The sequence below is a fragment of the Oryctolagus cuniculus genome, chromosome 5, assembly GCF_051225735.1.
Source record: "Oryctolagus cuniculus isolate XC-2025 breed Fujian yellow rabbit chromosome 5, ASM5122573v1, whole genome shotgun sequence".
NCBI classification, from domain to species: Eukaryota; Metazoa; Chordata; class Mammalia; order Lagomorpha; family Leporidae; genus Oryctolagus; species Oryctolagus cuniculus.
In genome coordinates this window covers 35024591-35168769 of record NC_142871.1, presented here as the reverse complement: position 1 = coordinate 35168769, position 144179 = coordinate 35024591, and the positions used below count along the sequence as shown (strand labels likewise).

The 144179-nt window shown below is 38.2% G+C and overlaps 1 long non-coding RNA gene and 3 pseudogenes across 1 annotated transcript; 2 read left to right on the top strand and 2 right to left on the bottom strand.

The window, feature by feature from the left end:
- The first annotated feature begins 35222 nt into the window (after positions 1 to 35222).
- On the top strand, positions 35223 to 88228 carry LOC100358102 (cold shock domain-containing protein E1 pseudogene; annotated as a pseudogene).
- Positions 88229 to 102345: 14117 nt separating this feature from the next.
- Positions 102346 to 103905, bottom strand: LOC100358361 (eukaryotic translation initiation factor 5 pseudogene; annotated as a pseudogene).
- A 9787-nt stretch (positions 103906 to 113692) lies between these two features.
- On the top strand, positions 113693 to 114533 carry LOC100358621 (translation initiation factor IF-3, mitochondrial pseudogene; annotated as a pseudogene).
- Positions 114534 to 121817: 7284 nt separating this feature from the next.
- Positions 121818 to 129360, bottom strand: LOC108177384 (uncharacterized). The gene is made up of 2 exons (XR_016233405.1): positions 129250 to 129360; positions 121818 to 124786 (listed from the first exon to the last, which is right to left on the bottom strand). It is a non-coding gene; the product is annotated as an uncharacterized LOC108177384 (long non-coding RNA).
- Between the last annotated feature and the right edge of the window lie 14819 nt (positions 129361 to 144179).

The following is a 144179-nucleotide window of genomic DNA, read 5'->3' as shown; positions in this document are numbered from 1 at the left end:
CTTGTAGGCATAGTAAGACATTATAGATAAAACTAGGTCTGTCCTATCTCTGTCTTCATATGGGGCTTTCCTAAATCCTCCTCCACAGAGCACAAGAAAGGGAGGAAGATAGTAAAAAGTACTCCTTGGCCTTGTCTCAAAGCTACATTTATGCAGCCCCAAGGAAGCAGTACTTGAGCAAATATGAGGTAATGATTGCTGCTGTGTGAAAATATGTACCCTGGGCTGGCACCCCGGCTCAATAAGCTAATGCTCCACCTGCGGCGCCGGCACACCAGGTTCTAGTCCCGGTTGGAGTGCCGGATTCTGCCCCAGTTGTTCCTCTTCCAGTCCAGCTCTCTGCAGTGGCCTGGGAGTGCAGGGTAGGATGGCCCAAGTGCTTGGGCCCTGCATCCGCGTGGGAGACCAAAAGAAGCACCTGACTCCTGGCTTTAGACGAGTGCAGTGCGCTGGCCGCAGTGTGCCGGCCGCAGCGGCCAATGGGGGGTGAACCAACGGAAAAGGAAGACCTCTCTCTCTGTCTCTCTCTCACTGTCCACTCTGCCTTTTTAGAAAGAAAGAAAGAAAGAAAGAAAGAAAGAAAGAAAGAAAGAAAGAAAGAAAGAAAGAAAGAAAGAAAGAAAGAAAGAAAGAAAGAAAGAAAATATGTACCCTGGAGACCAAGCTCAGGGAAAGGAAGACCAGATAAATGGGTCAATAGAGGTGTACAAAGCAGAGAGGTCAATAGATTGAAATCCTAAGGAAATTGAACAACTAATAGATATGAATGAGAAAGATTTCTGATTTTGTTTTTATTGTTGGAGATATGTAGTTATTGTTTTATAGGATTTTAATTTTAAAAGAAAGCTTTAACTAAGTAGGAAAACTGTGGGCTATTTTACTGGTTAGACACTAAGAAAAGTGTGAAAGGATGTGGAAATTTCCAACTGATGGGGAAATGTTAGGTCATAGACTCTGTAGCATTCTCTCTCTCTCTCTCTCTCTCTCTCTCTCTCTCTCCCTCTCCCTCTCTCTCTCTCTCTCTTCCTCCTTCTCCATTTATTTCTAAAAATAAAATTATATTGTGGTCAGAAAAGATCCACAATATGATTTTTTTATTTTGAATTTGGTGAGGCTCATTTTGTGGCCTAACATATGATCTGTTCTAGAGAAAATTCCACGGACTGATGATAAAAAATGTAATTTCTGCAGCTGTTGGATGAAATATTCTGTCAATGTCAATCAGGTCCATTCAGTCTGTTCTACAGTTTAACTCTGATATGATATTTTGTCTGTCTATTGATCAAAGTGGGATGCTAAAGTCCTCTACTATTATTCTATTAAAGATTCTCTTTTTACACCCAGTAATATTTGTTTTACAGAATTAAGCGGTCCAACATTAGGTGCATATACATTTACTATGGTTTTATTTTCTTGTTGAATTGATCTATTTATCATTACATACTGAACTTCTTTGTCTATGTTGTCTGTGTTTGACTTAAGATCTACTTTTCTGATATAAATAGGCTATTCCTGCTTGACTTGGGTTTTAATTGCCTGGAATATTTTTTTCATACATTTACTTTCAGTCCATGTGTGTCTTACTGGTGAAGTGCATTTCTTGTAGGTAATATCTTGTTGGTGTCTTGTTATTTTATTTATTCAGCAAGTCTGTATTTCTAACTGGGGAAGTTAATCCATTTACATCAAAGTTATTATTGATAAGTAATAACTGTTGTGACATTTAAATTTTTTCTTCTGTTAATTTTTAATATTTTGTTAGCTTTTCTTTTTTTCCCTTTCCTTTTTCTGCTTTCATATATTTTCATAACGGTTTCTTTTGCTTCTATATGTAGTATATTAGGAATTGTTTGTAAGTTTGATCTGGTGGTGATAAATTCCATCAGTTTTACTAAGGAAAGTTCTTATTTCTTTCTTGTTTATGAAGTATAGCTTTGCTGAGAATAGTACACTTGCCAGATAAGTTTTCTTTTTCCTTTCAGAATTTGGATTATAGTATTCCATTCCATCCTGGCCTATAAGATTTCTGCTGAGAAATATGTTGTTTGCTTAATGGGGGTTCCCTTAAAAGTGTCTTGGTGTTTTTCTCTTATAGGTTTGGCAATTCTCTTTGTGTCATAATTTGAGACTTTGTCAGGACGTTTTCTGGCCATGTCTAGTTGTGGTCTTATGGGTCTCCTATATGGTTGTTCATGGCATTCTCAAGACTGCAAAAGTTATCATCTATTAATGACTAGGTCTTCTATGCCTTTACTCTTGTTTTATTCCTCAAAATTCCCACAATTAAAGTGTTTGTTCATTCAGTGGTGTTCCCAATGTTTCTGGAGGTTGCATCATTCTTTTTTTATCTTTTTATTCCTTTTAGACTGGGAAGCTTCAAAAGACTTTTCTTAGAATTTAGATATTCTCTCTTCTGCTTAATCTATGTTGTTGAAGCTTTAAATCTTGTTTTTATTACTGAATTCTTCACTTGCAACATTTCCTGTTGGTTATTTTTCAAGATCTCTCTCTTTGGTGAAACTCTCATTCATATCATGCATTATTTTCCTGATTTTCATCAATTGTCAGTATTTTCTTTTATTTTTTTGGGCATCCTTATGATCATTCTTTTGAATTATTTTTACTTTAAAGCTTGTTTATTTATTTGAAAAGAGTTACAGAGAGATGGAGAGACATAGAAAGAGATCTTCCATCCACTGTTTCACTCCCCAGATGGCTGCAACAGCCGGCACTAATGCAGGCTGAAGCCAGGAGCTTCAGCCAGGTCTCCCACATGGGTGGCAGTGGCACAAATTCTTGGGCCATCTTCTACTGCATTTTCCAGGCTATGAGCAGGGAGTTGGATCAGAAGTGGGGCAGCTGAGACAAAAACTGGTACCCATATGGGATGCCGGCATCACAGGCAGTGACTTTACCTGCTGTGTGCAACACTGGCCCCAGTGAATTATTTTAAAGATGCATTTATTGGGCTGGCACTGGGGGCATAGCAGGTTAAGCCACTGCCTGCTGTGTCGGCATCTTATGTGGGTGCCAGTTGGAGTCCCAGCTGATCCACTTTCAATCCATCTCCTTGTTATTATTCCTGGGAGAGCAGCAGAGGATGGTCCAAGTACTTGGAACCCTGCACCCATGTGGGAGACCCAGATGGAATTCCCAGCTCCTGGTTTCAGCCTGGCCCAGGCTGGCCATTGTAGCCATTTGGGGAGTGAACCAGCAAATGGATGATCTCTCTCTGTCTCTCCCTCTGTCTCTAACTCCGACTTTCAAATAAATAATAAAATCTTTAAAAAAGAGAGAGATGTATGTATGTATGTATGTATGTATTTAGAAGGCAGAGCAACAGAGAGAGAGAGAGAGAGAGAGAGAGAGAGAGAGAGAATGAATCATGGACAGATCTTCCATCTGCTGATTCACTCCCTGCAAATAGCCACAGCAACCAGATCTGGGCCAGACTAAAGTCAGCAGCCGGAAACTCCATCGTGAACTTCCACATGGGTGGCAGGGACCCATCTTCTCTGTCTTCCCAGATGCGTTAGCATGAAGCTGGATCAGAATCAGAATAGCCAGGACTTGCACAAGCACTCTGACATGGGATGCCCATGTTAACAAGGTTTCACCTGCTGCAGCACATTGCCAGGTGTTCTTTGAATTATTTACCAGATATTTAACCAATCTCCTTTTCCTAAGAGTCTGCTCCTGAAACATTGCTGTGTTCCATTTGGGGTATCATGTTGCCTTGCCTTTTCAAACTCCCTGTATCCTTATATTAATATTTGTGTATCTGGTAGGTCACTTTTAACAAGTGGATTTCATGATAGAGGCTTTTTCCTGTAAAAACTTCAGATGTCAGTTTGGGAGGATGTTTTGACTTTTATTCCATTTGATGCTCTAGTATTGTCTACTTACTACAGTAATCCATGGCAGCATCAGTCGAGGAATGGGGCTTGGTTGTGGCCGATGAAGTGGAATCCGGGATCACAGAAACTCTGGCCTTTAGTCTGCTATGGCTGGGGTGTGGCTGGAGTATGAGATCACTGACCCAAAGTCTGACAGTGGCACATGATCACTGCAGTGCCAGCCCCAATTCTCTATGTTGTCTTGGCATACACCTACCCTTTCTTCCTCCAATTACTCACTTTGTGTTATGCTGCCTCAGGTTGGAGGAGCAATGGAGTGAGAATCCTGCATTGCTACAATGTCAGCTTGTATCCCAAGCCAAAAACCTGCCAAGATTACTGCAACACTGGGATTAGGTCAAGGCTCTCTTACCATGGGATGCCTGCTGCTGAGGTAAAATTGTGGCCTGAAGTTGCTACAACCAATCAAAGATGAAGCTGGCCAGGATATAATTCCAAGTGACGGGCCAGGGGTCTCCACCTGGCACTGGAACAGATCCACAGACCCCATCCACAGGTTCTGGCCTGGGGACATGGACAAAAATATCTACCCTGTGATGTTACAGCAGTTCTAAGATACAGGCCTGAGCTATGTGCTGCCCTGTTTCCCAGTGGCAGGAGTCGTGCTCCTTGCTATCTGCCTACAATGGGAAAGGTAGTGCCTTGGTCACTCGGGCTGACACCAAGCTGGATTGCATAAGAGTCTCACAGCCTTTGTCATATTGTAGATGCATTTAAAGCCCATGTGAGGCTGGGACTCATGCAAGCTAAAACACTCATGTATACCACCATGCTCTTGTCTCCATCTGATGCTGGGGAAGGCTTTGTCTGGTGTTGAGTCTCACTGCAACAATTCCGGCACTGAACGTGAAGGCAAAGTCCTGAGCTCTGTTTCCTGTCTCGCTCAGTAGTGGCTTGCTGTAGCTCTCATTTTCTCTTTTTTAAAATGGTTACTTTCTCCCTTTGAAACATGTTAGAAAACTGAGCTTTTTATATTACTAAATTCAAAATTAAATAAATTTTTGAAAATAATCTATGAGTGAAATGAGCTGGTCGAGAAAAAATACGTAAGGCTCTAAATTCTCAGTCACATCTGGTCTATCAACCCTGCATGCAGCTTTTCACAATCTTTGCTTTTTGTTTTAAAAAATAACACTTTAAATTTTCTACATTGGGTATGCCTTTACTACTTAATCAGAAGAAAACAATGCAAACTGGCTAAAAACCAAGAATATAAATATTACCAAACTCTTGTTTCTATATTTTGCTTCCAAGTTTGTGTTCTCTACAACTGTTGTCAAAAGTAGATTCAAATTATTTTAGCAAATGTTGCGTCTGCTGAATGGCCCAAGTCGAATTTTCTTTATACGGATCACCTGTGAATTCTCTGTGACTCTAGTTTCCAAAGAGTCTTAATCTTGGAACTTCTAAAGGGCCAAGATTTATGTGGCCATAAGTGAAACAGTTCTGGAATGAATAAGATCTAAAAGTTTAGAAATCCTCAGGCTATTCTCTAAACAAAGATGTGGGAAACTATTAATGTTTATATTGAAGATTCCCTCATGTTGGGCTTTTTTTTTTTTTGTCTTTTTGGGTCACTGAAGGATGTGAATGGTTTTATCCTCTCCAACCCCTACATAGCTGATTCTCTGCAGAACACCCTTAGGTTGTGAGATATGGATGTAGGAGGTGCTATAGAGTTAACTTACCTACTTGAGCCATAAAATTAGGCAAAATGTTAGCAACAAATGTTAGCACATACATGCGCATGCACACACACACACACACACACACATACACACACACCCTTTCTCAGCCGTGATTATAAAATAGCAGTTCTAGGAGTGAGCATTCAGCCTAGTGAGTAAGCAGCATGTTGGGATACTCACATCTCATACTGGAGTGCCTGGATGTCAACGTAGTATCTGCTCCCTATTCCATTTTCTTAAGAATGCTAAGGTAGCAGTTAACAGCCCAAGGACTTGGGTCCCTGCCATCCTCATGGAAGACTTGGGTTTAGTTTCTGATTCTCAGCTTCAGCCTGGCTCACTGTGGGCACTTGGGTAGGAAATCAATGGATAGCAGCTCTCTGATTTTCTCCCTCTCCCCACGTCCTCCCTTGGTTCTCAAACCAAAAAAGATCTGGAATGAAGTAGTTTACCCTTTACAATGTCTGCCTAGGCTGACCGATTCATTAGACATAAGAGACCCATCACCCACAATATGAGGATTCAAGTACACGGAAAATGTATATTATGGGCCGGCACCATGGCTCAATAGGCTAATCCTCCGCCTTGCAGCGCCGGCACACTGGGTTCTAGTCCCGGTCGGGGCACCGGATTCTGTCCCGGTTGCCCCTCTTCCAGGCCAGCTCTCTGCTGTGGCCCAGGAGTGCAGTGGAGGATGGCCCAAGTGCTTGGGCCCTGCACCCGCTTGGGAGACCAGGAGAAGCACCTGGCTCCTTGCTTCGGATCAGTGCGGTGTGGTGGCCGCAGTGAGCCGGCCACGGCAGTCATTGGAGGGTGAACCAATGGCAAAAGGAAGACCTTTCCCTCTGTCTCTCTCTCTCACTGTCCACTCTGCCTGTCAAAAATAATAAAAAATGTATATTATGAATAAACAATGGATTGATTTCAAAGATTTTTGCACCAAATGAACTTAGCTTTATCTCCATTTTCCGTGAACTTTTTGAAGCACCCTTGTACTTTTTGTGGCCCACAAAAGGTGTTTCAGTTCTTTCAAAATCAGAAGAAGAAAATGGGGGCCGGCACTGTGGCTTACTGGGCTAAACCTCCGCCTGCGGCACCGGCATCACATGGGGGTGCTGGTTCCTGTCCCGGATGCTTCACTTCTGATCCAGCTCTCTGCCAAGGCTTGGGAAAGAAAAGGAGGATGGGCGAGGTGCTCAGGACCCTGCACTCATGTGGGAGACCCAGAGAAAGCTCCTGGATCCTGACTTCAGATAGGCCCAGCTCTGGTCATTGTGGACATTTGGGGAGTGAAACAGTGGATGAAAGACTTTTCTCTCTGTCTCTCCCTGTCGGTAACTCTACCTCCCTTTTATTTAAATAAATAAAATATTTTTTTAAAAAGAAGAAAGTGAACTTTAAAAACTGAAGAAAATGTTTTAATATTTAATATTAATATATTCATCTTCCTACAAATGCATTCAAAAACTATAATTTTCAATAATTTTTGGTGACAGAAGTAACCCAGAAAGGCAAAGGGGGTAGGGCTCTGGAATATTAGATGTGCATGCACCATTCAACCAGCTAAAAGAACCTTTAGGGAAATAGTGTCTGAGCCAAGCCTACAAATACTAATGCTTCATTACTAAAGAACTCAGTCAACTTTCTGTAGAAGAAAAGCATTCCATAGCAAACAAGCCATTCACCAAATTCAGTATTTGATCACCAACTGAGATCAAACACGAGAAAAAAAAAAAACACGTTAATAGGCCACCATGAAACTCTGTGATTTGAAATATGCCAATGTTACTAGCTCACCATTCTGTGAATCAAGAATTTGGCCCTCAGCAGGATGGCCTGGCTGGGCTCGCCTGGACTCACTGCAGTCGGTTGGCACCATGCATGTGGCAGGGGCTTCACCTACCAGCTGGCAGCAGAAAGACGTTAGGTCAGGGAACCTGAGTCCCAGCAAAGTGTGGCCTCTCCTGCCACTAGCTAGGGCATGGAGAAATATTTCCAGCAGCAACAGAACACACATCTGCTGGGCCACACTTACCAAGCCGTTAGCCAAAGCAAGTCACAGTCAAAGTCAGATTCAGGGGATGGAGAGGAAGATCAACTGTTGGTGGGAGAAGCTGCAAAGTTACTGGACAAGGGGCAAGACTACAGAATGGGAAGACTCTAGGGCCACGTGTTGTAACACTCTACCTCTTACCTCAAAAATCCCTTTGGTACCCTTACCACATCACTTTCTTTTAAACTTTTGTGGTTGATTCAATTGTTCCACAGTTTAAGCTAAAGCCTCATTTGTTTCTTGAGAAGAAATAGAGATGCCATTGAAACAAGCCCAATATTTCCTTTAAAACCACACACTATGTCATGGTTATAATGTGTATATCATTGTGGGATGGCACAGATCTTGTTCTATGTCAGATCATCTGGAGTTAAGGACATGTCTTGGACACTTACTATCTGTGTGCCCTTGGGAAAGCTGTGTCCATATCCTGCATATCATTTTCTTCACTTGTGAAATAAAGATAACAATCCTCCCAATCAGGACTGCTGGAGAATGAGGGAGAAGGAAATGTTCTACCAAACACAGATGGGTTCATAATAGCTTTTACTGCTGGTATAATAATGATTGCATCTGAAAAGGTGCTAATTAGAACATAATCAGGGGCCGGCACTGTGACACAGCTAGTTATAGCCCTGGCCTGCAATGCCGGCATCCGATATGGGCACTGTATCAAGTCCCAGCTGCTCCACTTCCAATACAGCTCTCTGCTGTGGCCCAGGAGGGCAGTGGAGAATGGCCCAGGTCACTGGGGCACTGCACCCACATGGGAGACCTGGAAGAGGCTCCTGGCTCCTGGCTTCAGATCAGCTTAGCTTCAGCTCTTACAGTCAATTGGGGAGTGAACCAGCAGATGGAAGACCTCTCTCTGGTTCTACCTCTCTCTGTAACTCTATCTTTCAAATAAATTAAATAAAATCATTTTAAAAATAATCAATTCAAGAAATAACAGTGAGTATGTATTATGGATAAATCTGACACTTAACTTTATCTCTCTTTTTCATGTACTTTGTGTATTTTAAGGATTTAATGATTGTATGTTCGAGTGACATTACTGCTAATGTGCAGCCAGCTCTGAGTGGAATAGGAGTATTTTCCCAGAACCATTAGAGCTTTATTGAGGTATTTTACGCTCAAATCAAACCAGTCTGAAATGTCTTATTAGCTACTAAAATTTGAAATTTTATTTCTCTTATATGTCTGACTGTAGTCTTTCATTCTTCTTCTCAAGTTTGGAATTAGGGATAAAAAGCATAAAATGAACATGCTGTGTCTTTCACATGATTGCACATGATTTTCTCAATTAAACTCCTTGCTTTCTTTTTATTATTTTTAGCTTCATGCTAATAATGTATTAGCGTTTCATAGTCTGAAGAAGTCCTTCCAGTTTCAAGATCTTTAAAGGACAGAGTCAACCTGCATATTGCCAGCTTGCATCATCTTAACACATGTGCTTGTTTTAAATGTAAACAATATGTAGTCCTATGACATTGCCAAGTTTTCACCACCCACATAAATAGGACTGTAGCTTTGTTATCACCTGGGATAAGAGTTTATTCATAATAATAACATTAAGTATAAGTTATACACAATTGTGAGAGTAATGTCAAACACAACTAAGTTAAGAAGTACTTTATCAGGACAGAATAGTGTCTTTCCATTGATATTTACATTTTAGTGAGGTAGAAATTTCATGATCTTTCATTTTAGTAGGACATATATGAAGTTAATAATGTATACATCACTTTCAAGTAGGTTAAGTCAGTATTTTTGTGATATAGATGGAATAACATCCTTATTAGTTAATTAATTTTCAGGCTCTTCACTGGGCTAACTTTGTGAAATGCTCTGGTTAAAGGAAAGAAAGGGAGCATTCTATTTCCCTCATTTATTCAAGTCTATTTAACAATGAAAGCTGTTTTGTTTTTTTTTTTTTTTTTTGACAGGCAGAGTTATAGACAGAGAGAGACAGAGAGAAAGGTCTTCCTTCCGTTGGTTCACTCCCCAAATGGCACTGCACCAATCCAAAGCCAGGAACCAGGTGCTTCTTCTTGGTCTCCCATGCAGATGCAGGGGCCCAAGCACTTGGGCCATCCTCCACTGCCTTCCCGGGCCACCGCAGAGAGCTGGATTGGAAGAGGAGCAACCAGGACTTGAACTGGCACCCATATTAGATGCCGGCACCACAGGTGGAGGATTAAGCAAGTGAGCCATGGTGCCGGTCCCAGCTGTGTCTTTTCACTAGGGCTGATAAACTTTGAAGTTAATGACATTTCTGGATTGATTAGGTTGTATGAGTTTATTTTCATTCATCTCTTTTTGTCATCAGATAAAACCAAATAAAGCCAAAGGCATGGAATAATATGTTTGCATAAATTATAAATGTATGTGCAGCTTATTTAAAATATATAAGATTTGTTTACTTATTGAAAAGGCAGAGATACAGAAAGAGAAATAAATAGAAAGATAGATAGATAGATAGATAGATAGATAGATAGATAGATAGATAGATAGATAGATATTCACTGGTTCACTCCCAAATGGCTATAACATCAGGGGCTGCATCACAATTAAACCAGAGACCAGGAGCTTCTTCTGGGTCTCCCATCTGGGTGCAGGGGCCCAAGTACTTAGGCCATCTGCTGCTGTTTTCTCAGGCACATTAGCAGGGAGTGTGATCGGAAGTAGAGCAGCTAGGACTTGAATCAGTGCCCATATGGGATGCCAGCACTTCAGGCAGAGACTTAACCTTCTATACCACAGTGCCGGCCCCAAAAACATATAAATCTTTTGTTAAGACCATAAATACATATATGTTAACACATATTTGTGTGTATTCGTGTGTGTATGTCTCTCTGTGTGTGTATGTGTATTGATGACAATGGATTTTTCTTCCAAGGTTGAAGGCAGAGAAAGTCTGCTTTTCACTGCATCTCATTAATTGTATAGGAGGTAGGTTACAAATGTTTGTGAAATAAATGAGTGTCTTAGTCATAATGTTTTAGAAAATAGGTAGCTAAAGCATAAGTGTGAGTACGTCTTTCTTTGCTCTGCTCTAAAAGCCTTGCTTCCACATGGACATTATGCTTGCTAAAGCAAGCCTTGACACAAGTCCAATATTTACTACCAGAGAGTTACATTCAGAAAGGATTTCATCTGGCCCTACCTTTAGCTCCCACTTTAGTTACACTACATAAGGCATAAATAACTAAATGAGGGAAATGTTCAGAGCAAATATATGATTTGGAAATCCTACCTGCTCAGGTGATGCCCTGATGGTACCTTGATGAGATTAACTCTCACACTAGTGTGCCTTCCAGGTCACCAGCTGAAGTGATCAGAAACCACACTCCTGAAAGGCCAGCTGGATGAGAACCCAAGGAAAGTTTTCCCTAGCAAGCAACACAATGGGAAAAAAAAGCAGAGTTCTGCGGATGACTTTTTTTAACCTTTTATTAATATGTCTGCATGGGAAGTTTGAACATCCATATTGAAATACTATAAACAAATCTGCACTATTTGATTGATTTCTTCTGCTTATAAGAATATAAAAAATAGTGGTAATTTCTTTAGTGTACTTACATTTAGGTATAAGTTTATACATCCATATTACTCAAAATCAGCAGAAACTTTTTTAAAAATTATTTTAGAAGGCATATTTAGCCTTTAGAATTGTCCAATGAAATGATTCTTTTAACAAATCTTAGGTTCATCTTTATATAGTTTATTTTATTAATTTTAAAAACATAGTGTCAAGGAAATAGAGCGCGAGAGAGACAGACAGACAGAGACAGAGAGATCTCATCCACTGGTTCACTCCTCAAATGTTCAGGGCAACTAGAGCTGGGCCATGCAGAAGCCAGTAGCTAAAAACTCAATACAGGCTAACCATGTGAGTGTCAGGACCCCAAGCACTTGGACCATCACTTGCTGCCTCCCAAGATGATCATTGGTGGGAAACTAGAGTGGAGAGTAGAGTTTGGACTCCAACCCAAGAACTCTGATATTAAATGCAGACATCCCAAGCATTCACCACTGCACCAAATGCCTACTCCTGACATAATTTTTCTTTGAGATAAACACTGCAGCACCTATCAGTTTAGTAGGACTTACATGCTTCACCATTTTTATTTTAATGGGTTTGAACATATCTTCAAGTAAGCATTTTAATACATCTACTAGCTGTAGAAATAGTGAATGATTCCATTAGGGTTATTATTTTGTATGCAAGTTTTCATGAATTCTGTTGCATTTGGCATGATTTTTTGTGTCCTGTAATAACAGTCATATTCTTAAGTCTCATTTAGTAGTAAGGGTGTATTTTTATTTCCATTTATTTTCCCTTATGATTATGTCTTAGTTCACAAACAGGTAATTTCCAGAGGAGTGATTTAGCAGACTATGATATACTTGTGTGAAAAGTACAATAGTCTCATTATTAACAACAATGAGAAGTATGTAGAAATATGGAAAGAAAATTATCTGGAAAAAATTATATTAAGAATGATAGATTCTGGGCCAGTGTTGTGGCATAGTGGGTAAAACCACAGCCCGTGATGTCAACATCCCATATGGGCTCCAGTTTGTGGTCTGGCTGCTTGACTTTGAATCTATCTCCCTGCTAATGGCCTAGGAAAAGTGCGGAAGATGGTCCAAGTTCCTGGGCCTCTGATGTCCACATTCCAAGGACATGGGAGACATAAACAAAGCTCCTGGTCCCTTGCTGGCTCAGCCCTGGCCATTGCAGCCACCTGGGGAGAGAACAAGTGGATGAAAGACCTCACTCTGTCTCTCCTTCTAACTCTTTCAAATAAATAAGTAAATCTTTAAAAAAAAAGATATATGGAATTGATAAAAACTAAATAAAATCAGAAGAGTAGAGTGTTTGCATGTAGTCATGTAAGTCTTTGAAACAGTCTGAATTTTTATGTCATCAGTATTTTTTTTACCACTAGTCTTCTGTGAGGGCTTACTTAAAATATATGTATCTAACTAAATGTTTGCTTATTTTCTAATCTATATGCCGTAGGATTAATTGTCTCACTTGAATACACCAAGTGAGAACATGTAACAGATATTTTCTCAGTGGTAAAGGATAAAATAAATTTGTATTTTGATTGTCACATTTCAGTATGTTTTAAAAGAAAATTGTCCATTCATTAAAACCTCAAACTTTAGTCCAAGTGATTATAAGCAATAGTGCATATTTTCTCATTTGATCCATATTTTTAGTCCAGGAACAAAATTACATCCAGGGTCTTTCATATAGATATAGATATAGATATATAGATGTATAGATTTTAAAGATTTATTTATTTATTTGAAAGTCAGAGTTACACAGAGAGAGGAGAGGCAGAGAGAGAGAGAGAGAGAGAGAGAGAGAGAGGGAGAGAGAGAGGGGTCTTCCATCTGCTGGTTCACTCCCCAATTGGCTGCAATTGCCAGAGCTGTACCAACCCTAAGCCAGGAGCCAGGAGCTTCCTTGGGGTCTCCCACGTGGATTCAGGGACCCAAGGAGTTGGGCCATCATCCACTGTTTTCCCAGGCCATAGCAGAGAGCTGAATTGGAAGTGGAACAGCTGGTTCTTGAACCAGTGCCCGTATGGGATGCTGGCACTGTAGGCAGCGACTTTACCTGCTACGCCACAGAGCCAGCCCCTCTTCTAAACATAAAAGATTGGGGCTTTTCAAAAATAAACATGAACCTCAACTTAAGGAAAAAGTGAAATCACCCACAGGCATTTCTGTGATTTAGTGACTTGAAAAGACATTTAGTTCTGAATGTATAGCTTCTAAAATTGTATATGTGATGCTAGTGATAACCTGTCACTGATGGGACAGGATGCATTTCAGAAATACTCTAATTCTCATAGTAACTGCATTTTACATGAGGAAACTAGAAAACTCAGTAATTAAGTTTTTCATTCCAAACCACCTGCTTTCTGAAAATCTGTATTCCAAGGACCATCAAAGATACTACCACAATCTTTACAATTTTGCCAGTTCATCTTTTCCGAGACTATCAATTATGCTATCAGTCATGAAATTCTTCTGCAGACATTCACATTATTAGATAAATATTATGGATAGGAAAGTCATAAGATGGTCTTTAAGAGACATGAATTCTGGATTTATTTGTCATCAGTTAACTTTGGGAATTTGGCCAATTACTTTCCCTCAGCTATGATCAGGGTTGTGCTAGCTTGCTAAAGGTTCTTTTCCAACCCTAAAATTTTCTTTATAGTTTTAAAGACTTCTTTGAACAGAGATTTCTTTCTAAATAGGGCTCCTGAAGTTGAACTGAAGGAGTTCTTACAAAAGACACAGCCCTTTCTGAGTGGCAATTGTGTTTTGGCTTTTCACAATAAGAATTCACTTTAGGGGGCTGGCGCTGTGGCATAGTGGGTAAAGCTGCCGCCTGCAGTACCAGCATCCCCTTTGGGTGCTGATTCGAGTCCCAGCTGCTCCACTTCTGATCTGACTCTCTGCTGTGGCCTGGGAAAGCAGTGGAAGATGGCCCAAGTGATTGGGCCCCTGCACCCGCATGGGAGACCCAGAAGAAACTCCTGGCTCCTGGCTTCAGATCTGTTCCGGTCTGGCCATTGCAGCCATTTGGGGAGTGAACCAGCGGTTAGAAGACCTATCTCTCTCTGCCTCTGCCTCTCTATAACTCAGCCTTTAAAATATATAAATAAATCTTTTCTTAAAAAAAGAATTCACTTTATTTGGTCTCCTTAATTTATTTGTCATTCCTCTAAACACTGTAACCATCATACATGAAAGAGTGTGTAATCAACAACTTCCTTATTTAATATTAAGGGACAAAAATCGGGTGCTTATTCTACTAATTTGTGGGGGGAAGGGTTTATGTATGTTTTAATAGTGTACCTTATAAGAAAAATAAATTAAGAAGCTAATCAATCAATAGGACCTTAATTTGAATTAGCTATTTTGTCTCTTGCCTCCTATTATTATGAGGACTAAAAATAAATAAGTGAAATGAAAATTACTTTCTCCCTTGAATTCTTCTCTCCTTGCTATCTTATAATCTTATCTATGTGGGTATATTGTTTCCCCACAATCCAATTAATAAAGTCATAAACAATTTTGAAACACTTTGCCTGTATAAGATATTGACTCAGTGTCTAGCTAAAATGCTGGGTTTTAAAACAGAGGTATAATGAGAAAAGTTGCATAATTCTGAATTCAGGAATATTCTTCTTGTGGTCCTAAACTTATAACTCTTGACTTTAACCTAACCGTGCCTTTTGTCTGATTAGAAGGGGCTATTTATTAGGAGTTATACAAAATAAACATGAAAAGTTTTCCATAAAATATGACAACTACTTTAAATAATGTTGACTTAATTAAACTTTAAACCTTATTTATATATTTTATGACTTCAGTGGGAGCTCTTCTCGGATGTTTACTTCAGTGGAAAATCCATCATGTAAGGACCTTGAAAGGAATTAATCCCCCTACCCCTGGCACAGAGCTCAGCTCCAACAATTCAGATCTAAATATTTAGTGATGGATGATACATGTTTATGGAACAGAGGGCAGCATGACATTTAAATGTGAACTTGAGTCTATGGCTGAAAAGACACTGGAAGCTGAAGTTATGCCAACCAACAGAAGTTGATAAGTTTTTCTACGCCTCTCTCCCCCGCCCCCACTCCAACACACTTTTGTCCATTCCATCTGTTTCTGAAGTCTTTTCAACAACACTATTCTTAACAATCAACTTTCCAAAATAGTTCTGCTGACTCTTGTGTGTTTGGTAGTGCATCCCATGGTTAAACTAATAGCCTTGCTGGTTGTCAGCCAAAGGTTACAGGCCTCTCAAAATATTCCTGGAAAAAAAGAGTTTATCACTGTACTGAAGTTTCTCATTAGTAACCCTATGGTGTCTAATCTACGAAATTACATGATTAACTCCTTTGCAGAGTCTGCCTTACTTGGGACTTGCAATCCCACAGGAAGTTATTAAAAGTATCACCAAGATAATTTTCTAGCTTTGTACTTGGCCCCTAGGGTAAAGGAAATAGATCATTAGATGAGTGCTTTATAATAAAGTCATAGATCACTCACAATTATTAAATGACTGTCAAGAGAGATTATTATTTTAAAAGTTGGGGACAGTGTGATTTGAAAAACAAACAAAAACCATAACAAATTTTCTTACTTCCTTTGTTTTGGAAGAGAAATAGGAAACATACTGTTTTCTCCCCCATGCTTTTTTGAAGTTGTTATTTTAATGTCTCTTTCAAACAGATATCTTACTATGTGCTTTATTCCTCTTGAAGTTGTTTAACTAGTCCTTGAATGAAAAAGGTGGTTCTTCTTAAAAATACGTAAAAGGTACAAGAAAAAGTCAAAGAAAATAGAATGGAGAAACACAATGATATTTCAAGAAATTTGTGAACAAACAGAATTAAAAGACAAGTTTCTTTGGGTGCAGACATCGAAATTCATGTGTAACTATTCCATAATTCTGTGCATTTTTTGAAGAGCCCTCCTACTTCCCGAATATGTGCAGATAATATGAGAAGCTTTTTTTCTGGGCAAGAGATATGGCTATGTGCATGGTTATTAACTAAATGGAAGGTCTTGGAGATTATTCTACTCAATCATTCAATTCACAAAGCCATCTTTATTATCCAGGATACTTTGAGCTTGATAAGAGTAGAATACAAAAACACCAATCTTATAAAGAAAAGTCATGCCACATAGCTCTCTTTGTTAGTCCAACTCTACTACACAGTGCAGCTGTTCTCAGTAACTTCAGTTGGATATTTGGCTCTTTGAGTTACACCCCAGGTTCTGAATTTTACTCTCTTATTCTGATCCAGACGGAAATGTTCCATAGTTCCATTCCCTATTTTTCTTTTCCAAAATATTTATTGTAGCTTCTTTATTAAAAAAAAAAAGTCCTCATCAACCAAGCACACTGTTTCCTTTGAAACCAATTCTTCAATAAGCTGGAGGTTTATAATAAAAAGCCTTGCTGATTACTCAACCAAACCATTCAGCGTCTGAGTTTGATTAGTCACACAGGCACTTGGCATCCACTGGATAGGGACACTTAAAGATGCCAAAATGGGCTCAGTAGAAAATGCCTGTGTCATGTGAAAAAAATTCTTGCATTCTTTTTATTATGCCAAACCTTTCATAAATTTCTCAATGTCAAACTTAATAGAAGGAAAAAAAAAACAGGACTTGGGCAAAAGATTTATCCTTTTGGGAGGTGGTTCTTTTTGTTTTATTTTCATTCCTTATAATTTTCTGATCCTAACCAGAATGATAATAACTTTATCTCAAAAGTTCATAAAAAAAGTTCATAATAAAGGAAGTTCATGAGAGTTGAAAGAGAAATTCTGGCCTTCCACTCTTATTTTGACAGTTCTTTTGATATACAGAACATTGCTTCAAAACAAAAAAGTGTGCCAAATTAAAGTTTTAGTTTTACCTTTCATTTCAAATCAATAAAACCATGAAGTGAGAGTAGACACCAACAGGTAGAGAAATATTGAAGGTGGGAAAAATTTGCCTGGTAAAGACTCTAGTACCATGAGTGTGTGTGTTTGTGTGTGTGTGGTGGGTGGATGGGTGAAAATGCATCTTATTGCCACTCAACACCATTTAAAGGGAGTGGCAGGACTTTGGTTGTGATGGTTTTTGTATTAATATTCAATCACTCTTGTTTAGAGTGTTGGCAAGAGGAGCAGCCTGCTGCCCAGAATTTTCATTTTACACTCAGAGAGCCAGCTCCTGATACAGAGGGGCCTCCTGGATTGTGATTTGAAGGGTGTAGAGAAGAATCTTGACCAAGGCAGATGCCCCAGTAGTAAACCATTGTGGTGGGAATTCCTAGGAAGCTATTCATTTCATTAATAGACAAAAATGTGAAAATGCACACTGGTGCTCAAGAGAGGAAAACTGTATAGCCACAGTCATCCATGGACATGTTGGTACATATCACATTAGTGATCCTAATCCTACATTTATTTAATATGTATAGACAATTTACTTTGTGCCAGGAACTTTTTTATACCATAGCAGTGATGCACACAATGTGCTTATGAGACAGGTACCATTACTTTCCAATTTTATGGATAAGAAAACTGGAGCCCAGAAATGTGAAGCACAGTATCACACAACTGAAAATAGATCAGAACAAGATCAAAACCCAGGTAACTTCCCCAAGACTATGACCACTGGAATAGTACCCCTATGTGGAGCCCAGAACAGGGAAATAGAAGTGGTACTATTGCCCGTGACTTTCTCCGAGCAGCTCTTTTTCGATGTTAAGTTTGAAGGCGTAGCTCATCATTTCATATCCCTGATTCCTGCTCACATACGCACACAGACACACAAACACACAAACAAATTCTATTCACATTCAGATACATAACAGAACACAATAAGTGTGTGTCCTATGATATATGTTCAACTACATGCAACATATTAAAAAATACCTTACTTTCTGAAGTTTCAATGTAGCTAGATACTCTTAAATTCTTTTTGCTTCATCTGGAAACCTTAACACAACACAAAGCATACACACACAAGCACACACCCACATACACATGTGTGTACAGAAGATTGATTAACCCATTATCTATCTGGTAAAACCAGGTTTTGAGAAGTTGCCCATCATGAAGGTCTAATTCAAACAATGTTGGAGCTGGAAATTTTACGGAGTCCTCTAATGATAAGATACAGCATAACCACCAACTCTCTCCAGAACAAATGATGTGTGACTCCAATCTAATTCATGGTTAGTGCTTCCATTTTCTTGTTCTCATATGCCTCTCCCATCTATAGACTACTCCAGTACATTCACCCCTCTCTTTCTCATCAGTTCTCATTCTAACTCACGAAATCCACCAACTACTTCTCCCTCCCAGCTAGTTAAAGAGTCAAATACAAAAATATCAACCAGGTGGCAGCGTTGTAGCACAGTGGGTTAATCTACCTTTTGCAATGCAGGCATCACATATTGGAGCACTGGTTACTGTAATAGCTGCTCCACTTCTGATTCAGCTCCCTGTTAATGTGCCTGGGAAGGCAACAGGTTATGACCAAGAGTTTAAGTCTCTACCACCAACATGGGAGATCAGAATGGAGTTCCAGACTCTTGGCTTCAGCCCAGCATAGCCGGGGCTACTGGGGCCATTTGGGGAGTGAACCAGCAGAATGACAATCTCTCTCTCTCTCTCTCTCTGCTTCCCTCTTTCACTGTCATTCTGCTTTTGAAATAAATAAATAAATATTTAAAAATATTTGTTAATAAGAACAAACTAAAAGTAAAATTTATATATTTTGAAAAAGTATAAAACTTAAATAAATAAAATTAAATACCTTATGACATGAAAAATACATGTCTCTGAATGAAAACATAATTTTTAAAATGCACTTCCTTTTTATTTTTTTAAATTTTATTTAACAAATATAAATTTCCAAAGTACAGCTTATGAATTACAGTGGCATTTTCGACCCCATAACTTCCCTCCTACCCTCAACCCTCCCATCTCCCACTCCCTCTCCCACCCCATTCACAACAAGATTCATTTTCAATTATCTTTATATACAGAAGATAAATTTAGTATATACTAAGTAAATATTTCAACAGTTTGTACCCACACAGAAACACAAAGTGTAAAGTACTGTTTGAGTACTAGTTATAGCATTAATTCACATTGGCAACACATTAAGACAGAGATCCTACATGAGGAGTAAGTGCACAGTGACTCCTGTTGTTGACTTAACAAATTGACACTCTTGTTTATGGCGTCAGTAATCACCCTAGGCTCTTGTCATGAGTTTCCAAGGCTATGGAAGCCTTTTGAGTTAGCCAACTCTGATCTTTTTTAGACAAGGTCATAGTCAAAGTGGAAGTTCTCTCCTCCCTTCAGAGAAAAGGTACCTCTTTCTATGATGGCCCATTCTTTCTGCTGGGCTCTCACTCACAGATCTTTCTTTTAGGTTTGTGGTTTTTTTTTTGTTTTTGTTTGTTTGTTTGTTTTGCCAGAGTGTCTTGGCTTTCCTTGCCAAAATACTCTCATGGGCTCTTCAGCCAGATCTGAATGCCATAAGGGCTGATTCTGAGGCCAGAGTGAAAGGCACTTCTTATAAAGCAATAAAATGTACTTCTTTCAGTGAAATTAATATGCAAATTTAATGTAAAACCAGTTCTAATTTGCTGTAGTCACACTGTGATTTATCTTGAAGTTGAATAATGTTAATTTACAATTATTATAAAAAATCACCAAGAGCCATAAATGTCTGATGAGCAACTTGATATGTTATCCCTCTTAGTATTTTTTTTTGTTTGTTCTACTTAATACTTTTGGTTGAATACTATAATCAATACACAATTCTTCTTAAGTGCTGAAACTTAACTGAAAAGTGATCACTGTTAAATATAAGAGTGGGAATAAGAGAGGGAAGAGATGTGCAATTTGGGACATGCTCAAGCTGACTTACCTCAAACGGTAGAGTTAGAAACATACCAGGGGATTCCAATTCAATCGCAGCAAGGTGGCATGTACCAATGCCATCTCACTAGTCCCAGTGATCAATTTCTGTTCACAATTGATCATAATGATAGGACTAAGAACCAAAGGGATCATATAAACAAGACTAGTGTCTGCAAATACTAGCTGATAGAATCAAAAAGGGAGAGAATGATCCAACATGGGAAGTAAGATACACAGCAGACTCATAGAATGGCAGATGTCCTAAACAGCACTCTGGCCTCAGAATCAGCCCTTAAGGCATGCGGATCCAGCTGAAAATCCCATGAGAGTATTTCAGGCATGGAAAGCCAAAATACTCTGGGGAAAAAAAAACCTAAATGAAAGATCTCTGTGAGTGAGATCCCAGTGGAAAGAAGGGTCATCAAAGAAGGAGGTACCTTTCTCTGAAGGGAGGAGAGAACTTTCACTTTGACTATGACCTTGTCTAAATATGATCAGAGTCGGTGAACTCAAAAGGCTTCCATAGCCTTGGCAGCTCATGACAAGAGCCTAGGGTGATTACTGAGGCCATAAACAAGAGTGTCAATTTGTTAAGTCAACAAAAGGAGTCACTGTGCACTTACTCCTCATGTAGGATCTCTGTCCTTAGTGTGCTGTACATTGAGATTTAATGCTATAACGGGTACTCAAACAGTATATTTCACTTTATGTTTCTGTGTGGGAGCAAACTGTTGAAATCTTTACTTAATGTATGCTAAACTGATCTTCTGTATATAAAGAGAATCGAAAATGAATCTTGATGTGAATGGAAGGGGAGAGGGAGTGGGAGTGGGAAAGGGCAGGGTTGCGGGTGGGAGGGATGTTATGGGGGGAAGCCATTGTAATCCATAAGCTGTACTTTGGAAATTTATATTCATTAAATAAAAGTTTAAAAAAAAGAGGTAAAAAATAGAAAAATACTTTAACACATATTGATGTATTATATGTTTTGTAATGCAGACATAATCTCAAACAGTATACAAATTTATCAATAGAACAAAACTGAGCCTGGAATGAGACCCAAGTACACAAAAGAACTTAATCCTGGAGCTGGTGTCAAGGCATAGCAGGTAATGCCACTGCCTGGGAAATCGACATCCCATATGGGTGCTGGTTTGGGTTCTGGCTGCTCCACTTCCAGTTCAGCTCCCTGCTAATGCACTTGGGAGAGAAGCATAAGATGGCCAAAGTGCTTGAGCCCCTGCACCCATGTAGGCGTCCTGGGAGAAGCTCTTAGTTTCTGGCTTCCAATTGGTGCAGCTCTAGCCATTGTGGTCATTTGAGGAGTGAATCAGTGGAAATAAGACCTCTTTCTTGGCCGGCGCCGCGGCTCACTAGGCTAATCCTCCGCCTTGCGGCACCAGCACACCGGGTTCTAGTCCCAGTCGGAGCACCGGATTCTGTCCCGGTTGCCCCTCTTCCAGGCCAGCTCTCTGCTGTGGCCAGGGAGTGCAGTGGAAGATGGCCCAAGTCCTTGGGCCCTGCACCCCATGGGAGACCAGGATAAGTACCTGGCTCCTGCCATCGGATCGGCGCGGTGCGCTGGTTGCAGCACGCCGGCCGCGGCGGCCATTGGAGGGTGAACCAACGGCAAAAGGAAGACCTTTCTCTCTGTCTCTCTCTCTCACTGTCCACTCCTGCCTGTCAAAAAAAACAAACAAAAACAAAAAACAAAAAAAAAAAAAACCTCTTTCTCTCTCTCTCACTCACTCTGCCTTTCAAATAAATAAATAAAACTTTTTCCTTTTTTTTTTTTTTTTTTGTACAGGCAGAGTTTAGACAGTGAGAGAGAGACAGAGAGAAAAGAACTTAATATTTGCCAAGTTTGTGCAGGGAGGGTTTGAGATGATGGAATATAGCATAATAATGATGATGATGGGGGTGGCAATGATGATAATGATGATCATAATAAAAAGTAAGTTAATCTGAGTTATATACCAAGGAGCCATGACATGAATGAGGCTGTGGGCACTTTATTTAGAGTTGATCTCTGGAAAAAGCGAGAGAGCAGGAATTAAGACAAGAAGGAAAAACTCAAAGGAACAAAGGGAGGAAGGAAGGAAGGAAGGAAGGAAGGAAGGGAGATCCCTTAGTAGAGAAAACCCTGAAAATGCAGCATCTTTACTATTCTGCTATAAATCTTACATTTTATGCTACTTTAACATACTATATTGTGAATATAACGATCTACTGCTATGTTTTTATTGCAAATAAAGTCCTCATCCAAATGACTATGACCCCACATCTCCATGAGCGAAATAACCTCTGTGAATTGAACAGTATTGTTAAGTTGCTGAGAACTTCGTTGGTATTTTAGTACTTTTCTTTGGCTTCAATGACCTAATCATAATATAGCAAAAGGCTGTAAATTTTACTTGTAATCATGACATTCTGTGTTTTTATACAATTGTCTTTAAAGCCTGGGTTCTAATGTTTTATGATGTATAAGGAAAATATGTTCCTTACTCGCAACCTGTGTGGAAGAAAATCAACCCACTCTATGAGAATTTATGACATTTTCCTGAAGCACATTAAAGTTTTTGCAAGCATTCAAAAAAAATAAGAAAGGGGGAAAATTCAACTAAAAATGCATCATTGAGGTCACTGCTTCAGGCAATGGGCTCCACCTCTCTGAGACTTGCAGAAAAATGTGTAGAACACCTCACAGAATTGCCCTCCTGAATGACAGGGGAAAGTGAAGCATTCACCCTGCAATCCTAGTACCTCCTTGGATGAGAACTGCCTCAGGTCTTCACAACTCGCCCACTTACAAGGGCTTCAGTGAATGCAGGAAAGCAGAGAGCCTGTGCCCTGAGATAGGGCATTGTCAGCTAAGGTGAGTTCCATGTTACCTGGAACTGTGCAGTATGGCTGTGGCTAAAATCAGAAGCCAGCTTAGGGAATGTTGATGTAGTATGGAAAGCAGAGGCCCACATGCACTGTGATGGAATGGTCAGCCTGGAGAAGGTTTATTTGGTGTTAGTATTGTTTTTTTCATGGCTACCCCATTTCTCAGATGGTATGGTTTCTATCCAGTGAGTGCCATTAGGTCATCTGGATAAACAGCATTGACCATGAATAAAAAGTCCATGTTACAAACCATTGATCTCCATGAGAGATGTTTTCCCAATTCCTAATTCTGATTTTGCAAAGTGATTCCAGGGTTCTTATCGGTTTTTACTTATTGTTGACAGGAGACATTTTGGATAAAACATTTTCCAGATTAATGAAAAATCATGGATATTCAATGTTGGTTTCTTGACTTTCCACTAACACATTAGCATTCCTTAATCATCCTAGGAGAGGGATTCACTGCCACAATCTGAGATAATTTCATGACTGATGAACTTGTTCTCCACTCAGCAGCCAAATTTATGGCAGATTAGAAAAATCTAAGGATGATTTAAATTCAACTTGAAGGAAGGAGAAAACCACTTCCCATGAGCTTTTCAAAGGTCAGCTCACTCTCTTTGAAAGAGAGATAGACTCTAACAAAGTTGGCAGGAGAAGTAAGTTCTAGTGAATACCAGCAAATGCTAGTACATTAATATTCTCTAGAAAATATTATCATTCCAGTGGTGGTTAGTGCAATCATCATGATTTGATTTATCTTCAGTCATGACTGAATTTTGTATATTTCCCAGATTCTGTTGCCAGTTTCTTCACCTGAAATGTTCACATTATTTCTCCATATCTATTTAGAACTCCTCCTTAACATTATTCCTTTAGACAATTTCACTGGTTATTGCCACCAAAGTAATATCTTCCTTGGCTATAGCATAGACTGATTTACCTTAAGTACCTTTCTCATGTGCCACAAACTGCTATACTCAAGACAGATATATAGGGCCGGCGCCGCGGCTCACTAGGCTAATCCTCCGCCTAGCGGCGCCGGCACACCGGGTTCTAGTCCCGGTCGGGGCGCCGGATTCTGTCCTGGTTGCCCCTCTTCCAGGCCAGCCCTCTGCTGTGGCCAGGGAGTGCAGTGGAGGATGGCCCAGGTGCTTGGGCCCTGCACCCCATGGGAGACCAGGAAAAGCACCTGGCTCCTGGCTCCTGCCATCAGATCAGCGCGGTGCGCCGGCCGCAGCGTGCCGGCCGCGGCGGCCATTGGAGGGTGAACCAACGGCAAAAGGAAGACCTTTCTCTCTGTCTCTCTCTCTCACTGTCCACTCTGCCTGTCAAAAAAAAAAAAAAAAAAAAAAAAAGACAGATATATAAATACTCAGCCTATTTGCCCAGAGTGAGGGCAGCTCTGAAAGGTGGTCTCAACCCTGGAGAATCCCCTGTTAAAACTCAATTACAGGGGCCGGCACAGTGGCTCACTTGGTTAATCCTCCACCTGCGGCGCCCATATCCCATATGGGCGCTGGGTTCTAGCCCCAGTTCCTCCTCTTCCAGTCCAGCTCTCTGCTGTTGCCCAGGAGGGCAGGGGAGGATGGCCCAAATGCTCGGGCACCTGCACCTGCAAGGGAGACCAGGAAGAAGCACCTGGCTCCTGGCTTCGGATCGGTGTAGTTCCGGCCGTGGTGGCCATTCGGGCAGTGAACCAACAGAAGGAAGACCTTTCTCTCTCTCTCTCTCTCTCTCTCTCTCACTGTCTAACTCTCTCTGTCAAATAAAAAAAATTTTAAAAAGCTGCACAAAATTTTCTGCCTTAGAAACTGTTTCCTCTAGAAGTTGATGTCCACAAAAATTCCTTTGTATTAGTCAAGTAATATTGTTCAATGCTTCTATGTTTTTATGAATCATACTTTGAGATAATATTCAAATATTTATTAGGTGCCAAATCTACTCACAGAAAATGAAAGGGAACTGATACATGGAAAGTTTTAATTACCTGAATTTGTCACATTTATTAGCATTATTCATTTTAGCCATAAAAAGCAAAAATCAATGCAAGTATCACAAATCAATACAACCTAACTAGACAGAATTTACTAATAGAATTTTAATTATTAGGTTCAATGAATAATTCATTTTGCTCAAGATTTTTCAAGCTACTCATATGCAAAGACAGGTAAAAATATTTAATCCATAAGCTTCAAAGAATTTAAAATTAGAGAGTGGGCCTTAGGCCTAAAGGGTATATCCTGTGTCTCATATAAGAGTACCTGTGTTTGACACCTGGCTCTGACTTCTCACACCTTTCTACCAACACAGACCAGAAAGCAGCAGTGATTGCTCCAGTAACTGTGTTTCTGCCACCCACATGGGATACCAGGATGGAGTTTCTGGTCCCAACTCCTGGATCCAGCTTTATCCAGCCTTGGTCATCGTGGGCATTTGGAGAGTGAATCTGCAGATGGGAGCTCTCTCTGTTTCTCTCTCTCTCTCATCTCTCTCTGCTTCTCAGATAAATAAAAAAAATTAAAGAGTTTAAAATTGTATAATCAGAGAGTTGAATTACCAGAAGTAATGAATTTATTATAGTTATCTTTGTATAGTTTATTATAGTTATCTCTGTAAGTATTCACTGTGGTTTCTGAAGTCTCTGATGTATTGGTGATGCATTAACTTTGTTAGGAAACACTGTGCTCATGGAAAGTAACACAATAATGTTTTGTTGATTTTAGTCTTGCTTGACAGATGTGTCCTAAATAATATCTCTTACCCTCCATGTCTACCTCCTTCTTTCTTGTACTTCAGTTGTGAGAGATTAAGTGCTATATCTCTGAAACTGGCAAATGGAGAACTGATTTTCTACCCTAGGTGTGATGAGAAGCACTCTCAGGGGATCTGGAAGGTAGAAGGGTGAGCATTTGCATGGGCTAACTTGAGCTCTGGTAAATGGAGGGTGCAGGGGTCCAATTCCATGTTTCCTTGCCACCAGCCTGCAGGGAATGATTTCAGGTAGCAGCAAACTCCCTACCACTGGTTTGTGGCTGCCATGGTGTGACCTTGAAACGGATGTCCAATTGTCTCGCTGACTTCTGCCCCTTTAGCCTTTCCACAGATTTTATAACATCTAATTACATACATTAAACTCCCTGCACTTGAGCTGACTATATAGGTTTCTTGTTTCTTTACTGAAACCAGATATAGCCACTTCCATCAAAACAAACAAAAATATTACATTGGTTTTATTTACACTGTGACTACTTCTGTTGGCATAAATAAGTAAACAAGTGCATTATGTAAGAACTCATCCTTCTTTTGCTGTGTAGAAAGATATTTTCTCTATCAAATCGTGTTTTTGGGGAGATTTCAACAATTTTTTTCTTTAAAACATCCTACTTATATGAGGACAGTGGCTATAGAATAAAAATTGGCCTCAAGATGTTTTCTAAACAAAAGCAATCAAATCCATCCAGTCCAATCCCCTAAACTCATGTACCTGGAGATTTTTGCCCAAGACAGTCACATCCGTGGATGAGGCATTGAAAACGCACACAGAAACTGACAACGCTGAGTCACAGCTCGTCTCCTAAGTCAGAGAACGTGGAGTTTTTCCAAGACTCCAATGAGAGAGTAGCCAAATGGATTTTAGCAAGTGCGATTCTTTTATCTTCCGGAGTTGGAAGTAGAGAGATTGCCCAGATAGCCAGAGAACTCTGAAATTGTGAATGCAGATCCTCTGTGAGAGTCAGCTGAATCCTATGATCCTCTGAATCCTATGCCTGACTCACCTTAGGCAGCCTAGGATAGTGTAGCAGAGGTCTGGCTTAGTAGACAGATAATTAATTGTAGCATAACTGCTGACAAATGCTCAAATGTGAGGCTTGTAACACTGGCAATTAAACTGGTGATATTTTTTACAGATTTATTTAAAATAAGCTAGAGACGATTATAGATTATTTCTATAATATTAACTTTCTCCATGCTACATTTTCCTAAACTTGAATGGGAGAGAAAGCTGAAGTCTAATTTATTAATGATCAAGCAGAACCTATGAGGGGTCTTTGAAGTGTTCATGGGAAATGTGATTTTGAAAAAATGATGCATGAATTTCAAATTTTTACACCAAAATAAACTTATCTAAAAATTTTTTAGCCTTTAAATTTGTTTATCCTGCTATTAGAGGTCTGTAACTCATGATTAGCACATGGGAGATCTCCAGACACCATGATCACAGACATTGTGCTGTCATCAATGGGAGGACAGCAGCAGAGGTGAAAGGCATGGTTTGCAAGACTGTCTTCAGGATGGCAAGTAGAACTGGAGCAGCAGCAGTATCCACTGTCGTATTTGGAGCCTGGCCATCTAGGAAAGCCACTCCACCTGGGTGAAACGTCCATCCAGAGCAGGTACGTGCTGAGAGCTGAGCTGAATATAATCCATTAAGAATCCAGAAAGGACTCTGAGCAGGGAAGGGAGGTACACACAGATTTTAAGTGACACAGGATCACCTCAATGCAGGAAAATGAAACTGAAAAGATCACATTAAATTCGAAGTAAAACATAATATCAGACAATTATAAATTTTTTATTTATTTATTGTCATTTTGTTTGAAAGGCCAAGAAAGAGAGAGGGGGAGAGAGGCAGAAACAGAAGCAGAGATCTTCTGTCTACTAGTTCTCTCCCCCAAATGCTTGCAACAGTCAGGACTGGACCAGGCTGAAGCCAGGAACCCAAAGCTCAATCTAGTTCTCTCGCAGAGATGCTGGGGACCAAAGTACTTGAACTATCATCTCCTGCCTCCTAAGGCCTACATTAGCAGGAAGCTAGACCTGGGAGCACCCCAATACAGGAAAACAGAGTGATGTCAACTACTGCACAAACAACCTATCCCAAACTTACATTTAAATTGAACTTTTCCACAAATTTTTGAAGTACTTTGTTTTTTTAAAAAACTTTTTATTTTTTTGAAAGGCAGAATTAGAGAGAGAGGCAGAGAGATTTTCTATCTGCTAGTTCACTCCTCAAGTGACCACAACAGCTGGTCAAGGGCCAAGAAGCGAGGAGCCAGGAATGCCTTCTGGGTCTCTCATGTGGATGGCAATGGCCCAGGTACTTTGCCATCTTCTAATACTTTTCTTGGTACGTGAGCAGGGAGGTGGGAGTGGAGCAGCTAGAACTGGAACCTGCCCACATATGGGATGTCGGTATTGCAGGTGGCAAGTTAACCTACTATTCCACAATTCCAGCCCCTTGAAGTGCCTTTGAATAGAGTTATTTATGTAGTGGATGGCAAATATGATGTGTGTTATAGGAAAAAGTTTAAAATGATGTATATAGAGATTTAAAAAAATAGTTGATTGAGAAGATCTGGGATTGAATTCACCCCAGTACCACCTTTTATAGGCTGTGAGTCCTTGGGTAAGTTCCTGAACCTTTCTGAGCCCAGGCTTCACAATATACATTATGAAGGGCAATTCCAATGGAATCTAGGCTCCAAAAGGACAAGGATGATTTCTGATTTATTCTCAGTTATAACCCCACAACTAGCATTTAAAACAGCACAGAGTAGGTTTTATACAAATATTCACCATAAATGAATGCATCTCTAACTAGTGTGATCGTGATAAGGATCGAGGAAAACATAGGTGAAGCATGTGGAGCAACAGAAATCCTTGCAGTTTTAACTTACTAATATGAGAACCCCCCCAATTTTTAGTCCTTCTTCCTTTAATTTTTTAAAAAATTTATTTTACTTATTTAAAAGTCAGAATTACAAAGAGGCAGAGGTAGAGGTAGAGGTAGAGGTAGAGAGAGAGAGAGAGAGAGGTCTTCCATCTGATGGATCACTTCCCAGATGGCTGCAACGGCTGGAATTGAATGCCAATCTGAAACCAGGAGCCAGGAGCTTCCTCCAGTCTCCCACACAGGTGCAGGGGCCCAAGAATTTGGGCCATCTTCTACTGCTTTCCCAGGCCATACCAGAGAGCTGGATTGGAAGTGGAACAGCCGGGACTCGAACTGGAAACCATATGAGATACCAACACTGCAGGCAGCAGCCTTACCTGCTACGCCACAATGCTGGCCCCTGCAGTTGTCTTTGAGCTCATCTCCAGGGGAGCAAGCAAGGGTATTCTCTACCTTACAGTTGATCAGAGCCCAGATTGAAGTTTAGAGCTGCACAGATGGTGGCAATATGAATGGAAGTTCTTCCTTGATTTCAAAAAGACAATGGAAGGGCAGGCATTTGGCATAGTGTTTAAGATGCCAGTTTAAAACACTTGTGTCCCATATCAGACTGTCTGGGTCTGCTCCTAATTCCAACTCCCTGTCCATGCAGACCCTGGGAGATGACAAATGATGGCTCAAGTACTTGGATTCCTGCCACCCAATGTATGGGAGATCTGGATGGAATTTTTGACTTCTGGTTGTTGAAAGCATTTGGGAAATGAACCAGCAGATGAGAGCACTCTCTCTTTCTCAAATAAGTAAATTAAATAATTAATAATAATTTTTTAAAGGGAACGGAGAACCATATAGTAAAGAATGTGGGGTCTCAGTATCAACGCAGGAGTCCAAGGCCCTGTTGTGTCAGCCCCAAACTCCTCAGCCTGGTGCTGTTCTTGGCTGCAACAGCAGAGACGCACAAGCAGCCATGGATGCTGGGGTTGTCTCTGAGGAACCTCAGGGAAGGCTACAGTCTGCAAGACCTCTCCCCAGGTAGCTGAAAGAAATTAGTGTTGCTTAGAGGTCCTTCCCTTGGTCCAGGCTAAGCTTGCCATGCCCACTGGCCCATCCCACCCCAGAGAAGTGTGTTTGCTGAGGTATGGAAACAGTCAAGGCCGAAGTCCGTTTGAACTTGAGCTGCTCTTGTGCTTTCTGCCCATCTACTTGTGGCCTCTTATTCCAAATGTGCTGTGACATTCTATCATCCCCTTGATCTGCTGATGAGAGAGTACTGATTGCTCAAATATCATTGTGTTTGCACATGGACAGGAAACCTCATGGGTCTGGGAAGGGATGCAGGCGAGAGCTCTCCCTGAATGGTTGGCTATTACTAAAGGGGCCTCTCCTCTCTGTCTCTGAGGGGCTGTTTTACATCTCCAGGGGTCAGTGGGAATGTGGCTGAACTCTCCTTCTGGAAATACTCCCATCTCTAAATCTTGCTGCTGCAGGTGGGTGTAATTCTGGAAATTTTATAACTTCTCTTTATAAGGAAGTCGCCGAGTTGGAAAGAGATGATGATACAATAAAGGAACTGCAAAAGAAGTTCTCTCCAACTTGTATTTCAAAAGAACTTCCCGTGTCTTGTATTGTTTATTTTCTGTGGCTAAAATAATAAAATGTAATAGAGAAGCAGAGGTGCAGGATTGCAAGCAGTGTTTTTTTTTTTTTTTTTTTTCTAATCTCCTTGCAGAATTCACTAAACCGTTTTAGAATACTTTTGGCTTAATGTTTCTAAAGCGCTTTTGTAATTTTGCTCTCATTTGATTGGCTCTATTATTATTTCATGTTTAACTGACATTGTTGAAAAGGGTAGTTTTCCTGGCTTCATATTTTATCAGGTAGAACTCTGGACTCATGAATGATCAGTGATAGTTTGGAAAGTAAACTCTCTTAGAAATTCAGGGGCCTTCCACTGTGAGGCTGAATGCCTAAAACAAATGCCTTTGATGTTCTTTCAGTGCAAATAACGTGGTCACAATTTGTCCTTCCTCCAAAGATGAGAGGAATGGCCAAAGCCACGAAGGACATAGTCATGCTTCACATTGACTACTACTGATGAGCTTGGCCAAGTGATTTTTGGCAAAGTATAGTAACTCCTTTTAAATACATATTCATAATAAAGTTTGTTTTAATCATCATATTTTTAGTAGAAATTAAATAGTCAGACCAAAAAAACCTTAAAAAGAAAGATAGCAAATTCCTACACACAGCCAATTCTATTGTCATTTACTTTTTGATATCACTTATTAAGTCTATGATGGACAATCATTTACTAAATTCTTTGTTACTTTACAATAGTGTTACAGCTGGCAGGAAGGAAGAGAGGAGAGAAGCACCACCAGCGCCCCCACCCCAGAAAAACAAATTGAAGGCCACTTAATTTAAAAAGCATAAAACAGCTAGATTGTATTTGTATCATTGTGATTGGGAGATATAAAATGTGCTATCTATCTGTTTGTAAAGATGGAAAGTCACACATCTCATCCAAAAAATAAAATAATACAAACAGACTTTAAGTTCATGATATAGTTAAGAGAGTCAAAGTAGAGGGAGGAGAAATAGGGAAGAAGACCACACTCAAGGAGAGATAAAGAGAGTCACCCTAAATAGGGAGAGACACACGGTTATTAACACAGAGAAAAGTATTGTGGATTTTCATAGAGAAAAATACCCTCACTTGTACGCTTTGAGTTTGTGACGCATGAAACCCATGAAGCTGGAGCCATGCTTCCCACAGAAGAACAAACAGTCTTGTCTCTTGAGGCTACGTGCTGGACAACAGGCTGAAATTTAGTCAATAACCAGATTGGCTCCATGGGCCAGTCCTCCCACGTTCCCATTTATTTGGCCAGATTAATAAAGCTGTCTGCTTGCACCAGCTTCCATTAGAGGAGTGCTTACTTTCTCTGCTAATGCCCTCACTTCTCAAACAGAAGGCTAAAATTAATGCTTTTATTTGACAAAAATACAATTGCAATGCTTTTACTTTGAGAACTGGTATGGTTAAAAAGGAAATAAAGGAAGAGAGGCATTTATGAGTTTTACACATATCTTTTTTTTAAATGATCTCACTGAGGATGTAACCTCTGAAAAAAATATCAGAGAGGAAAAGATGAGCAGTGAATGAAGGAAGCCAAGAACAACAGTAGCTCGGCAGGACCACACACCTGAGCACTAGGGAGAACAGAGATGCTCAAAGAATGACCCACAGGACCCAGGCACTGGAGGAGGCAGCCATCGTTGCTTATGGTGTGCTAGCCCTGTATTAGGTCTAATATTTCATAAATAAAATAATTATTTATGTATTTTAAAGAGAGAGAGAGAAAGAGAGAGTGAGCTCACATCCACTGATTCACTTATCAAATGCTTGCAATAACTGGAACAGGGCCAGGCTGAAGCCAGGAGCCAGGAACACTATCCAGGTCTCCTGTGTGGGTGGCAAGGACCCAACTATTTGAGCCATCACCATTGCATCCCAGGGTCAGTATTATTAGGAACCTGAAGTCAGAAGCCAGAGGCAGGTATTAAACTCAGGCATGGTGATGGGACAGGGGATTATTAATGGGGCATATTAACATTTTAAAGTCACATTTTAAAAATACATGTAAATGCAAACCTATAGTAAGTTTATGCCTTTCAGATATTTTTTTGACAAGCAGAGTGGACAGTGAGAGAGAGACAGAGAGAAAGGTGTTCCTTTGCCGTTGGTTCACCCCCAATGGCTGCTGTGGCCAGCAAGCTGCAACCAGTGCACCGTGCTGATCCGAAGCCAGGAGCGAGGTGCTTCTCGTGGTCTCCCATGCGGGTGCAGGGTCCAAGCATTTGGGCCATCCTCCACTGCACTCCCGGGCCACAGCAGAGAGCTGGACTGGAAGAGGAGCAACTGGGACAGAATCCGCCGCCCTGACTGGGACTAGAACCTGGGTGCCAGCGCCGCAAGTGGAGGATTAGCCTATTGAGCCGCGGCGCCAGCCATTCAGATATTTTTTTTTAAAACAGCTTTACTGAGGTATAGTGTACAAACTATACATAATTTTTTAAAAGATTTACTTTATTATTATTTATTTGAATGGCATAGTTACAGAGAGGCAGAGGCAGAGAGATATCTTCCATCTGCTGGTTCGCTCCACAAATAGCTGCAATGGCTGGAGCTGGGCCAGACTGAAGCCAGGAGCCAGGAGCTTCTCCCTGGTCTCTCAAGTGGGTGCAGGGGCCCAAGCACTTGGGCCATCTTTCACTGCTTTCCCAGGCGCATTAGCAGGGAACTGGATCAGAAGTGGAACACCCGGGACCTGAACCGGCACCCATATGAGATGCTAGTGCTGCAGTTGATGGCTTTACCTGCTATACCACAGTGCCGGCTCCAAACTATCCATATGTAAAGTGAGAATTTACACCACTCATTCAAAATGATGAACATACTCATCACCCTCAGAAGTTTCTTTGCACCACTTAATAAACCCTCCCTCCAACACCTCCCACTTCCATTCATGCAACTGTTAAGGTAGCTAAGTAGACGTTAGTCTATTTGTGTAAGGCGCAGAAGAAAATGGGCAATTTTCTTGCAGAAATTTCTGTGTGGTGGGGTGATGAAAACTATACAAGCAAACCAGCAATTACATATCTAAAGTATTGCTTTTGCTCAATAACTTTGTTAGATAGGTCTTTTGTATGGTTAAATGAGAAAAGAAATGTAGAAGCAACCAGCATTTATATATCAAAAGTCTTGTCATTATTCAGTATCCTGTCTAGGTGGGTCACAGACCTCCCCTTACATGTAGCTTAGGGGAATCTCTTCTGCACTACACCAAAGAGGCTATTAGGTCCATTATGAAGCTTGTCTTTCAGGTATATTCCTCTTCATTAAACTTTGCTTCAGTATGCACATGTCATTCTGTGGCTGTGCCTTTACACTTCTTCATAATGACACAATGAACTAAGTGGCTAGGAACAGCTATCCACCCCCACTTCACAACCACTAATCTGCTTTTTTTCCATATATATTAATTTTTATTTCTTAGAACTTCACAAAATTGGAATAACACAGGATGTTCCCCTGTCCTCTGCACCCTTCACCTCCCCTTCCCCGCCTCCCTTTTCCTTTCTCCCTCTTTGCTGACTTCTTTAACTCAGCATAAATATTTTGAGATTTCATTCATGTTGTAGCATATATCAATAGTTAATTCATTTTCATTACTGAATAGCACCCCATCGTATGGATAGATAACAATCAGTTTATGCATTCTTCTGTTGATGGAAATTTGAGTTGTTTCCACCTTTTGGTCATTATAAAGCTAACATGGCACATTTGGGTGTGACATATATTTTCATTTCTCTTGAGTAAGTATCTAGAAGTGTGAGGCACTAGATGGACTAATAGGTAGTTAGGTCAGGTGCCTGTCAGAATAAGAAAAGAGGCAGACTCCCTTTAAGGTTGGATGAAGTGCTCACTTCTTTCCAGAGACTGCCTTTAGAAACAGTTAGTTTTATCATGAGAATTGGCTAGACAGGATTACAAATTCCAGCCCTCAGATGGGATTTATCCCTGCCTCTGATTGGGTGTTATCTCAGCCCTCTGATGGGTTATTATTCCAGTCTCCTGATTGGTTGCTATTCTAGCCCTCTGATTGGTTGTTAGCTGTTATTATGTTCCTCCCCTGATTGGATAAATCTAGGTAGCCACTATTGTGCATAAAAAAGCCAGTACCTGCAGGCTTCCCAGCTTTCTCCATAGAGCCTTCCTCCTGACTGCTGTGACAGGAAGTTTCTCACTTTCAATAAATCTCGCTTTGCTCACCGTCCCTGTCTCATGGAAATTCTTCTTTGACATGTAACAAGAACTGTGATTTGCTTCATCATCCCATAATAGAAGGACTAAACAACATGATAGGTATATGTTTGACAATTTATGAAACTACTTTATTGTTTTCCACAGTAGTTGGACCATTTTACATTCCCAGTAATGTGGAAGAGGTCAGCTATGCCATCAGTGTGTGGCATTGTCAGTTTTATCAATTTTAACCAATCTAATGTATGTGTAGTGATATCTCATTGTAATGAGGGATGGGGTGCATATACCACATTGCTTGATTTGAAGGAATGTTACACATGAAAGAATTTATGCAGGTGTTTCAGAGGAACTTACGGGGAAAATAAAGTTAAACCCAAATATATTCACTACTGTGGAATGGAAGAACAGAATCTCATGGTTATGAGCTTCAGTCTCTCCCAAGGTGCATAGGTCAAAGACAGACTCTGCAGTACCAGTTTCCAAGTCTCCCATTGTATGTAACTTTGTTATAGTGATCACTCATTTAATGGATTTCACCTGCTCATTCAAGTAATGAAGCTCCATAAAGCCCCATAAGAAGGAGTCTACTTTTTTCAGTGTGTATTTTATGCAGTTCCAGTAGCGACTGATTCATGCTTTTCTTCAAGTATAATATTCACTCATTTGCATTCACTCTAGCAGTGGCCATGGTGTGGTTTCTTGATAGCCAGAAAGAAGATTTGGCCACTTTTTTGGTGCAACTTCATCAGTTTCTCAAACCCTCCCCTTGTGAGATTGCTGAAGAAAGTGTTTGGCAAATCCACATCATCATGATCAAGGTACTAATGGACATGAACAGGTAGAGGTAGGAAGTGAAGGACTCCAGGTTGATCTTGTGGTTGATGACTACCTTCAAGTCCTCAGGTAGTTCTCATGCACCTCCAAAGTCATGGCAAGTGGCAGGGACCTTAGGCCTGTCCAAGAGATCTGTATGGAAGTGTTGAGAAAGATGGCTCTTAGCAATATACTGCTGGGGTCAGAGTTGGGGAGAGAGGAAAGCTGGATTTCATAGTAGCATAGTTGAATTAGGAAGTCATAATGACCTCTATGAGCAAACTCTGTCCTATCTCACTGTGGTTTTAATGTGCATTTCCCACAGGATATTAAACATCCTTTCTTCTGCTTCTTTGCTATCCATGTATCTTCTTAAATGCAGTGACTGTGCAAAACTTTAGTCCATTTATAGAAATGTGTCCTTTCTGAATATTGAATTGTCAGAATTTTTATATGTTACAGATGCATATTGGTGTTTTATCAGTTGTATGCTTGGCAAAGACTTTCTCAAAGTCTTGTTTTCATTTTTAGCAGTGAATTTTCAAAGAAAAATGATTTTTTAAGAAGTTCAATTTTTAAAAATATTTATTTATTTGAAAGTCAGAGTTACAGAGAGAGGAGAGACAGAGAGAGAGATATCTTCCATCCTCTGGTTCATTCCCCAAATGGCCATAATGGCTGGGGCTGGGAGGCAAAAGCCAGGAGCAAGGCACTACTTCCAGGTTTCCCACATGGGCAGCAGGGGCCCAAGTACTGGAGGCATCTTCTGTGCCTTTCCCAGGTGCACAAACAGGGAGCTGGATTGGAAGTGGAGCACCTGGGACTCGAATTGGCACACATACGGGGTGTGGGCATCCCAGGCAGCAGCGTTATCTGATACACCATAACACTGGCCCCAAAATTTCATTAAGTTTCTCTTTTCTGTATTGTGCTTTTGGTGTTGTATTTTTACCCAGCCCAAGATCACAGAGAAATTCCTCTGTTTCATTCTAGAATTTGATACAGTTTTGCATTTGGGCTTTTGACTCATTTTGAGATACTTTTTGTATATGGCATGACTTATGGATCAAAATGTACTTATTTATTTACTGCATATGGCTATCTTTTGTTGAAAAGACTTCTTTTACCATATAATGAATTTTCTAAAATATTTTTGTTCCATTATTCTATTCTCTCTCTTTGCAGAAACATCATACTATCAATTACTACATCTTTGCTGTAAATTTTAAAATCATATGTTAGCCCTCTAACTTCATATTTAACTATTCTAGTAGATTCAGAAATCTTAAAGCCTATAAAAATCAAAAACTAGTGTTTCCTCCCAATTATGATGATGCTGTAATCTTTAATCAGAAATTATATTTAGGGGACCCCATAGTGACACATCAGGTTAAACTTCCTCCTGCAATGTTGATGTACCATATCCAAGCAGCAGTTTAAGTCCCTGCTACTCTGATTCCAATCTAGCTCCCTGCTAACGCCCCCATGAAAACAACAGAAGTTCGTCCAACTTCTGGGCCCCTGTCATCCTCATGGGAGACCTAGATGGAGTTCAGGATCCTGGCTTTGACCTGGTCCATCGTAGGCTATTGCCACCATTATAGAAGTGAACCAGTGGATGGAAGATCTCTGACTCTCTCTCTGCCTTTCCTTCTCTTCCTGTCACTCTGCTTTTCAAATAAAAATAAAAATAATAAAAATCTTTAAAACAGAACAAATTACACTTAAAGATAGCTGGGCACATACAAAATGATGTCATCTATATAGTAGTTATACTGCCCCATATCCAGAGCTATGCTATTACACAAGCCCTATCAGCAGTCTCCAAGAAACCATTTTCCTTTAGCTTTATTTGTATTCCAAGTCGAAAGATACTGTATTCAGAGTCCTGAAATTGCTTGGAGATGTTATCATTAAAGCACTGTTAGTATAGTTTAAAAATTTATGAAAGTCTAGAAAGAAACCAAAATAGCAGAGTTTATCCCAAATTCACTAACTTTACAAAAGTAAAGAAAGATACTTCATATAAGAATGATTATTCACTTGCTAGAAATGTTCTAAAATGTTACTGCTAAATAATTCCTTGCATTTTAAGATATTTAGAGTGGCCATTTAGAGCAGCGGTAAGATGCCACTTCACATACATCTATATTGAAGTGTCTGGGTTTAAGTTCTGACTCTGCTTCCAATTCCAGGTTCCTACTAATGTAAACTCTGAGAGGAAACAGGTGATGGCTCAAATATTTGAGTCCCTGCCACCTATGTGAGAGATCAATGTTGAGTCCCGTGCTCCTGACTTCAGTCTGGCCCATTTCTGACTATTGAAGTCATTTAGGGAATGAACCAGAATGTGGATGATTTCTCTCTCTCTCTTTCTTTCTCTCTCTTTAACTCCCTCCCATCCTCTCCCCCTTTCAAAAAATAGTTCATGGAAAAATGGAATTAAAAGGTAATTTTAGAAAAAATATTTTGTATACTTTTTAAAAAGAATTTCCTGCTCCTATTGTGTTACAGTAGTAATACATCAAAGGGCACACAATAGGTCTTCAATTATATTTCCAGACTGGGATCTAGATTATAGCAGGGTATGGTAGAATACTGGAACACTTAACATGTTACTAAGAAAATCACATAATCATGATAAAGTGGAGAAAGCAACAAGATGGAAACTCAGAAGACATGTGAGAAAAGACAGACATGTTTGCTTTGTACATAAAAACCTGTGATGTATGATAAAAGACACCATAAAGAAGCTCAAATGGAAAATAAACATTACTGTTAGAAAGAAAGGGGAAACAGAGAGAGGAACAGGAAAATAAGAGATAGGAAGAAAAACAGAGCAGGAGATGGGGGGGGTGCAATAGAGAAGGCAGGCAAGCAGGTGAGATAAAGAAGCAAAGAGGAAGGAAGGAAGGAAGGGAAGAGGAAATTGCAAATGTAAAAAGAAATTCTACTAACTGATTTTAAAACTTAAAACTACTCAGTAGAAAATTGCTAAGGCTATCAGGCAAAAACACCTTCAAAGAATTGCAAAGAAAGTGAAAAAAGAAAGAAAAACTCAAATTTCCTAATAATGAAAAAAAATGCAACTTCAAAAATCAGAATGGCAAAAGAAGTAAAGATTGATTAAAAAAGGAAATGCAATGAAAATGAGAAGTTGGCATCCATGTGCACTTGGTATTTCAAAAAGAAGCTCTGGAAATATCATGAAAATTTAAACCTTTGACCTAATAATTCTATATTTTATTTTTTTCTTCTAAAAGGAAAATAAGATTACTATAAGAGAGTGTAACTGAAGCTTTGTTTATAGGGGCAAGAATATTGTAATATTGGAAATAATTGAATATTCATTAATGGGAACGAATTAAATTATAGAAAATCAGTAAGTTGAAATATTTGCATTATGAAAAATTGACAAAGATGAAAAATGTGAAGCTCATATGTGTCCCAACACTGAGTTCAAAAAAAGACCAGAAGATCATCGTCAGAGGTGCTGTTGATGGAATTTCTACATCAAATATGGCAGCCAGCTCCAAAAGTTACTGAGGTTTTGACCACTCATCATGTCACAAATAATGACAGTACATGGGTAGTCTTCAAATTGTATTCTACTAGGTTCAAACATCTTAATGGCACAAAACATCACTTTATTATCAGCCTCAGTTCTTGCCCCCACAGTGCACCACCAGGATGTAGATGAGCAAAATTCATTAGGAGGTTCCCACTAGATCAGAAATTAAACCTTTTCTTCCACCATTCCTTTACATTCTTGCTTATATAAACACATACTGGTTTTAGGTGATTCAACTAGCATTTCACAGTTGACTGGTCTACTTTTTGTTGGGAGTTTTTCCTTTGTTCAGGTGAAAGACCCACATGAACTCTTCAGAATTCTATAAGATGTAGCAATAAAAACGACTTTGGCCCAACATGTTTGCCTGTGGAGCTGATATCTACCCTAGATCAAATGGTTTTTACTCTATAAATGTAGGGTTTGGCCTGTTCATTTTAGTTAGCTTGTCTAAACAGAGCAGTTCAACAGAGAAGTGATCCAGATTTCAAACGTGGGAGCCTAGCATGTGTAACACATGTTCACATACATATGCAACTCCTGCATACAGTCTCACACTCACATACATGCTGAAAGAGCCAAATCATATACTGGCATTCTTCTCCCTCTGACCAGCCTTGGAACATCTGTTCTGCTTCTGCAGAGGAGTCACCCGTACGTAATCAGTGCAGGCAGGAGAAAGATCTTAGGATTTTTTCCAGAGCACCTCCGGTTCACTATGCACACAAATGAAAAATCGGGCAAATACCAATCTTAAAGTGCATGAGCTATTTAGTTTCCAGCCAAGAAGGCAAGATGGGAAGGGGGGTACCTGTGGCCAAATGGCTGTGATGACTGGTGTGGCAGCTTTCCAGAGACACTGAACCTTGACTTTGTTTTATCAGGATACTTCCTAAGTTGCTATTAAGAAGAATTTTCAACAATCTCATTTTTATTAGCCGTTTGTGCCCATTATAGTTTTGTAGTTGCTAGTTTGTTATGGCTTTAACATAAATAAGGTTCTAAAAATGTCTCACATGAGGAGTTGCAGGACTGGGTATGCTATTTAGACCATATAAAAAGCCTATGTAAAGGACTTCCCTTGTAATGGGACTCTTTTATATTTAATAGAACTGTCATATAAACATATACTAGCATTTAAAATGCAGTTTCTGGGCTATAAAATAAACACCATTTCTAATATTGCTGCTGGCTTTCATATGCATGAAGCTTAGTTCATTAAATGGTTTTTACTTCATTTATGTGAAACAAGTTTTTACATGAGGACAATATATAAAATGCATTATCCTTTGAAATGCAACCATTATCAGCGGAAGAACAGTGACAAACATACCAAGTGTTTTATGTATATTCAAGCAAACTGTTGTTAATTTTAGCACCTTATACAAAATGACAAAATTGTAAGCTAATAGTAAGTTATTATTAAGGATTATGATAACAGTGTTCATATAGTGAAATATAAATGTGAACAAGCAATGCAGAGAAGATCATAGCACAGTATTCACCTGAAAGGTAGTAGCAATATTTCATTACTTTTACAAGTTTAAACAAAGTAGATTTGAATAAAGCAGTCTTGCATTTAATGGCTTCAGAAATTTTAGTAAAATTTCACTACAGCATGTTTCTCTTTTCTCTGAAAAACATAGATAAAATTATTTACCTGACTCAGTTTCCTTATAAATGAGTTTATATATACATATATTACATATAATATTATCTAGACTTTGTAGGCATATAATTAGTAATTAACAAGTGTAGTGTATTATTACTTTTCTAAAGCTTCCTTTTAGAGGGGCTAAAAATCAGTATTTGTTGCAATTATTAGAAACTTCTTGGTAGACCTGAAAGAAATCTGTGTAAATTTTGTGATTGAATATAAATATGCATATATGTATATGTTGTTTAAGCATTAATCATTCTAAATAAACACATCCATTAGCAGATGTTTCTTTATATTTAACTTTTATGCAAGTTGAGACATTTGGGAGATTCAAAAAAAACTGTAGGATGCCATAACTATTTTTAAGAATTTTATTTAACTTTAAAAAAGAAATACTATTTGCAAATTTTGAAATAACATTTAAAAAACACACAATGGTATTGCCCATGGTTGAGAAATGATTGGCATTTTGATACATGACAATGTAACATTGGTTGTCCTTACATAACATAAGACAGAAAAAAAATCTGGTAAATTTGCAAAGTCTAAAATATGAAAATTCAAACCACAAAACTTTTAGGAGAAAATCTAGGAGGATATCTTTATGACTTGAGGATATATAAGAATTAATTAAACCAAATGCAAAGGCTACAAACTAAAAAGATAGTATGTTTAAACTTATCTATTAAAATTTGACATTTCTGTGTAACAAAAGGCAACATAAAAAAATTAAGACAAGTCATGGAGTAGAAGATATTTTCAGATGTATTAAAGCCTCCTTTCTCCTAAATAGTATCTGGAATTCTTCATGCATTATAAACCAAAAGACAACCCAATAAATAGTGGGCAAAGGGTTCAGAGAAGAAAACATCACAGCCAATAAATACATAAAAATAGTCTCAACCTCTCTACAATAAATAGATATGCAAATAAAATAATAATCAAAGAGTTTCTACTTCTAGCTACTGTTGACTAATTTATGCAATACTAAATCTTTTGAAGAGAAACAAAAACAAAAAAAGAACTAGAAAGTTAAAAAATCTTGTTTAAGATGTCCGAGAGCAATCAAAGCAGGACTTAAGAAGACAAGGTTCTTGGCCGGCGCCGTGGCTCAATAGGCTAATCCTCCACCTTGCGGCACCGGCACACCGGGTTCTAGTCCCGGTCGGGGCGCCGGATTCTGTCCCAGTTGCCCCTCTTCCAGGCCAGCTCTCTGCTATGGCCAGGGAGTGCAGTGGAGGATGGCCCAGGTGCTTGGGCCCTGCACCCCATGGGAGACCAGGAAAAGCACCTGGATCCTGGCTCCTGCCATCGGATCAGCGCGGTGCGCCGGCTGCAGCGGCGGCCATTGGAGGGTGAACCAACGGCAAAAGGAAGACCTTTCTCTCTCTGTCTCTCTCTCTCACTGTCCACTCTGCCTGTCAAAAATAAAAAAAAATAAAAATAAAAAAAATAAATAAATCTTTAAAAAAAAAAAAAACATTTAAAAAAAAAAAAAAAAAGAAGACAAGGTTCTGCCGGCGCCACGGCTCACTAGGCTAATCCTCCGCCTGCGGCGCCAGCACACCAGGTTCTAGTCCCGGTTGGGGCACCAGATTCTGTCCCGGTTGCTCCTCTTCCAGTCCAGCTCTCTGCTGTGGCCCAGGAGTGCAGTGGAGGATGGCCTAAGTGCTTGGGCCCTGCACCGGCATGCGAGACCAGGAGGAAGCACCTGGCTCCTGGTTTCGGATGGGTGCAGCATGCTGGCCTTAGCGGCCATTTGTGGGGTGAACCAACAGAAGGAAGACTTTTCTTTCTCCCTGTCTTTTCTTTCTCCCTGTCTCTCTCTCTCACTGTCTCTGCCTGTCAAAAACAAAACAAAAAAACAAACAAGGTTCCAAAGAAAGGTAAGCTGAGCATTCATTCACAGTTATCTTACCTGCTAAACTATTTGACAGTGCATGATTTCTAGTGGCTAAAATCCAAACAAAAAACTGGTAACTAAGTGATTTAGAAACTATGGAGAGTTTAGGATAATCTCAAGGGCTAGAAAAGAAAAACTGGAGTTCAGGCTTCATTTTAGGATAAGATCTTGATAAAAATATCTCAAACATTCCGTTGAAGCCCAGGACACCCATATAGACTATTGGACTAATGGAAGAAATGGGAAATAGAGAACTTCTCACTAGTACTACAAAGTAGATTAAGATAAACTACTTATATCTTAATTTTCCATCTGCTAGAAGGAAAACTTAGTCCTTTCTGTGGGAAATTCATCAAGATAACAACTTTCAGTTGAGAATCCAGAAAAAATCAAATAAAAATTAATAGAATAATCACAGTTGAGAACTCAGTGGATTGGCTTTTCAGGACACTAGACATTTTTTGAATGAAGCATGGTGGGAAAAAAAAAGAGGGTTAATACAGAATATGTTATAATAAATATACAGGGTGTGATGAAAATGGCATAAAAGGAGAGAAGAAATAAGCTGAGATATAATATTAAAGAAGTATGACTAAGAATTTTTATAAATTTGTAGAAAATATCAAACCTCACACTCTAGAAGATTTATGAACCACAAAATATATAAATACAAAGGAAGTCTTAACTATTAAACACCAAAGATTCTAAGGACAGATAGAGAGAAAATATCAAATGCATCCAGAGAGAACAGCTGACAGTTAACCGCTCAACAGAGCATTAGAAAATAGGAGAAAATATCATGACTTCTTTAGAAATACTGAAAGAGGGCACGAGTCCGCTACTTGGGACACCCACATTCCACATTAGAGAGCTGGTTTCAATCTGGCTATTGCACTTCCAATCTAGCTTCCTGATAACGCACCTAGGAATCATGTGATAGTCGATGTAATGCTTGAGTTCCAGCCACCCCAGTGGGAGATCTGGATGGAGTTCCTGTGTCCTGGCTTCAGTCTGGCCCAGCTCTATTTGTTGTGGTCATCTGGGGAGTGACCCAGCAGATGAAATGTCTCTTTCTGTTTCTATCACTCTGTCTTTCAAATAAATAAATTAATTAAATAAGTATATCTTTTTAAAAAATGTTGAAAGAAAACAACTGCCAATTTTAATTCTACAAACTGCAAAATTATCCATCAAAATTTAAAGTAAATATTATTACCTCCCAAGTTTTGTTTTGTAAATTTGTCTTGTAAAATTTAAGCTATTCTGAAATAAAATGTTTAATAGTGGGAAAAAAAAAACCTGAAAACTGTTCACCTACAGACTCATACTCAATGTATCCTGAAATAATTATTAAATTCTAAAGTACACAAAAAATAGACAAATAAAATCCAGGAAGGAATAAAGAAGATCAAAAATGATAAATATATTAGCACATGTGAATGAATGTTAAAATATGTCTAGTGCAGTGTGTAATATGAAATATTAGACGCAACCAGAACATGGCAATCATAGATCAAAAGGTAGGAAAAACATATGCATTGTTGAGGAAGTGGTAACAGCAATAGTATTTCCAAACAGTAATAAATCAAAGATTCATGCTTTAATCTTTGGAGTTATAAGTAAAATAATGAATCATAAATGGATATAAGGTAAATATGAAATAATTAGTTGACTGATCTTAAAGAAGACAAGAAAGAACAAAAGAAAAATTAAAAAGATGATAGATTTTACCCAAAATATATGTTACTTAATTAAGTGTAATCAGTCTGAATTCTATGATAAAAAGATGAGGTTTTTGGGTGGGCATTTGGCACAAACATTAAGGTACCACTCGGGACACCTGTGTCGTGTATTGGAGTACTTGGGTTCAAGTCCAGTGTCCATTTCAAGCTCCATCTTATTCAAGCAAACCCTGGAAGGCAGCAGGATTTGGCTCAAGTACTTGGGTCCCTGCCACCCACATGACTCAAGTTCTTGGGAAGTCTGGGTTTAGTTCTTGGATCTTTTCTTTGCCCTGACCCAGTCCCAGCTTTTGTAGATATTTGGGGAGTGAACCAATAAATGGAAGACTTTTCTCTCCATCTCTCTGTCACTTTCTGTGTCTCTCTACATTTCAAGCAAGATTAAACTGATAAATAAAGACTTTTTAAAAAGTAGGCTATAATGCATAGCCCTGACTGCTAATGGACAACTTAATACATTATCCCTCATAGTATTTTTTTTGTCTGTTCTACTTAATATGACTGGTTTAATTTAATGTGGGGAAAAAGGGACACTAACCCACTGTTGGTGGGAATGCAAACTGGTCAAGCCACTATGGAAGTCAGTCTGGAGATCCCTCAGAAACCTGAAGATAACCCTACCGTTCGACCCAGCCATCCCACTCCTTGGAATTTACCCAAAGGAATTTAAATTGGCAAACAAAAAAGCGGTCTGCAGCCTAATGTTTATTGCACCTCAATTCACAATAGCCAAGACCTGGAACCAACCTAAATGCCCATCAACGGTAGACTGGATAAAGAAATTATGGGATATGTACTCTTTAGAATACTATACCGCAGTAAGAAACAACGAAATCCAGTCATTTGCAACAAAATGGAGGAATCTGGAACACATCATGCTGAGTGAAGTAAGCCAGTCCCAAAGGGACAAATACCATATGTTCTCCCTGATCGGTGACAACTGACTGAACACCAAAAAGGAAACCTGTTGAAGTGGAATGGACACTATGGGAAACGGTGACTTGATCAGCATAGCCCTGACTGTTAATGAACAACTTAATACATTATCCCTCTTAGTAGTTTTTTTGTCTGTTCTACTTAATATGACTGGTTTAATTCTGTAATTAATACACAGTTATTCTTAAGTGTTGAAATTTAACTGAAATGTGATCCCTGTTAAACATAAGAGTAGGAATAAGAGAGGGAAGAGATGTATAATTTGGGACATGCTCAAGCTGACTTGCCCCAAATGGTAGAGTTAGAAACATACCAGGGGACTCCAATTTAATCCCATCAAGGTGGCATGTACCAATGCCATCTCACCAGTCCAAGTGATCAATTTCAGTTCACAATTGATCATAATGAAAGGACTAAGAGTCAAAGGGAGCACATAAGCAAGTCTAGTACCTGCTAACACTAACTGATAGAATAAATAAAGGGGAGAGTGATCCAACATGGGAAGTGAGATACTCAGCAGACTCATCGAATGGCAGATGTCCTAAATAGCACTCTGGCCTCAGAATCAGCCCTAAAGGCACTCGGATCTGGCTGAAAAGCCCATGAGAGTATTTCAGGCATGGAAAGCCAAGACACTCTGGCAAAAGATCTCTGTGAGTGAGATCCCAGTGGAAAGAACGGGTCTTCAAAGAAGGAGGTACCTTTCTCTGAAGGGAGGAGAGAACCTCCACTTTGACTATGACTTTGTCTAAACAAGATAAGAATCGGAGAATTCAGAGGGCTTCCATAGCCTTGGAAACTCATGACTGGAGCATAGGGTGATTACTGATGCCATAGACAGGAGTGTCAATTTGTAAAGTCAACAACAGGAGTCACTGTGCACTTACTCCTCATGTAGGATCTCTGTCCTTAATGTGCTGTGCATTGAGATTTAATGCTATAACGAGTACTCAAACAATATATTTCACTTTGTGTTTCTATGGGGGTGCAAACTGTTGAAATCTTTACTTAATGCATACTAAACTGATCCTCTTAAAAAAAAAAAAAGAAAAAGAAAAGAAAAGAAACTATCAACTCCCAACTTGACTCTCACTGGGATTAAACATGACAATAGGTCTGATCTGATTTCATCATCATTAAAAAAAAATCATCTATTATTTTTCACTTTATGTTTCTGTGTGGGAGCAAACTGTTGAAATCCTTACTTAATGTATACTAAGCTGATCTTCTGTATATTAAGATAATCGAAAATGAATCTTGATGTGAATGGAAGGGGAGAGGGAGTGGGAAAGGGGAGGGTTGTGGGTGGGATGGACGGTATGGGGGGAAGCCATAGTAATCCATTATTCGTACTTTGGAAACGTATATTCATTAAATAAAAGTTAAAAAAAATAAAATAAAAAAAATAAAAATAAATCATCTATTATTTTTCACTTTATGTTTCTGTGTGGGAGCAAACTGTTGAAATCCTTACTTAAGGTATACTAAGCTGATCTTCTGTATATTAAGATAATCGAAAATGAATCTTGATGTGAATGGAAGGGGAGAGGGAGTGGGAAAGGGGAGGGTTGTGGGTGGGAGGGACGGTATGGGGGGGAAGCCATTGTAACCCATGAGTCGTACTTTGGAAATTTATATTCATTAAATAAAAGATAAAAAAAAAGTAGGCTATAATGCAAGAATCACTGTCAGAGATAAAGAGAAATATTTTAAAATGGTAGGACATCCAACACACTAGGCATTTTTAACAGTTCATAAGTCTCAAAATACATAAATCAATAACTAATGAAATCTTAAGAAATTGATAAATCTGGAAAAGATTTGAAACAGCCTACTAAAGTCCTATAATATATTAAAGCCTATAATATAATATTAGATTATTATAAGAAATATGAATGTTAAAGGTGATTCTGGTGAAGATTCATAAATAAAATAAGGTAATTATAGAGAAAGCTTCTATCATCTCAGAGAATACAGATATTATGAGCAGAGTATTAGTAGAAATTTGATCATTAAATGGGGGTTCTGGGGTGTGTATTGTGGTGCAACATGTAAGCCACTGCTTCGGTTGCTACATCCCATATCTGAGTGCCTGGGTTTGAGTCTAGCCTCTGCTTCTAATTCATCTTCCTGCTACTGTGCCTGGGAAGCAGCAGCTGATGGCTCAGGTACTTGGGCCCACTCATATGACTTTATTTTAACTAAATTACCACTTTAAAGATTTTTCCCCAAACACAGAGGTACTAGAGGTAAAAATTTCAACATATGATTTTTGGGAGGACATAACTCTCTACACCCAAAAGCCTATAACACACTGCCCTCTCCAAATTCCTGTCCTTCTTGCATGTTAAACACATTCATCCAACACCAACAGTCATGAAATGTCTTTTAAAGTTTTATTTATTTGAAAGGCAGAGTTACAGAAGGGCAGAGAGAGCAAGAGAGAGAGAGAGGTCTTCCATTCACTGGTTCACTCCCCAAGTGGCTGCAACAGCTGGAGCTGTGTCAATCCAAAGCCAGGAGCCAAGAGCCTCCTCCAGGTTCCCACATGGGTGCAGGGGCCCAAGGACTTGGGCCATCCTGTGCTGCTCCCAGGCCATAGCATAAAACTGGATTGAAAGTGGAGCAGCTGGGACTCGAACCTGCATCCATATGGGATGCTGGCACTGCAGGTGGGAGCCACCTGCTGTGCCATAACACTGGCCCCCAGTCATAAAATTCTTAACCCATTAGAAGGTCAACTCTAAGTCCAGAATATCATTGAAATATTATCTAAGTCAGATATGGGTAATATTTGAGGTAAAATCGTAACACTAAGGCAAAATTCCTCCCTAGAGATGAGTGCTGTGGCACAGTTGGGGCACCACATACCACATAAGAGTTCTGGTTGGGGTCCCAGTTACTCCACCTTTGATCCAGCTTCCTGCTATTGTGCCTAGAAAGACAACAGATGAAGACCAAATACTTGGGTTCTTGTCAACCACTGGTCAACACGAATGGAATTCTTGGCTCCTGTCTTCAGCTTGTAGGCATTTGGGGAGTGAACCAGTGGAAAGAGAATGCTCTCTTTCTCTCTTTCACTTTCTCTCTCTCTCTCTCTCTCTCTCTCTAACAGATAAAATAAAAATATTTTTAAAATTCCTCTTCATTTGTGAATCTGTGAAATAAACCAATGATTTACCTAGTTCCAAAATATAATAGTAGGACAAGCATAGGGCAGACATTATTATTACAAAAAGAATAAATCAGGAAAAATACAAAGTATCATATATCCCAAGCAAGTGTGAAGCCTTGCAGAGCAAATTGCATTAGATTTTAGAGCTTAATAATAATCCTCTTTGAATTGATGCTATGGGGGGGAAGCCATTGTAATCCATAAGCCGTACTTTGGGAATTTATATTCATTAAATAAAAGTTAAAAAAAAATTTTAAAAAATTTGATTATTGTTTACAGCCCTTGTCTCTACTGTTGAGGAACAGTGTTTTTTCCTTCCTACTGCTTGTTGAATTCTTTACTTAGTAAATGGTTAATATTGTGATTATAAAATAAATGAAAGTATGTCATTGTAAAAATTAAAAGAAAGAATAAGAAAGGAAGGAGGAGGAAGGGTGGGAGCATGGTCAGGAAGGAAGGGTAGGTGGGAAGTATTGCTATGCTCCTAAGTCTACATATGAAATACATCAAATTTGTTCCCCTAATATAAATTAAAATTTTTTAAAAAGATCTAATAGGGCAATTCCACCAGGTTCCATATGAATATTCCACCCCTGAGACTAGATTTTTTCTGTTTTTTTTTTTACCATTTTCTGGACAGCAGAAGAGAAAAGGCAAACACAAGCGTAAAGGGTTATATACTACTTCCACTCACATTCTATTAGCCAGAACAAATTATGTGACCATGTCTAGCTGTAAGGATGCTTGGAAAAGTGACCTTTATTAGAGTGGCCTTATATGCTAAAACTCTTTTATAGACACAGGAGACAGTGTTATTGGAGTTCAACAAGCAGTCTAAAACACAGTTACTATTCTTTGTCATTGTTTTAGAGATGAGGAAGCAGAGTCAAAAAGGGTCATATTACATAGAGTAAATGACAGAGTCAAGACTTCAGCTTGCTGGTAAGTGCACCCCTCCCCTACACCTAATAAAACTGAAGATACACGCTCCATAGCCCAGGTGTACTAGCACATGTGTATCCAGAGACAGGTACTGCAAGGTCCACTGTTGCATGTCTCGTTAAAATAACAAACAACAAAGCAGAAAACACCCCATCCACAAACAGTAAGTAAAGAGAAAAACCACAATCTAATAATGCAAGAAAAATTCCAGTCATTAAAACTAGATTTCATTATGGAAAACTCTAAAGAATACAATACTGTATAAAAAATAAATTTCAGAAAGTACTACATAATTTGCCTGATTTTTCCAAAGCAAAAATAATATAAATGGCTTATGACTGAATACATAGGAAATACAGAATTATCATGGGAATGGTGTTCACAAATATTCCATTACAGTCAAATATCAACAAATACATAGTCTCAGATATTCATTTCTTGCTTACTTTTTTAAAAAATTTATTTAAGGTAAAAAATTCATTTTTTAATATACACAGATTTAGGAACATAGCAATACTTCCCACTCTACCCTCCCTTCTGCCCATACTGCATTGCAACCATTCCTCCTCCTTCCTCTCTTATTTACAATGATCTACTTTCACTTTACTTTGCACTCATCATATTATCCCTAAACTAAGTAAAGAATTCAACAAATAGTGAAAAAAAGAGAAAGAAAGAAAAAAATAAAAACAAAAAAAAACACCCTGATCTTCAACAGCAAAGACAAGGACTATAAATAAACTTTGATGCTCAAAATGTTAATTTCAATCAGACACATTACATTTTTTGTACTCTATTGGTTACCACAGATCGGGGAAAACATGGTATTTGTCTTTTGGGGACTGGCTATTTTAACTAAGTATAATGGTTGATATTTGCATTTATTTTATCACAAAAGACAAAATTTTATTATTTATTATATATATAATCATGTTATCTACAAATACGGATTGTTTGTCTTCCTCCTTTCTAATTTGTATCCCATTGATTTCTCTTTTAGCTGTGGCTAAAACTTCCAGAACTATATTGAATAGCAATAGATAAAGTGGACATCAATGTCTGGTTTCAGAAATTAGTGGAAATGCTTCTAACTTTTCCCCATTCAATAAGGTGGTGGCTGTGAGTTTGTCATAAATAGCCTTGATTGTGTTGAGGAAAGTTCCTTCTATGCCTAATATGCTTGAGGTTTTCATCATGAAGGGATGCTGTATTTTATCAAGTGCTCTCTCTGCATCTATTGGTATAATCATATGGTTTTTACTCTTCAGTTTGTTAATGTGATATGTCACATTTATTGATTTGTGAATGTTGAACCATCCTTGCATACCACAGATAAATCCCACTTTGGGTGAAGTATCTTTCTGATATATTTTTGGATTTTATTACCTGATATTTTGTTGATGATTTTATTCAACAGGGATATTGGTCTGCAATTCTCTATGGTTTATGATTTTTCTGATTTAAGAATTAAGGAGATGTTGGTCTCACAGAAGGAGTTTAGGAGGATTCCTTCCCTTTCAGTTGCTTTGAATAGCTTGGAAATATTGGAATTATTTCTTTAAAAATCTGGTAGAATTTCTCAGTGAAGTCATCTTGTCCTGGATTTTTCTTTGTTAAGTGGGTCTTCATCACTGATTCCATCTTCATCTTGGTTATTGATTTGTTTAGATTTTCTATGTCTTCATGACTCAAAATTGATAGATTGTACATGTCTGGGAATCTATCCATTTATTCTAGATTTTCCAATTTGTTGCCATATAGCTCTTTGTAGTAATTCCTGATGATTCTTTTTATTGCTATGGTATCCATTGTAACTCTTTTTTTTTAATTTCTTATTTTGTTAATTTGGATTTCTCCCTCTTTTTTTTTTGGTTGGTTGAGCCAGTGATGTGTTAATTTGTTTTATTTATTCAAAACACTAGCTATTCTTTTCACTAATCTTTTGTATTATTTCAATTTTGTTTATATCTTCTCTAGTTTTAATTATTTGTTTTCCCCTACTATTTTGGGTTTGGTTTGTTGATTTTTTCTAGGTCCTTGAGATGCATTGATAGCTCATGTATTTGATGCCTTTCCAATTTCTTCATGTTTGCACTGACTGCTATTAACTTTCCTTTTAACACTGATTTTGTTGTGTACCACAAGTTTGATATGTTGTATTGTAATCTTCATTAGTTTCCAGAAATTTTTAATTTCTCTTTAATTTTTTTCAAAACTCATTGTTCCTTCAGAAGCTATTGTTCAGTCTCCATGTGTTTACATATGTTCTAGAGATTCTTGAGTTTATTTCCAGCTTTATTCCATTGTGGTCAGAAGAGATACATGGTATTAAGTTTTTTAACTTACTGAGACGTGTTTTATGGCCCAGCATATGGTGTATCCTAGAGAAAGTTCTATGCACTGATGAAAACAATGTGTATTCTGCATTGTGGAATTAAAGGTTTTGTAGATATCTGTTAGGCCCATTTGGTCTGTAGTGTTGATCAGCTATGTTGTTTCTTTGTTGGTTTTCTTTTTGGTTAATCTGTCCATTGATGAAAATGGGCTGTTGAAGTCCCCCATTACTGTTGTATTGAGAGTTTAGTCTCCCTTTAGATCTATTAGCATTTATTTTAAATAGCCAGGCACTCTGGAATTGGGTGCACTTTAATATTAGAATGTGAAGATGAAGAGATTTATAAAATTCCTGAGAAGTAATTTAAAAAATTAGTCATAGGATTAATTAGAAGCAAATTCTGAAGTTAAAGAAATCCATATATGACATTGAAGAAAAATTATCCCATGAGATGAGACTTTAAGGAGAAATCAAACTGAAATATTAATAATGGAGAATTGAATATGTCAAATAAATAATACAATGGAAAGCCTTAACTATAGACTTAGTGAAGCAGAAGAAAGAATATCCAAGCTAGAAGACAATTTTTTGGAAATTTCTCAGACCAAACAAAGAAAAAGAAATTAGAAAAATTAAAAACACTGTTGGAGACTTATGAGACACTATTAAATGAAACAACATATGGGTCTTGGGAGTTACTGAAGATGTGGAACGACATAAAGGATTAGCAGGCCTATTCAGTGAAATAGTTACAGAAAACTTCCCTAACTTGGAAAAAAAAGGACAGCCAAGTACACAAAGCACACACACATAAAAAAATGAAGTCCTGATAGACACGACGAGGAAAGATTCTCACCATGGCACATTTTAGTTAAACCTTCCACAGTAAAACATAAAGATTCTAAAATGTGCATGAAGGAAACTTCAGATTACTTTCAGAGAATCTCTGTTTAGACTCAGAGCTAACTTATCAGAAACCCTACTGCCTAGGAGAGAATGGAGAGACATAACACAAGTCTTCAAAGAAAAAAGCCATCAACCCAGAATATTATACCCTGCAATGCTCTCACGAATTAATGAAGGTGAAATAAAGAACTTCCATAACAAACAGAAATTGAAAGAATTTGTCACCACTCATCCAGTGTTCCAAAAGATACTTAAGGATATGCTATGCGTGGAAACACTGAAATATCATCATCATTATGAAAGAATGTGAGGGCAGAAAATCTCCCAGTAAAAATACAAAGGAAATCCAAAGTAAATACTATGAATAATTATGGAAAAATGGCTGAACCAACTTGTTACTTATCAATAGTAACCCTGCAAATAAAATAGCAACCTTGAATGTAAATGGTCTAAATTCTCCAATTAAAAGATAATGAATGGCTGAATGTATTAAAAAAAAAAAAAAGAAAGGCCCATCTATTTATTGCCTACAAGAAATATACCTCATCTACAAAGATATAGGCAGACTGAAAGTAAACGGGTGGAAAAAATAGCCCATGCTAATGGAAAGCAAAAACCAGCGTGTGTAGCCATTCTAATACCAGAAAAAATAGTTTTACACAAAAACTGTTATAAAAGACAAAGAAGGACACTATGTAATGATTAAGAGATCATTTCAACAACAAGATGTGACTATAATAAGTGTTAGTATTTTAACATCTTTTGCTTAAAAATTTTATTGAGTGCTTAAAATTTTTTCCAATTGGCTGCAATTGCCGGGGTTGCACCAATCCAAAACCAGGAGCTAGGAGCTTCTTCTGGGTCTCCCATGCAGATGCAGGGGCCCAAGGACTTAGGACATCTGCTACTGCTTTCCTAGGCCATAGCAGAGAGCTGGATTGGAAGTGGAGCAGCCGGGACAGGAACCGGCACCCATATGGGATGCTGGCACTGCAGGTGGGGGCTTTACCAACTATACCACAGTGCCAGTCCTAGAGAACTCTTTTTTAACATGGGATGAGATGATGTTGAAGATGAAACCTGCACCAGTAGACCACCCACATTAATATCTGAGAGAAAAAAATTTGTTCCCTAATTAAGATAATCAACAGTTAATAGAAGAAACAATAGACAATACCATAGACATTTCAATAGATTCATTTTAAGAATTTGAACCAAAAAAATAAAGTGAAGCAAACTTTCTGCTTCATAGGTTCCAAAACTGTTGTGTCCAGATTAACTACAGATGGGCGAAGAGCTTTACATGGAAATTTCAAATGAGAGGGATCAAGATCTTGAAGCATTTCTTTGAAGATTTATTTGAAAAATTCTATCAGGAGATGAAGCAAGGCTTTACCACTCGGAACCTGCAGACAAAGGAAAATGAAAGTAACAGCTACCAAGATGTGAAAGTGGTCCAGGCAAAACAAAAGTGAACTCATTAAAGAGCAAGAGCCATGGCAAACAGTTTTTTGGGGATGCACAATTCATTTTGCTTTTTCCCTTTCTTGAGGGCCAAATAATGATAGCATCTACTTATAAGGACCATGTTTGGAGAAAGTTAGTTAAAGCTTCACCCTAGGAAAGCAATACCCACGAAAGCTTCCCTAGAATCCTTTTCTATCTTGGCAGTGCTCCTTCTCATTCCTATCATCCAACAAAGGCAATTTGCTTAGAGTTTCAATGGGAAATTATTAGGCATCTATCCAATAGTCCTTATTTGGCTCTTTTTGACTTCTTTTTGTTTCCTTGTCTTCAAAAATCATTAAAGGGCAGTCATTTCCCTTAATAATGTAAAAAATATTGTATTAGCATGGTTAAACCTCCAAGACTCTCACTTCTTTAGGGATCGATTAAATGACTGGCATCCTCACAAAAGTGTCTTAAGGGGTTGGCACTGTGGCTCACTTGATTAATCCTCTACCTGCGGGGCCGGTATCCTAAATGGGCACCGGTTCTAGTCCCGGTTGCTCCTCTTCCAGTCCAGCTCTCTGCTCTGGCCTGGGAAGGCAGTGGAGGATGGGCCCCTGCACCTGCATGGGAGACCAGGAGGTAGCTCCTGGCTCCTGGCTTCCGATAGGCGCAGTGCGCTGGACGTAGCAGCCATTTTGGGGGTAAACCAATGGAAGGAAGACCTTTCTCTTTGTCTCTCTCTCTCTCTCTCTCTCTCTCACTGTCTAACTCTATCTGTCAAATAATTTTTTTTAAAAAGTATCTTAAACTTGATGGAGCTTCTATTCAGAAATAAAGTTTATTTTTTTAATTTTTTTATTTCAGTAATCATGAACTTTTTGAGGTGCCCTCAATGTGAAAGGAACATTTTACACTTAAATAAATATGTAACGTTTCATATTTCTTCTTTTATACTTTGAAGACTTCTTTCCTTTTTACCTGAGAATATTTCAGACTAATTCTAATCTTTCCATCTTTTAAATTCTCAGTTGATCTTCAGGTCAAAAATTCAGTTACCATTTTCATAATTGAAAATAAATAACAGCAGATCTTTTCATATTTAAGCTAGAATGAAATTTTGGGATGAAATACTTTCTTGTACTTTGATTTGTGTGACAAATCAGAGACCTTGTATAGCTTTAGTCTTTATTGCTTTTCTACATGGCCATGGGGGAAGGCAGGATTCTAGAAAAACTCTTATAATTTTGCTTTTAATGGCAGGCTGAAACTCATAATTTTGCTTTTAAGGGTAGGCTGAGATGTGGAGGAGAGAAATTATAGAATCATGATGTTTCAACTGAATGTCTAATTATTTTTAACGTACTATCTTGGACTGATTCAAACACACTGCCTTTGTTTAAAAGAATTTTGGGATATTACTAAAACACAATTATTAATAGCTTCATCATTCTTTCTTCTTATCAAATGCTGACATATTCATGATAGATTTTTGGAATTATTAGTACCTAAACACTCATCTCCCTCATCACTTACAGTTGGTAATTTCTCAAACTATTACTTAGCCCCCCCCCCCTTTCTTAATGAGACAGACAGAACTAAAAGGAACTCTCTTTTGCATTGGAATAAAAATTGCTTCATTCCTTAGAATAGTTAAAATTATCAAAGACAGTTTCCAAGTTTTAACAATGGGTTCCCTGCAGTTTATAGGGATATTGTCCTACAGAGAAAAACAAACCAAGGACTTTTATAAGAGGGCATTCTTGGTTCAGAGTACATTATAAATGATGTGCTATCACTTTCAGATGAGTTCTTAATGTTAAAACACTAAAGTTGATTTATTGATATTGTGCTTGTCAAATATAAGAGAAACCGCTTTCTAATGTTGATAAGGTAAGCATAGAGTTTAGTTTGGCTATAGATAGAGTTTCTTATGTAATCCAACTACCAAAACCATTTCTTGAGATTTTTCTGAAGGGTGGGCTGAGTTGATATAGCCCACTTGAACCTAACTGAATCTTAGTAACCTGGAGGATAATAATGACTCCATTTCTTGTAGGCATCTGATCTGCTCCAGCTTCATATGGAGGAGTGCAGATAACACCTTCAGGACAGCCAAACCTGCCAGATTCCTTACTTACAGTCTCTTTTGAGGAAAGTGAAATAAACTTTTGATCAACTTTATTCTCATCTTTAATCTATCTTAAACATCTCCAAAGGGAGCTCCTATAACAAAGACTTGCATGTAGGTAGTTTATTTGGGTAGTGATTCCAGGAAGAAAAGAAGGAAACATGGGCAAGAAGACAGGAAAGAAAGGAAAAGGGATCCCAGGGTGCATATTTAATGGTCAATACCATTGGGAGATGCTGTTCCACTATACCAGAAACTTCTCTGGAGTGTCATGGAATATATCTCAGAATTGCCTGACTAGAAGACAAAAAGAGAAGCATTTATGAATTGGCTTCATTTCTCCCACTAGTCAAAAGTAGTCCCAGAGATTTAATACTCCTGGAGTTCTGGTTTGTAAATCATGAAAGCCAAGGGGATTCATGTGGTTACCCCATGTAACAGTTTCAGAAATGTTCTGGAGCAGCAAGTGAGGACAATGTGGAGCAGACATGCATGGTCAAGAAACCCTTGGACAAAACTGATAGAAATGTGATGCAAGAAATGGATGGAAGCAACCTTCTACTGTAGCTTTTAGATCTGATTGTGAGATCTATGCGTAGAAGGAACCTTAAAAAGTCTGTGGAAAATGGATATTATGAAAAAAACTATGGGTAGATTTCAAAAAATGTTTTGCATCAAAACAAAGTTAATATTTCACTCTATTTTTTCACAAACTTTTTGAAGTATCCTCAAACATTACTGCCTCCTCCAGGGTCTGATGCAATTGGCTTCACACTAGTGAAATATTTGTTGTCTCAAAGATTGCATCACATACAGGATTTCAACTAGCTCTTCCCTGAAACATAGTTGCTGGAGTTCTCATCAGCAGACACTTAAGCTCTACGAGAGTTCAAGGAAAGATCAGGAGCTGTTTATGAACAGCCAGCATTTAGTTCTCTGCTTCAGCAGAATGACCCACTCTAGAATGCAGGGAACTTGTTTAGACTTCTAATCAAGGATACCATTAGCACTCAGATCTGCTAAGACAAATGGCCCAAGTGCAAGGGCAACTTTCAGCATGGAGCTGGTGCATCGATATCCTACTCACAACTTATAAGTGAGCCAGGATGGTATTTACTGCATCAGATTCAGAAACCTACAAAACACTGGGTTTCTTGTGTAGTGAAAAGTACTTCAAGGAAGAGTAACTTGTTCTTTTTTCTTAGAAGGGAGGTTCCAGTCTTCCCCAAACCACTGGACCCATAAAAACCTCATTGATAGAACAAGCCTCTAAAATGTTTAGGAGCATGTTTCCTCTCCTCTGTCAGTCATCAGTAGTACTAAGCATTCAAAGTCCTTGTCACTACCTGTTTATCCCACACAGTGGGAGTAATTTAATCCATATTGTAGAAAAGTATTGTGGACATGTGAAAAACGTTAATTAGTTTTTAGACATGATAAAAGTGTTGTGACTATCAGAATTCCTTATATAAGTGTCTTTTGGACAGCTTCAGATGTAATGACTATGTAATGAAATAAAAGACAAATGAATATGCATGAATATAGTAGAGTAGCGATAAGCTGGTAAAAGTTTTAAGATCATGTAGAAATGACCTAGTCTTTGGAGGGAAAAAAAAATAACAGTAAACTAACTCTGATATTCTAGGCTGCTGTGTGTCTTGATGTTGTATTTATTTTGTAATTAAAAATAATTTTAAGACTTTTAAAATTAAAGTGAGGGCAGTTCACCAGGACTTCACATATTTAGAGCACAGAGTTTAAATACAGTTTAAGGATCAAAGAGAACAGAGTAGAATTGCCAGTTTATAGGCCATCAGCAGAACCTGGAGGGGAGTAGCAAACCTATGCTAATTTGGTAATTTAACTTCCAGTATATGGCCGTAATACTGATGTGTGGGATAAAGTGAATTTGAAGAATATATATGGGAGAATGCAATAAGCTAGCTCTGGAGGAGAAGAAAAATACAATATTAGTGAGCAGAAGAAGGATGATGGGAGGTAGGAATCCAAAAAGAGGAGATAAACAGTGAAAATTTTCCAGCGGGAGATTCTGAGGAAGAGGAGAGGATAAAGAAAACCCACTGAATTCAAGGCTCAGAACTTATATTAAGGTCACATGACCTGCTCAGCTGCTGCCTCTCCCCATTTTCCCTGAATCCTACATAAAAGTGTATGACCTACATTGGTTTTCTGTGTTTGGGAAATAAATCAAGGCAGACGGCCTGTGTTCCACAGAATCGGTTGGAGGTATAAACAAGAAAATAGCCAGAAGAAAGGAAATAAACAAGTCACAGACTGTCTGGTAAACAGGAAACCAGAGCTAGAAAGATGTGGACATTGAGGAAAAGGTGTTTCTTGTCCCACCTTTCAACTAAAGAGGGTGGAATGGGAGGCAGGAGCAGTGACTGCAGCTTCTGTCTGGGCATACCCTTTTCTCCATTACTACAGAACCAACACTGCTTTCTGCATAATAATAAAAGTATAAAAGAAAATGTTTCTATTGAGTTCTCCCATACTTATATCAAAGTGCCAAAACTCCTAGCATACTCATAAAACCATCCAACTCCATAGATAGAATGTTACCTATTCCCCAGAAGGCCTCATCCTGTCATCCAGGATCTACACCTACCTCCTCCCCAGATAGAGTCACTATAACAAATTGGCTTTGTCTGTTTTGTCCTTCATATCAATGAAATCATGGTACTCTTTCTGTATCTGGCTTCTCTCTTAAGTTCATGTTTGTTCCAGTTCCACTCATGATTTCAGCTATTTTTTTCATTAATGTTTGGAATACCCCACGTATTCCTGGATTTGAATTGTTTGGAAGAAAAATACATTTTTACTGTGATTTCCACTAACTTTTTAAGTACCTTCATGTACCAGTCACCACAATAAGCCCAGGCTCCCAGTAAGCTCTTTCTCTCCTGCTTTTCTTCCCCTAAAAGGCTCAAAGTATGCCCTCATTCTGTCCCCTCTCCCATTCTTTCCATGCTCTGAAACCATCTCATTAAACTCTCTGAATTTCTCGGCCAAGGTGCCACATTGCATTTTCCACAAAGGCTGCAAGACATCCCATTCTCATGTTCTTGTACATCTTTGCTAGAATGTCACCCTTCTAATGAGGCTACTCTGATCATCTGATTTAAAAATTGTCACCTGAAAGTCCCACTCTCATCCTCCTTCTCCCCTGTGAGGGTTAACTTTATGTTTCAAGTTGACTGTTTCTCTGGAGTGCCCTGATTAATACAACCCCTTATTCTGCATTCCTCATTTTTCCTAAAGCACTTATCATTTATGATTATCTTACATGATCTACTTCATTACGATGTTTATTGTATAGTCTGTCTCTTTATGCTTCTTTCTCCCTCATCCCTACTAGAATGTAAGTCCTAAGACAGTAGGCCAACACTTAATTTGTTTCCTTCAGTGATAGATCCCAAGTACCTGCAAAGGTGTCAGGTACTTTTCAGCTGCTCATTATAAGTAATTATTGGCCTCTTTTTCCTTTTAAAAATTGGGAATAATTGCATATATTTATAGGAAGAAGGATGACATTTCATTACAAGTACATGGGCTAATCAATACTTTCCCTTCTTTGGCATTACTTTATAAGTGGCTCCTGGAAGTTCCTTTCTTCTATTTGCTCATAAAATATGTAATAGGCACTGTGAGCTATAGTCTCCCCACTATACTGTGTAACAAAAGGAGCTTACTTCTTCAATCTAACTCTGATTTTGTACCCATTATGCAAGTCCTCTAACACCCTCTATGTCTCTCCCGGCCTTTATTAACTATTATTCTGTGTTCAAATTGAGTTTTGTTTGTTTGCTTTTAGCTTCCACATATGAAGGAGTATATGTGGTATTTGTCTTTCTACATTTGGCTTATTTCACTTAACATGATGTCTTCCAGTTTCATCCATTTTGTTGCAGATGACAGGATTTCTCTTTTTTTCTCTTTTTTATGGTTGAATATTCTTCCATATGCATTCAGCTGATGTTGGGCATCTTGGTTTTTTCCATGTCTTGGCTGTTGTGAATACTGCTGAAACAAACATCGTGGAGTAGGTATCCCTTTGATACATGATTTAATGTCTTTTGGAAATATACTCAGCTGAGTAACAAGATTGTAGAATCATAATGACAGTACTACCTCTAGTTTTTAAAGGAATCTTCATTCTGTTTTCCATAGTTGCTGTACTAATTTTCATTTTCACCATCAGTGGATAAGCCTTTTCTCTACTTTTAAACAAATTCAATACAGTTTCAAGATAGAAAATCAACATTAAAAGAACACTATAAATGATCCTACTGAAAGGGAAGTCAAGAAAGCAATCCTGCTTATAGTTGCTACAAGAATAATAAAATATTTAGGAACAAATTTAACCAAGGAAATCAAAGATCTCCATAATAAAAATGATAAGACATCAGTGAAAGAACTAATAGAGGATACAAAAAAATGGAGAAAGTTTTATATTTTTGGATTGGAAAAGTTAATATTATTGAAATATACATACTACTCAAAGCAATCTACATATTCAATACAATTCTCATCAAAATATCCATGGTGGCTCTTTGTAGAATTAGAAAAAACAATCCTAAAGTTCATACAAGACCACAAGAGAACAACAGCAGCCAATGTGATCTTGAGCCAAGAGTAACATAGCAATAATAATAATGAAGCTGGAAACATCGACTACTTGACTCCAAAGATACTACAAAGCCATAGTAATTAAAACAGCATGATACTAAAATAAAAACTGACATCTAGATTCATAGAACAGAAGAGATAACCCATAAATTAGTCAGCATAAGTACAGCCAACTGATTTTTCACAAAGATGCCAAGAACATACAGTAGAGAAAGGATATTCTTTTTAATAAATGGTTTTGACATAATGGGATATGCATATGTAGAAATCAAATTAGATCCCTACCTCTCACCATTTACAAAAATTAACTCAAGATGGATCAAAGACATAAATATAATACCTAAAACTATTAAACTACTAAAAGAAAACATAGAAGAAACATTTCAAGACATTGTTGTAGGCAATGATTCTTTTGAAGAAGATCTAGTATTTTGAGTCAAGTGTTGACATCTTGAAAAAGTAGTTAAGGGGCTGGCATTGTAATGTAGTAGGGTAAGCTGCCTCCTGAAACTTTGGCATCATCTATGGGCCCTGGTTTGAGTGCTTGCTACTCCATTTCAATTCAGCTCTCTGCTAATGCACCTGGGAAAGCAGCAGAGGACAACCCAAATTCTTGGGTCTCTGTACCCACATGGGAGACCCAGAAACAGCTCCTGGCTTCTTGCTTCAGTTTGGTGCAATTCTTGGCCATTCAGGCCATTTGGAGAGTGAACCAGCAGATGGAAGATTTTTCTTCTCCTCTTATTCTATGTAACTCTTCCTGGCTATGGTCTCAGTGGCCCCACACTCAATTTTCTAGGAGGGAGTGTGTAGGGCAACAGCAGCAGATGCCCTACTATGTCCAAAAACCCTTTAGCTTGTGGTCACCAGCAGTGACAGTGCTAACCACTGAGCCCTGTGGTTGGGTTTTGGCTGTGGTTTTTGCTCAGTCTTTTCCTCCATATCTACCTGTTTCCTGGAACTGATTCTGTAGCCACTTCATTGATCTTGTAGGTAACACAAAATCCTATTCAATAATTAATTTTCTTCTTAAATTAACAACTGGGAGCTTCTATTTCTTTGCTACAAAGAATATCTGGCATTGTTTTTTTTGAAAACAGATGAGGATGTTTGTGAAATATCTATAGGTTCAGAATAACACCACTAAAAGACAAACAGAACATATTAGAAGAGGAGGCAGTGTGTCCAATTAACTACCAATATATTGTGCAGATGACACAACTGGTCGAAAAACAAGTGGAAAAAGCCACACAATGTCAAGATTTAAGTGCTCATCTCTTTTCATCCAACATCAGAGAGGAAGCCAATTACTTTACTTCCTGTGGTAGAGCTGGCCAGGAAGAGACAGCTGTGAAAAGACATCGCTTTTAAAACTCTACACTTGGACTAGTGGAATATAAAAGGCCATGCCTGGGAGAGCCCCAGTTTGGATCCATATGGTTTGTGAGTCTTTTTCCCTGTGACATTTTTATGAAGGTTATGTATATGTCCCGTTCATCTTCATTCTCCTGGTGCTAATTGCTGTCTCTTGGACCCTGCTACTGTGTACAGAGACCACATGCTTCCGCTGACACTGCCCCGACTGCCGTGTGCCACATGGCCCTGCTATCCTCAGATAAGAACCTGCTGCTGTCTGACCACGACAGCTGGAAATGTTCTGCCTTGAAGAGCTTATCATGTTGAGACTCAAACTGAACTATGACACGGTGGACAAGCACACAGAATGAGTGCTTTCTCTAGGAGTGGCTTAAGACAACCCAAAACCTCCCATGTCCTGGTGGATGTGGGCTTTCCATTTGGAGTTGATAGCAAGGTTTCATATGGAAGCTTCCTGTGAAAAAAGCCCTATGTTGAAGGCAGCAAGAGGTTCAAGAGAGATATGATTGCACTTTCTCTAACAACTGGTCTTTCTCTGGGCTCTCAGTTACTGATTATGTCTTGATTAAGTAGAACTAAATGAAAGAAGATAGCCCTTAATTTTTCCTTCCTCTTTTATCTCTTTTAATATGACATTTGATATCTCCAAAGTAATAGGTATAATCTCTTTTATGATTTGTAAATATCCATAAGCCAAGAAAGGCAATGTTACCAATAATTGGCCTACACTTGGATGCTCTTTCCTAGTCCTGAACCTCTGCCTCACTAATACAACTCCCAGTTGAGCAGGATTCCAAACATTATTTTTATCATTCTCTTTCTTTTAAAAATGATTCTTTTACATATGTTGGTATACTGAAACAACATCGTGTCTAGTTTTGGAGCTCTACAAAAATAGCATCATACCACTTCTAGTATTCTGAGACTTGGGTTATCTTCACTTACCATTTGTTTCTGAGTTTCACCAATTCTGTGCTGTGGAGCAGACAATTCAGTCACACTGCCGTGTAGCAGGCCTTTGTAAGATTAGACCAAAGTTCACTGATTTATATCCCTGTTGACACTGGGCAGCTTCTCACTTTTTTAGGAAGCTGACTGGAGCTTCTCTGAACATCGTTGCCCCTAGCTCTTGGTGCCTGTGGGTTGTGATGGCTGTGGGCTGGACTCCTCCAAGACTGTTCCCATTATCTGGAATAATCAAGCTTGCTATTTTTCAGGCATGGAGTGGTGTGTTCATAAAGGGCAGATTCGAGGACATAATCTTTAACTTTTTCTTCTTACTGACATTATAGTAGGTGTGCAACCCCCAGAATCAAGGCAACTCAGTAATGTCCTAGCCTGCTTTGCACTGATGTGAAAAGATGAGCATTTCAGTCTAGGTTAGGTACAGGAATTTCAGGTGGTGAGAATTTCAAGCTATACAAGAAAAAGATAAGGCAGGAGAGCAATTAGAAAGATAATAACACTGCTTGGTGGGCAGTCAGTGAATTTAATCTTGAGGCTAAGCCCAATGTCATTTTGAGAAAATTTAGGCAGAAAATTGAATTTTTTCCCTTATATAAGTTTTTCTTCCCAGAAAATCTAGAAATTCTACTTCTTACCATTTTCATAGATTTGGATTCTATCTGCATAATAAACCTGGAAATTTTAAAATAAAGTCAACTTTCTCTTTTCCAATATCAAACACTTCTATACTTGGATAAGTCAATATTTAGCGCTACAATTCCTAGTGATCAACTGACTGTTTCCTTTTACATAAACACAAATTTGAAGTTTAGTGAGTTATCTGCTTCCAATTTTTTTCCATAAGTCCTGGAAAATAAATGATAGATTCAAGGTCATAATTTACTCTCAACATTTCTGAAAATACCCATGTGTTTGGATTTAAGAAACAATTCTCCTTCCTAACAAGAGAAGTTCATGCTTGTTTGGTATTTACACTTGAATGAAGGTATCTTTTATTTTGAATAGAAATCTGTTTTCTAACAGAAACAGTGTAAAATGAAGCAAACAATGGATTTTACAGGCTAAAAAGATTCTGAATTGTAAAAATGAAATGCTTTCACCAAAAATTTTTTTCTTGTTCCTTTTCGTAAGAAGTACATACATGTATAATAAATAACCTGTTTACCATTGCTCTTTATTCCCTGGAAATAAAGTATTTAATTCACTAGATGTTTTCCAAATTAAGCAAAGGAAATTGCCTGATAAATGTATGACTAGTTTCTGGGGAATACACTTGAGGCCAGTTGGACATAATTGGATTGAAGCAAAGGTGGTGCAATACAGCAGTGAAATCAGAACAGTCTCACTAGCCAATAAGGATGAATCATGGTATAATATAATGTTACGTTTGGAGGGATTTTAAAGGTCATCTAGTCCAGCAGTATGATTTACACCAAAGAAATTTTTTGGCTTGGCAGCATAAAAGCAAAGCTGTGTATTTTATTTTCTAGATCCAATCCAAATTATTTCATCAAGATCGGATACGCATTCAACATTTATTCTAACCTTGAATCCTAATACATTAGTTTTTCAACTTGCAATCTACTGATTGGCCTCAAGGGGAGCCCAGGGGCCTTTTGAAATAGAAGGCAAAATTGTGTGAAATACACATTGTGCTCCATTCTAACACAGTAAATTTTGATCTATCAATCTGTTTAGAAAAGCAAAAAAAGAGACATAGGCATAAATACAGAGATCTTCTGTTGATTCACTTCTCAAATGCCTGCGACAACAAAGGCTGTCAGGCCAAAGCCAGGAGCCCAGGATTGAACCAAGAACATAGGTGGCAAGGATCCAAGTCTTTAAGCCATCACCTAAAGCCTCCAAGAGTATACTTAAGCAGGAAAATAGAATCCTAAGTGGAACCAGGACTCAAACTCAGGCATTCTGACATGGGATGCAGGCATGTCAATTGACATATTCACTGCTCTATCAAATGCCTACGCCTGAGATATTTTTAAAAAGCTTCAGAAGGGGCTGGCACCATGGCTCACTTGGATAATCCTCTGCCTGCGGCGCCGGCACCCCAGGTTCTAGTTTCGCTTGGGGCTCTGGGTACTAGTCCCGGAGCTGCTGTGGCCCGGGAGGGCAGCAGAGGTTGGCCCAAGTGCTTGGGTCCCTACACCAGCATGGGAGACTGGGAGGAAGTACCCGGCTCCTGGGTAGTGGCCAATAGGCGAGTGAATCAAGGGAAGGAAAACCTTTCTCTCTGTCTCTCTCTATCTATTTTTGTCTCTCTTTCTCACTGTCTAACACTGCCTGGCAAATAATTTTTAAAAATTAAAAAAAAAAAAAAAAGCTTCATCAGAGGGGCCGGTGACGCAGAGGGTTAACACCCTGGCCTGAAGCGCCGGCATCCCATATGGGCACTGGGTTCGAGACTCAGCTGCTCCATTTCTGATCCAGCTCTCTACTGTGGCCTGGGAAAGCAGTAGAAGACGGCGCAAGTCCTTGAGGAGACCCAGAAGAAGCTCCTGGCTCCTAGCTTCAGATCAGTGTAACTCTAGCCGTTGGGGCCAATTGGGGAGTGAACCTTCATATGGAAGACCTCTCTCTCTCTCTCTCTGCCTCTCCTCTCTCTGTGTAACTCTGACTTTCAAATAAATAAATCAATCTTTAAAAAATTAATTAAAAAATTAAAATTAAAATTTTTAAAAATCTTCAGAAGAATCAAAAAGTATTATACATGTTTATAACTCAAAAAAAAACTTTGGGAACAATAATTGTTAAAAGTCATAAATAAACTCAACAATAACATTTGAAGATTGAATTGAGGTATGATCTAGTCTTAATTTTCATTGAAAAATCTGTACTTAACATGGAGTTGGTCCTATGTATATAAAATCAAATTAAAAATGAACCATAATGAAGAAGGGGATGGGAAAAGAAGAGGGAGGTGGGATGGGAGTCGGGTGGGAGGGTGACATGACACCTGCAGCAGAGAGCAGGGAGGAAGCACCAGCTTTGGAGAGCAGTACGAGAGCAAATTGCAGCAGCCTGAGCCACTGGTGATATAGCCTTAGGGAGAGCCTGGCATGAGTCCAGCCTGGAGCCCTAAGGTGAATAGTGTACCCCCCAACCCAGTGCAAAAGAAGACATCTTTTTTTCTCCCCATCCCCCCACAACAGCTCTGGGCCACTGACTGGGAGAGGACACCACCTTGACATAAGAAGCGACTGCAGCAGCTCAAGTCAGCATACACAGCAATGGGCAGGGAGAACCCACAATTTGAAATAAATAATGGCAGTTGTTAGGTAGGAAGTCAGACATGAGCTTATGTGTGTGTGTGTGACAAAGGCCTAAAGAGTTGACATCTAGGTCCAACATATGCATCTCAAAGTCATCCCAATAACCTTTCAGGGGTAGCCCAGTATTTGCATCCTGCCCTGTCCCTTCTACCCGATAACCTGCCAGGTGGGCATCCCCACCCCTTCTGCCTGATAACCTTCCAGGTGCAGCCCAGTATCTGTACTTCAAACACACCCAGCCCCTTCTACCCAATAACTATCCTTCCTCTAAGGCTCCTCTCAGGCGGGGTGATACCAGCCAAGCTTCCCCCTGTCTGATAACTTCAGGGGGAAAATTCAGAAAGGAATTTTTCATATTTACATCCAAAAAGTCCTTTGTTCCAAGAGGAGAAGAGGTGAGGAGGCAAAACCCATCCTCTTTTTTTATTTTTTATTTTTTGACAGGCAGAGTGGACAGTGAGAGAGAGAGAGAGAGACAGAGACAGAGAGATAAAGGTCTTCCTTTGCCATTGGTTCACCCTCCAATGGCCACCACGGCCGGCGCGCTGTGCTGATCCAATGGCAGGAGCCAGGTACTTATCCTGGTCTCCCATGGGGTGCAGGGCCCAAGGACTTGGGCCATCCTCCACTGCACTCCCTGGCCACAGCAGAGAGATGGCCTGGAAGAGGGGAAACCGGGACAGAATCCGGCGCCCTGACCAGGACTAGAACCCGGTGTGCCGGCGCTGCAAGGCGGAGGATTATCCTAGTGAGCCACAGCGCCGGCCAAAACCCATCCTCTTAAAAACCCCCAGCCTCAACCAGACTGTGTGCTCAGTCCTTTGCCTCTATGCTGAGCTGCCCGCCTGGCCTGGCCAGGTGTACTCTCTCCACTCAACCATGTAACCCTCTCTCCCCCAGTCTGAGCGACTGGGTACTCTCTCTCAGGTTCTGTCTGGAGAGGTTCCCATTCATTCTTACGGATGTCCCTACCCTAATAAACCTTGCTATTTTACTTTCCACTACTCTCTGTCTCACACCTGAATTTTTCCTTGTGTGAAGACAAGAACCCTGCCATTCAACAGTAACAGCAGCAGTGGCTCTTGTGCACACATGTGACCCAGCTATTTTACCATAGAGAAAAGTTCACATTCTCCACTGCCTTTGAGTCTGGCTGGGAGGATTGACAGGTTGCTGCACTGGGCACCCATTTAGGATTGTGAGGTGCCTCCAGCCTCTCACCTCACAGTCTCTGGGACTCAAACTCCCAAGGCAGAGCACCCACACACAGCTGGCCCTGGGAACATCTCTGCCTATTGATGGACTGGATAACTTAGCAGGGCAGAGCAGATCCTCTGTACCCTATAACTGAACAATTAAAGCCAAAATAGACAAATGGGATTATATTAAGATCAGAAGCTTCTGCACTGCAAAAGAAACATTCAGCAAAATGAAGAGGCAATTGACAGAATGGGAGAAAATAGTTGAAAACTATGAAACTGATAAAAGATTAATATCCAAAATATATAAAGAGCTCAAGAAATTCGACAACAAGAAAACAAACAATCCAGTTAAAAAATTGGCAAATGACTTGAACATGGATTTTTCAAAAGGAAAAATAAAGCGAAAATGCTCAGGATCATTAACCATCAGGAAAATGCAAATCAAACTACAATGAGGTTTCACTTAACCCCAGTTAGAGCGACTCTCATACAGAAATCAACAATTAATGCTGGCGAGATGTGGGGTAAAAGGTACCCTAATACACTATTGATGGGAATGTAAACTAGTGCATCCATTGTGGAAGACAATATGGAGATTCCTCAGAAAACTGAAAACAGATGTACCATATGACCCAGCAATCCCACTCCTGGGAATTCACCCAAGGGAAATGAAATCAGCATACAAAAAAGAGTTATCTATACCCTCATGTTTATTGCAGCTCAATTCACAATAGCTAAGATATGGAATCAATGCAAATGTCCATCAACTAATGACTGGATAAAGAAATTATGGAGTGAAAAAATAAAATATAGGAGGCACACCCCCAGGGGAAAATTGGAGAGAAAACTGCATGGGAAGCCCCATGGGAAGAGGTGAATGGCAAGAACCAGTGTGTGAATGGAGCTGAGGCACAGCGCGGGCAGGAGCAGAGCTGCAGCAGAAAGCTGGAGCAAGCTACAGATTAGAGACAAGGTGAGCCTGGCTGCAGCAACCTGTGGTGATATAGCAAGAGGAAGAACATGGTGTGAGTCTGGACTGGAGTCCCAGGGGTTGGCAGTTGCTGGTGGTTACCTGCGGACCCAGTGGAAGTGGAGGGGAATATTTGATTCTTCCCTCATTGCCCCAGTGCAATGCCTGTTGCCTGGCAGAGAAAGGGCAGGTGCCATTTTGGAAGAGGGCAGCAGCAGCTTCAGAAGCCACTGGGTCCTCACATGGCAGTGGGCTGAGACCAAATGCCTGTTTAACAGTGCTGGTGGCAGAGGTGAACAGGCAGCAGCATTCAGCCACTGGATTGAGTGTGCATGTGTGAACTAGAGATTCTTGTGGAGGGAACAGGTCCATGGTCCCCATAGTCTTTGAGCCTGGCTGGGAGGTTGCTGGGCAGTTAAAGGCAGGGCACTCGCACCTGCAACCTCCCAGAGTCAAAACACTGAGGCAGCTCCACCTCTCTGTTGACAGACTGACAGGGTGGAGAGAAACCTCTGAACCCAGCAACTGTAAGAGTAGTGTGTACTGAGACTTGGGAGACTCAGCAATTATATGAGGAAGGGTAGAGTGTAGCTGGGGAGTGAGTTCTACCATGCTCAACTCCGGGTGTTACCCTGGAAACTGTCCCACCCTACAGCATTGACTAGAACTCCCAGGTTATACCCACTACACATGTCTTGGTACTCACTGAAAAAGCAAACATCCCACTGTACCACATAAGCAGAACCCTAAGATAAAAGCCATCAGAATTAAAACAAAAACAAACACAACTTCACAGATGCCTAAAAATAAAACCAGAAATTCAAGAAACAAGAATAATGAAGACACCAGGCCCCCACAGAGGAACACAGAACATTTCAGAATTACAAGGTGAAGATGAAGATACTGAGGAAATGCTAGAAATGGAATTCAAAAAATTAATCATAAGATTACTCAAAAGCATTCATAACCAAATTTATGAACTATAGAGAAAACCATACATGACATGAATGAAAAATTTTCCCATAAAATTGAGATTTCAAAGAGAAATCAAAATGAAATATTAGAAATGAAGAATTCGATAGACCAGATTAATAATGCAGTGAAAAGTCTTAACAGGAGACTTGGTGAGGCAGAAGAAAGAATATCTGAACTAGAAGACAAACCTTTGGAAATCTTACAATCAGAAAAAGAAATGGAAGAAAATAGAAAACTTAAAAGCAATTTTGGAGATCCATGGGAAAATATCAAATGACCCAACATATGAGTCTCAGGAATTCCTGAAGTTTCAGAAAGAGAGAATGGACTAAAAAACCTATTTAGTGAAATTATTATAGAAAACTTCCAAATATGGAAAAAGAAAGGGTCATCCAAGTATTGGAATCACATTGAACCCTTAAAATACATGACCAAAAAAGATCTTCATTATGCCACATTGTAGTCAAACTCTGCAAAGTAAAACATAAAGAAAAGATTATAAAATGTGCATGAAACACCAGATTACTTTCAGATGATCTCCAATTAGACTCACAGTTAACTTCTCATCAGAAACCCTACAGACTAGAAGGGAATGGTGAGATATAGCCCAAGTCTTAAAAGAAAATAAAACTGTCAACCCAGAATACTATACCCCACAAAGCTTACATTCATGAATGAAAAAGTGAAGTAAAGACCTTCCATAACAAACACAAATTGAAAGAATTTGTTTCCACTCATCCAGTCTTACAAAAGATGCAGAGAATCATTCCAAACTCTTTTTATGAAGTGGATTTTTGTGTAAGGTGTAACATAGGGTTATAGTATCATACTTCTGCATGTGGAGATCCAGTTTTCCCAGCACCATTCTATACCCATTTTACTTAAGGTTTTTATCATGAAAGGATGCTGTTTTTATCAAATGCTTTCTCTGCATCTTTTGAGAGTATCATATGGTTTTTGTTCTGCAGTTTGTTAATGTGACATATCACATTGATTGATTTGCAAATTTTGAACCATCCCTACATACCAGGAAAAAATCCCACTTGGTCCAGGCGAATGATTTTTCTGATGTATTGCTGGATTCTAGTTGGTAGTATTTTGTTGAGGATTTTTGCATCTGTGTTTATCAGGGATATTGGTCTATAGTTCTCTTTCTCTATTATAACTTTTTCAGGTTTAGGTATTTTTTTTTTGATAGGCAAAGTTAGACAGTGAGAGAGATACAGAGAGAAAGGTCTTCCTTCCATCGGTTCACCCCCCAAAATGGCCACTGTGGCTGGCGTGCTGCGCCGATCCAAAGCCAAGAGCCAGATGCTTCCTCCTGGTCTCCCATGCAGGTGCAGGGCCCAAACACTTGGGCCATCTTCCACTGCCTTCCCGGGCCACAGCAGAGAGCTAGACTGGAAGAGGAGCAACCAGGACAGAATACGGCACCATAACCGGGACTAGAACCCGGAGTGCCAGTGCCGCAGGTGGAGGATTAGCCTAGTGAGCCATGGCACCAGCCCAGGTTTAGGTATTAAGGTGATGGAGCCTTCAAAGACCTAAATCGATGACCCAATACCACCAAATTATTGGAGAACATGGGGAAAACTCTACAAGACATTGGCATAGGCAAAGACTTCTTGGAAAAGACTGCAAAAGTTCAGGTAATCAAAGCCAAAATTGACAAATGGGATTGCGTCAAGCTGAAAAGCTTCTGCACTGCAGGGCAAACACTCAGCAAACTGAAGAGACAACTGGCAGAATGGGAGAAAATATTTGCAAACTATGTAGCTGATAAAAGGTTAACATACACAATGTATAAAGAGTGCAAGAAATTCAACAACAACAAAACAAATGATCCAGTGAAGAAATGGAAAAAAGACTTTAAAAAGGCATTTTTCATGAAAGAAAATGCAAATGGCCTACAGACACTTGAAAAAATGCTCAGGATCAATAGCCATAAGGGAAATGCAAATAAAACAACAATAATTTTCACCTTACTCCAGTTAGAATGTCCCACTTACAGAAATCATCAAATGCCAAATGCTGGTGAGGGTGTGGGGAAAAAGTTACCCTGATCCACTGCTGGTGGGAATGTAAACTGGTGCAACCACTGTGGAAGATAGTATGGAGATACCTCAGATTTAAATATAAACCTACTATATGATCCAGCCATCCACTCCTGGGAAATCAGTATATGAAAGGGTCATCTGTACCCTCACGTTCAGCGCAGCACAAGTCACAATAGCAAAGATATGGAACCAACTGAGATGTTCCTCAACTGTTGACTAGATAAAGAACTCATGGTACATATACACCATACAACACTACTCAGCTGTAAAAATAATGAAATCCTGTCTTTCACAACAAGATGGTCACAACTGAATACCATTATACTTAGTGAAATAAGCCAATCACAAAAAGACAGACATCGTGTTTCCCCTGATTGGATGTAACAAATAGAGTACCTGAAATGTAGTGTATTGACCTGAAATAGACATCTTGAGATATGATGATTGTTTATAACCCTTGTCATTTCCATTGAGGAATAGTGTTTTCTTTAGTTTTGTTCTGTTTTGCTTTCTTTTTTCTTCATAGTATCTGTTGAGTTCTATTACTTAAAGTAGGGTTAACTCTATGATCATTTAATATACTGAAAATAGATCATGGTAAAGGTTAAGAGTGGGAATCCAAGAGGGAGTAGGAGGAGGGGTTGGGGTGTGGGGTGGGTAGGAGGTGATGAGGGGGAATCCCATTATGTTCCTAAATATATGTATATATTAAATATAAGAAACTTGTATAGCTTAAATAAAATTTTTAAATTTTTTTTTAAAAATTGTGGTGTATATAAACTGTGGAATACTACTCATCCATAAAAAAGACAAAATGCTGTCTTTCTCAATAAAATGGATGAAACTGGAAACCATTATATTGAGTGAAATAAGCCAGTCCCAAAACACAAATATCATATGTTTTCCTTGTTCTGTGGTAATTAATAGAGTACCAAAAATGTAATGTGTAGGAGTGAGATTGACATTTTCAGTCTCAGTGATTTTTGCAGTACTTGTCTCTACTGTTGAGGAACAGTGTCTTTTTTCTTACAATTTGTTGAACTCCTTATTTAGTGTAGGGTTAATTTTATAAATTGAGTATAAAGTAAACTAAAAGTAGAACATTGTAAAAATTAATACAGGGAATAGGAAAGAAAGGAGGGGGTAGGGTGGGAACATGGGCAGGAGGGAGAGTAGGCTTGGAATTATCACTGTGTTCCTAAGTCTGTGTATATGAAATACATGAAATTTGTATACCTTAAATATAAATTTTTAAAAATTGAGAAATAAAATGTAAAAATAAATAAATAAATAAATTTTGTGTTAGTATGAGAAAAAAGAAAATTTGGGTGGGTGGTTGGTGCTATGTTTAAGACTCCACTTAGGATTCCTGTACCCTATATCATGGTGCCAAGAGTGGGTCCCAATTCTTCTGCTTCTTATCCATTTTCCTGCTTATGTGCACGTGCACCCTGGGAAGCTTCTAAAAAACTAAAGTACTGAGAGCCTGTCACCAATGTGGGAGATGCAAATTATGTTCTGGGATTCTGGCTCAGTATGGCCCAGATCTGGCTTTTGCAAGCATTTGGACAATAAACTAGCAGATGGAAGGTCCCTCTCTCAAAAAAGAGAAAAAAGAAAAAACAGTAAAATGTGCACTAATACACTATTGGTGGGAATGCAGATTGGTATAATCTTTCTGGAAAACAGGATGGTGATTCCTGAGAAAACTAAAAATGGACCTATCATATGACCCAGCTATACCACCCCTGGGAATATATCCAAGGTAAATGAAGTCAATATATGAAATAGCTATCTGCACTCTCATATTTATTAGAGCTGAATTCACAGTAGCAAATACATAATATAAACCAAGATAAACATTAGCTGATGATTAGATAATAAAAATGTGATACATATACACAATGAAAATACTACTCAAACACAAAATGAATGAAATCCTGACATTGACCAAAAATGGATGAAACTGGAAATCATTATGCTAAGCCAGACCCAAAAACACAACACAAACATCAGATTTTCTCTTACTTGTAGTTTATATATATGTGTGTGTGTGTGTGTATAAATGTATTTATATACACATATACATATGTATGCATACACAGAGTATAAAAAATTTGTGGATGCCATGTCATTTGGTATTTAGCTATAAATATTGCTTCATTGAATCATACTATGTACATGTAAATGAAAATATACTCTTCATTTCCCACATTAAAAAAAAGAAAAAACAAGAACACTGAAGTTATAATAACAAAGACTCTTGTGGCATTAGTTTTTTATTTTATTCTTAATTTGGGTATTGGTTATGAGTGTGCTCTGAGGACAAAAACTCATTCATTTGTACACTTATGTGCATGTTTTATTATGTACACTATATTTCAATAAACATGTTAAATAAAAATAAATAAATAAATATTATAGTTATATCTTAGGCTAATTCATTCAATCCTCTAATAAAAAGAACATATACCTTTTGAATAAATATCACTTTAATTAATTCATAAAACTCCACTAATTGCATTTCTTCTATGGTAATTCAAATTTAAAAATAGGCTTAAATGTACTCAAATTTCTATTTATAATAAAGACGAATGATATTCTAAAGCTTCTACTTCAAATTTTAAAACAGAAACAGAAACTTCAGAAAGTGTATTCTCAAATGATTTCCACTTCTATCTCCTCTGTGTCAACTGAAGACATATATTATCCATTCATGTGCTATAAACTTAACTCTGTAATTTATTTAAATTTATGTAATGGCTTTTTATTCTCTATAATCTTCATATTTCCTTCATCTCTGAAGATATTTTTATATAATCAGACTTGTCCATTAAGTTAAATATCATTTTACTTTCCCCAGCTCACCAACCATGTAGTCTGCTCACATGTCATTTTCCAATCAATCACATTAAATATACATATTTAATATAATGTAGTTGTAATTTCTGGTATAACATCATAGTTTAACTTTATCCTTAACACTTTCTGTAAAAATTTTCTAGAAGCAGTAAAGCATGCCTTTAAAAAGTCCTGAGCCCAGTAAAGAATCCTGGATTCCAGTCCCGCCTTTGTCATTCACTGGTTCTTGAGTAAGTCACCTAACTTCTTTTTGATCTATAGAACTAAGTGATTAGACGGTGACTTCCAAATAATTTCAAACTATGAATTTTGTTTTTATTTATGTTTTCACACAGTATCAACACTACAGGATTCCATATTAAGCACCATAATAAGATTTGAAGAAAGCTTCCCGTTTTGCTCTTTTTGAATCACAAGGTGGCCCTGACCACCCACTTTTGTGCCTTGAAGCAGCCATGAAGCCATCCCCAAGATGATCAGCCTGCATAGACCCTGAAAGTAATATTGGAAATGCTAAACACCCACCACTGAGCCTAGAAATCAACTGGGCAGCCTTCGCTAAGTGGAAAATTTCTCTGGATCCTGAGAGACAGTCAGAGGGAGAGAGAGAGAGAGAGAGAGTGAGAAATATTTAAAAGAAGGAAGAAAGCCTATGAAACATGTGTGGGACTATATTAAGCCAGTAATCCTTCCCACTATGAGCACTTAATGAGGAGAAAGGAAAAAGACATAAAAACCTACTTAATGAAATAATTGCTAAAACTTTCTAAATCTGGGAAATAAATAAACATCTAGGTCTAGCAAGCTCAAAAGACTTCTATTAGATTTGTTCAAAAAGTATTCTGTCCAATACATTTACAGTCAAATTGACTAAAGAAAAAGACCAAGATCAGTTCCTAAAACTTCAAGAACAATCTGTTAAGGCACATATAAATGAATCTTTATTAGACTAACATCAAACTTCTCAATAGAAACCTTAAACATTAAGAGAGAATATAATGATATATTCTAAGTATTTAAAAGGAAAATAAGTCTGCCAAACAAGAATACTCTACTGAGCAAAGCTATCCTTCAGAAATGAAAAATAAATAAAATCATTTCAAGAGAAGCAAAAGTGGAGCGAATTCGTCAACAGACTGGTCCTACAGAAAATGTTTAAGTAAGTCTTACATTAGAGGTGAGAGGACAAATACTATAATCACAAAACCACACAAAAATACAAAACTCCTGTTGTTGACTTAACAAATTGACACTCTTGTTTATGGCATCAGTAATCACCCTAGGCTCTTGCCATGAGCTGCCAAGGCTATGGAAGCCCCCTGAGTTCACTGACTCTGATCATATTTAGACAAGAGTCACTGTGCACTTACTCCTCATGTAGGATCTTTGTCCTTAGTGTGCTGTACATTGAGATTTAATGCTATAACTAGTACTCAAACAGTATTTTTCACTTTATGTTTCTGTGTGGGAGTAAACTGTTGAAATCTTTACTTAATGTATGCTAAACTGATCTTCTGTATATAAAGAGAATCGGAAATGAATCTTGATGTGAATGGAAGGGGAGAGGGAGTGGGAAAGGGGAGGGTTGCAGGTGGGAGGGACGTTATGGGGGGGAAGCCATTGTAATCCATAAGCTGTACTTTGGAAATTTATATTCATTAAATAAAAGTTAAAAAAAATAAATAAAAAAATACAAAACTCACTGGTAGAGCAGATAAGTTCTTGTTCTCTTCTTGTTTTTTTTTTTTAATTTATCAGTAAAGAAAACTGCAAAATCACAAACATGAACATGAAATAAGAAAAGAACAAATGATATTCAAAACAATTAGAAAAGAGTCTAAAAATGACAGTATACCTTTATTTTCAAAAGTAACCTTGACCATAAGCAAATGAAATATTCTGATTAAAGATAAGATGGAATCAATGGATAAGAAAATAGATTCAATGATACGTTACCTAAAAGAAATACAACTCACCAGTAAAGACACATGTAGATTGAAAATAAAGGGATGGAAAAAAATAACAGCCATACAAATGGAAACCCAAAGTAGGAATGAGTAACTTATATCAAATAAAATATATTTTAAGTAAAAAAAAAATGTAGAAAGATATGGAAAAGGACACTCCATAAGGATAAAGACATAAATTTAACAAGGGGAAAGAATAATTTCAAATAAATATGCACCAAATTCTGCGGCACCTAATTATATATAGCAAATATTACTTCTAAAGGAGAGATATTCTTTTTTTTCAGAATTTAGATTTTTAAAGATTTATTTATTTATTTGAAAGGCAGAGTTACAGAGAGGCAAATGCAGAGAGAGAAAGAGAGAGAGAGAGAGAGAGAGAGAGAGGGAGAGGTCTTCCATCCACTGGTTCATTCCTCAGATGGCAGCAATAGCCAGAGATGCACCAATTCAAAGCCAGAAGCCAGGAGCTTCTTCCAGTCTCCCATGTGCATACAGGGGCCCAAAGACTTTGGCAATCTTCCACTGCTTTCTCAGGCCATATCAGAGAGCTGGATCAGAAGTAGAGCAGCTGGGACTTCAACCAGTGCCAATATGGGATATCAGCACATGCGGTGGCTTTATCTGCTACACCACAGCGCTGGCCCCAAGATATCCCTTCATAAATACTAGTTGGGTACTTGAACACTGTCATATTCATCAGTGAACAGAACATACATGTAATAAATCAACAAAGAAATATCATAGCTAAAGTATGCTGTAAATCAAATAAACCTAACAGACTTTTACAGAGCATTTCATTCCACAACTGCAGAGTACATCTTCTTATCAACACACGGAACATTCTCCAGGATAGGATATATGTTAGGGCACAAAATGAGTCAAATATTCAAAAAAATATCATGAAGCATGTCTTCTATGATAACAACGGAAAGAAACTAAAAATCAAATAAATTTTATGAATTATACAAATACATGGAAATTAAACGGCATTATTTTGAATAATCAATAAAAATATGAAGAAACCAAGAGGAAAATTTTTAAATTCTTGAAATGAATGAAAATAAAAGCACAACACATCAAAGCCCATGGGATATTGTAAAAGCAGTACTAAGAGAAAAGTTTAAAGCGGTAACTACATCTAAAGAGAGCTAAACAAATCCAGTTGTCCATCAACTGATGACTGGATAAAGAAATGATGGTATACATACACTATAGAGTACCACTCAATTGTAAAAAAAAAAAAAAATGAAATCCTCTCTTACACAAAATGGATGTAACTAGTAGCCATCATACTTAGTGAAATAAGCCAGTCCCAAAAAACAGATACAATATATTTGCCCAGATCTGTTTTCCCAGATCTGGGGTAACTAATAGAGTACTTAAAATGTAATGCATTAGAGTGAAACAGACATTTTGAGTTTCAATTATTTCTTACAGCCCTATTCTCTTCTGTTGAGTAATGGTGATTTTTCCTTCATACTATTTGTTGAACTCTTCACTTACTCTAGGGTTAACCTTATGATCATTAAGTGAACTGAGAGCAGATCTTTATAAAAATTAAGAGTGGGAAAGGGAGATGGAGGAGAAGGATGGTTGAAGTGTGGGAGGGAGAGAGGGTAGGATGGGAAATACCACTAAGTTACTAAATCTGTATATATGAAACATCTGAAACTTGTATGACTTAAATGAAATTTTAAAAAAGAAAAAATTTCAAATGCAAAACCCAATGATGCAAATCTTGAAACTACGAAAGAAAAATAAACCAAACCCAAGATTATCAGAAGAAATTAAATAGCAAAGATCAGAGCAGCAATAAAAACTGGAAAAAAAAAAAAACAGAAATTTACAAAGATCACTAAAAAGAAGAGATAGCTTAATGAAAAGATAAACAAAACTGACAGATCTTCTGGACTAATCAATGGAAAAAAGCGCAGATCCAAATCAATGAAATCAGAAATGAAAGATGAGATATTAAAACTGATGTCACAAAAAGCAAAAGATCCAGTGTTGGCATTATGTTGTAGCAGATAAACCTATATGGGCTCCTGTTTATGTCCAGTCTGCTCCACTTCAAATATGCAGCTCCCTGTTAATGTGCTTGGGAAAAGCAGTGGAAGATGGCCCGAGTATTTGGGCCCTTGCCCTCCTTGTTGGAGTCCTGGATGAAGAGCCTGGTTCCTGGCATCAGCCTGGCCCAGTCCTGGCCATTTCAGCCGATGGAAGATCCCTCCTGCCATCTCTCTCTTCTCTGTCTCTCTCTCTCTCTATCTCTCTCTCTGACTCTCAAAAAAATAATCTTTAATACAGCTAACTATCACAAAAACTTTTATGAACTGTATATCAACAAATTGTAAAACCTAGAAGAAATGAATAAATATCTGAGCATATATAACTTAAGAAATGAATAAATTTCTGAGCATATATAACTACCAAAATTGAATCCTGAGCACAATGAAAACATGAGCAACCAATAACAAGCCATGAGATTGAATCAACAATAAAAACTCCCAACAAAGAAAAGCCAGGATTGAATTATTTCATGGCTGAATTTCATCACACCTTCAAATAAGAATGAGTATAATTTTATTATCAAACTATTCCAGATAATTGAAATATAAGGAACCCTTTCAACCTCATTTTATGAGGCCTGCTTTACTCTAATACCAAAGCCAGAAAAGGATTCAACAAAAAAGGAGAAAACTAAAGACCAATATTTCCAATGAACATCGATGCAAAATTTCTCAACAAAATACCAGCAAATCAACAACAAAATCTAATTCTCAGAATGAAGACGGCTGAATAGAAAAGATCTGCATCCTCCTTAGAGAAAAATATTTCAAAAAATGGATGAAAAACAACATTTCCAGATGATTTTCTAAGGGAAATCTTCAGTAAAGAAGTGAAGGGAAGTACATATAGCATGGAGACTCAAAAAATAAAATCAGCAGATGGCAAGAGAGAGAAAACAAAACAAAACAAAACAAAACAAAAAGACACGTTACTTCTACCACTGCTGTTATCACTTCTCCAAACACAATATCCTGGCCAGAAGACACCATCTTGCTGGAAAAGGGGTTCTGCACACAGAATATTAGATCTGAGGATACTGACTGAAGTAACACTTCAGTAAAGAGGTAACAAGAACCACAAACAGCACACAGATGCCAAAAACCAGCAGAGAGAGAAACAAAGCATGACATTGACATTGCCAGCTGAGCCTCCTTTCCACTCCTATTCTGATTCTCTGGTCAGGGGACACCATCTTCCCAGGAAGAGTTTTGTATGTAAGATATTAGCACTGAGAAGACTGACTGAGGGAAAAGCTTTAGTGAAGAAAAGTGACAAGACCTGCAAACAGCACTGACTCTCAAGGCCAGCAGAGAGAGAACAAAGAGCACAATCCAGTACCCACCACTCCGTCCTTAGGTCCCCAGCTAGGAGATGTCATCTTGCCTGAAAGAGGTAAGCAAAAAGAGGCACACTACCACCACTGTCATAGATGGGCAGCTCTAACTACAGGAGAATTTCATAGCTCTACTGAATTTAAATCAAGTCTAGAGAGCTGACTGAAATCTGAGCAATTACTTTGCTCCAAAAAATTGAACCCTCATTGCCTACCTACATCCACAAATCTCTAAACCCAAATCTCATGTGTCTTAGGAGTAAGCAAGCAGCCCCTGTGCTAGCAGCAGCCCCCAGACAGCAAGGACATTTTCCGTGGCAGCAAGCAGACAGTATATTCCTTCAGCCACAGGAGTTTTGGGCACAAGCCCTGGAGTTACATTTGATTGCTCTATGTTATCTGGGGAACTTCACTTGTCTTCTTAGGACTAGAAATAGGCATCAGCCCATACACAATCCCAATTGAGGAAACTCCTATTTCAGGTCTTACTTCAAGGTGCACAACCCCAGCTTCACGTTTGTATCCTCTGTAGGAACTGGGACATCCTCCCCTGTGCCCTAAAACTGAGATTGTTGCTGCTGCTGATATAAGTCCTGGAGTAAGTCACACTCATCTGTGGGATCTAGAGAGCACTACCTGTTTTTCTGCGCATCAGACAGGTGACTGCCAGTCTACAATCCCCAGCAACTGGCACTTAAACTTTGAAGGCTGGGTAAAGACTCCACTGTATCCTGCAGCTACAGAACTATGACTGTTAGTACTCTATTCCCAAGAGTCATTGAAATATACCCTTCAGGATCTAGAGAAGAGCCTACGTGCATTCCAAAATGCTCCAGACTCACGTTTTCCAGTGTATAATCCTCAGCACAATCTGTATTCACCCTATGTATTTGGGCAAGGTCTCAGTGCTGGGACTTTGGCTTTGGGTATCATAAGCATCAGAATTAGTCTTGTGCACACAGAAGGACCTGGGGGTATCCACATCATACAATTAAAAGACCCTAACTATTGGTGCCACAATCCCCAGCATCTTACTGACTTGCCTGGTAGTTCAAGCAAACAGCCTCCATTGTGTCCCAGAGCATCCAAAATATGGCTATATCCATCAAAAACCCTAGCATGATTGACACCCACATCTCTGGAAACTAAACACACAACTTTGCAAGTTCGCATCCATTTCAAAATGATACTACTACCTCCACAAACTGCTGCAGAATAGACAACTGTGCTTCTTTTATATACTACTGACACTGATTTTCACTGAATAAATTTCTCAGAGATAACATTTCTGGGCTCATTTAAAACTAAATCCAAATCAATAATCTGAGTGACATCCCATATTGCATCTGTTTATTATTTATTCATTTACAGAGAAAGGGAGAGATATGAGAGAGAGAGAGAGAGAGAGAGAGAGAGAGAGAGAGAGAGAGAGCAAACTGAATCCAAACCTATATCCAAAAGATCATACATCAAATCAAAGTGGATTTATCCCAGAGATGTGAGAGTGGTTCAACATTCAAAAATGAATGAATATCACAAATAACTTCAACAGAATAAAGAACAAAAGCCATATGATCATCTCAATGGGCACAGAGAAATCACTCATAAAGATTCAGCATTTTAATGCTATAACTAGTACTCAAACAGTATTTTTCACTTTATGTTTCTGTGTGGGAGTAAACTGTTGAAATCTTTACTTAATGTATGCTAAACTGATCTTCTGTATATAAAGAGAATCGAAAATGAATCTTGATGTGAATGGAAGGGGAGAGGGAGTGGGAAAGGGGAGGGTTGTGGGTGGGAGGGACGTTATGGGGGGGGGGGGGGCCATTGTAATCCATAAGCTGTACTTTGGAAATTTATATTCATTAAATAAAAGTTAAAAAAAAGATTCAGCATTTTGGGGCCAGTGTTGTGGCATAGTGGGTAAAGACTTCCCCTGCAGTGCCACCATTCCATATGGGCACCAGTTTGAATCCTGGCTGCTCCATTTCTGATCCAGCTCTCTGCTATGGCCTGGGGAAGCAGTAGAGTATGGCTTAAGTCCTTGGGCCCCTGCACGCACGTGGGAGACCTGGAAGAAACTCCTGGCTCCTGGTTTCAGATTGACACAGCACCAGCCGTTGCAGCCATATGGGGAATGAGCCATCGAATGGAGGAGCTCTCTCTTTTTCTCTACCTCTGCATCTCTACAGCTCTGACTTTCAAATAAATAAAAAAACTTTTAAAAAAAGAAAGGACTCAGCATTTCTCCATGATTTTAAAAAATAAATTAGGTAAAAAAGGAAAATACCTCAAAATTATAAAGGAGTATGTATGATAAACAAACAGCCCATATCATACTGAGCAAGGAAAAGTGGAAAGCATTTCCCGCTCAGGTCTGAAACAGGACAAGGATGTTCACTTTCATAATATTTGAAATAAATTTAAAAAATGATCACTGGGACTAGTGAGATGGCATTGGTACATGCCACCCTGATGGGATTGAATTGGAATCCCCTGGTATGTTTCTAACTCTACCATTTGAGGTAAGTCATCTTGAGCATGTCCCGAATTGCACATCTCTTCCCTCTCTTATTCCCACTCCTATATTTAACAGTGATCACTTTTCAGTTAAGTTTCACTAGTCCCAGGGATCAATTTCTATTCACAACTGATCATAATGATAGGACTAAGAGCCAAAGGGAGAACATAAACAATACTAATGTCTGCAAATACTAGCTGATAGAATAAAAAAGGGAGAGAACGATCCAACATGGGAAACGAGATACACAGCAGACCCATAGAATGGCAGATGTCCTAAACAGCACTCTGGCCTCAGAATCAGCCCTTAAGGCACGCAGATCTGGCTGAAAAGCCCATGAGAGTATTTCAGGCATGGAAAGCCAAATCACTCTGGCAAAAAAAAAAAACAAAACAAAACAAAACAAAAAAAACACCCTACATGAAAGATCTCTGCGAGTGAGATCCCAGTGGAAAGAACAGGTCATCAAAGAAGGAGGTACCTTTCTCTGAAGGGAGGAGAGAACTTCCACTTTGACTACGACCTTGTCTAAGTATGATCAGAGTCAGTGTACTCAAAAGGCTTCCATAGTCTTGGCAATTCATGACAAGAGCCTAGGGTGATTACTGAAGCCATAAACAAGAGTGTCAATTTGTTAAGTCAACAACAGGAGTCACTCTGCACTTACTCCTCATGTAAGATCTCTGTCCTCATAATGCTGTACATTGAGATTTAATGCTATAACTAGTACTCAAACAGTATTTTTCACTTTGTGTTTCTATGTGGGTGCAAACTGTTGAAATCTTTACTTAATATATGCTAAACTGATCTTCTGTATATAAAGAGAATTGAAAATGAATCTTGATGTGAATGGAAGGGGGGAGGGAGAGGGAAAGGGGAGGGTTGCAGGTGGGAGGAAAGTTATGGGGGGGGAGCCATTGAAATCCATAAGCTGTACTCTGGAAATTTATATCCATTAAATAAAAGTTAAAAAAAATTAAAGACCTCTACAATGAAAATTTATAAAACATTGATAAAAAAAGCATCAAAGACACAAAAATTGGAAAGATATTTTTTGTTCAGGAATTAGAAGAATTAATGTTGTTAAAATATCTATACTGCCTAAATCCATCTACAGATTCAGTGCAATCTCTATCACAATTCAATGACCTTCTTTACAGAATTAGAAAAAAACAATACTGTGTGGCCTGCTTCCTGCATTGGATCATTCTCTCCTTTTTAATTCTATTTATTGTTATTAGCAAACACTTGGTGTTATTTACGTGATCCCTTTGACACTTTATCCTATCTATATAATTAGTTACACACTTAATATGATCACTTTCATGTGTAAAATGGCATTAGTACCTGCCAACTAAGGGGAATTTGGAGTCCCATGGCAAATTTTTAGCTTTGCTCTTAGGTGTAAGTCCATGGGAACGTGCCATACACAGTAGACTCACAGAATGATAAATGCCTTAAATAGCATTCTGACCTCAGAATCAGCCCTTAAGGCATTCAGATCTGGCTAAAAAGACCATGAGACCGTTTCAGGCATGTAAAGCCAAGACACTGTGGCAAAAAAATGATCTACATAAAGGATCTTTGTGGGATCCCAGTGGAAAGAAGGTGCCATCAAAGAATGTACTTTTCTCTGAAGGGAGGAGAGAACGTCTACTTTGACTATGACCTCATCTAAATAAGATTGGAGTTGGCCAACTCAAAAGGCTTCCATAGCCTTGGCAATTCATGTCAAGAGCCTCAGGTGATCACTGATGTCATATATAAGAGTGTCAATTGTTATATCAACAACAGGAGTCACTGTGCACTTGCTCCCCATGTAGGACCTCTGTCTTTAATGAGTTGTACTATGAGAATTAAAAGTAAAACTAGGCCAGTGCCACAGCTTACTAGGCTAATCCTCTGCCTGCGGCACCAGCACACCGGGTTCTAGTCCCAGTCGGGGCACTGGGTTCTTTCCCGGTTGCCCTTCATCCAGTCCAGCTCTCTGCTGAGGCCCGGGAGTGCAGTAGAGAATGACCCAAGTCCTTGGGCCCTGCACCTGCATGGGAGACCAGGAGAAGCACCTGACTCCTGGCTTCGGATCAGTGCAGCACACCGGCCACAGTGTGCCAGCCATAGAGGCCATTTGTGGGGTGAACCAACAGAGAAAGGAAGACCTCTCTCTCTCTCTCTCTCTCTAACTCTGCCTGTCAAAAAAAAAAAAAAAAACTAGTCTCCAAACAGTACTTTACACTTTGTGTGTGTCTGTGTGGGTGCAAAACTGTTAAAATCTTAGTATATTGTTGATCTTCTGTAAAAGATAATTAAACCTCCGCCTTGCGGCGCTGGCACACCGGGTTCTAGTCCCAGTTGGGGCACCAGATTCTGTCCCGGTTGCCCCTCTTCCAGGCCAGCTCTCTGCTGTGGCCAGGGAGTGCAGTGGAGTATGGCCCAAGTACTTGGGCCCTGCACCCCATAGGAGACCAGGATAAGTACCTGGCTCCTGCCTTCGGATCAGCGCGGTGCGCCGGCCGTGGCGGCCATTGGAGGGTGAACCAACGGCAAAGGAAGACCTTTCTCTCTGTCTCTCTCTCACTGTCCACTCTGCCTGTCAAAAGAAAAAAAGATAATTAAAAATGAATCTTAATGAAGAATGGGATGGGAGAGGGAGTAGGAGGTGGGACAGTCTGAGGTGAGAGGTCGGATATGGGGGAAAGAACCACTATATTCCAAAAGCTGTACCTATGAAATTTTTATTTATTAAATAAAAGATGTCTAAAAAAGAGAAAAAATACTAAAATTCATTTCAAATTGCAAAAGACTCAGAAAAGCCAAAGCAACCCTGAGGGAGATAAAAATCAAGCTATAGGCATCATAATAAGTTGGCTCAACAGTATTCTACAAAGTTATAGAAATTAAAATGGCATGATATTGGCATAAAAATCAGCACATTGGTCAACAGAATCAAATAGAGAGCCCAGAAATTAATTCACATATATACAACCAAATGACTTTTTACAAAGGTACCAAGAACATACAATGGAGAAAGAATAGTTTTTCAAGTAATGATAATTACAAAACTGGTTATACATATGTAGAAAAATAAAATGAGAACTCTACTACATACAAAAGTGATCTTAAGATGGATAAAAGACCTCTCAGTAACACCGGAAACTGTGAAATTGCCTGAAGAAAACATAGGGAAAACACTCCAAGACATTAGTATATATGCTGACTTCTTGGATAATATCCCAAAAGCATAGGCAGCAAAAGAAACACTAAACAAATTGGATTATTATATCAAACTCAGAGTTGCTGCACAGCAAAATAAACAATAGTCTGAAAAGACTTCTGATAGAATATAAGAAAATATTTCCAAGTGACTTATCTGATGAAGGATTAATGACCATAATGTATCAACAACTCAAAAAAAGAGCAAAAATAACCAACCAATCCATTTAAGAAATTAGCAAAGGACCTGAAGAGCTCATTTGCAAAAGAAGAAATGCAAATGTCCAACAAATATATATTTAAAAAAGCTACATGGAACTATCCATCAGAGAAATGCACATCAAAACCACAATGAGATATCACTTCATCTCCTGTCAGAATGGCTATTACCATAAACACAGAGCGAGTGAAAGAACCAAGATAGCTGAACAGGGGAAAGATGTGCTGATTTTGTGCGCAGGAAGATAACAGAAGAAAGGAGAAAGAAGTGTGTTCCCAAGGGACAGTTGGAGAGATGTTTGCAGTAGAAATTCTACAGAAGAAAGAGAGATGTCATGGCAGCAGGATGGTACAGTTATTCAGCAGTGATCAGGACACTGACAGGAACTTCCACAGCCAGTGGTTTGAGGGGATGCCATCCAATTTGTTTAGTGTTTCTTTTGCTGCCTATGCTTTTGGGGTATTATCCAAGAAGTCAGCATATATACTAATGTCTTTATGTTCAGCAGGAAACTAGAGATAAAATTAACATTGCAATTGATAACAATAAACATACTGGTCCTGAAAGTACTCGGACATTATGCTGTTGACAAACAAGCCTGCTGTCAGGGAGTAGTTTCTTCCATGAAGGAGGCTTTATTGAGAAAGGTATTAGAAAATAAATATTCTTTTGCTATAGTGAATACAGAAAAATTACAGCTTGGAGGTGACATGCAATTCACTCTCGTGGATAGAAATGGTAAAGAAGTTGCAACAGATATCAGACTATTGTCTCAAGGAATGGTCAATTTTAAAGATATCACTATCAAACATTTTGAAGAAACTGTAACCAAAGTTATAACAAAAGTAGCCATCAAAAATCAGAATGACACATTGCCAGGATACACCAAAGTTGACCTTTTGATTCCTGAAGATCTTCCCTTTGGAGTCAAAGATAACAAATTCAAGGTGACCTTGCTAGGAGGCAACCATATTAAGTTCAATATTTCAATAGATCAATATGAACATTTAGAATGAGCAACCTGCATAGAAATTCTATCAAACACATTTCAGTTCACTAATGAAGCCAGAGAAATGGGTGTGGCTGCTGCCATGAGAGATGGTTTGGGTTTCACTGAGTGTGTGGATTGTGATGCTTGAATTTTTTTTAACTTTAGTGAAATTCTAGATGGGGAACCATTCCTTATTGCAGATGAAGTAGAGTCTATTGCAGTTCCTGACATTTCTCTGCCCTAAAACATCATACTATTAGGATTGAAAAGCTTCACAAGGTCACAGTTTCACTCCATTCTCTCTTAGATAGTCATTGTCTGGGCACTGTAGAAAATGAAGCCACTAGTTCTAATTCTAAAACACTAGCCCAAATACAGGTAGAGAGATGGAAGCTAAGGGTGGCATTATTACTTACGAAGTTTGGGTGAACCTGACCTTCACTTTCAAGCCAACGATGTGGAAGGACCTACTTCTCCTCAAATAGAAGGTCAGGTTGAATTTATTTGTGGAAAACAAGGCCCTGACCAGCTTCTGTGTGACTTTTCAATCATAATGGAAACGCTATGAGGCTCTTGGGTTATGTGGCAACTCTGAAGGATAATTTTGGATTTGTTAAAGCAGCCAATCATGGTAAGGAAATCTTTTTCAATTATAGTGAATTCTCTGGTGATGTTGACAGCCTGGAACTGGGAGACATGGTCAAGTGCAGTTTATCTAGAGGCAAAGGCAGCAGAATCAGTGCTGAAAAAGAGGACAAAGCACACTCAGTGAATATCGTTACAGAGAGAGCTGATACCACCTTCTACTCTGGTAAAGTCATTTACCCGCTAAGGAGTGTTGATCCAGCACAGACAGAGTGCTGAGCAATGATTGAGATTGTGGAGGAGGGAGATATGAAAGGTGAGGCCTATCTATTTTGCCTAGTTGGAAGAAACAAAGAAGACTGCTTGCAGAGAGGGAAGATGGTCAATTTCCAGGTCTGTGTCCTGAGCCAAAATGCATAGTATGGTCTACATCATCATATTAATGTGTATGACCAGGGTGGAGTGTGTGAAAGATCAGTTTGGCTTCACAAAGTATGAAGTAGGAGACAGCATGAAGCTCTTTTGCCACGTGAAAGAAGTTCAGGATGGCACTGAGCTACAGGCAGATGAAGTGGAGTTGTTGGTGATTCTTAACCAGTACCCTGGCAAGTGCAGCAGCTGTTATGTTTGGTGAGTCTGTGAGGGTCCCAAGGCTGTTGAAGCTCCTTGGCCTGATTGCATGGTCAGTCATTTGAAGAGCACCACCTTGGATGAAGCCAGTTCCTCCCACCTAACAGTTTGTTGTCAGCCAAGGGGACCAGATAACTCAATGAGATTTGGTGCAGAAAGAACTGTCAAGGGGTGTCATGGACTAATGCCATCCACAAGGCATAATGGATCACTAATGTGTTATGATCTAGCTGGGGGCATCTGGTGAAGGGTATTGAGTATCTCCCTCTTCATTCCTCCCAAAATCTGGAATACTTACTCTGTTCAGCTATTGCAACAATTGTAACACCTTCCTTGTGTTGTGCTTAAAAACATAAATAAATTTAAGAAACCCACTTTAAAATTATGCACATTTTCAGCCTGGAAAAACTTAATATGGTGCCTTATTGTATCAATTTAAGGAGCTTCACTTGGTGCATTTAGTGAAATTGGTAATTGTGAAATCCACTTCACCTATGTGAGTGAAAAATACAGAAGGATCTTCTTAGCCCTATGAAATTCTGCATTTGATATTTAGTATATACATGACCTTTGTAACTTCTGGTAAGGTGTTTTCCTAAGCACTGAGTTGCATTCTTTTTCTTTCCTTCCTGTTCAGTATGCTTTAATTCTGAGGACCATATGATGTCAAAATACATTACCTTTTTAAATATATATTGTATTTAAGTTTCATATATTTCCCTTATACCATTATAGGAACATAGTGGCACTTCCCCCCACCCTTCCTACCCCTCCCTCTCATATTCCCACTTTTAATTTTTACAAAAATCTTTTTTCAGTAGTCTTAATGCTCTTATAGTTAAAGCTACCCTAGTAACAGAGTTCAACAGATAGTATGAAGAGAAAACAAAACAAAGCAAAACAAAGTACTGTTCCTCAACGAGAGAGACAGGGGCTATAAACATCATTGATTATCAAAATAGTTCTTCCACTTCAATATGTTATAATTCAGGTATTGTTTCCAATTAGTGGATAATATCACCACAATAACTTTCAAATTTCTTAGTTATGGACATCTGAGTTACCTCCAAGCAGCACCATTGTGAGTATGCTGGACCAGTTCCTTTAGTTTTATGCATAGAGTGGGATTTCTATATCATCACATGGACAAGAATTATTCTAGAAAAAGGCAATTGTCAGCAGTACATGAACTTTCATGTTTCCAAGTTTCTAATTTTTATAATCTCTTGGCATTAAAAAGCATATCATAATTATTTCTGATCATGGAAATCATGATATCTATCTCTTTGGAACTGGCTTATTTCACTAAGCATAATGGTTTCGAGTTGCAACCATCTTGTTGCGAAAGACAGGATTTCATTTTTTTTTACAACTGGGAAATATTCCAGAGTGCATGTATACCATAATTTCTTTATCCAGTAATCAGTTGATGGACATCTGGGTTGACTCCATTATCTTGGCTATTGTGAACTGTGCTGCAATGAACATGGGGTATAGATAACTCTCCCGTATATTGATTTGTTTTGGTTTGGGTAAATTCCCAGGAGTAGAAGGGCTGATTTGTGTGGTAGGTCTATATTCAGATTTCTGAGGTATCTCTATACTGTCTTCCACAGTGGTTGCACCAGTTACATTCCCATCAACAGTGTATCAGGATACCTGTTTCCCCACATCCTTGCCAGCATTTGTCATTTTTTGATCTGTATGTGGGACATTCTAATTGAAGTGAGGCAAAACCTCATTGTGGTTTTGATTTGCATTTCCTTGGTGGCTAGTGATCCTGATCATTTTCTTTTTTTTTAACTTTTATTTAATGAATATAGATTTCCAAAGTACAGCTTATGGAATACATTGACATCCCCCCCACCGATGACTTCCCTCCCACCTGCAACCCTCCCCTTTCCCGCTCCCTCTCCATTTCCATTCACATCAAGATTCATTTTCAATTATCTATATATACAGAAGATCAGTTTAGATTACACTAAGTAAAGATTTCAACAGTTTCCACCCACATAGAAACACAAAGTGAAAAACACTGCTTGAGTACTCGTTATAGCATTAAGCCTCAATGTACAGCACATTAAGGACAGAGATCCTACATGAGGAGTAAGTGCACAGTGACTCCTGTTGTTCACTTTACAAATTGACACTCCTGTTTATGGCATCAGCAATCTCCCTATGCTCCAGTCATGAGTTTTCAAGACCATGGAAGCCCCTTGAGTTCTCCGACTCTTATCTTATTTATACAAGGCCATGGTCAAAGTGGAAGTTCTCTCCTCCCTTCAGAGAAAGGTACCTCCTTCTTTAAAGACCTGTTCTTTCCACTGGGATCTCACTCACAGAGATCTTTCATTTAGGTCCTTTTTTTTTGCCAGAGTTTCTTGGCTTTCCATGCCTGAAATACTCTCATGGGCTTTTCAGCCAGATCCAAATGCCTTTAGGGCTGATTCTGAGGCCAGAATGCTGTTTAGGACATCTGCCGTTCTATGAGTCTGCTGTGTATCCCGCTTCCCATGTCAGATCGTTCTCTTCTTCTTAATTCTATTAGATAGTATTAGCAGACACTGGTCTTGTTTATGTGATCCCTTTGACTCTTAGTCCTTTCATTATGATCAATTGTGAACTGAAATTGATCACTTGGAATAGTGAGATGGCATTGGTACATGCCACCTTGATGGGATTGAATTGGAATCCCCTGGTATGTTTCTAACTCTACTGTTTGGGGCAAGTCAGCTTGAGCATGTCCCAAATTGTACATCTCTTCCCTCTCTTATTCCCACTCTTACATTTAACAGGGATGACATTTCAGTTAAATTTTAACACTTAAGAATAACTGTGCATTTATTACAGAATTAAACCAGTAGTATTAAGTAGAACAGACAAAAAACTACTAAGAGGGATAATGTATTAAGTTGTTCATTAACAGTCAGGGCTATGCTGATCAAGTCACTGTTTTTCATAGTGTCCATTTCACTTCAACAGGTTTCCTTTTTGGTGTTCAGTCAGTTGTCACCGATCAGGGAGAACATATGGTATTTGTCCCTTTGGGACTGGCTTATTTCACTCAGCATGATGTGTTCCAGATTCCTCCATATTGTTGTAAATGACTGGATTTCATTGTTTCTTACTGCGGTATAGTATTCTAAAAGTACATATCCCATAATTTCTTTATCCAGTCTACCGTTGATGGGCATTTAGGTTGGTTCCAGGTCTTGGCTATTGTGAATTGAGCTGCAATAAACATTAGGGTGCAGACCGCTTTTTTGTTTACCAATTTAAATTCCTTTGGGTAAATTCCAAGGAGTGGGATGGCTGGGTTGAACGGTAGGGTTATATTCAGGTTTCTGAGGAATCTCCAGAATGGCTTCCATAGTGGCTTGACCAGTTTGCATTCCCACCAACAGTGGGTTAGTGTCCCTTTTTCCCCACATCCTCGCCAGCATCTATTGTTGGTAGATTTCTGAATGTGAGCCATTCTAACTGGGGTGAGGTGAAGCCTCATTGTGGTTTTGATTTGCATTTCCCTGATTGCTAGTGATCTTGAACATTTTTTCATGTCCCTGTTGGCCATTTGGATTTCCTCTTTTGAAAAATGTCTATTGAGGTCCTTGACCCATCTCTTAAGTGGGTTGTTTGTTTTGTTTTTGTGGAGTTTCTTGATCTCTTTGTAGATTCTGGTTATTAACCCTTTATCAGTTGCATAGTTTGCAAATATATTTTCCCATTCTGTCGGTTGTCTCTTCACTCTCCTGACTGTTTCTTTTGCAGTACAGAAACTTCTCAATTTGATGCAATCCCAATAGTTGATTTTGGCTTTGACTGCCTGTGCCTCCTGAGTCTTTTCCAGAAACTCTTTGCCTGTGCCAATATCTTGAAGGATTTCTCCAATGTTCTCTAATAACTTGATGGTTGTTAGTTCGTAGATTTAAGTCTTTAATCCATGTTGAGTGGATTTTTGTGTAAGGTGAAAGGTAGGACTCTTGCTTCATGCTTCTGCACATGGGAATCCAGTTTTCCCAGCACCATTTATTGAATAGACTGTCCTTGCTCCAGGAATTGGTTTTAGATCCTTGATCAAATATAAGTTGGCTGTAGATGTTTGGGTTGATTTCTGGTGTTTCAATTCTGTTCCATTGGTCTATCCATCTGTTTCTGTACCAGTACCATGCTGTTTTGATTACAACTGCTCTGTAGTATATCCTGAAATCTGGTATTGTGATGCCTCCACCTTTGTTTTTGTTGTACAAGATTGCTTTAGCTATTCGAGGTCTCTTTTGTCTCCATATGAATTTCAGCATCATTTTTTCCAGATCTGAGAAGAAGGTCCTCGGTATCTTGATTGGTATTGCATTGAATCTATAAATTGCTTTTTGGAGAATGGACATTTTGATGATATTGATTCTTCCAATCCATGAGCATGGAAGATTTTTCCATTTCTTGGTATCCTCTTCTATTTCTTTCTTTAAAATTTTATAATTCTCATCGTAGAGATCTTTAACGTCCTTGGTTAGATTTATTCCAAGGTATTTGATTGTTTTTGTAGCTATTGTGAATGGGATTGATCTTAGCAGTTCTTTCTCAGCCGTGGCATTGCTTGTGTATACAAAGGCTATTGATTTTTGTGCATTGGTTTTATATCCTGCCACTTTGCAAACTCCTCTATGAGTTCCAGTAGTCTCTTAATAGAGTTCTTTGGATCCTCTAAGTAAAGAATCATATCGTCTGCAAAGAGGGATAGTTTGACTTCTTCTTTCTCAATTTGTATTCCTTTAGTTTCTTTTTCTTGTCTGATGGCTCTGGCTAAAACTTCCAGAACTATGTTAAATAGCAGTGGTGAGAGTGGGCATCCCTGTCTGGTGCCAGATCTCAGTGGAAATGCTTCCAACTTTTCCCCATTCAATAGGATGCTGGCCATGGGTTTTTCATAAATTGCTTTGATTATATTGAGGAATGTTCCTTCTATACCCAATTTTCTTAGAGTTTTCATCATGAAAGGGTGTTGAATTTTATCGAATGCTTTCTCTGCATCTATTGAGATAATCATATTGTTTTTCTTCTGCAGTCTGTTAATGTGGTGAATCACATTGATTGATTTGCGAATGTTGAACCATCCCTGCATACGAGGGATAAATCCCACCTGGTCTGGGTGGATGATTTTCCTGATGTGTTGTTGTATTCTATTAGCGAGAATTTTATTGAGGATTTTTGCATCTATGTTCATCAGGGATATTGGTCTATAATTTTCTTTCATGCTGCATCTTTCTCTGGCTTAGGAATTAAGGTGATGCTGGCTTCATAGAAAGAATTTGGGAGGATTCCCTCTTCTTCGATTGTTCTGAATAGTTTGAGAAGAAATGGGATTAGTTCTTCTTTAAATGTCTGGTAGAATTCAGCAGTGAATCCATCTGGTCCTGGGCTTTTCTTTGTTGGGAGGCCTTTATTACTGTTTCAATTTCTGTCACAGTTATGGGTCTGTTTAGGTTTTCAATGTCTTCCTGGTTCAATTTAGGTAGGTTGCATGTGTCCAGGAATCTATCCATTTCTGATAGATTTTCCTGTTTGCTGGCATACAAGTCCTTGTAGTAATTTCTGATGATTCTTTTTATTTCTGTGGTGTCTGTTGTTACTTTTCCTTTTTCATCTCTGATTTTATTGATTTGGGTCTTTTCTCTTCTTTTTTTATTTAGTTGGGCCAATGGGGTGTCAATTTTGTTTATTTTTTCAAAAAACCAGCTCTTCGCTTGGCTGATTTTTGTAATGTTTTTTGGAATCAATCCTGTAAATATCTTCTCTGGTTTTAATTATTTCTCTTCTCCTACTAGATTTGGGTTTGGTTTGCTGCAGTTTTTCTAGGTCCTTGAGATGTGCTGAAAGCTCATTTATTTGGTACCTTTCCAATTTCTTGATATAGGCACCTATTGCTATAAACTTGCCTCTCAATACTGCTTTTGTCATATCCCATAAGTTTCGATATGTTGTGTTGTTATCCTCATTTACTTCCAGAAAGTTTTTGATTTCTCTTTTGATTTCTTGAATGACCCAGTGTTCATTCAGGAGCATGTTGTTCAGTCTCCATGTGTTTGCATACTTTCTGGGGTTTCCTGAGTTGCTAATTTCCAGCTTCATTCCGCTGTGGTCTGAGAAGCTGCATGGTATGATTCTAATTCTTTTAAATTTGCTGAGACTTGCTTTATGGCCTAGTATGTGATCAATCCTAGAGAAGGTTCCATGCGCTGCTGAGAAGAATGTAAAGTCTTTAGATGTAGGATTGAAAGTTCTGTAGATATCTGTTGGATCCATTTGGGCTATAGTGTCAATTAAATCTGCTGTTTCCTTGTTGATCTTCTGTCCAGATGATCTGTCTATTTCTGAGAGTGGAGTATTGAAGTCCCCCAGTACTATTGTATTGGAATCTAAGTCTCCCTTTAAGTCCCTTAACATATCATTTAAATAGACCAGTGCCCTGTAATTAGGTGCATATACATTTATAATAGTTACATCTTCCTGTTGAATTGAACCCTTAATCATTATGTAGTGCCCCTCTTTGTCTCCCTTAACAGTTTTTGTATTAAAGTTTATTTTGTCTGATATTAATATGGCTACACCTGCTTTTTTTTTGTTTCTGTTGGCATGGAATATCTTTTTCCAACCTTTAACTTTCAGTCTGCTTGCATCTTTGTTAGAGATGTGTTTCTTGTAGGCAACAAATAGTTGGGTTTTGTTCCTTAAGCCAATCAGCCAATCGGTGTCTTTTAAATGAAGAGTTAAGTCCATTGAGGGTTTAATGTGACTATTGATACATAGTTACTTTGCTCTGCCATTTTCCCAGAGATATTTTCTAGTATATGCTTTGAGCTTCCCATGCTCTTTTACTGGTAGGTGTTCTTCCTTTACCTTCTTTCATATTGATGGCCGTGTTTCTGTGTTTCTGAGTGTAGCACATCTTTAAGTATCTTTTGCAGGGCCGGACGAGTAGCGGCAAAGTCTTTCAATTTCTGTTTGCTATGAAAGGTCTTTATTTCACCTTCATTCACAAATGAGAGTTTAGCAGGATATAATATTCTGGGCTGGCAATTTTTCTCTCTTAGCACCTGTGCTATGTCTCGCCATTCCCTCCTAGCCTGTAGTGTTTCTGATGAGAAGTCTGCTGTGAGTCTAATTGGAGATCCTCTGAGAGTAATCTGACGTTTCTCTCTTGCACATTTTAGGATCTTTTCTTTGTGTTTCACTGTGGGGAGTTTAATTACAACGTGTCGTGATGAGGATCTCTTTTGGTCATGTTTACTGGGGGTTCTATGAGCTTCCTGTACAAGGATGTCTCTGTCCTTCTCCAAACCTGGAAAGTTCTCTGCTAGTATCTCAGTAAAAAGGCCTTCTAATCCTTTTTCTGTCTCCATGCCTTCAGGAACTCCTAGAACTCGAATGTTGTTTTTTTTTAATAGTATCCTGTAGATTCCCGACAATATTTTTTAGATTTCTTTTTTTTTAACTTTTATTTAATGAATATAAATTTCCAGAGTACAGCTTATGGATTACAATGGCTTCCCCCCCATAACGTCCCTCCAACCCGCAACCCTCCCCTTATCCACTCCCTCTCCCCTTCCATTCACATCAAGATTCATTTTCAATTATCTTTATACACAGAAGATCAGTTTAGCATATATTAAGTAAAGATTTCAACAGTTTGCGCCCACACAGAAACACAAAGTGAAAAATACTATTTGAGTTATAGCATTAAATCTCAATGTACAGCACATTAAGGACAGAGATCCTACATGAGGAGTAAGTGCACAGTGACTCCTGTTGTTGACTTAACAAATTGACACTCCTGTTTATGGCATCAGTAATCACCCTAGGCTCTTGTCATGAGCTGCCAAGGCTATGGAAGCCCCCTGAGTTCACTGACTCTGATCATTTTCAGACAAGGCCATGGTCAAAGTGGAAGTTCTCTCCTCCCTTCAGAGAAAGGTACCTCCTTCTTTGATGACCCATTCTTTCCACTGGGATCTCACTCGTGGAGATCTTTTATTTAGGTCATTTTTTTCCCCCAGAGTGTCTTGGCTTTCCATGCCTGAAATACTCTCATGGGCATTTCAGCCGGATCCGCATGCCTTAAGGGCTGATTATGAGGCCAGAGTGCTGTTAGGACATCTGCTATTCTATGGGTCTGCTGTGTATTCCGCTTCCCACGTTGGATCGTTCTCTCCCTTTTTGATTCTATCAGCTAGTATTTGCAGACACTATTCTTGTTTATGTGATCCCTTTGATTCTTAGTCCTATCATTATGATCAATTGTGAACAGAAATTGATCACTGGGACTAGTGAGATGGCATTGGTACATGCCACGTTGATGGGATTGAATTGGAATCCCCTGGTATGTTTCTAACTCTACCATTTGAGGTAAGTCAGCTTGAGCATGTCCCGAATTGCACATCTCTTCCCTCTCTTATTCCCACTCTTATATTTAACAGCAATCACTTTTCAGTTAAGTTTCAGCACTTAAGAAGAATTGTGTATTGATTACAGTATTCAACCAAAAAGCATTTCTCTTCTTTTCTTTGGTTTGACTGTAAATTTTCCTGTGCTCTGTCTTCTAAGTCCAATATTCTCTCTTCTGCTTCACCCATTCTGTTTTTAAGGCTCTCTAATGTGTTTGTCATTTGATCTATTTAGTTCTTCATTTCATTTTGATTTCTCTTCCCTATCACACTTTGCTGTTCTACTAGTTTCTGCATTTCATTTTGATTCCTCCTTAAGATTTCATTTTCTAAAGGAGATTTTCTATCCTTTCCAGTAAGGATTTCTGTAGCTCAAGCATTTGTTTTTGAAAACTTCTAATTGTTCTTATCATAAATTTTTTGAAATCGGTATCTTGCATTTCTTCCATCTCATCATCTTCATAATCTTGGCTTGGGGTGTCTTGTTCATTTGGGGGTGTCATAATGTCTTCCTTGATCTTGTTTCCTCGCTTTCTGCATTTGTTGCTTGGCATTGTGGATATATCCTTTGGATTCTTCTTCCCTCGTGGTGGTATTTTTTCTTGTTATACTATAACTGCATTAAGTGGACTGTCTGCTTTTAATGGAGCCTTAGAGGCTTGAGATGGGTGTAGCCTGAGAGCTCTGTTTGGTTCCTCAGGGTTAAGGGTGTGCCAAAGATGGCACTCCTAGTTAGGCTTGGTAAATCTCTCTCTTTCTTTCTTTCTTTCTTTTTTTGATTCAAAAGGGAAGTAATTGCACACAGCTCATGTTCCAGCACTGGTGCGTTGATTCTGCTGCTGGTGTCCCGCACCGTGGGCTCCCATGCTCTCCATGCAAGTCCACTGTGAATCACTAGTTCTGGAAGAGTTTCCTCTGCTGTTTCTTCCCCTGAACCTGCAGTATCTCCACTTTTATTAAACTGTCTTCCCAGACTATCAGTGTGCTCCCTTCCTATTCCACCATCTTGCCCAACCTCTCAGGGTACATATTATAAGGTAGCTGGAATTAGAAGTAGAGCAAGTCATGTCAAGAGCCTCAGGTGATCGCTGACATCATACATAAGAGTGTTAATTGTTAAATTAACAACAGGAGTCCTACCCATGCAGGACCTCTGTCCTTAATGAGTTGTACTATGAAAATGAACGATAAAACTTGTACTCAAACAATTCTTTATATTTTCCAGGGGGATACAAATTGTTACAATCTTTCCTTGTTATAGAGTTGGTCTTCTGTATATAAAGTTAATTAAAAATGAATCTGGCCAGTGCCGCAGCTCAATAGGCTAATCTTCCGCCTACGGCGCCAGCACCCCAGTCGGGGTGCCGGATTCTGTCCCGGTTGCCCCTCTTCCAGTCCAGCTCTCTGCTGTGGCCCGGGAGTGCAGTGGAGGATGGCCCAAGTGCTTGGGCCCTGAACCCACATGGGAGACCAGGAGAAACACCTGGCTCCTGGCTTCGGATCAGCGCAGTGCGCCGGCCGCAGTGCGCCAGCCGCAGCAGCCATTGGAGGGTGAACCATTGGTAAAGTAAGATCTTTCTCTCTGTCTCTCTCTCTCTCTCACTGTCCACTCTGCCTAACCAAAATAAATGAATCTTAATGAAGAATGCGGTGGGTGAAGGAAGAGGAGGTGGGATGGGAGTGGGAGTAGGAGGGTAGGGATGGGGGGAAGAACCACTAATTCCTAAAGTTGTATTTATAAAATTTGTATTCATTAAATAAAAAGGTTTCTTAAAAAAAGAAGTAGAGCAAGAACTCAAAGACCGATACTCCAATATAGGATACAACCATTTCAATGACATCTTGACCACTGTGGCAAATACCTCACTGGAGAATATCAGTTAATACAATTATTATGGAGGATAGTATGAAATTTCCTAAAGAAACCAGAACTACCATGTATCCTAGCATTTTCACTACTAAGTACACTTCCAAAGAATTGAGATTATATATCAAAGAGTCACCTGCACTCATTTGTTTATAGCAGCACTGTTCACAATGGTTAAGATACAGAAGTGGCTGGCACCACAGCTCAATTGGCTAATCCTCTGCCTGCGGCACCGGCACCCCGGCTTCTAGTCCCGGTTGGGGTGCCGGATTCTGTCCCAGTTGCTCCTCTTCCAGTCCAGCTCTCTGCTGTGGCCCGGGAAGACAGTGGAAGATGGCCCAAGTGCTTGGGCCCTGCACCCGCATAGGAGACCAGGAGAAAGCACCTGGCTCCTGGCTTCAGATCGGTGCAGCGCACCGGCCATGGTGGCCATTTGGGGAGTGAACCAACTGAAGGAAGACCTTTCTCTCTGTCTCTCTCTCTCTCACTGTCTAACTCTGCCTGTCAAAAAAAAAAAAAAAGCTGCAGATGCAACCCATGTGTCCATCAGTGGATGGAACGGATGAAGAAAATGTAACATCATGGGCATTTGGCACAGCATTTAAAGAAAATGTGGTATGCATTCACAGTAAAAAAATATTATTCCACCACAAAAAAATGAGTTCCTGTCATCTGTAGCAATAAGGATGGAGCTGGAGGACACTGTTAACTGAAGTAAATCAGGCACAGAAAGATAAATGCCGCATGTTCTCACTTACATGTGGAAGCTAAAAGATGGGCTCACGGAAGTAGAGAATAGAACAATGGTTGCCAGAGTCTGAGAGGAGTGTGAAAGCTTAGAGGAAATGGACAGAGGATGCTTAATGGGACCAAGGGTGCAGTTGGATTTGAGGAACAACTTCTAAGATTCTATAGCACAGTAGCATAATTATGGCTGACAACAATTAATTGAGTATTTCAAAGTAGCTAGTAGAGAACAAATGATAAATGCCTGAGGAGGTAGATACATCAGTAATGCAGATGTGATTGTACATTGTATACAGGTATTGAAATGTCATCCGAAACCCCATAAATACATACAATCATTCTGGCTCTCTCTCTTTCCTCTTTGTCTGCCTGCCTACCTTCCTACTTTCCTTTTTCTTAAGAATAGTTAAAATCGACTCTTTTGGCAAAATTTCCAGATTACAACATAATATTAACTGTAATGTGGTATTAGATCTCTAGGCTTATCTCTACTATGTAGTTATGACTTTGTATACTTCTTCCTACATTTCTCATTCGTGTCCCCCACCATAACTCTTTCCTGCTAATCACTGTTCTGTTCTGTTTCTATGTGTTTGACTTTTTTTATATTCCACATGAAATGAGATTATATAGTATGGACATTTCTGTGTCTGATTAATCTCATTTAGCATAAATGTCCTCTGGTCTAGAATCATCTATGCTGTTGTAAATGGCATAATCTCCTTTTTAAAATAGGAATAATATTCCTTTGTGTGCATGCTTTTATGTGTACATGTGAGTGTGCTAAATATCATAATTTCTTTATATATTTGTCCATAGACAGAAACAACACATGTTGTTTCCCTAAATTAACTATTGTGAATGATGTAACAAAGAATGTGGGAGTACAGATATCCTTTCTTTAATTTTAATTATTTTAATCAAGTAATATAGCTGTTTGAAACAGGAAATTTTAAGACAGTTCAATAGAGCAAAGTGAAGGATTACTCTATTAGGATATGCTCCATTAATAAAATTCAATAGATTATGTGAATTTTAATTCTCCTGGAAATTTGGCACCAGACTGAACATTAGTCCAAGCCGAAATTTTCTCTTTAATAGAAGCCCTAAATATATTTTCCTTCAGGTTAAAAGTAAAAACTTTATAACAGAACGTCATTAGCTTAACACTGTTGAGTGCACTTACCTTAGGTCACCAGGATCTCCCATAGTATTTTAATTGATGAAATCAAATTGGCTGTACAGCAGAATTTGAAACCTAGGTGACCTGTGAGTTTGCAAGCTCTCCCACCTTGGTGTAACACAGCACATTCTATCCCAAGTATATGGCTCCCGTTCTACTCTAACCAGAACCTATCAAAAGGCAATTGTAAACAAACTCTCCAAATAATATTGCTATGTTTCAATTCCTTAAAATATCGAGTTAACAAGGCTTTATTTTATCAACTGTTTGTAGAATTTCAATGTGAAAAAATTTACATACATTTGTTATTAAAGTCTCATAGTCTGTGAAAGGGGTCACAATGAAATAAGGGAATTCTGTGAATCCAATCCTCCAAACAAAGCTTAACCATATGGATTCCCAAATCCCTCAGAGCACTTTTTTCAGAAAGGAATAAACATAACACATTTCCATCTTGAAGATGATTACTCAAATATAGTCAGAACTCAGATCCAGTGAGTTTACATTAGCTCATTGGTCAAGGAATGCTCTCACAGGTCCAAATCTGAAGCCCTGCAGAGGCTGGTATAGGCCCTAGTCACCTGCACTCAGTGGCCATCATCACAGACCTCATGGGTGTCTGCCTAGATTGAAAGTGAAGTAAAAAGTATCTAAAATATTTTTTAACTTTTATTTCATAAATACAAATTTCCAAAGTACAGTTTATGGATTAGAATGGCCCCCCACACACAAGCTCCCCCGCAACCTGCACCCCTCCCATCTCCCGCTATCTTTCGCATTCCATTTGGATCAAGATTCATTTTCAATTATCTTTATATACAGAAGATCAATTCAGTATAAATTAAGTATAGATTTCAACAGTTTGTGCCCACACCAAAACACAAAGTGTAAAATACTGTTTCAGTACTAGTTATAGCGTTAATTCACATTGTACAACACATTAAGGACAGAGATCCTACATGAGGAGTAAGTGCACAGTGACTCCTGTTGTTGACTTAGCAAATTGACACTCTTGTTTATGGCATCAGTAATCTCCCTAGGCTCTTGTCATGAGTTGCGAAGGCTATGGAAGCATTTTGAGTTCACTGACTTTGATCTTATTTAGACAAGGTCATAGTTAACGTGGAAGTTCTCTCTTCCCTTCAGAGAAAGGTACCTCCTTTGATGGCCCATCCTTTCCACTGGGATCTCACTCACAGAGATCTTTCATTTAGTTTGTTTTTGTTTTTGTTTTTTCCCAGAGTGTCTTGGCTTTCCATGCCTAAAATACTCTCATGGGCTCTTCAGCCAGATCCAAATGCCTTAAGGGCTAGTTCTGAGGCCAGAGTGCTGTTTAGGGCATTTGCCATTCTATGAGTCTGCTGTGTATCCCGCTTCCCATGTTGGATCGTTCTCTTCTTCTTAATTCTATTAGATAGTATTAGCAGACACTGGTCTTGTTTATGTGATCCCTTTGACTCTTAGTCCTTTCATTATGATCAATTGTGAACTGAAATTGATCACTTGGACTAGTGAGATGGCATTGGTACATGCCACCTTGATGGGATTGAATTGGAATCCCCTGGCACGTTTCTAACTTTACCGTTTGGGGCAAGTCAGCTTGAGCATGTCCCAAACTGTACATCTCCTCCCTCTCTTATTCCCACTCTTATATTTAACAGGGATCACTTTTCAGTTAAATTTAAACACCTAAGAATAATTGTGTGTTAATTACAGAGTTCAACCAATAGTATTAAGTAGGACAAAAATAATACTAAAAGCGATAAAGTTTTAAGTTGTTCATCAACAGTCAGAACAAGGGCTGATCAAGTCACTGTTTACTGTTTCTTGTAGTGTCCATTTCACTTCAACAGGTTTCATACAGGGATGCCAACTCTCACCACTGCTATTCAATATAGTTCTAGAAGTTTTAACCAGAGCCATTAGGCAAGAAAAAGAAATTAAAGGGATAAAAATTGGGAAGGAAGAAGTCAAACTATCCTGCTTTGCAGATGATTAAAATACCCCAAATCTTATACCAAAATGAAGGCTCTGACTTAGAAAAATACTTTTAACCTTATTTAACATTGAGACAAAAAATCAAGTTTGAAACACAGTAACACTTATTTTGAAAAGATAGTAACCAAAATCTAGAAAGTATAAGCTATGTGGTTCAAGTAGAAAAGGCATTGAAAAAAACCATAGTATTCGGGAAAATACACCAACTCAATGTTCTCATCTTCATCACCAGAAGGTTCTTCTTCTGCCTCCTTCAGCCATTTAATAAATGGTTCTGCTTTGACATGAATCTTTGGCAACTTTTTTAAGATTTATCGATTTATTTGAAAGAATTACACAGAGAGAGAAGGAAAGTGAAACAGAGAAAGAGAGAGAGAGGAGAGAGAGAGGTCTTCCATCCACTGGTTCACTCCCCAGTTGGCTGCAATAGCCAGAGCTGCACCAATCCGAAACCAGGAGCTTCCTGTGGGTCTCCCACATGGGCACAGGGGCCCAAGGATTTCTGCCATCTTCTACTGCTTTCCCAGGCCATGGCAGAGAGCTGGATCAGAAGTAGAGCAGTGGGACTCAAACTGGCACCCATATGGGATGCCGGCACTGCAGGTGGCAGCTTTACCCACTCTGCCACAGTGTCAGCCCCTGGCAAGTTCTTTTGAGATGTATTTCTTAGAAGCATTTTCCAACCGCTTGATGATTTCCTCTTCTTCTTAAAGATATGCTTCATACATCTCCTTCGAGGTATGTGGAATCTTGGAGATGAGCTGAGCTTGATGCATTGCTACCACACACTCCAAACTGAAGAAATTACCATTCAGCTTTTATGTCGTTGTAACAAAATCTTGGGAAATGGTACCTGTATTTCTTAATTTGGTCTCTAATCTTCTCATTCAAAAGAACCTCTGCCAGAACAAGAGGACCAACAGCTTTTACATACAGTATTTCTGTGTCAACAACAATTTCCTTGTCAAATGAGTCAATAATACCCTCTTTTCTTTTTCTTAACAAAATCTTCTACAGTTCTTTCCAAATCATCACTGAGCATCAGAACTTTCACCTTGTCACTGATTTCATCCATTCTGCACCTTTGAGCTTCTTCAGTCGTATCCTCCCCCCAGTCATCATTGTCCTCCTCTTCCTCAGTATGTGGAGGACTGATTTCACTCGGTGGTGGTAGTAGTGTTTCACTGCTGGATACAGGGCCATTTTCCTTGTCTTTGCCCTTCTTGCTTTTCTTTTACATTTCTTTCTTTCCTGTACCACTGTCATTGTTCTCAGGAGAGTTTTTGAGAATGAAAATGTAGAGTTTATGATGTGTGAACCATGCTTCGATAGCCATGGGCTTTACAAGAATTACCTATTGTTTGCTTCTTTGGCTCGACATGCAGATCTGTTTCAGGATTCTTACACTCAGAATAGAGAACAAACTTTTTAATGAATTCATCAAACATATCTTGCAGCTTATTTGCCTCATGAGATCCATTGACAATATAACAATCATTGTTAACATCAAACTGGGTCTGTACTCCCAGCTTACAACCAAAATACTTGATGGAATATGTTAGAGGTCTTTGCAATGCCAACCATGTTGATTAGAACTGTCTTGATTCCATCTTCTTTGCCCTCAACCTTGGCAATCAGATCTTGAAATGATAGAACTGGTCTGACACACTGCGGTTGACATTGACAGACATTTTGCCTTATTAGTGGCTTTGTCATTAGGATGAAGAGATCTTTATTGCACATTTTTTGTATCTTCTGTCTGGAGAAAAAGGGATGACATAAACAACTGCAAGAGTTCTCGGACTCAGACATGAAAAAATTTTCACCACTGGGACTGTAAGCTTCTCGCTTGCATGCTATGTGTCCCCAACACTGGTACCCAGGTACCAATGGCTGTGCAACAGCTCTCTGGAATGTTCTCGCTCTGACTGAAGTAGAGATACCCTTACAAGTTGATTTCACTTCCTCTGGAGAGGGATTGCTAGGTGAAATAGTAGCTCTATTTTTATTTCTTTAGGACTTGAAGCTGTTTTCCACAATGTCTATAACAATCTGTATGTAACACCCTTAGTGTATAAATGTTCCCTTTTCTCCAGATCTTCACCAAAACTTGTCTTTGTGGTAAAAGACATCCTAAAAGGTGGAATATGACATCTCATTATGGTTTTGATTTGTGTTTCCCTGATGATTAGTCAAGTTGAGTGCCTTTGCAAATACCTGTTAGCCATCTTATGATTCTATTGAAGAAATGTCTATTTCAGGTCCCTTGCCCATTTTTAATTTGGTTTTTGGGGGTTTTTATTTGTTTTTGTTTAATTGAATTGTATGAGTTCCTTATATGTTTTGGATATACCTGCTTGTCAGATACATGGTTGCAAATATTTTCTCCTAATCAATAGACTGCCTTTTCCAATAGTTTTTCAGCGAGAATCCTAGGAGGAACAGCCTAATGCATCAACTTAAATCTGTTTTCATTATTTATTCTCCTCATTCCAAATTTCTGTACACTGAACACTAAATTGAATTCATCAATCTTTTCTGCTTTGGATATATTTGCTACATTTTTCCTTTAAGTGACCCCTGTTATCCTGAAGCAGTAAAATTCAGCTCTTTTTCCCCCAAATTAAGTTTTAGAGGGCCATTTATCAGGTGCATATTAGAGGATAGTGTGGTTTTTTTAAAAATTCCATTTGCTATATGCTGTTTGTGATCTTTGCACAGAACTTTCATTTGTCATGGGATTTAGCTCTCAGCTGTGTTTAGTTTTTAGGTCTTGAGAACAAGTCAATCCATATGCAGACACCTAATGATATAATTTATGCAGTGCAAAAGACTTGACTGCCCTCTATCCACATCTCTGTAGACAAGTTCTTTGAATGTAGTAATGGGTAACAATATAAAAAAACATACCTCTTGGCAAACCTCAAACTTTCATAAAAAAAAAAAAAAGAAAGAAAGAAAACTCTATAGCTTAAAGACATTTGGCACAGTGTCAGAATCTGCTCGAATATTCATTTATCTGACACTAGCCCAAAATAATCAATGTCCCAATGTGTCTGTTGATTTGTTTTGAATTCTATTCAAAACTGAAATGTTAGAGACTGGTAACACTAAATCCCATGAAATGGAAAAAAAAAGTGCAACAAATGTGACCAAGAATCAAGGCAGAGTCTCCATAGAAGTTTCTTCCTAGGTATGTGAAAACATAATTTATAAAGTAAAAATTATCTCCTCTCTTCTTTTTAGAAATATTCATATAATTGTAAAATAAGTAAAAGTGGGTCAGAGAATCAGCTAGAATTGTTTTACTGTCAAGTTGCTTCTAGTTTGCTTGAATAAGTACTAATTAATTCTAAAATTTGGATCTTACTTTATCCTGTTAATATTTATCTTGGGTTTGGAATTGTGGTATAGCAGGTGAGGCTACCACCTGTGATACCTGCATCCCATATGGATGCCAGTTTGAGTCCCAGATGTTCCACTTCCAATCCAGGTCCCTGCTAATGTCCCAAGGAAGGCACCAGAAGATGGCCCAATACCTTGGGCCCTGCACCCACGTGAGAGACCTGGAGGAAGAAGCTCCTGGCTCCTGGCTTTGGTCCAGCCCAGCCCTGGCTATTGCAGCCATCTAGGGAGTCAACAAACAGATGGAAGTTCAGACTTTCTCTCTCTTTCTCTCTCTCTTTCCCCTCTCTGGTTGTTTCTTTCTTTTTTTATTTTTATTTTTTTTAACTTTTATTTAATGAATATAAATTTCCAAAGTACAGAACATGGATTACAATGGCTTCCCCCCCACCATAACTTCCCTCCCACCCGCAACCCTCCCCTTTTCCGCTCCCTCTCCCCTTCCATTCACATCAAGATTCATTTTCAATTCTCTTTATACACACAAGATCAGTTTAGCATATGTTAAGTAAGGATTTCAACAGTTTGCTCCCACACAGAAACATAAAGTGAAAAATACTGTTTGAGTACTAGTTATAGCATTAAATCTCAATGTACAGCACATTAAGGACAGAGATCCTACATGAGGAGTAAGTGCACAGTGACTCCTGTTGTTGACTTAACAAATTGACACTCTTGTTTAGGGCATCAGTAATCACCCTAGGCTCTTGTCATGAGCTGCCAAGGCTATGGAAGCTTTTTGAGTTCACCAACTCTGATCATATTTAGACAAGGTCATAGTCAGAGTGGAAGTTCTCTCCTCCCTTCAGAGAAAGGTACCTCCTTCTTTGAAGACCTGTTCTTTCCACTGGGATCTCACTCGTGGAGATCTTTTATTTAGGTCATTTTTTTTCCCCCAGAGTGTCTTGGCTTTCCATGCCTGAAATACTCTCATGGGCTTTTCAGCTGGATCCGCATGCCTTAAGGGCTGATTCTGAGGCCAGAGTGCTGTTAGGACATCTGCTATTCTATGGGTCTGCTGTGTATCTCACTTCCCATGTTGGATCATTCTCTCCCTTTTTGATTCTATCAGCTAGTATTAGCAGACACTATTCTTGTTTATGGGCTCCCTTTGACTCTTAGACCTATCATTATGATCAATTGTGATCACTTGGACTAGTGAGATGGCATTGGTACATGCCACCTTGATAGGATTGAATTGGAATCCCCTGGTATGTTTCTAACTCTACCATTTGGGGCAAGTCAGCTTGAGCATGTCTCGAATTGCACATCTCTTCCCTAAATAAATAAAATAAATCTTTAAAAAAAGATTTATCTTGGTCTTTAAAATTTGAATTTGATACTTTGTCAAGCATTTTGCTTTGAGAAAGACCCTGGATGTTCCAAGCTCTTATTCAAATAGAAGTTTTCCCTATATTCATTTCTATTTCAGTTTTATTGTTTTTCCTATTTACAAAAGAAATCTGTTATAATTAACTTCTCCTTACATGATTGCAGCTAATTTCTGAGTTGTTGATTACAATTAACTTTCCATATATTCATAGAGTAAGAAGCAAACATTTTTGAAAATATTATGCCCTCTGAAGTTTAATAAACTCATATTTACACATATTATATACCTCCAACTAGCTATTTTACAGATTAATTCCTAATGAACTGAAAAATATTTTCTTCTTTAGATGAAGTTAAAAAGCCTTATAAAACTTCACACAATTTTGGCCACTAATGTTTTTATCAAAGTTCAATATAAATAATTTCTAGATACCTATCATAAAACCATGCTGAAGTATGGACTCTGATACTATGAATTAATATTGAAATTATAGTGATTAAAATATGCTCATGAAAAGACTTGGGATGCCACCAAATACCAATTAACCAAATTATACATGAAAGTATGCCTCTCTCCAATGAATATTAAATAAATGGCATTTTTGAAAAGATTTATTTATTTGTTTAAAAGTCGGACTTACATAGAGAGAGGAAGAGACAGAGAGAGAGAGAGATTGTCCATCTTCTGGTTCACTCCCCAGATGGCTGCAATGGCCTGGGCTGGGTCAGGCCAAAGCCAGGAGCCAGGAACTTCTCCCAGGTCCTCCACATGGGTAGCATGGGCCCAAGCACATGGGATAACTTCCACTGCTTTTCCCAGGCCATCATCAAGGAGCTGTATTGATTGGAGCAGCCGGGACATGAACTGACACCCATAGGGGATGCTGGCATCACAGGTGGCAGCTTTCCCTGCTATGCCACAACACCAGCCCCATAAATGGTATTAACTATGAAGTGAATGAAAGGTTATCTAAGGGCACACCTCATAAATATGTAATTATAAAGATGGATTTACTTTATAAAAGTCAACTAATAGAGTATTATAATGCTTATTTGTCTTCTGTTAACCCAAGATCAATCTCTGGCAGTGAAAAATGAAACAAAAATTGCAATCTCTTTATTGCCCTAAGTTCCTACCTCCCCAGTAGTGTGAAATGGACATCAATAATTGTGTCTCTTATACTAGACTTCTCAAACATTTTTTACAACGATCTACAAGAAATACATTTTGCATTACAACCCAGTATGGGTGCATGCAGCACACATATAAAATAAAAATTAAAATAAAATAATCCCTATCTCAATAACTGTTGATATACACATTTTCTCTATTATTTTATCCTGTTATGTTTTGAGACGCTGTTTTCATCTTAGTTTCATGACATTAATGGGTCATGATCACAGTTTGAAAGCACTGTCCTAGAGCGTATCTCACCGAGTCACTGTCAAGGGCCCATCAGAGAAAGTTAGAGCAATTCAAAGATGGTACAGAGACCAGAAACAGAGTCTTCTCACATTAGATCAAAGTCAGAGATGACAATCACCTTTTTTCTCTTGCTAGTTTTCCCAGATTCTCTGGGTTTAAACACTGCTTTTGTATTTGATGCTGGCAGGAACATAGTTGCTGAGAGTTATCCTTGGCTCTTGCCTCTCTTTTATTTCTTTCATTCAATATTTCACCAACTCTTCTGTAACATCTCTTGGACTTTTCCTTCATTTTCTATTAATTTTGTCATCACTCTAGCTCAGGACCTCATCAATCTAAGCCAAGATCATTGCAGCAACCCCAGGTTGCTCACCCATCTGGGGCTGCTGTAAGGTTTATCATTGTAGAGCATTATTCCAATTGTCATTTACCCTGATTTTACATAACTCCATAATGATGCTGTGCTTCCTAACATGAGAGCAAAGGGAATTGATTTGTGTGGAATATTTTGTAGCTGGAGTTGGGATGTGTTCTGTTCTATTCAGTATTATTCTTCATTGTAAAAGCTATCCTATAACCTGGATAATTATTAGTGTCTCCTTAGTAATTCATAAAGAGACAGTGATAATTATAACTTGCTAAAAAAATCATACACTCCATATATGTTAATTCCCTAAGCTACAATAACAACTTACAATAAGCTTAGGCAATAAATACTACAAACCACAAATACAAATATAAACTTATTACCTTACAGTTTCGGATGTCAGAATACTCATTGGGCTAAAATTGTGGTGCTGGGCAGTCTTGCATTCCTCCCCAGAGCTCTAGGGAGGAATCAGTTTCTTGTCTTTCCAGCCTCTATGGGATTCCCACATTCTCAGCTCATGGTCATCTTCCATGTTTAAAGCCATAAATCGCATCTCTGAACTTTGAGGTCACATCTCCTTTGCTTACTCTCCTGTCTCCCTCTTACTTCTTTATAAAGCATTGCAAGAACACTTGTGACTCTTGTGATTACCTTACACTCACAGAAACAAGGTAATCTTCCTGTCTCAAGATCCTTAACTTAACCACTTTGGCAAAGACAATTCTGCCAAATAAGGTAACATTTGCAAGTGCCAGAGAGGCTAGGACCTGATATCACTGGGGCAATTATTCAGTCTCTGGAAGTAGAATAAACATTTCTTGAAGGGTACATGGAACATTCGTGTACACAGATCACATTATGTCCCATAAAACTACTGAATACATTTTTTAAAATTGGAACTATACAAAATGTATTTTCTGAACACAAGGGAATTAAACTAGAAATCAATAAGAGAATATTTGAAAATAATGCTCTATTGAAAATTATACAATGTTAAAAAATAAATCACAAGATTAAAAAGGAATTTAATTGCATGAAAATAAAATGAAATATACCAAAATTATGGCATAAAGTTAAAGTGCTACATTAAATGCATATATTACATTTAAAAAAATCTCTAAAAATCATTCATTTATATTTCCACCTTAAGAAACAAGAAAAAAGGGAAATTTTCAACTAAAAGTTAAGTAATGGAAAAGAAATGCTGATTATTAGATCATGAGGCAGGCATTATGGTGCAATGGGTTAAGCTGCTACTTGCAAGGCCCACATTCCATATCACTGTGCCTGGGATGGAATCCTGCCTCTGTTTCTGATGCAGCTCCCTGCTAATGTGCCTGGCAGGCAGCAGATGATGGCCCGACTACTTGGATTTCTGCCACCAACATGAAGAAACTAGATGGAGTGTCTCCTGGCTTCAACCTGGTTCAGCCCTGGCTGCTGTAGGCATGTAGGCATTTAGGAGTAAACCAGAGGACAGAAGATATATCTCTCTCCCTTCTCTCTCTGTCTCTCTCCCTCCCACCCCTCTCTTTCTCTCTCTCTCACTTCTTCCCTCTCTCTCCCTCTGCCTTTACTTCTGTCACTCTGATTTTCAAATAATCAGGTAACTTAAAAATTACTAAATATAATATCCTAAGCCTAATATTTTATATCTTTAAAAGCCTTCTTTGAGGATTTATTCCTGAAGATCCAAAGATGTGTTTCTACCCTTTGGCTAAAATAAAAACCTTTCCAAAATTTATGCAATTTTGGCTACTGAAGATTATATCAAAGTTCATTATAGATAAAATCTAGACCATCTGTTTAAATTATCCAGAATAAAACCATATTTTAATTACATAGAATAAACTCATGTAAAATGCCTAGCACAGACAAAACAATTGTTTAAAACAAGAATGAATTTGCAGGACTTAAACTATCGGATTTCAATACAAATTGTAGCCATCAATAGATTCTGAGAGTAACATAAAGACATACAAGTGTGCATGCATTTCAAATTTTTTTTACCTCAAAGTCAATTTATTATTTAATTTAGTTTTCTCACAAACCTTTTGAAGTATCCTTGATATGCAGGATAGACATAAAAAGTAATGGAAATACAGTGCCAAGTCAGAATTAACTTTAAGCAAAGGACACAAGAAATTTTAATGCAGAAAGAAATGTCTGTTCACTACATGGTTCTATAACTATGGAATATCATAGGTTTTAAAAGAACATAGGTACTTTTTTTTACACCATTCACAACTAAAAATGAATTGTAGTCTTATATGAAAAAATCAAAACTGTAGAATCCATACAAGATAATGTAAGGACAAAATCTTTATGATCTGAGAGTAGGTAAATATTTCTTATATAAGAAATAAAAAGCATGAAAATGCTGATAAACTTCATTTGAATAAAAATTTTAAATGTCTTCTGTTTGGAAAACACTTAAGAAATTGAATACCAACTAGAGAATGGAACAAACATTGTCGACACATATTTCCTACAAATAAGGTCAATACATTTAACAAGAACAAAAGCACCCTCTTCAAATTTTTAGATAAATAAATAATTTTACGTATATGTTTGTCTCATGTAATATTTGAAACACATGTGTACTGACAAATTATATATTGTTTACCTAAGGTTCAAATTTACCTGTTTGCTCTGTATTTTATCTGGAAACCCTGCTTAAAAACAGTGTATTCAGTATACATAGAAGGAGTTTGGGAGGATCTCCTCCCTTGCAATTATTCTTAATAGTTTGAGAAAATTGCAAACAATTCTTTTTTTAAAATTTGATACAACTCCTCAATAAAGTGATCTAGTCCTGGGCTTTCCTTTGTAGTCAGGGTCCTTATTACTGATTCAATCTCTGTCTTGGTTAATGATCTATTTAGGCTATGTTCTGATGAATCATTTTTGGTAGATTTTATGTGTCCAGATATCTAACCATTTCTTCTAGATTTTCCAGTTTGTGGCATATTGCTGTTTGTAGTTATTCCTGATGATTCTTTTTATTTTTGTGTGGTATATATTGTAACATTTCTTTTTTCATCTCTGATTTTATTATTTTGGGTCTTCTACTCCCCCCATTTTTCTGGTTAGTTGGGCTAATAGTGTATCAATTTTGTTTATTTTTTCAAAAAACCAGCTCTTCATTTCACTGTTCTTCTTTTGTTTTAATTTTATATAGTTCTTCTCTAATTTAAATTATTTCCTTCTTCCTACTAATTATGGGAAAGATACAATGAAGAAAGAGAACTATAGACCAATTGACTGATGAGCATAGATGCAAATATCCTCAACAAAATACTAATTAATGAATCAAACAATGCATCAGAAAGATTAGTCACCTGGGTCTAGTGGAATTTACCTCAGGTATACATGATTGATTCAATATATGCAAATCAATAAGTGTGATATATCACATTAACGAATTGAAGAATAAAAACCATATGATCATCTCAATAGGTGCAATGAAAGCATTTGATAAAATATAACAATTCTTTCATTATGAAAAGAAAATCTTAAAAAGTTGGATATAAAAGGAACATACCTCAATAGTCAAGGGAATATATTATAAACCCATAACCAGCATCATACTGAATGGGGAAAAGCTGGAAGCATTTCCACTGAAGTCCCAAAACAACACAAGGATGCCTATTCACACCACTATTATTCAATATAGTTCTGGGAGTTTCAGCAAGAGTCAATATAGGCAAGATGAAGAAAACAAATAGATACAAATTGGAAATGAGGGACCCAGCTCTGTGGCGCAGAGGGATAACGCCCTGGCCTGAAACACCAGCATCCCATATGAGTGCTGGTTCAAGACCCAGCTGCTCCACTTCTGATCTGGCTCTCTGCTATGGCGTGGGAAAGCAGTAAAGGATGGACTAAGTCCTTGAGCCCCTGCACCCATGTGGGAGACCAGGAAGAAGCTCCTGGCCCCTGGCTTTGGATCTGTGAAGCTCTGGCCATTGCAGCCAATTGGGAAGTGAACCAATGGATAGAAGGCCTCTCTCTCTCTCTCTCTGCCTCTCCTCTTTCTATGTAACTCTGACTTTCAAATAAATAATCTTTAAAAAAAAAAAAACAAATTGGAAATAAGGAAGTCAAATCATCCTTGCTTGCAGATGACATAATTCTATATATAGGGGTACCAAAATAGTCTACTAAGAGACTATTGGAACTCATAAGAGAGCTTGGTAAATTGTACAACATAATATCAATACACAAAAATCAACAGCCTTTGTATGCACAAATAATACCATAGATGAGAAAGAATTTGAAAGATAAGTAGCATTCACAAAAGCCACAAAATAATTTAAATACTTTGCAATAAATTTAACAAATGATGTGAAAGATCTCTAAAATAAAAGTTATAAAACATTAAAGAAAGAAATAGAAGATGACACTAAAAATGGAAAAACCTTCCTTGTTCATGGGATGGAAAAATTAATACCACCAAAATGTCCATACTACCCAAAGCAATATATGGATTCAATGAAATCTCAATAAAATACCAAGGATATTCTCCTCAGATCAAGAAAAAATGATGCGAAAATTCATATGGAAATATAAGAGACCCAGAATGGCTGAAGTAATATTAAACAACAAAAACACAGCTGGATCCATCATAACAGATTTCAAGGCATACTAGATGGCAGTTATAATTAAAACAGCCTGGTACTAATGCAAAAATAGACATGTAGGCCAAAGGAAAAAAATAGAAACTCCAGAAATTAATCCATGAATCTACAACCAACCAACTAATCTTTGACAAACAAGCTGAAATCAATCCCTGGAACAAGGACAGTCTCCTCACCAAATGGTGGTGAAAAAATTAAATCTATGAATGGAGAAGTAGGAAACCATGCCCTTGCTTTACACTTTTATAATAATAAACTCAGGAGACTTCAGAAATCACTGATCTCAGTACAAGTAATGCTGCAGGATGGCTACTCTTCTTCTAAAGTGGTTGACACTGCAAAGCATGAAGTCTGAAAATAATTGCATTAGAAGATGCTTTGGTAAATACCTGATGCAAAAGATAGACCCAGCACAGTTGTCCTTGATTGCTGCTACCCCAAGACCATCCTACCTCATTCATGCAAAAGCTTTTAGTACATTGAAATCACTCAGGATGAGAGAAAAAAGACAAAAAAGAAGAAATTGGTTTTAGTAATGTTGGAAGAAAAATTAAGGAATGAATTATTCAGGTGCTTGATGAGAAGGGCAATGATTTGGGAAACATGCACCAAGCAGATGTCATCAGGCTAATGAATGAGTGAAAACTGAGGCTGGTACAGATGCCCATGCAGAGCACCCCCCTCCCCAAGTACCAGCTCATGACAGGCTTATGGATACACGAGGAATCCCTTTAGCTCCACGAAATGGAAAAAGCTCAGCCCAAAGATGGACCAATCCTGACAAAAAAGCTAACTTTCTCTTCAAAAATCAAGCAATATAATTTGGACACAAAGAATAAACAGATTCAGCACTGGATTGAGAGAAAATGCCAAGTTTAAATTCCTGTAAAGAAGGGAGGAAATGCAGATGAGCCAGAAAACAAAATGGAGGAGCTATTTAATAAAATACTACAAATATTGACTGGAATAGCTACCTTCAGATCCAAGCCACAAGCTGTTAAAGTAGGAAAAGCAGTAATGTGTGCGCTTCATCATTTGAGCAAAAAGGAAGAGAACACATATAGAGAATCTAAAGGGACCGAGAAATGAGACACTTTGCACAAAGAAAGTAGAAGTGATAGGGAATCAAGTGATCCACATCAGTGAATTTAATGAAGAAAAATATGCAGGGGCAAAAATTTTCTAAATATCAGCTCAAAATGGATCAAGGATCTAAATCTATGACCTGATACAATCAAATTACTGGAGGAAAACATCAGAGAAACTAAAAGACATATGCATAGGCAAAGACTTCTTGGAAAAGGCAAAAAAAAAAAAGCAAAAGTAGACAAGTAGGATTATATGAAGCTAAGAAACTCCTGCTCTGCAAAGGAACCACTCAGCAAAGTGAAGAGGCTACTAACAGAATTGGAGAAAATATTTGCAAACGATGCAACTGATAAAGGATTAATATCCAGGATCTATAAAGAGTTCAAGAAACCCAACAACAACAAAACAAACAATCTAGTTAAGAAATTAGCAAAGGATGTGAACATGCATTTTTCAAAGGATGAAATTCAAATGACCAACAGATACATAAAAAATTATCAGGATCACTAGCCATAATGGAAATACAAATAAAAACCACACTGAGGTTTTACCTCACCCCAGTTAGAATGGATGTGATGCAAAAATTAAAGTGCTAGTAAGGATAGGGATAAAAGGTGGAAATGTAAATTAGTACAACCATTGTGGAAAACAGTATGGAGATTCCTCAGAAATGTGAAAATAGATCTACCATATTACCCAGCCATTCCACTTCTAGGAATTTACCCAAGCAAAATGAAATTAGTGGGCTGGTGCTGCAGCTCACTTGGCTAATCCTCCGCCTGTGGCACCGGCACCCTGGGTTATAGTCCCATTTGGGGCCCAGATTCTGTCCCAGTTGCTCCTCTTCCAGTCCAGCTCTCTGCTGTGGCCTGGGAGTGCAGAGGAGGATGGCCCAAGTGCTTGGGCCCTGAACCCACATGGGAGACCAGGAGGAAGTACCTTGCTCCTGGCTTCAGATTGACGCAACACGCTGGCCGTAGCAGCCATTTGGGGGGTGAACCCAGGAAGGAAGGCCTTTCTCTCTCTCTCTCACTGTCTAACTCTGCCTGTAAAAAAAATGAAATTTGCACATGAAAGAATTATCTGTACCCATATGTTAATTGTAGTTTAATTGACAACAGCTAAGATATGGAATCAAACCAGATGTCCATCAACAGATGAATGGATTTTAAAAATGTGATATAAATACACTATGAAATACTATTCAACCACTTAAAAAATGAGAGTGAAATCTTTTCTTTTGCAACAAATGTATGCAACTGGAAACCGTAAGACTTAGTGAAATAAGTCAGTTCCAAAGAGACAAAAATCATATGTTCTCCCTGATATTTGGCAGTTAGTGTAGAATATAAAAAATTGCATATAGAAATAAAATGGACATCTTGTGATATGATTATATTTTTTAGCCTTCCTATGGAACTGTGGTCTTCCCACTTTTTACTTGTTGAATGTTATTGTTCGTGGTGAAACAAAACTGTGATTATAGAGGGAATTTAAAATATGTCTTTGAAAAATTAAAGAAAAAAAGAAAGGAAGGAAGGAGGAGATTGAGAGAGGGAGTAGGAGAGAGAGGGAATCATCTTAGAACTGTATGAAATACACAAAAATCTGTTCTCTTTGTATTAAAAATTTAAGAGAATATATAAAGGTCTTTTTATGTATCTCTATATGGTAGAAAGACAAACAACACAACAGAAATTGGACAGAGGATATGAAGCAAATGAGGAATAAAACAAAGCTTATACAATGCAGGTGGAGATACTTTGTAAATACTTTGCAGTTTTTTATACAGTTAAACTGATATGACTCCCCAATTTTCTCTCCTCAGTGTTTACCCAAGAGAAATGAAAATGTATGTGAACACAAAGACTCATAGATGAAGATTCACCATACTTCTATCCATAAATATCAAATACTCAAAAGAATCCAAATGTCCATCCACAGGACAAATCCTGATGTATTGATACAATTGAATGTTACAAAAAGAAACAAGCTATGCATATCCACAACATAGGTACATTTCCAAAGCACTCCATGCAAAAGAAGACAAACACAAAAGCAGAAAAACCCTATTTTATTTATACCAACTCCTTCCCTCAATAGAAATCTAGTTTTAGATGATATAAAACAGATAAATGTTTTGCAGAAATGGGCTGGACGGAGATTGGGAGGGAGAGAAAGTGGTAAAAATGAATTGTAAGTGTTTGTAGTGATGGGATGGCTTAATATTTTGATTGTAGTGATAGACACACAGTTGTTCAAATTCGTCAAAACGCCTCAAAATGTACACTTATATGGTTGTATTTTTTCTAGTAAATTATTCCTTAATGAAGATGATAAAAAAGGTGTGAATCATAAGTTATCATAATAATCTGGAAAATAAATGTATTCTTTTCAAATAAGTGAGAGAGCATTTGATTTAGTCAAATAAAAGGATGAGTTGAAAGTATTGCAAGGCCGGTGCTATGGCATAGTGGATAAAGCCACTGCCTGCAGTGCCAGCATCCAATATGGGCGCTGATTTGAATCCTGGCTGCTCCACTTCTGATTCAGCTCTCTGCTATGGCCAGGAAAGGCAGTAGAAATGGCCCAAGTCCTTGGGCCCTACACCCATGTGGGAGACCAGGAAGAAGCTCCTGGCTCCTGGCTTTGGATTGGCCCAGCTCCAGCTGTTGCAGCCAATTGGGAAATGAATCAATGGATGGAAGACCTCTCTCTCTTTCTCTTTCTCTCTCTCTCTTTCTCTCTCTCTCTTTCTCTCTGCCTCCTCTTCCCTCTGTGTAACACTGACTTTCAAATAATAAATAAAGCTTAAAAAAAGAAAGTATGACAAATAAGAAATAATGTTGCAGAAACCATTCCTAAATGTGACAAACCAGTTCATTGTGGATAATTGGAGCAAAATGGCAGCTGAGTAAAATGCTCCAGTGACATCTCCTTACAGGTACAACAAACTGGACTGCTACTCATCCACCAAGTCACCTTCATAAGCACTAGGGTAACAGATAAAAAACTGTGTTGTGTGTTCCTTGTTCATTTAAACTAATAAGAAAAGTTGCATTGGAGAAGCAGGAAGAAGAGTTTTGCCTAGTCACTGCTCCCCCAGCTCCAAATTAAGCAGTCCTTAAACTTGACTCCTAGAGTGAGGCCCTCTGTTACAAAATTTAGAGTCAGACAGGGCCCCAAGGTCTCTTCCCCCAGTCCTGTATCTGCAGACTGAAGACTTGAGTCCTCTATATGCCATATTGGAGTACCAATTTGATTTCCGGCTGCTCTGCTTCTGATCCAGCTTTCTGTTTTTGTACCTGAGAAAGCAACAGAAAATGGCCCAAAGACTTGGGCTCCTTCTATCCTGGTGGGAGAACAGGATGGAATTCCTGGCTCCTGGCTTTGGCCTGTCCCAGAGCTGACTGTTGCAGTCATCTGAACAGTGAACCAAGAGATGGGAGATCTCTCTCTCTCCCTCTTGCTTGCTCTGTGTCTCACCCTCTCTCTGTTACTCTGCCTTTGAAATAAATAATCTTAAAAAATGAAAATATGTACCAAAAGAAAATTTTGTGAAAACTTAAAATGGAAATATTTTAGAACATGGAGATGGATATTCTTCCAAGCAAAGTAAGTAACATCAAAAAATTTGATTATTCTAAATGAATATGCATCTAATAATATTATCTCAAAGTATTAAAAAATGAACACAACTAGGAGATAGTGATAGGACATTTATTTAGTTAGAGATATAAATAGATATTTGTCTTGATTCTAAAGGCAAACAAAAATACAAATGTGAATACCATGATTACTAATCTGATATTAATAAAAAGTGTATATGAAATTTCTTTTTTGGATTTCTTGTGAATTGTTCATAAAACTACCACACTCTGGGCCATATAAAAAACCCAATATTTTCAAAAGTTCAAGATTAACAAAGTCCTCTAACTATAATGTAATTTCAAAATTAGCAATCAGGGCCGGCACCGCGGCTCACTAGGCTAATCCTCCACCTTGCAGCGCCGGCACACTGGGTTCTAGTCCCGGTCGGGGCGCCAGATTCTGTCCCGGTTGCCCCTCTTCCAGGCCAGCTCTCTGCTGTGGCCAGGGAGTGCAGTGGAGTATGGCCCAAGTACTTGGGCCCTGCACCCCATGGGAGACCAGGATAAGTACCTGGCTCTTGCCATCGGATCAGCGCGGTGCACCAGCCGCAGCACACCGGCAGTGGCGGCCATTGGAGGGTGAACCATCGGCAAAGGAAGATCTTTCTCTCTCTCTCTCTCACTGTCCACTCTGCCTGTCAAAAAAAAAAAAAAATCAGCAATCAGTAATAGTAAGTGACAAGAAAAAAATACCTTAGAAAATATGGTACTATATTAGTCAGTGCTCAATACAGGTTGTAGAATCAGTGAGTTATGAGATAAGGATTTATTATAAGGATTAGACAATAAATCCCTGTGGGAGGAAGTAAGGAAGCAAAACATCATTTAAATCAGATTGTGAAAGGAAGTTTCCTGAGAAAGTGTACGGGAAACTGTGTCTCTACCACCTCTAGAAATTCACAGCCAAGCATCTGGTGGTCAGCATGGGATTTCTATGAGTTAACAGGGTTAGTGGTTGGGAAGTGCTAGACTTGAAGCAGACATCACTGAGGGAAAGCTGGCAGCCAATGACATCTCCAGGTCTGTTGCTACTCATGTAAGCACAATAACCTCTGGAAACTGATGGCCACTCCTGAATTCAACCTTCCAGATGTGTGCCAATCCCTCTTTCCACCAACTCTAAACAACATGAAAAGGGACTCTAGGAAACAGTTAGTTTGATCAAATTAACATGGTGCAAAATGCTGCAGATAATATTAATTAAAGTTACAAAAACAAATAAAAATGATTTAGGAATGAATCTAAAGGGAATGTGTAAAACTTTATGAATGATTTTTGAAGTTTAATTTTTGGACATACAAGAAGAGTTCAATAAATTTATAAAAGATACTGTGTTCATGGATAAATTATATAATCTGACAAAGAGAATCATTTTGCCCCAAATTTATCTACAGGTTTTTTACAACTCCATTCAAAATTAAATATTTTGATGACATTGACTTACATGTACTAATATCTCTGTAAGAATAATTATCTAGAAAGAGCTGAGTCAATTTTGAAAAAAAAAGCAAATAAGTGGAACTCAGCCAATGAGATGTTAAGATGCACTACAAAGGTGTGTTATTTAAAACATTTATTATAAAACAGCATGATATCAGCACAGGCATTGATAGGTGGATCAGTGGAACAGAGCAGAATTCCCAGCAACAGGCCAATGTAGGTATGGCAACTTTTCCGGTTATTTATCGAATATTTCTATATGCTAAAGATTATACTATAAATCATTGAGAAAAAATAGATTGCATAGTTGAAGGGCTGGGAAAATTGGCTTGTTTGAGGAGAAAAGGAAAGTCAAATTTCAATCTTATATTATGTTATAAATTAGAATTAAAGAGAGAATAATGCATAAATGTTAAGGATAAATATAAAAAGTTTTTTTTCTCTTTATTTATTTATTTTTTATTTAGTAAATATAAATTTCCAAAGTACAGTTAATGGATTACAATGGCTTACCCCCATAATTTCCCTACCACTCACACCCCTCCCATCGCCCGCTCCCTCTCCCATTCCATTCACATCAAGATTCATTTTCAATTATCTTTATATACAAAAGATCAATTTAGTACGTATTAAGTAAAGATTTCATCAGTTTGCACCCACACAGAAGAACAAAGTGTAAAATACTGTTTCAGTACTAGTTATAGCATTACTTCACATTGGACAACACATTAAGGACAGGTTCCACATGAGGAGTAAGTACACAGTGACTCCTGTTGTTGACTTAACAATTTGACACTCTTGTTTATGGCGTCAGTAATCTCCCTAGGTGTCGCTCCCCCATTCGCGGAGGAACGACACAGGACCCTGCGCTGTTCTTTCGTCTGCTCGGCCCTTCCCGGGTTTGCTGCTGGTTCTTCCCAGGTTGGCTGCCGACCCTCCCACCTCCGTGGAAGGGCGGCTCCCCCTGCCACTTTCTCCACTTCCGCGGGCGAGCGGCACACCACCGGCCGGCTCTCTCGGGGGCTGCTCAGATGTTATCCGGATGTTTCCCTTAGATGTTCCTGGTGCATGTTGTCTCTCTCCTCCTTTATAGTCCTCTTCCAACAATCCCAACTCTGCTACCCACACGCCGAGTACGCTGCTCTCCTCCAATCAGGAGCAGGATCAGCTCCTGCAGGTTATTGGTCGAACTGGAGGCAGCTGTGTAGAAGTTGTTTCCTCCTCTCCCAGCGCCATATTGTGGGAGAGCAGATGCATAGAATAAGTCTTAATTCCAGTAACTTAGTATAGTCCGAGTTGCTCCCCACACCTAGGCTCTTGTCATGAGTTGCCAAGGCTATGTAAGCCTTTTGAGTTTGCTGCGTTCGATCTTATTCCGACAGGGTCATAGTCAAAGTGGAAGTTCTCTCTTCCCTTCAGAGAAAGGTACCTCCTTCCTTGATGGCCCCATTCTTTCCACTGGGATCTCACTCACAGAGATCTTTCATTTAGGTCATCTTTTTTTTCTTTTTTTTTCAGGGTGTCTTGGCTTTACATGCCTAAAATACTCTCATGGGCTCTTCAGCCAGATCCGAATGCCTTAAGGGCTGATTATGAGGCCAGAGTGCTGTTTAGGGCATCTGCCATTCTACAAGTCTGCTGTGTATCCCGCTTCCCATGATGGATCATTCTCTCCCTTTTTGATTCTATCAGTTAGTATTAGCAGACACTGGTCTTGTTTGTGTGATCCCTTTGACTCTTAGACCTATCAGTGTGATCAACTGTGAACTGAAATTGATCACTTGGACTAGTGAGATGGCATTGGTACATGCCACCTTGATGGGATTGTATTGGGATCCCCTGGCACGATTCTAACTCCACCATTTGGGGCAAGTCCAATTGAGCATGTCCCAAATTGTACATCTCCTCCCTCTCTATTCCCACTGTTATATTTAACAGGGATCACTTTTCAGTTAAAATTTAAACACCTAAGAATAATTGTGTGTTAATTACAGAGTTCAACCAATAGTACTAGAACAAAACAAAGAGAAAATACTAAAATGGATAAAGTATTACATTGTACATCAACAGTCAGAACAAGAGCTGATCAAGTCACAGTTTCTCATAGTGTCCATTTCACTTCAACAGGCTTCCCCTTTGGTGCTCAGTTAGTTGTCGTCGATCAGGGAAAACATATAAAAAGTTTTTTAAAACAATATCTTCCTAAATGTCTATGTGGAAGAAATTAAATAAAACTCCAAGAACCAAGGTGTCATGTTGAAAACATGATGTGTATTTATTAAATTCATGATAATTTTTTGGCCAAAAAACATATCATAAATGAAGTTAAAATGTGAATGACTGATTAATGGAAAATAGTTGAAAATATTTAAAACTGACAAAGGGTTAGTATTGAAAATATAGATGAATTCTTATAAAAGGAAAAAAGTCAAGAAATTTTAAAAATGATAAGCATTGACAGCATAAAATTTTAATATGTAGAGATATTAGCCTCACTAAACATCAGAGAAAAATAAATTAAAATAATTATGATATTCTTTTTAATGCCAAGAGATTATAAAATTTAGAAACTTGGAAACATGAAAGTTCATGTACTGCTGACAACTGCCTTTTTCTAGAATAATTCTTGTCCATGTGACGATATAGAAATCCCACTCTATGTATAAAACTAAAGGAACTGGTCCAGCATACTCACAATGGTGCTGCTTGGAGGTAACTCAAATGTCCATAACTAGGAAATCTGAAAGTGATTGTGGTGAATATGTACCAAGTGATATTATCCACTAATTGGAAACAATATAGACATGAACAGTTCCTAGATATTAAAAAAATGAATAAGTTCTATAGCACAATACTATCATGTCAAACTCACACATAAAATAACAATATGTATTTTTAAAAACATATACGTCGGCAATGCACACAAATATCACAAGATCATATTGCACACCATATATAAATACATTATTTTAAATTAAATTTAAAAGGACACATACACATCCAAAGATAAACACCACAAGTAATATGTTGACCTATGGAAAAAGAAAAAATAAAATAAAACAACAGAAACACATGGACTTAGAATGAGAGTGTGCCATAACTAATTCTGTTAATCTGCTCCCTGAGAACAAATATAAAATTAATGAAGTGTTTCTTTTTTTTTTTTTTTTTTTTTTTTTTTTTGACAGGCAGAGTGGACAGTGAGAGAGAGAGACAGAGAGAAAGGTCTTCCTTTGCCGTTGGTTCACTCTCCAATGGCCGCCGCGGCTGGCGCGCTGCGGCCGGCGCACCGCGCTGATCCGATGGCAGGAGCCAGGAGCCAGGTGCTTTTCCTGGTCTCCCATGGGGTGCAGGGCCCAAGCACCTGGGCCATCCTCCACTGCACTCCCTGGCCACAGCAGAGAGCTGGCCTGGAAGAGGGGCAACCGGGACAGAATCCGGTGCCCCGACCGGGACTAGAACCCGGTGTGCCGGCGCCGCTAGGCGGAGGATTAGCCTAGTGAGCCACGGCGCCGGCCATGAAGTGTTTCTATGAATAGACTTCATTTGCAGCTTTCCAAGCATCCAGAGATGAATTGGTAAAGGCGTGTCTGTTAAATTGGAGTAGATTTAAAAAGTTGAGGCATCTGCCTCTTGATAAAGGAATTCAAAAGAACATGTGAAATATTATTTCCTTCTCTTTAAAGACACACATTTATTTGGGGCTAAGATATAACACGAAACTCAAAACATTACCCATGTATCCATACCAGGTATGTGACACAGTATAAACATCAGTATTAAGACCCACAATCCATTTTCATGATACCATTGGTAGCTGGACAGTTAAAATGATATCAGTCTCTGCTCAGAAAAATGTAATAATCAAAACAACGCAGTATTCAACTCTATCCATGCACACAAAAATAATTTCTTTGCCCTGAAAGGCCCAGTAACTTGCCAAGGAGTCTGTTTCACATCTGAGCTTATTTGAAAGTGACCCATTGGCTTCCCTTTCAGGTATGATTAAAAGTAACTTCATATGTGAACAAGTTTATCTATTCAAACAAGTTTATTTCTGTAAAGTTGAAATAAATAGATATACTTCTATGAGTATAAGAGAACATTTTTGTATGCTTACCAGGTTAAACTTGAATGAACCTCAGCACCAAGAAATTTTATTCTTTCAGGAAGAGAGACTGAAGTTCAAACAACTTTATCTTGGCTGAGTATTGATAAACCCATGTACTGCTCCTTAAGCCCAAATAAACAAGGCTTTAGGGAACATTCTATTGTGTGACTATTCTGTCAAGTTCAAAGAGCCATACAGCAGATGATGGCCCTTGTACTTGAGTCCCTGACCCCACATGAAAGACTCAGACAGATGAAGTACCTGGTTCCTGGCTTCAGCCCAGATAGGGCTGTTGCAACATTTAGGGAGTAAACCAATGGATAGAAGAAGATCTCTATATATATATCCTTCTCTCTCACTCTCATTCTCATTTTCTCTCTCTTCTCCTCTCCCCTCTCTCCTTGCCTCCTCTCCTAGTGTTCTCTTGCCTTTCAAATTAGCCATCAGTCACCTTGAAGGGACTAATTTCTGACAATAAATTCAGACATAATTTATGACATTGTAGTCTAGATTGTTCATGCAAACGGAAGGTATCATCTTTGTAGGCGAGTTGAAGTGTTTTATTCATAAAAGCAGAAAATACTTAAGGAATTTCTATTTAAATTACATGAGATTAGGATTAAGGGGAAGAAAGTACAAATATGGATTATATTAAATTTAAAATAATAAACAAAATACAGTATTGTTGTTTCCAATATAGCTAAAATTTTTTGAAATATTACAAGCTTTTAGCACATAACATTTACCTGTCTTATACAAAGAATCTGACACCTGAACCTGAGGGCAATTGGGCCATGGGATGTCTACTCTAGTGAGTTGATTAATGTCATCTCACAGCAGTGAGGCAGGTCTAGAAGGAGAGAATTAGTTCCCGCAAGAGTGGGAACTCTTGTTTCCTGTCTCACAATTTGAAGTCTTCTACCCTTGGGCAATTCCCTTTCTGCTTCTCTGTCTTGTTGTGATTCAGTCAATGGGACCTTGCCAGAACACCAGCATCATGCTTTTCCAATTCATCACCAGAGTCATGAGCCAAAGAAACCTCTTTACTTACTGGTTTGTTGGAACTCGCCCAAAACAGCCTTGAGACAGAGACCAGTGGAGAGCTGAAACTATGGGAATAGGAAAAATATATCAGAAGAAACCTAAGGTGAGAGAAGAAAAACAAAATGGAGCCCCAAACAGATATTCAATGTGATATTACATTTCAGAGTTGGGAAGAAATTACACTTCATAGATGAGGAGAGGGGAAATATTTAGCAAAGAAGACTGAGAAGAAAAATCCAGAGAAAGAAAATCAGGAAAAAGTAGTTTATGTGTTGGTGTTAGTGTTGATATTGACTTGTTCGCCAGCATTGACTGTTGCTGAATGGATGAATAAAATGGGAACTATAAAATATTCCTTAAATTTAGTCACAGTCACACAGTCACACATGGCAGCCCTATGTTGCAGAGAAATAGATTCTTCCTTTATAGGGAGGAGATAAGTTTTTTAAAGCTTCTCCATGACCTTCCAGCTCTCTGAAATTGTTCAGTCTTCCCCAGCTCTGAATGTGCTTGCATCACTGCCACATTCACAAACACTAGCACTCACGTGCACCCTCAGTGTGCTGCATTTACAATGGTCCCACCTAAGGCACAAACAATAAAATAAAGAAATTCCACCTCAGTCAGTTGTCTCCCGCCTTCTTCTCCTCCTTCTCTGATTGTCTATTTTTCAGCAAGGAATCAGTGTAAGGAAGTCTTAGATGTTTAGGTTTGTAAAGCAAAACCTCGTAAGCAGAGTTCAGCAGCATCAGGCAAAAAAACTCCAATGCGTGGACATTGCCACTATATTTTCCTGCACCTCATCTTTTGTACTATTTTAAAATCATGCCCTGTGGGCCTTACTTTTATATCCCTACAGCAGAATTATCTCCCTTGGATTGCTACCCATGAGAAATACTTAACCATTTTTAACAGTCCATCAATTACAGTGCTCTTGAATGAGATGACATGAGGAGGCCAATCTTCATACACACACACACACACACACAGTCTGCCAATTTTCTTCCACCCCATTATCTACTATCTCCTCTTTAATGAAAAATTTCTCTTGTCTCAAAATAAAAGCATTCTCTTACACTTGGCTATACTAGTACCTGACATCACGATTCAGATGTAGTAAATACTTTGTAACTGACTGTCAAATTTAAATTTAAATTCATTTAATTCCATAAATTCATTTAATTCCATAGATTAAAAGCTTGGCAGCGTTGTTTCAGTTTTCAGTTTTTCACAAAAGTTTTAAAGTATCATAATTATTCTTTAATTTCTTAGATAAATTCCCTCTATTATGGGCCTGATTTGATAGCTTAATTTATGGTTTATGTCACTAGGTTATTTTCATTTTATCAATACACTCTTAGTGAGTTGCTAGGTAATATGACACCTTAAATATAAAGATTTCAGGGCTGGCATTGTGACACAGTGGGTTAAGCTGCCTGCTTGCAATGCCAGCATCCCAATTTGATGGGCTGATTTGAGACCCCACTGTTCTGCTGTTATCAAGCTCTCAGCTAATGTGCCTACAAGGGCAACAAATGATGGCCCAAAGTCAACTTGCAATCAAGGTTAGTATTGATAGATAAGAATTAACACCTGTCATTTTGTTGACTGGTTACCAATTATAACTGCTCTGTTAGTGACTTTGGTAGCGTTGTGTGTTTTCATGATGTTTACTATTCAATAGAGGATTCCCTTCAGAATTTCCTGTAAGGCTGGTCTGGTAGTGATTAATTCTCTCAGTTTTTGCTCATATGGGGAATACCTTGTTTCTCTTTCATCTCTAAAGGATAGCTTCATTGGATATAATATTCTTAATTAGAAGATTTTTTCTTTTAAAACCTTGAATATTGTATCCCATTCTCATTTATCTGTAGGATTTTCCCAAACTAATGAGTATAGACAACATAGTTAACGGGGACTGTCACCTAGAAAAATTCTTATATTTATTATAAAATGATCCATGCTAGCAAACACAAAGAAATAGGATCCTGATCCTTCACAGATCATCTGGGGCTAAGAGAGGCTAAGAGTGAAAACTTTTATGGAAAAGGCCTAACCCAGTGAGCAATGCCTTTGTATATAGAGGTTGTCTGAGTAAGAGTCATTGTTAGAAGACAGAATGAAAACTATTCTTCAGCTGTAGTAATGGCAGGAAAAAGGTCTCTTCCCAAGAGAGTTTGTTACTTATCCATTAGGAGGGTTTAGCTTCAGATCCCCAGAGAAGAGATCTAAGCAAGGGTTACGTGATAGCCTGGTCCTGCTGCAGCAAATCTCAGTGTGGGCAAGAACAGCCTAATTACCACCCAAGCTGCTTCTATGCTGGCTACAAGGAAACATGGAAATAGCAAAAGGAAAGGGAAAGAGAGACATGTAATGGGATCTGTTATTTTGCAATTAACTGGAGACTGACCCTTGTCACTGTCAACACTCACACCACACACACCCACACCCACACCCACACCCACACCCACACCCACACCCACACCCACACACAACTGAATCTGCAGAAATCTTAAATCCATTTGTCTTTTGCCTCTAACAATGTAGGATGAGCTAGTCTCTACCAAGACCTTTGAGGAACAAGGTTAGAGACTTCACTTGCAGTTATTTCTCTTCTATCACCATCTCATGATGCCTGTTTGGTGATATGGATTTCATCATGCAATTTAAATGTAAATGATTAGAAAATCCAAGTATCAAAACACTGATTATATTCAGCCTTAATTACAGCTATTAATTGGTTCAATCTTTTAGAAAATCATTACTGGCATCAATATGATGACTTAGAAAGCAAGCCTAATGCTTACTAGCTTGCCCAGGTCAACTAGGGAGAGAGGCACTCCTAAGAAACACAATCAGATTAGCATTAACATTAGCATTTTAGATTATCACTAAAGTGTGGAAAATAAAAACATTTATAAATATTGTAGAAGAAAAGCAAGGTTTTACTATTGGTGCATCTCTATCAGAAATACCAAAAGAAGTATTTGAAAAGTTATTGTAACTAATAGATTCATTTTGGTACACAATTATAAATATTGCTTCACTGACTCATCCATATTAATGGCAATATAATCTTATTTCACATCTTAAAAAAAGAAATGGAAGGGGGACATTGAGGACCTTTGGCCTACTAATAATATTTTATTTTTAATTTAAGTGGTGGTTATGACAGTTGACAGAAAACCTCATTGATCTTGGTATATATACATATTTAAATAAAATGTTTTTTAAAAGCTAACAGATTTAAGAAGATTGGCTGATCATGAATTAAAAATACCAAGAGAAAAACAGTACTCTTACATACCTATTGAAGTAATTTTAAAAATACATGTATGTGTATTAAGAAGGGCACATATAGATAGATAGATAGATAGATACACAAACTAACTAGAAGAAAGGTTCCATTACCAGTAATGAAGTATGTTACTTAAATGAACATTTTTAAATATAAAAGTACTATGTAAAGAAAATTATATGTCAACTACCTCATGTGCTCACTCATTTTTGGAAGCTTAAAAAGTTGATCATATAGAAGTAAAGAGTAGAACAGAGGTCACTAGGATCTAGGAAAGGTATGAGGTAGAGAGATAAAGCAAGGATGGATAATGAATATCAAAATATAGAGATAGAGATGTAGCTCTAATATTCTATAGCACACTAGGACAACCATATTCTACAATAATTAATAATATACTTCAAAATAATTAGTGAGGAGTTTGAAGGCTCCAAATACATAGAAATTACAATATTTGAGGAAATGGAAATGGTGATTAACCTGATGTATTACACATTGTACACAAGTGATCCCATTCTTGGAAGAAGCTTGGAATTCTTGGTACAGCTCCATGCATTAGAGGGTCACAGAAGACTGACCCAGGTGATTGTCTTATGAATACAAAAGTATCATGAACGCTTCTCAATTCATTTTCTTCCAACAAAAGACACATTTAGAGATGGATATTGCTAATCTAGGTCAGAAGAGAGGAGAGAATTTGCTAAATTCCTTTGTTCTGCCCAACATTAATGGTGTAGGTGAGAACTGACTGTTTTTTTCTTTTTCATTCCACTGTTCTCTGGGATATGAACATGTCACTCTTGAAAATAAGTCCAGGTTCTTGCTTCTAGAACCTATTGACTATGAAACAGATCATGTAAATCCAGATTCATGGGAATCCTTCACCACCAATCTCTCTATTTGAGTATTTCATAAAGTTTAGGGAAATATATTTTAAAAGTTTCATTTTGATGCATAAAATTGAATCCATGCATAGTTTTTTTCACAATGTGCATTTTTTGTGAACTTCTTGAAAACCATTTATATGCTCCCTTCAAAGCCCACCTTTCTAATTTTCCAAGAGTCTTTGTATAAATGTTCATGTTTGTTTACCTGCATTGACTAAAGTAATTAGTTATTTGCATCAAAAAAGGAATTTGTGCTGCCTTCTTTAAAAAATTATGTTTATTGTGCACAAATTTTTATGGAATAGGCTGATTCAATCAAGTGGTCCAGTTAATTTGCACTTACCTCTGGAAAGGGCTCTTAATCATTCATCAGGAGAAATCACTGCATACTCATCATTTTATGGGCATCTCTGCATGATAAGACAATGTGGTTTGTTATTTCTGCAAAGGACTGCCATCTAATGTGGCAGGTTTATCTCACCAGCACACTGACACTTATTAGTAGAAATGAGTCCCCAAAATTATCACTCTAAGTCAACTATAAAATGGAAAATACTATTATCCATCATATTTAATCTTTAGTTTTTAGGACTTATATAAAACAACTCCTTTTATTACTGGTGCATATAATCCTTGATACTCTTGAAATAACGTTTCTTTTCCCATCCTGTCCAAGTTTATTTTATCCAATGTTTGTATCATTTTCTCTAGTGTATTAGATGATTGATCAGTTAATGTGAAGTGCTAACTAAAGCTTATATAATAGCCACAGATAATTACTTCAAATATGTCTCCTCTAAATTAAAGGATGTCTTCCATGGAGAGTTTATTACTTAATCGAAATGCACCAAGCAGTGAATAATGAACATTTTCTGATCAATAGCCAAATCTAGAAGGAGTTGCTTCTACTGATAAGTTATTGTCCATACTGCTAACAAATAGACAAACTCTGGTTTCATTTCTGTGTATTGAGGCAAATTCTGGAAAGAGTAGGAAAATGGGTCACAAGTTCAACTATTTGGACATTTGGTATTATCAGTTATGAATAACAAAGTTAAGAAGCCAGAAATATAATGAATAGTGTCTAACATTTAGGAAAGCTTTGATTTTAGATCACCTCATACAATTGCAAAACTCATCATAAAAATTCTTACCAAAATTAGTTACAAATATAGGAAATACATTGTAAACACGAAAATCTATAAAGGTATTAGACAGAGTTATGAAAATTATGTGTGATAACTTTGTAACTGAGATTGTGAATCAATTTTCTCAGTGTTTTATGCTTTGCTGTCCAACTGCCTTCTAGGGTTTGATGTTTCTCATTTAAAAAAAAAAAGAAGGGATATAGTTCATTTACCAAAAAAGTTGGATTTAACTCTATAATTTGTAAATATTTATGCATATTTCCAAAGAATCCATGGGCTTAACTACATTTTTCCCTGATTACTTATATGCCTAATACATCATGTTAGATCTCACATGTTGCACTTTCACAATAAAACGTTCAGATGAGAAGGCAGTAACCCAAACAACTTGACAACCAATCAGCAAACACTCGAAAAAATGAAACCCAAAGGTAGGGATGCTCTATAAAACTGGTGTGACTTTAATTCAAAGCTTAAACTTTAAAAATTTGTATTTTTCATTTAAGGATGAAATTTCCATCCAGATTTTGCAGAGTGTTAATAAACAGCCAAAAATTGACCAGCTGGTGTCAGTGACACTACCCCACTTTTCTTCTACCTTCACTCACACAGCAAGTGGGAAATGGGCACATTGTTCTGCATCGTATTCAAAGACAATATCCCTGACAGTGATGACTCCACTCCTGTGTGTGGCTGAGAAGCCCAATATGGTACCGGAGTCCTTTCTGAAGTTTGCACATATGGGAAATTGTGACTGCAGCTGCTTTTCACAGAGTCGTTCATTGTTTATATCTCTGCCTCCAAAATACAAAGTGGACCGTTGCTAGGAACAAACCACTTCATTTCCTGACCACTGCAAGCCAGACCCATGTCTCTGTTGTTCTTTCCCAGATGGTCCCCAGCACAGCTTTGTTGCTTGAAGCTTGTTTTGCCTCAGTCTGGAAGAATGAGGTAGATGCACTTGAATTATCAGTGTCCCTTTGGCTGAGAATAGTATGCACTGCAATGATGCAACAGTAAAAATTAAGAACCAACTGTAAGTACCGACCATCAGTTAAATGGCTGTGTAAGGGGCAGGCAGAACATTAAGAATAAGGCTGTTTCTGCCATTGAAGTGTGTACAAGGTAGACATACTCTCAAAATAATGAGTCAAGACAAGGATCTGGACACAGACTTCTATAGAGAATTCTCTACCTAGAGGGAGTGACCATTCCAGAACTGGATGTGAAGAAATCTTTCATGGACAAGACTATATTTGGAAAAAAAAATGATCAGAGACAATATCTTCAGCAAGAGAGCCATGAAAAAATGATAGCAATGCAGCATGTCTTAGTGATGGTGAATATGCAGATATAACCCAGGAGAAAGATTATAGGATATAACAAAAAAAAAAGTGAAATAGTGCCTAGATGTAAGGATTTATGCCATTATCGAGATTGCAGAGGCTTTGAAACTAATTAGATATAAGGTCAATAAATCCCTGAGCCTGGTGAGTAATCCTGATTCTGGCTCAGACTACTTACATGATTGTGAACCTAGGATTTAACCTCGTTAGGCCTCAACTTTCAAATGTGTAGATTGAGAGGGCAAGAATTAAAAGTAGTTATCAGTGCCTAGGTGCAGGAATGTTTAGAAAATTATGAAGGAACAACCCTGGATTCTACATAGGAAGAGGTCACAGGCATCTAATGGACCTAGTTAGGAATGATCCATTATGCACAGCGAAGTCCCACCTGAAAATGTCCACACAGCTTTTCCTAGCGTCTTCTCCAAATGTATCCTAGCAGCAGTGAAAAAAAAACCTATTTATTATTATCTGAACCTAGAAGTCAATTCTGTTTTGCATAAACATATAAAGTTTCTTAATCAAATGTTATCATAGTTGCTTCTCCTAGAAATGCAAAGCTTCTTGTGGTATTTGAATTTCAGATAAAACACAGCTATTTCACTATACTTTACATGTCACATTGGTTATACATGCAAGTATTTATAAGTACACGATAATTTAACCCATATTTCAAAATGCAAATATAAAAGAGATATTGGCAACAAGCATTTCAATATTGTTTTCATTCAAGTCCAAGTTACTCAGTGTAAGTATAAGACTCAGATCATTTCAAAGTATCCTCCAGCGTAGTTGTGCATATGTTGCCACATTTTGAAAACTATTCTGTTTTATTATCAGTTACTTTGTCTTTCATTTCTACTTCTTATTATAGTTAGGAAAATTATTGAAGTTTTTAAGTGATGTATACAGGTGGAAAAACAACCCACAAATTTTATTTCACAAAGAGGATGGCACAAAGTATTTATCATTCAAAGAGGCACTATGTCTAATGGGATAGAGAAGCAGGGAGGTGGGTGACTTCTCTGTCCCTCTAGATCAAAGCTTCCATTTCCCTGCTGCTGTGAGGGAAACCAGTGCTCTGATGTGCCCTCGGTACTCTCAGATGCTTACTGAACTATTTCTTCAAATAATTATAGCCATAGGTTACTAAATAATTCTTTGGTAGACTAAAAGAACAGTGTCAAAAATCAGTCTTTCTTGAATAAAATTATATTTATCCTTAAGATATTTACTTTTGAGATAAATGTTAACATTAAATCCATAATAATTTTTCAATAAATTTCTCACAAAAAATGAAAAACTTTTTTCTTTACTTTTCTGAAGGATTCTGCCGGCACCCATTCGCTCTCTGCCTCTTGTGTGAAAGCAGTCATGTTTATAATATTTTTCACCATGTCTTCAGTTCAGTAAGTGCTGAATTGGACTTTATGCTTTCAGCCTGTCCCACACTCTTTGCAGCACACCAAGAACAATACTGTGGCCGGTGCTGGGTACAGGCTAATGCAAAGTCTGACTGTCAGAAGACTTGTGCTTTCTTTGCCGGCTGTAGGATGTCTGCAGAGGCCCCTGGGAGGTGCTCTGCTAATGAGTTACAGGCCTCCTCATCTGTCCAGTGCTTTGACTATCTGCCCAATCTTTCTAAGTTCCTAACCTCATGCTTCCTCCTTCCTCCTACTAGCAGTCCTTCTGGGAGACATTGGATATGGGGATGAAACATTCTAATTGGAGAGGCTGCAATCTTGTCAATGTGTACAACCCAGGGGTCTGTTGCCTTGTTTATCTTTCCTACTTGTCTAGTGGGAGGGTTGGCTAAATGGGAAGTCTTCAGATTGTGAGTCTTGGAAAAAGAACTGAGTGGTTTGTTGTTGTCTTTTAAAATTCCAGTCATTCATAATAGAAGGCTCAAACTCTTTCGCTCAAAAATGAAATTATGTGTTTTGAGTGCAGGAATCTTTCTACTTCAAAAATAAGAACTATCTCTCACATCTACTATGTTCTTTTAGAACTAAAATTGAGAGACAATTGGGGATGTTTCATGCAATTTGGGAACAGCAGTCAAAAGAATAAAATATTATGTTAAAAAAGCAAAGACATTATTTCCAAAGTAAAATCTTGTTGACCCTGGGTTAAACCATGCTTTGCTTTTGACAGACGGAACAAATTAATGAAAGAGGAATGAGGGGACAGAAATCTTCTTTATACTTTTTGTCTTTTAATAATTAAAATTCCATTCACCTGGTCATCTATGGTAAAAAAAAAAAAAACAGATAATGTATCTATCTGAATGCAATATGAAGACCACTGAAGCAAAGGTGCTCCTCAGGAAAGTGTAAATGTTAAGAAACCTGGTCAGTTGCTCTGCTAGGATTAGGCCTTGTGGGTCCACTTCCCAGACCATACTGACAGAAATTTTCAGAGCTAGATTGATTTCTGATCCTGGAGGTGGCCACATCTCTCTCCTTACCTTACCTTGTTGTGGAGGAGGTTTTGCATGAGACGATGGAACATGAGTTCATTAATTTCAGTCTCAGTAGACCTGCTCATCACAGCTAAGTCTTGTGAGTGTTGGGATAATGTGTGTGCTATATGTGGGCAGGGGCTGAGATTCAAAGGCTGTGAAACACAGTATGTGATACCTTTCATCACTTCTCAAAACAGTAAAAAGTCAGATTTCTCTTTAAAAAGCCCTTCCTAATAGAATAGGTAGTTCAAATGTCCAATGTGGTGCAGATTGGCTGTTCAACAGTATACATCCCCTGTGAATGAAAACCTCAAAAGCAATTGATAAATATGCTAGTCGTGAGAATTAGATATGAAACTCTTTGATTTATATTATTTATTCATCAGCTATCATGCACCTTCTTCTTGCTACTCATTTCCTCTCTTTCTGTATGATAGCTGATTGTTATCATGACATTTTGCTAGTCTGAACTTGAGGATCTGGAATAAAGGTCTTGTGAACCAAAATAGCAAGCCAATCTGTCATTAATTGGAATTTGCCTGAATTGCAGCAACTTTGAATTCAATACACCATTGAATTGAAGTTCTTCTCTAAGTTTTATCCAAGCCAAAAAAAATAGGGAGTGAACAAAAGGCTAAAATAATGATATTTCAGTGGAAACCAAAAGACTATAAGTAGTAAATAGTTAAAAGACTTTTTGAGGAGATAGCCTATCACATCTATGCTCAGCCATAGCTAGAGCTAAATAATGGGTTCTCACTGCTAATCTGTAGGGTAGTTTATTAATCACAGAAAATGTAATTGGTTAACCCACGCAGGAAGTTGGTGTTGGTTATCATTCTTCTGCTGTATTGTAATCATTCTGTATTTTCAACAGCTCTACAGACACTCAGTCCATGATAGGGTCCTTTCTAATAAGATAAGCATTCTTGAAAGAGAAGATATTGTGAAAACAAAAAGAATTTGGAAAAGCATTTCCACTGATACAACTTTCCATTATGTTAGAAAGTTCTTCCTTAAAAAAAAATAAAAGGAATTAAGAATAATGAGAAAAGATGGAAACAGCCATAAGAATGAGAAAAACTAAACATGGCTGTAGGTTCCTACAGGCAAAAGAAAATAAATAAATATATTGATTCTGGAGACCTTCATTGGCAGACTGGCTATCATTGAACCATTCATTGGTGGGGTAAGTGGGATGACAGATGGTCTAGGTTGTTATGGTGACTTAAAACAAGAAAATTCTATGTCTCAAATAATTTAACTTGAACCCATCATTTGGAGTCAAGTTCAATGGTACTTGCAGTCCAGCCAGATTGAAGAAGGGACATATTTTCTTGAGAGCAACTGTTTAATGAACTGAGTCAAGGCTATGCATTGGGTAGTCAAAACAGCTGGACTCTTGTCTCATCTTTAGAAATAGATAATAACAAATACATGAATCCTAGTTATTCTGTGTTTCCAATAACAAACTTTGATTATTTTGTTGGTTTAAGACTGGGTCCTCTATTTTAATATGGAAATACTAAAAGAGACAACATAAAATTCTTGGAGGTCTGAAATTTGGCTCTTGAGCCATGTTTAGTGATTCCATTATTATCTTTGGTATGCTATCGCTTTTATGGTGCATACCTTTACAAAAGTTACTTTTCAAAGGAACAAACTTTAGAATTTTATCAACTAGAAAATAGTAGCCTCTTTAGATTTATGTGTGTGTGTTTCCTATTTAAGACAAGAAGAGCGCTTATTTCCCTATTGTCTGTTCTTAATACTCTCTAATTTTAGTGTGCCTGTGATTTTTCTGAAAGTTAGAGAACTCAAACACTTTTATGATTAGTCCTATTGGAAAAATAATCTTGTAAAACAAATATTTAACTCACAAATTGGGTAGAGTTGAGTGAGATTTATTAACATAAAGGCTTCCTCAACTAGACTAAATTATTTTCTGTGAAGTTAAAAATACTTTGAAACAGAATTCAATGAGAAAGAAAAGTTAGAAATAATTTCATTCCCCCACATTTCTGATCACATAAGATCAGAAGAAAGAAGAACAGTTACAAACATCTCCCTGCCTGTAAGAGTTGATTCTCATGGGCAATGGTTTGAAAGTTGGCATATCTAGTCTCAAAGAGTCCTGCCTTTTGAGAAACCTAAGATCAGGAAATTTTATTTGAGTTTGAACTACATTTGAAGTGATGTTTTTCAAACCTGGGGGTGAAATCTGAAGAAGCATGACAATTTTGTATGATTTAACAACAATAAGTCCCCTTTGTTTTTAGTTTCTTTCCTTTTTTTTTTTTTTCATTATTTACTACTGAACTTCCCCACTCTACAAAAATGCGCTGAAGATGTGAGAAAAGATAGAAAGCAATTGGTCAATTTCATATCGTGTGATCTTCAAATGTTTTGAAGATACATTTTTTCTAAAATGCTTTCAAGATTAGGGACAAAAGGACCCTGACTAAGCTCAAAGATTTAGAGTGTCCAACAAATTAAACTCCTTCCTTTAGTATGTCTATTATGTCTTTGAATCTTGAGTATAATATAAAGCAATTGTCCTTGTAGGGAGGTCTATCCGTTTGCACAGTTACACTGAAATAGTTGACCTGCCTGAGGAAACAAGAAGAATTTCAAGGGTACATTTCAAGACCCTGTTTCTGTTGATAATAGTGTTCCAGAATTTATATTTATTAATATTGCTTTATTTTGGTCAGACTCCCACAGGAAATCCTGAGGAGTGTACGTTTCTGGCATATTTTATCTTAGATAGTTCCATCCCTTTGGTCTTGCACCCTGACTGTTAAACTAAAGAGTACCTTTGAAAGCCTCTGCTCTGTGAGCTGAGGATGACAACAAGCAGGAACTTCAACACTCTAGGAAGACAATCTATCTACTTTCTCCAGTTATCATTAAAATGTCTTTTAGATGTAGGTCATAACTGGAAACCTATAAATGATGTCTCTGTAGTAAGCACTTCCCACAGAGCTGGAGTCCCAAGTGATTAAAATTTATCACATTGTTCTTATGGTTACAAATACTGCTGATATGTGTCATTACTTAGAAAGTACTGTTCATAACATTTTGATTTCAGTCCAAATAGTTTTTTTCCTCTGAATTTCCCACAAAATGCTCTTGATCTTGTTTCTTAAAAGGTCTAATACGCTTCTCCTTCAAAGGAATAAAGAGAAGGGTTTGATTGTTTCCTAGTTTAAATTTTGTTTAGTGTGATATATTTATTGCCTGGTGGGATGCATCTAATTTTCCACTGGCTTTTCTGAGAAAGCAATTAGGATAGAATTTAATCCATTGCAACCTGCAGGTTCTAAACTTTCATGAAATGTTATGTTGTTTAATATGTAGCTCTATTAAAATGATATATAACCACAAGATCTTATAGTTGAACAGTGGTTTTTTTATCTCAAAAATGCATACTTTGAATGTACAAATTTTCTCTTCAATTAGACAACATGCACCAAAACACTTTAAAGTGAAGTATGGTAAAAGTTTGTCAGAACACCAGATACAGGCCAACCTTTATTGTTGTGGAGAGCTGAAGACCTAAATGTTTTGTTTTTCAATGTAAGCATCCCATCCTCATGCATTTTTCCATGCTCCTGAGAATTTATGTCTTAAATCAAAAGATTAGTGCATAGTATTCTCTGATTTAAATCTTTCTGGATATTTTACCTGGAAAGCAGTGAATTGAACTGGCTTGTAATTATTGACAAAATAAGACTGTGAAAGCAGCAGGTAGCCTAATTTTTCTTCCTAAATATTTATTTCCTGAAAGATAATTTCAGATGATCCTGTCTTGACAAGTCTGATTTGAGTTTTTGTAACTAATTTTTAAATTCTGAAAATAAGAGTACCTTGTAATATCAATAAGATATCAAGAAAGGAATTTAGTAATAAGAGTTTTAACTAAGGGATATACCAACTCTTACAATTTTGACTTCTAATTACAAAAAGTTCAATACATATATTGCATCCTGACCATCTAACCATCTAATTTAATACATAGACAACAGTACTATAATTTAACATTCTATAGGACTTAGAGGGATGCTGTTTTGAAATGAGCCAAATATTGTCTCCAACTTTCAGAAGTAGATGAAAAGGAAAAGACGACATTGTCCATTTGGAATTCTAAAATGAAGTATACTTGGTGGTTAAATAGACAAGTTGCCAGATCTGAGATTTTTTTTTATTTCCAAAACAAAATGTACTAGTTCTTTCCATTGCTGACATAGTTGGCTCTGTCTGACTTTTGGAGCAAATCTCTTTTTGTATAATTATCTTGTAGTTTGAAGTCATTTTGTGGTGGGAACAAAAAGGCAGCTGATGGCTAGCAAAAATGAAGTCGGGGGTGTTAATAGGAAGAAAAAAAGAGTCACAGAATTGATATTATTAATCTTAGGAAAACAAACTCTAAGAGATTTATTTATTTGGTCCTGTGTGGATTTTATAATACCAAATATTCCTGGAAACAAGAGAACCATGGCCTGGAGCTTGACAAGCATTTGTTGACTAGAGGGTTTTTATTATGTTTAAGAGGCTCTAAAAAGAAAATGGTGCGTATGTGCAAACACAAAACTTCCTATCATGATGCGATGTTACAGCCCATGTGCTTTGGGAACTACTTTGATCTGGGTTTTATGTGCAGTTTTGCCACTCATTTTGCCTTTTTTACATTGGGAACTATATTGTAAAAAGCAAGTTATGGTGCAAGATGACACAATAGCCACAAAACAAATTACACTCCCTGGATCTCTGAATATTGAAGTTGAGCTTTCCAGTCAATCATTCAATTACTTTGCTTTGACTACATAGTAATAAACACTATTCTACAGGTGGGAGAAGGATTTGTTTGCTTTTTTAATATCACTATTTTTTTTAAAACTGACTTTTCAAAGTATAAGAAAACATAGGTAAATACCCTAACACACTTAGAATTGTAGAATAATAAATATAGAAGGGAGCACAAAATTCTAGAGCCACATCCAGTGTGTGAATCATCTCTTTCCAGCCTTCCCAATGGCAAGAGATGCTTATGTCCTAAGGCAGCCTATTTGTCCTACAAATGACTGATGTTAAGTAAATCCATCCTTACATACAAAGTTCTTGCCGGCGCCGCGGCTCACTAGGCTAATCCTCCGCCTTGCGGCACCAGCACACCGGGTTCTAGTCCCAGTCGGGGCGCCGGATTCTGTCCCGGTTGCCCCTCTTCCAGGCCAGCTCTCTGCTGTGGCCAGGGAGTGCAGTGAAGGATGGCCCAAGTGCTTGGGCCCTGCACCCGCATGGGACACCAGGAGAAGCACCTGGCTCTTGCCTTCAGATCAGCACGGTGCACCAGCCGCAGCGCACTGGCCGCGGCGGCCATTGGAGGGTGAACCAACGGCAAAAGGAAGACCTTTCTCTCTGTCTCTCTCTCTCACTGTCCACTCTGCCTGTAAAAAGATAAAAAAAAAAAAAAAAGAAAGAAAGAAAGTTCCGTTGGCTCTGGTATACTCATACATTCAACATCAGAGGAAATAAATGTATTCCTCCTCAGCAATAAAGTTCTTCTTTCCCTTAGGGAGAACATGTATTATTCCTACTTTTTTCTCCTTTTGAAATGGCTTTATATCCTTTCATCAAGCACACCTATTATTTTTGAATATATGTTCTTAAAGTGCTTGGTTATGAGCTCATGATTTTAAAAAAGTTTTGACTACTGTTGAATGTAGGTTGGGTTTTTCACATCTTCCTTAGGCTATGAAGTTTGCTCTGAAATTAATACTCAATTTTATTCCACTATTAGCTGCCCTAAAACTGTTACCTTCTAGTGAATTATCTATTACCTATAAGTGCTAGAACATTGGTGTCCACCATTTTCGGTATGAACTATTTTTCCATCTGATTTTCTGAGCCCAGGTCAAGGGCTGTGTGTGTTTATTGTTTATTTCTATTAAACTTCTCATGCTGTGGGAATGAAGCCATTTGTCCAGCTTGTCAAGCTCATTGGAGGCTAAAATTGTCATCAGATTCAGCAAACATCAGCTCATTTGACAAGAAGCTTGCCAAGTCATTGAAATCAGCATGAGACAGGCAACCCATTCTAATATGTTACATGCTCCCTATCAAAGATTTGTTTTCTTAATCCTTAAACCATTTTTGGTGATGTTTAAATCCTTTCCCAAGCAAAGCAAAATCTCAAGTAGACTGTGATTTAAAATTGATTCACTCTTTATCAACTCATATGCTTGATCACTAATAGCACTTAATGTTAAAGCAAGAACAGTATGCTTGCCATTACGACCTACATCAACTTTGGTTATTTGTCTGCTCTTGATATGAAAGTGCTGATAGTGGAACACAGATTGTGCTTATCAGAGGCAGATTTTTGTCTTTGGTTAACCTCATCGAAAGTGAAGACAGGTTTAATCAAAGGACAGTGAAATACCATTTCCAATAAAAATGAAACCAAGGAAAATTCTCCAAATCAACTAGAATTTTCGTATCTAATAGTCTTCAATATATGCTTTCTAGAGTCTGGTTCCTGTAGGATTTAATGTCATTTTACATTAGACACAATGAAATAATAACAATAAAATAGTAATAGTTGGTAACGATTGCAGCAACTTTCTCCAGAAGCACACACACACTAATCACAAAGAAGGCTTTGCATTTCACTTTAAAATGTATAATCATCAAAATGCTTGAGCAGCCACACATGTGTAGGAGTGATAGGTCTCGCACATATTTATGAGCTGCCTTAAATCCTTTCTGGGGCAAGGAGAAAAGTAAACAAAAGACACAGCCACATATTTAATGAGGAGGGAGAGAAAAATCTAAATTGGTATGCAGTCACTCATAAACCATTTTATTTTCTAAAACTTGTCTTGAAAAGTTTAGATGTCTCCTTTCATCCAGTGCCACCAGTGTCATAGATACATTGGACATTATTAAGCAAAAGCACAGTAACAAAACATACTCCTAAATAATCTATAGCCCTTAAAATATTAAATAAACATAAAAATACTACCTGCCATCTTCAGAGTGATCCCCTGTTGCCCCATGAAGTGCCTTCCTCAGTGACTCTGTGAAGAATTCCATGCTACTGAGTCAGAGCAGAATATCTTTGACTTAGACAGGATTTACATGGGGATAAGATTCCATCTGTTTTCTCTGTCTCACATAAAAATTAAACAGGAAACATATATACCACATATGTGATATAAATGCATCTGTCTTATTTTATCCTGCTGGTTTTATTTAACATTGCCTGCTCTACCTCAAGCATTTCTTCCTTTTCTCATACATTTCTTTATGAAAACAAAGAGAACAATTATACACATTAGGAGCTTGTAAGTGTGAAGGTTTGTTGTAAGTTCTACTATAGGACTCATTGAACAACAACAATAAAAAAAGACTTTTCCTTAGGATACTACTTTGTTCCAGTCGTTTGTTGTTTTAGCCCATTAATGGCCCAAATTATCCCAATGATTGTGTAGGGAAATCTTGTTTTGAATCCTGTATACCTCACATTATGGCAAAGACCAGGTCCTCTGTGTTTTCGCATCAAGTCTTTCTCAGTATCTTGCACACCACACCTCAAGGGCCAGGAGCATAGTGTGGCCAGAGTTGGCAAATTAAATTACAGAATGCCAGTTAATTAGTTGAGTTTATGACAAACCACAATATGAGTTAGTAAGAATATATTCAAAGTACTCAGGATATATTGCCACTACTCTGTTATTTATTATTTATCTCAAGTTTCACTTTAACCATTTTGTCCTATATTTTACCTGGTAATACTGGATACATATCTTCCACACCACTGTTTCGAGCTATTTGCTGAAGGCTTTTCCCTGCACCTCAGACGACTTACTTTGCTTTGTCAGCAAGGAAGATACAGTTGCACTGGCATTTTCTCTTCCTTCATAAAATCTTGGCTGACTTGCTCTACTCCAGTACCAGCAGAGCTGACTCCTTGTATTCTTTTCTGAGTGTGCCTGGGATATGTGACCTGGGATGCAGCTGTCCCTCGCCTGCTTTGTAGGTCTAAGGGTGAGGTCGGTAGGATGCCACATGTTTCACTCACTCTCTTCTCCAGTGCTAGAAGCACTCGGTCCCTCAGGAGAATTTCTTGGAGGAGGCCAGAGAAAATGATTGGAATCAAAAAAAAACTGAGTTTGAACCCTGGAAAATGGACAACACATTTATATTGTCGGGGACTGAAGTTCCTTATCTACATATTTTTAAATAATAAAATTTCTCTGGCCAAGAAAATGTTAAAAGTTAAAAGAAGTAATTTATACTAAAAATACATTACATCAAGCACATGATGAGCAAAATAGGTTCCTTCTCATCATGCTCTCTTTTTTTTCCACACTCCTTTGTTGAATTAAAAATTCCCTTCAAAGTTACAAGGGCTTTCCTCTTTTAAAAAAATAATCTGGAGAGAACTCTAATTTCAATTTTTCAATTAAGTTTTAAATTTTGTCTGATTATATTCTAATATTAAGGGTAACTCTAACTCCTAGCAATATTGTATTTGTTTTTACCAATTTACTCCCAAATTCTGATTTAATTTCTTGCCTCTAGATTTTCTTCCTTTACAATCAAATGGCACTTGGTATATTCAATAAGATCATATACAAAGACCAAAAATTCTGCTCCCAAAAGCCTGTAAAGGAAGACAGCTTCTAAAAATTACCCTTGTCTCATCTGTCTGACTCACATTAATCTAAAAATAAAAGGAAAACTAAGAGAAAAAATAAACGAACAGAGGATAACGTGCAGCCCCATGTCTCTGAGTCAGATAACAAGATAATTTTTCTGCATACTCTATATTTCACTTTACTTTTCAAAATGACCTTTCTACCCTCTAACCCTATCACTAGAATATAAATCCATTAATGAGGAATCTTCCCCTCTCCTGTCCTTTTTCATATCAATTGCAGCAGGACACTTGACTGTTCTTTGAGTTCATTCACTTTATAACTATTAAAAAGAAAATATAGCCTGGAGACAGCCTGTCTCCAACTGACTAAGCACAAGATGAAGAAATAAATTCTTGAGTGTCTATCAATCACCTTTCACTGATTTTCTACATAAAACCTAGGGAAATTTACAAATTTGATTGTTCTAATCTGTAAAGTAGACGAATAATTAAAAATGCCTTTTTCACATTTGCTATTTTTAGTAGAAAATTACAAGCTCTTGACAATGTTTTATAGTTAATGGTTCTCAATATATGTTTGCTGACTTTGGCTCCCATCAGACTTAATATCATTGCTCATTAGATGTTATGAATAATAATAATGATGATAGTAAAATATGGTAGTTACCAAATCTTTCTCCAGAAGTGCACACATTCCAATCTAACTTTCAAAGCCAAAAACATTACACAAATTGCTAAGAAAAAATATGTAGAAAACCACAGAATAAATCAACAGATCCTACATTTAGTATGGTGCCAAGTCAATCAATCTTCACTTATTCAATCATCAAATGTTTATTGAGTATAAACTACAATAAAACTCTCTGATCAACTTTGAGTCCCATTTTCTCAATTTCCTGACATGGGAGTGTCCTAGGAAGATTATATAATGTATAACTGAGAAGATAATGACTTAGTGCTCCCAAATAACTTTATTAATATTATACTCACTGAGCTTTGCTGCCTCTCAGATAACATTTGCACTTTTATAACAACATAGTATTCTCCTGAAGAGTCAAGTAATTTAGGGAGGACACTGTGCATGCTCGCCATGCGCACTTGACAGATAATGTTTATATGTCAAGTTTATGTTCAGGAGGTGGTGGGGGGAGGTGGTGCTGTGGTGTAGCAGGTGAAGCTCCTGCCTGCAGTTGTAGCATCACATATGGGCCCCAGTTCCAGTTCCAGCTGCTCCACTTCTGATCCAACTCCTTTCTAATGCACCAAAGCAATGGAAGATGACCCAAGTAGTTGGGCCCCTGTACCTACATGGGAGACCCAGAAGAAGCTGCCTGCTCCTGGCCTCAGGCTGGCCCAACCCCAGCTGTTGTAGCCATCTGGGGAGTGAACCAGCAGATGGAAGATTCATTCTCTCTCTCTCCCTCTCTCCCTCTCTCCCTCCCTCTCCCTCTCTCCTTCTCCCCCTTCCTCTCCCTCTCTCTCTGTAACTCTGCCTTTCAAGTAAATAAATAAATCTTTAAAAAGAGACAAAAAAGATGTTTTATGAGTCTTCCAAGAAGAGCAAATACCAAGACAACTGATTATTTGAAGACTTTTCTGCCAAGTCAACAGCCAAAGGAGAATTTCATGGACTCCAGAGACTACGCCATG